At 36.3% G+C, this 103152-nt stretch overlaps 6 protein-coding genes and 1 pseudogene across 11 annotated transcripts; 3 read left to right on the top strand and 4 right to left on the bottom strand.

Moving 5' to 3' along the window:
- Nucleotides 1–6809: 6809 nt before the first annotated feature.
- LOC132189577 (Oligosaccharyltransferase complex/magnesium transporter family protein) lies at nucleotides 6810–7662 on the top strand. Its single transcript, XM_059604321.2, has one exon. The coding sequence runs from the start codon at nucleotides 6897–6899 to the stop codon at nucleotides 7416–7418; it is 522 nt and encodes a 173-aa protein (XP_059460304.1). The 5' UTR covers nucleotides 6810–6896; the 3' UTR covers nucleotides 7419–7662.
- A 3751-nt stretch (nucleotides 7663–11413) lies between these two features.
- On the bottom strand, nucleotides 11414–12922 carry LOC148583850 (uncharacterized; annotated as a pseudogene).
- A 1012-nt stretch (nucleotides 12923–13934) lies between these two features.
- LOC132189576 (plant intracellular Ras-group-related LRR protein 6-like) lies at nucleotides 13935–16712 on the bottom strand. Its single transcript, XM_059604320.2, has 3 exons — nucleotides 16440–16712; nucleotides 16127–16296; nucleotides 13935–14811 (listed from the first exon to the last, which is right to left on the bottom strand). Exons 1-3 carry the CDS (start codon nucleotides 16623–16625, stop codon nucleotides 14124–14126), a joined length of 1044 nt encoding a protein of 347 aa, XP_059460303.2. The 5' UTR covers nucleotides 16626–16712; the 3' UTR covers nucleotides 13935–14123.
- Nucleotides 16713–38127: 21415 nt separating this feature from the next.
- On the bottom strand, nucleotides 38128–41950 carry LOC148583849 (uncharacterized). The gene is made up of 4 exons (XM_088510794.1): nucleotides 41065–41950; nucleotides 40741–40977; nucleotides 38460–39626; nucleotides 38128–38369 (listed from the first exon to the last, which is right to left on the bottom strand). The coding sequence occupies exons 1-4, from the start codon at nucleotides 41948–41950 to the stop codon at nucleotides 38128–38130; spliced, it is 2532 nt and encodes an 843-aa protein (XP_088366920.1).
- A 1082-nt stretch (nucleotides 41951–43032) lies between these two features.
- LOC148583848 (uncharacterized) lies at nucleotides 43033–43455 on the top strand. Its single transcript, XM_088510793.1, has one exon. The coding sequence runs from the start codon at nucleotides 43033–43035 to the stop codon at nucleotides 43453–43455; it is 423 nt and encodes a 140-aa protein (XP_088366919.1).
- Nucleotides 43456–44637: 1182 nt separating this feature from the next.
- On the top strand, nucleotides 44638–50508 carry LOC132189056 (choline monooxygenase, putative (CMO-like)). Its single transcript, XM_059603541.2, has 10 exons — nucleotides 44638–45017; nucleotides 46309–46354; nucleotides 46963–47098; nucleotides 47816–47890; nucleotides 47993–48205; nucleotides 48492–48587; nucleotides 48782–48903; nucleotides 49002–49095; nucleotides 49787–49837; nucleotides 49929–50508. The coding sequence occupies exons 1-10, from the start codon at nucleotides 44699–44701 to the stop codon at nucleotides 50079–50081; spliced, it is 1305 nt and encodes a 434-aa protein (XP_059459524.2). The 5' UTR covers nucleotides 44638–44698; the 3' UTR covers nucleotides 50082–50508.
- LOC132189054 (calcium-transporting ATPase 10, plasma membrane-type) lies at nucleotides 50395–95720 on the bottom strand. 6 transcript variants are annotated; one of them, XM_088510345.1, is made up of 37 exons: nucleotides 95627–95720; nucleotides 92249–92332; nucleotides 86204–86325; nucleotides 85713–85922; nucleotides 82793–82909; nucleotides 82669–82708; nucleotides 81466–81575; nucleotides 81230–81361; nucleotides 80998–81087; nucleotides 79833–79902; nucleotides 76832–76902; nucleotides 76643–76726; nucleotides 76478–76555; nucleotides 76326–76397; nucleotides 75242–75325; nucleotides 75080–75162; nucleotides 74869–74977; nucleotides 74678–74733; nucleotides 73926–73968; nucleotides 73737–73820; nucleotides 72559–72696; nucleotides 72405–72470; nucleotides 72217–72315; nucleotides 71189–71299; nucleotides 65523–65693; nucleotides 65359–65418; nucleotides 56405–56569; nucleotides 56164–56280; nucleotides 55545–55643; nucleotides 54833–54970; nucleotides 54646–54746; nucleotides 54155–54200; nucleotides 53865–53999; nucleotides 51285–51392; nucleotides 51083–51174; nucleotides 50855–50940; nucleotides 50395–50759 (listed from the first exon to the last, which is right to left on the bottom strand). In XM_088510345.1, exons 4-36 carry the CDS (start codon nucleotides 85878–85880, stop codon nucleotides 50856–50858), a joined length of 3222 nt encoding a protein of 1073 aa, XP_088366471.1. In that variant the 5' UTR covers nucleotides 85881–85922; nucleotides 86204–86325; nucleotides 92249–92332; nucleotides 95627–95720; the 3' UTR covers nucleotides 50395–50759; nucleotide 50855. The 6 variants fall into 6 exon arrangements, with proteins under 6 accessions (XP_088366471.1, XP_088366470.1, XP_088366472.1 ...); XM_088510344.1 differs by having other exon boundaries at nucleotides 85713–85882; nucleotides 95627–95719; XM_088510346.1 differs by lacking the exons at nucleotides 92249–92332; nucleotides 95627–95720 and adding an exon at nucleotides 86737–86818 and having other exon boundaries at nucleotides 85713–85882.
- Nucleotides 95721–103152: the final 7432 nt, after the last annotated feature.

Below are 103152 nucleotides of genomic sequence, written 5' to 3'. Positions count from 1 at the left end.
ATATTATAAGGGTTCTATTCCAGCGTTACAACCAAACTAAAGAATATGAATAGTTATTCAATTCCACACTCTTCTATTCCGAGTAATAACTATTCATTTTCCTAATAAAATAGCCATTCTGCGAACCATACGAGCCATAAGTGGCTGCTTCATATTCGATGGTGCAAAATACCCAATTTCAGTTTACATCACAACTTGATAGTGATTGAAGTTATATATATATTAAGCTCGATTATTAAAAAAATGAAATTGCAAATTTTTGGCCCGATCGGCTCAACATAAACTTGTAAACCAAATGTGTATAAGTTCAGATCAACTCCTCAAACCTATTAATTGTAACTTAGAGTGGCTCCCATTGTAGACGTCCCTTTGGTACATGTAATAAAGCAAGGAGTTTGTAGAGTAAACACCTAAAAAATCTTGAGTTTAACTAGTGAGCCTTAAAAAATATTTTTCAGCTTTTTTATGGTGGTCTATGTGCACCTCCACATCGTACAACCCCAAGCATCAACGTGTCACACGCTGCACTTAACCTAGAATGATGCATGCGAATAGTCCCACATGTGTAGTAGCAGCCTTGTATGTACATCAGTAGAGCTCACAATAGCATAGTGGTAGCGTCGCCCATGCGCATCCTTAACAAACAGAGGCATCAAAGCACGCGATAGGCAACAGCACCACAACTACGTGTATAGTACTGCTGCCACACCACAATGGCGAATGCACTACAACACCACAACACAATAGCACCATGTGAGCACACAAGTTTTGTGTCGTCGCCGTGAGATCGAATTGTATGCTCAAATGTGGAGTTGGAGCATATCTGCTATGTCACATTGTAATGGTACAGTGATGTACAAAACCAAATACAGCCACTATGGAGATGAACGAAGCGAGCGGCAAAGGTTGCAACTCAAAGGCAAGCATGGTTGTTGACGCTTGAAGCAACGACCCTTTTCATGGCCACATTGATCTAGTTACGAGGGTGGCAAGCACTGAGTTTGGTTCAAAGAAGGGGCAGCTGTGGGGGCTTGAAAGACTAGTGATGGCAATAAGGGTGTAGATAAAAGAAAAATTTTTTTTTTTAAAGGCTTCGATTAGGGTTTTATAACTTGTTAGGCCTGAACCGACCCAAATATGTTTTTTTTTTTTTTTTTTTTAATTTGGCTTACCCGTTTTACTCAAGGGCGAGCCAAAAAAATCATGCTCGAGCTCATAATAAGTCGAGCCAAGCCAGTTATATTTAATTTTTTTTTTTTAAAAAAAAAAATTTAACTTCAAGTACTCTTAAACGGCTTAAAAGGCCAGCTTTCATATGAGCATTTGCTTAGCCTAACTAGTTAAGTATGGAGTCTGAGTCAATACAGCAAGGCATTTGGTTTCAAAGAGAGAAGATATGCATCCTTTTATAGATAAGCAAACTTGGGGATTGGTGTTTTCTTAGTAATGTAGGACAAGTTAATAGGTTGTATTCAGACTGCATTGAGACAATGCCCCCTAAAAAAAAAAAAATCAACGTCTCTCTCTCTCAATCTCCCTCACCAGTCATAGCACATCTTCCACCTAAACTCTCATTTTTCACTCTCTCACTCTCGCTCACCAAACAGGTAGTGATAGTGTTTGGGTCTGTTTGATTCTTCAATAGTTTTTGCCTTTCACAATCTCCCTCAATAGTTTTTGGTTGATTCTTTTTCCTTTCATTTGGGTCTGCTCTAATTGAATCGGGGTCTTTTTAATGATTGCTTTCTCTCTCTTTAATCACGAAGGGTCTAGAATTTTTTATTTTCTAACGCTTAAATATAAATGCAATTTTAAGATTTTAATAATTATGAGATTTATAATTAATTATGTGTTACTTAGTTTATATATACACACACGAGCTTATACGAGCTTGCTCACGAGCCTAACCGAAGCGAGCCGAGCTTGCTTCGTTTAATATTCGAGCTATGATTTTGTGTTCACGAAGCGTTTCATTTAATAATCGAGTCGAGCATGAGCCGAGCTTATACGTGCCGATCTCGGCAAAACTTGGTGTCCTAAGCACCATTCCAAGCTACTTCGAGCTAGATGTGTTAAGAAGACCTTGAAGATTAGGTAGTATATGCAGTCATAAGTTATGTTCTAAGTCAATTCAAAATACCAAGTTTTTTATTGGAACTTTAAATTTGAACCAAGGTCTTACAAAATATGGCATTCAAAGCTTCGTCTAAGTTTGAACATACCGCCATAAAAATCATTGTTTTCAGCCTGTAACCCTATTGCAATTCAAATTGAGCAAAAACTAGTTCAAGCCACAAAAAAAAATTTGCAATAAATCAAGGTTCGATTTTTTCCTTAAAGCTTAAGTCTTGCAAGTATGTCTAAGGATTTCTTATACACGTCCAAATACAAGGTTTTAGGGCTTAGTGCATTGCGCTAATAGAGGTTTATTTGGTTCTAAAGCATTCATGCTTATTTTATCTTACTTAGTTAGACCTTCAACCGTTTTTCTTCACAAGAAGCCTTCAGCCTATCGGAGTTCCGGTAAAGATCAACTACAAGAATTGCCCAGCGTTTTACCGGGTATGTGAGTTGCTTGTCTATTACAGGATATGTCAAATGCAAAGGTTTTATAAATATAAACATCTTGTAATTTCTTTTTTTTTTTTTTTTTTTTTTTTTTTTTTTAATATATAGTGGATTGATTTATTGAGTTTGACTTCCCATGAATAGTTTTACTTTTGAAAGTTTTTCAAAAAATCTTCACTTTGTCACCAAATATTTGTGTTGATTGATTGACTGTTTTAATAATATTTGGTGATTATTTGTGTGGTGGTTAATTTTTAAATTCCATATTATTTGGTAAACATCTATTCAAGCCCTTTTTTTTTTTTTTTTTGAAAGAAGTTGGAGTAGCTTCATTAATTATCTCAAAATGATAGGTACACCTTGCTCAAAGGCAAGAAGACCTTTAATACAATCAGGTGGGTCAGTGAACCACACATTTTCCATGCATTGTTTCGACGCCCATCTTGCTAAAACATGAGCTATTTGGTTTGCTTCTCTTGGCACATTTAACATCTTCCAGTGAGTAAAGGATCGGGTGGTTGTCGTTATAGCCTCAATGATGTGGCCCTTATTGCTTCAGTCTGGTTCATTTGCTGTCACCGCCTGCACCACCATCTTCGCATCACCCACAAACTGAATCCAGTCATAACCCAATCTGTTGCAAAAGCGAATGGCTTCCAAAGCAGCTATTGCCTTAGGAGCTGTTGGGTCTAAAACTCCAATCGAGATGAGCACTTTGCCGCTATCATCTGCCCTGTACCCTCAGGATCACCGCTAGTCCCCACCTTCCTTGCTGTTTATTAATCGACACATCCCAATTTGCCATTAGCCAGCCCCCCGGCGGTGCCTCCCACTGTGCTAATCTCTCCATGTTGCATGTATGTCCTCCTACCACATGAGTTGCTTGATATTCCAAGATAGCTTCCATAGTAGACTTAACCACCACTGCCGGAGAGGCAAAAAGACCTCCATGTACAACTTCATTTCACTTTAACTAGAGCCTCCTTGCTATGCCTGGAAACTGGAGGATTTCCTCCCTGTCACACTTTTCAAACATCTCCTCTGCAACTTGTAGGAAAGTCCGATCACGGGAGGAGCTTTTCTGGAAGATCCTTTGCCCTACAACCCAGACATCCGTAGCTAAGGGACAATTCCAAAGGACATGGGCCTCCGTTTCATCTTCTAACTCACAGATTGGGGACTTGGGGTTTTCAATAATTTTGTGCCTGTAGAGGTTCGCTCTAGTCGGTAGGATTCCGTGACAAGCCCGCCATAAAATTTTGTTCTCCACATTTGGAATCGACAGCTTCCACAGCTTCTCCCAAATCACACTAAGCTAGCCCCCATGTGAACTTTCAGCTTGAGTTGCCTTTTCCACCTCTTTTTGCATATAATAAGCGCTACGAACCGAGAAAACCCCCTTGGCCGTACCCCTCCATTAAAAGGACATCATCTTGCCGTGAGCCACTAAGTGGTAATAGGATGAGTTGTGACTCCTCGTGGGAAAAAATCTGGTTCACCAATGCATGATTCCACCCTAGAGTCTTGTTATCCAAGAGCTCACTAACCGTGGCTGTAGGAGCTAGAATAGACGGCTTGGATTGAATCTTAAAAGTGTGAGGTTGAGGAATCCACCTATCTTGCCATATACGTATTTTTTCACCGCACCCCACTCTCCATATCAACCCTTCTCGAAGCAAATCGCACGAGCATTGTATGCTTTTCCAAGCAAAAGACAGTTTTTTTCCTACTTGGGCTTCCAAAATAGAACAGTCCGGGAAAATACTTGGCTTTCATAATTTTTGCAAGAGGGCTTTCCAGCACCTTCCATATCCTCCAACACTGCTTTGCCAAAAGGGCCGTATTGAAGCAAGTGAAATCTCTAAAGCCCATACCCCCACGCTTTTTTGAATGCCCCATACGGCTCCAACTCATCCAAGCGATCCGTTTGTCATTCTCCTTTTGATCCCACCAAAACTTTTGCATTAGTGAGTTTATCTCCGAACATAACAACTTCGGAAGACAGAACACACTCATGCAATAAGTTGGAGTAGCTTGTATGACCGCCTTCAAAATGATCTCTTTCCCAGCTTGAGACAAGAATTTAAATTTCCAATCTTTTAATCGCTTACAAACCCTGTCAATGATGCTTCTAAAGGCTGATGTTCTCGATTTATCCACTAGGGCAGGAAGCCCCAAATAAGTGTCGTATCTCTGAGTGGCTGGTAACCCCGCAAGTTCCAAAATTTGATCCTTGTTAGCTGACAGAGTGTTGTTGCTAAAAAAGATTGCCATCTTGTCTTGGTTCAATTTTTGTCCAGAGGCCGCTTCATACACCCTTAAAATACTTGTCAAGTTGACAATATTGGCCATGCAAAACAATAAGCTATCATCGGCGAAAAATAGGTAGTTAACATGGGGACCCCTTTTTGAAGTGGGGACCCCCGTCAGCAGCCCATCACTATTCACCTTAGTTAACAACGAACTCAGCGCCTTGGCACAAAGCAAAAATAAATAAGGTGATATGGGGTCACCCTGTCGGATACCCCGAGAAGGGGTAATACTCCCACATGGCGTCCCATTCACGAGGACTGCATAGTTTGCAGAGGTAACACACATCATAATCAAATTAATCCACCTTATATCAAACCCCATATGCCGCATAACCACCACCAAAAACCTCTACTCCACCCTGTCATTAGACTATAATTTCAATTGGCGCAATGTGAATATTTCCCATTGATCAAGTCTAAGAAACGCCTACCGTCCATCTTGCCTAACTAATAGTAGTCGATGTTAAACGCTTTTTGGATGACCCTCAATTTTTTTTAATATTTTTTTATTAAATGGGACACGTGTCACATTCTGTTTGAGTACGAAGTGGTAACTGGTAATACTGTTAAAAAATTAATGAAGAGTGGGCAAAATAATTTATTGGATAACAATTAAAATCTTAAAGAGTAAGGGTCCGTTTGAGATTGCAGTTTCAATAAGTGCAATTTTAAAAATTGCATTTTTAAATTACTACTTTTTAAAATCGCAAAACTGTTTGGTAAAACATATTAAAAAATACGTTCTTATCAAACATTTGTTATGAGAAATAGTAATTTTTGTTTAAATTTGCATTTTTTTTTTTTTTTTTTCATATAAGCACCCATAACCTGCTTATAGAAATCCAGATTTATTTTTATTATTATTTTAGATTAAATGCTTTTTAAATCACAATGCCAAATACCTTATATTTTGCGATATCTTTTAAAAACGCAAATTATTTTTGCGTATTCTCAAATGCACCCTAAATCAATAAAATTAAACTTAAGATGTAATTTAATAAAAAGTGATACCTTATCAACGTCGAGCCTTTTTATTTTTATTTTTCTGGATTATTGTCAATTAAAACACAGTAATTAATTTTTTGGGGAAACTTCAGAAAGTCTCCCTAAACTTCCAGCAGTTTTGATAAGCACCCCATGAATTTTCAAAACTCTCACTTAGGCCCCCTGAATTTGGTTTGCTCTCACTTTGGACCCTTTTAACGTTAAAGTCAAATAATTTGACTTTTTATACCCATTTTACCCTCAACCAAAACTACGTCGTTTTGGACTCCAAAACTACCTCACCACCCAACCCAAAACGACATCGTTTTGAGCATAATATTAATAAAAAAAAAAGAAAAAAGAAAAAGGAAAATCAAAATATTAAAAAAAAAAAAAAAGGAAATCGGAAGCCTCCCCCTGGCCGGTCTGGGGGTGGCTGGACCACCCCCAAAAGGCCAAAAAAAAAAAAAAACGTAAGGGGGGGATCGGGTGCATTTGGGGGGGTGGTCCGGCCACCCCCAAATGCACTCGATCCCTTTTTTATTTTTTTATTTTTTTTAATTATTTTTTTTAATATTTTGCTTTTTTTTTTTAATATATATATATACTTACCCAGCCCAAAACGACGTCGTTTTATATATATATATATAAAACGACGTCGTTTTGGGCTGGGTAAGTGTTGTAGTTTTAGAACACAAAAAGACGTAATTTTGGGGAAGGGTAAAATATGTATAAAAAGTCAAATTATTTGACTTTAACATTAAAATGGTCCAAAGTGAGAGCAAACCAAAGTTCAGGGGGCCTAAGTAAAAGTTTTAAAAATTCAGAGGGTGCTTATCAAAACGGCTAAAAGTTTAGGGGAGCTTTTTGAAGTTTCCCCTAATTTTTTTTTTTTTTTTTTTCTTTCTTTTTCTAATCCATTAAAACACAGACGACACAGTACTTACCCACTGAAATGTGGTGTTAGAAACAAAAGTCACGCTTTCTCCCTAGATCCCCTTTCCTCCGACTCAACCTGAACCGCCGCCCAAAATGCGGTCCAAACCGGAAGCCCAATCCCTCACCAGCACAACGGAGGCGGCATCGTCGAACTCCGTGGATCCGATTTTCCACCTGATCCGGATCCTGCCGTTCAGCTTCCTCCGCGCGCCGAAGCTCCGCCTGAAGCTCCCAACCCTAACCCTGCCCTCCCCGATGACCGTCTACGCGCTCGTCCTCCTAACTTACTTCATGGTCGTCTCCGGCATAGTCTACGACGTCATCGTCGAGCCCCCCGGCATCGGCTCCACGCAGGACCGCGCCACCGGCTCCGTTCGACCCGTCGTGTTCCTCCCGGGGCGCGTCAACGGGCAGTACATCGTGGAGGGCCTCTCGTCCGGCTTCATGTTCGTGCTCGGCGGCGTCGGCATCATTCTCATGGACCTCGCGCTCGATCGCAACCGCGCCAAGTCCGTCAAGGTCTCCTACGCCACCGCGGGGATCTCCTCAGTGATCATTGCCTACGTCATGAGTATGCTCTTCATTAGGATTAAGATCCCTGCTTATCTTAGATGAATTTTGCAATTCTCGTTTGCACATCCTGGATTTTTGAATGGAATTATGGATCTGTTCTCAACTTAATAGCGCCATATGTAGGGATTTTGCTATTTCTGAATTATGGTATAATGTGATCTGCTTGCGTACAACATTTCCAAATGAAACACGTGCCTTTGTTTTCTTATAAAGAAAATGGGGCTTGAGTTGTTATAATCTCGTTGCTTCCCATGGTTTGAATTATATATTCAGTTCTCACTTGATACGTACTTATCAAAAATAAAAATAAAAAAATTTATGTTTATACGTGAAATTAGGTATAATGAAATGCTTTAATTATGCAATTAAAGGGCTCTTTTTATTGTTTTTTTGGGTTTCTTTTTTGTTTGGATTTCTTCCTTTTGAATATGTATTCTGCAGTACTAAGTGGTGGTTGAATTAGAGCAATGAGATGAACTGATTGGTTGATGCTGTGAAATAGTTAGCCTATCTATATTAATTACTCATTGTACCTGAGACCCTGGATGGTATGTAAGTTGAAGCACGAGCTGTTAAGCTGCGTTTCTGGGTTGCACCAACAGCTACTACGTTTTTGTATTGTGGAGAGTTAGTGTCTAGATTCTCTGCGTGTACAACCTGAAGCTTTTTATGTGATGTAAAGTTTGAGATTGAGATTTCATGCTTCATTTTGTTTTTCTTATTTTTTGGTCTATGAATAGCTAGTTTGTATATTTTTTCTGTATTTGTGAGGATGAAGTAGGTTGTTGTTGGGGACCAACAAGACGGTGATGTAAGTTATAAAGAATAGAGGCAAGAGTACTCTATAGTCATAAACAGAATCAACCTAAAATCTATTGGATGGGATTAACTATAAAAAATTTTAAGAACTAAGGAAGTTGTTTTAAACTTAAAAGGTCGAATGCAATGATGTTGCAAAGAATAGGAGTTCAAGCCTTTGTTCTTGTGTGTTCTTCAAGTCTGTGATGTTGGACGGGAGGCAAAGCAGTGAAGACAACTCAAGTTTTTAGATTGCTCTTTCAGGTTGTGAACAGTGATCCGATAACAGGATTTTAGTATATTAGAGTTTGAAAGCTATTTAATGGATGGGTAAAACAAAAGAGCACGCAGCGTGCAAATTTTTTTTTTTTTTTTAAAAAAAAAAAAAAAAAAAAATTTTTTTTGCACGGGCGTGCGCCCTGTATCAGTGCCCTTAATGGATATGTGGTTTGCGGCTTTTAATATATATGGGAAAGATAGGATCTTAAGCTCGGTGTGGGTTTATTGGAATCAGAGAAATTGCTATAGAATTAAAAGGAAAATAATGGTAATCTCTAGGCATCTCACCTTGTTTTACTCTAACCATTGCACCTAAATTTTTCTTCTTGACACTGACATGTGGAAGAAGAATTACATCACACAACCATAAAAACATAGTTGTTGCAAAACTCTCATCAAATTGTTGTCTATTGAATTGAAATTGTCACATCAATTTGTATATGAAAAAACTAAACTAATCCTTGTATGACATAAACTTAAATGGATTTTGACTATTATAGCCAAGCTATATAACTAATTAAACCCACAATTAAGAATCCAACAATATAACGTGACCCAAAATAAAACCCAGTGGACCACTAGTACAATTTATGTATTGGCTCCTTGCTGATTGCATCATTGTATGGATAACTATTTTAAAGAATTCAAAAAGTTGTTTAAACTGAAAAGGTGAAATGCGACGATGTTGCAAATAGTAGGACTTCAAGCTTTCTTCTTGTATGTGTGTATTTTGTTTGGATGGTGGTATCCGTATACTTTAAGCTTTTTAGCCCCAAAGGAAAAACACTTGCATGCTCCATTCTTTTAAGTTCTTCTTTGCATCCTTCACTTGTTATTTCATGCATAGTTGCTATCCCATTTTTCAAGATTTATACTACTCATGTCAGACTTGTGGAGTTGCTTACTCAATATGGAGTCTCTAACGATCAAAGGAAAAACACTAGTCATATCTGCACTATCACTTTAAAATGACTAGTCAATTTAGAGTTTTCTTAGAATTACTTATAATGCCCAATTTCACCTAGTAAGCAATGTGAGACTTAACACCTAAGAGATCTCTTATAAACTACTTACTCTCTATGTGGCTACTCGTCTCCCCAACATGGGATCGGGGTGTTACAAATTCTCCCCCTTAATCTCCTAACGTCCTTGCCAGGTCTATGTCATGTTGTGCTGATAATACCGCATGGTATTACTAGGTGACTCTTTTCTCATATTATGACAGATTAAACTGTTAATTTATTTGGATGGGAATTGCAGTATGATTGGTTGGATATTTAAGTATTTAGGCACTCATTTTAAATTGGAATGGTAGAATGTGACTTGTCACAAGGAATAGAAGTTCAAGCCTGTAATCATTTGTTTGTGTGCATGCCCATATATGTGTGGGTTGCTTCTTTTGCTTGGATGCTCCGTGCAGATTTAAGCCTTTGAATATCAGATTTATTGCTTTTGCGTTCTTTTTCTTTTTCCCTTGATTACCTCTCATACTTTAGGCTCTTCTTTACAGATATCACTTATTTCATGCTTAGTTGCTTTCCCCTATCTTTTATGATGCCTATGGCTCACATAAGACCTGCTAAGGCTTTTCATGCAATTGGTTTGTTAAGGGACCTTTTAAGCGCATATGCTGTAGTTTATTTTAAAAGCACCTAAGCCAAATCCTGTTAAAGCAGCCTCCCATTGAGCCATTGTGTCCGTTGCTGGTCACGATAGTTGAACCTTTAATGAGCAGTTAGCAGCCACGTGGAACCCCACTCTACCATACTAGTGGGCATCAGGCACGAGCCTGCCTCCCTAACTAGTTTGAATAAGATTCTTAAATTCTTGATGGAATTTCTCTGGTACCCAATTCCACCGAATTAGATTCTACGAGAATTACATTCTGTGCCAATCAATCTGGGAAAATGCATTTCACCACAACATTGATTGGCTCTTAATATTTTAGCATGTCGTAAGTCGACAACGGCCCCATGTAATTGTTCTCAAATTCCAACACCCACCACATAACATAGTAGCCAGTGAAGGAGAACGATTAAACATAGAAGGAAAATTTTACTTACGCCCACCACATAACATAGTAGCCAGTGAAGGAGAACGATTAAACATAAGAGGAAAACTTTACTTATTCCTAAAGTATTACGAATTTTGTAACCGTAATATCAAATTATCAAAATTTGCAATGTTGACATCTCAAATTTTTGATGATTGAGGTAAGATTATGAGAGGTAAGTGAAGTTTTCGCAACACAAATAATAAAGAGAAAAGAGTGCACCTGTGGTGGAGTGATAGACAATCAAGGAGAAGAGATTCCTAGTGAAAGTTGTGCACAAAAAATAAGGCAGTAGTGAACCTATTCCTTATCTTTTATGCTCGCTCTACCATTAACCCTACCCATATTCTTCAAGTACTCGGCTGATGTCATACATGCAAAAGCTCTAAGAAGCATGGAGAATGCAATGGTTTGATTACAGCATTCAGTTGAAAATTTGCTGCGGAGTCGGATATGGAATCTGAAGCAACTCTAATGTCTTCCGAAGCGAAAAAATGTATCTCTCCAGGGGCTCTCAAGCGCGATCTGCCACCCTCTGGCAGCGGGGCAAGAGGCGACGATCCCAACTGTAAAAGTTGTCAGCCTCCACCATCCAACCCTTGGAATAGAGGGTGCTCCAGGTTATGCAGGTGTAGGAAGGGGAGGGAAACATGAGCTCAAGAAGACTTAGTGACTTGAATGTTGTATTGCTTTTGTTTTCCTATTCAAACAAGGGAAAAAGGGAACTACAAAGATAATTACAATGGTTTATATTGCTTTTGTTGAAAAGATACACAATTAACAAATAGCTCAAAACATAAAATATTTAAAAGTTAAAACTACATTCAAATCAGATCTTTTTTCAATATATATATATAATCTAAAAAACATTAACAAGATAAAATATGTCTCTCCAGCTAAAAGTAACATTAATTTGAGGAGAAATCCTTAACTACGGATATAACATCAACTTTGCATTTAATGAACAAAGCATCATCCACCAAGTAGCCCTTTGATGCGTCTATGAGATCTTTCACTGCCAAAAACTTGGGGAAACCATAAGTGACGCTGGGATCAGAGAACCAGAACTCAGCTTCAAGGTAAGAGTCAGTCATATTATTATATTTACTTAAATTGGGTTTTCATGTAAATTTTTAGGAGCATTTTCTTATGTTCATGTCAAAAAGAAATGAAAGTTTATAGCATTTTTTTTTGTGTGTGTGAAAATAAAGAGAATAGACCTGTATTTCAAGATGATTGATATTGATTTGGTTCCTTATTTGCAAGTTGAATTTTGCGTACAATTTTCCTTTGGGAGGAAGACTTTCTGAATCATCTAATTTCAGATAGAGAGATAATTTTGTGTCGGGTCCAGTTCTTCCTCTCTCTGGCTCTAGCATCAACTTCCTATATCCAAAGTACAAAGATAAAGATTGTAAACTAACAAATTGTAAATTGAGATTGATATAAAAGGGCAAAACTCCAATCATACCATTTTCGACCTTCTACAGTGAATTGCTCAGAGAAATAAACTTCATCTTTCAAGGCCGTATAGTTGTCAGTCTTCCAAGTGAAATAATTACATTGAGGTTCACTTATCATCGACAAACTCTCTCCCATACAAGTACCTTTGATAAAAAGAACTTCCACCCAAAAAATACACGTGTCATTAAGAAGATAACTATTTGATGAATCATTGAGAATATCATGGAAAAGCAACTGGGCGATTCCCCATTCAGTCTTCAGGTTATGGAAGCGTCTTATTCTCCCATTTGCATCTGGATTGTTGAGCTTTACAAGCAATTGTAAAGTCACGTATCAAATCCCAACATAAACATATTAGCTAGGCATATCCATAGGGACAAATTGCTATCAAAGTTTTAGACTTGAGATTTAGACCAAGTTCTCAGCAAAAGTACCTTGAATACTAAGGTACTTGTCTCGAATTTGATCAAACACAAAGAATCTTATATGCACATTAACATCCCGGCCAAGTGGAAGATCATTAGTAGCTGCTATTGCCAAGTACAGAGAGATGTAACCATTCCCATCCCTACTCCTTTTCCCATTTGGGTAGATTACCGATCTCGTAGACATGGAAAAGAAAATGCTCATATTGTTTAATTAAAAGAAAAAAGAAACCAATAGCTGAAAGAAGAAGGGGAGTCCTAAAGGTGCACCATTGATAGCCGCCAACTTCAAATTGGCTTGACTCACATTTTTCCTCTTTCATCCCTAACAGTAATGAGAAATTCTTGATTTAAAATATATAATGATCATGACCTGGTGGGAGATTTGTAGTTGATCGTACTATTCATGAGAAAAAAAAAGAAAAAAAAGAAAAATTATATTCAAAAGATATAATGATAATTATTATTGTGATACTTTTTGTTAATAGTTGTATATTCAATATACCAGTTTCATCATCGTCAGCCATTCTTTCTTCTGGTGTACGTGTGGTTTGGGATTTTTCTAGCTAGTCTATGTAATCGATCAATTATTTATATGATTATCATTTCATCAATACTTTAATCTAAATTTTTTTATGTCATCTTATATATCCTCTGCTTATTATGGGTTGGTGCCTTGGTGGCATTTATATATTGCTTCCGCCAAGGTGAAACATTCGAGTAATGGTAGAGAAATAAGAAGAAAAAAAAAAAATTTTTAATAAACCATATAGAAAAATAAATCAGCTATGTAGAAAAATATTAGAGAATAATATCAAACTATATAGAAAAATAAATCAGCTAGCATTTGATTTGGTCTATGAATGACAAGTGACCACAACTGAATTGGATTATGATGTTAGGCCAACAAGGTATTCAAAATATATTCACTCAATATTTCTTCTTCACTTGCTTTATTCATTTGTGTTGCTTTCTCAATCTCCATTTAATCTAAATTCACTACAAAAAAAAAAAAATGAATTAGTAACATGTGTACTGGAAACATTACTATTTCGTGAGGTGGCAATAGTAGACACGTTTTCAAAGAAAAATGTAACGTGTCAGTTTTGACAAGTCACCATTTTGTGACGTGTCAATTTCACACGTTACTAAATGTATGGTAACGTGTTAAAATGTAACACGTCAGTACAAGGTGACATGTTAAAATGCAACACGTTACCATACATTTGGTAACGTGTCAAATCTTGACACGTTACTAAATCCCTAGTAGTTACGACCAATTTTTTAACCCGCTAGACACTGTTGACACGTCACTATCCGTTAGTAACGTGTCAACAGCTTTGACATGTTACTAACGGTCCGTTACAGATAAATAAAATTATCGTAGTGATTCTTTTTATTATCCATTCTAGTTTGTTGGAGAGAAATTAATTGAGAGCTTATCTCAAAAAGACACTATTTATAAAATGTACATATAAAGGGAAATCAATTATCTCCAATACTTTGAGATTTATTAACAGAAAACATGATATCCATTCTAATTGCAAAGCAACGATGTAGATGATTTAGGGCAAGAGACCACACAAATCTTTCTGATACAAAACCATACACATAGAAGACATCTTTGGAGAGGTCTATAATAGTATGCAAAACCACTAAAGAAAACATGTACAGTAAAACTAAATTCACAGGTTTTGTGATACAAAGGATTGTTTTGCTCGCACCTCATCATCTACTGAAGTAAGTTTGGGGAGAGAAGAGGCGGCGAGGTGAAAACATACCCATAAACCTCGGCGAAGCAAGGCCGTCAATCGACCGATACTCCGGCATGATGAACCCTTCGCGCTCCTCGCGAGCTCGGCCGGTGCCGCGTCGTGAGTTCCCGTTAAAGGTTGCATACTTGACCAACTTCCCAACCCATGATTTCTTCTTTTGTGGGGTCTTGTGGTCGGCATTCATCTTCTCGCTAAGGTACGCCTTCACCGCATGCAATCCCTGCTCCACCACGTCCATGGGAGGCGAAGTGAGCGGATTCCCTTCCACAATGAGCTTCTGGAGCTTCTTGAGGCATCCCATGGAGTCCGGAAGGGTTTTGATCTTGTTGTAGCTGACATCCAATTCGACGAGGTTGATTAGCAGGCCTATGGAGTATGGTAGGGTCTCGAAGTACTGGAAGTTTTGGCTCACGTTGAGGACTTCGAGATTGATGAGGTTCTCAAGGTCGTCTGGGAGTGACCGAAGGCAGTTAAGGCGGGCGTCTAACACTCGCAGGGCGGTCAGATGGGAGGTGGAGCTTGGGAGAAATACCAACTTGTTTGAGTTTACAGAGAGCTTCTTCAAGCTCGTAAGCTCAAAGCCAATGGTATCTGGCAACCTGCTCAGCTTGTTGAAGTTCGCATTCAGTTCTTCTAAGGATCTGGTGGGTGAACTATTATTAAATTTTGATATAATAATAATAATAATTTTAAACATCATATTAAAAATAAAAATACGACCTATAGCACTTCTAGTAAATCACACTTCCGTTTAATCTTTTTCTTTTCCTGCGTCAAATCAAAATCAAATCAAATCTATTTTAAAAATGTGGATATAATTTATTGTTTTTACACGGCAAGGATTGTGAAAGGACCATATTCTTAGCAATTTGTTATACCTATTTGAGTAGGTGGGCAGGTAAGTTCCTCGCTAAAATTAGCTACCTTGTAATCAATTCATACAAATCAGTTTATAAAGTGACGTGTTTCTAAAGCATGTTAGAAATACGTGTTTTCTTATTAATTTTATTAAGAAAATATGTGTTTTTTATCTACTAAGAGACACATATCACTTTATTAGATTCATTTGTAGCTAAGTTTTGATCGACAGGATACTCAGGTTTTGTTATTGCTAATAATCTGAACAAGAATTTTTTTTTTTTTTTTTTTTTTTGTCCTTAGTAAATTTCTATTAATCATTTTATCGTTTAGATGTAGTTTATTACAAATAACGGTGTTCATTTTGCTATATTATTTAAAAAATTTAAACAACAGGTAGTTAGTCATTTGGTGGATTCAAACTTATTCATGTGTTTTGAGCTATTATCCCGACATAAGTGTAAAAAAAAAAAAAAAATTTAGAAACAGTAAAGTCGGGTTGTCAATTTTTTTGCCCAAGCCTTTTGTTTTCTACCCAAAAAAGTAAAAATATTAATAAACTATTCAAAACACAAAATACTTAATTACTTTCACTTTTACTTTTCTTTTAATTTTTTTTTTTAAAAAAAGCACCCACTATTTTTTTTTTTTTTTTTTTCAAACAAACTAAAACACCATCAAGATATATCACCTTTGTTGTTGGATCACTTTCATCAACTCTTACTTTGTCGAAGAAAAGAAAAGAGTCAATGAGGCAAAATTTTACAAAGGGGTATTCCAAAAGGCAACAGAAATATATATATATATATATATATATATATATATATATATATATTAAAGGACAAAAATTTTCAAACAATTAAATTGAAAGAATTTTTTCAACTCAACTCCGTTTTTTAAAATAACTTTTTTTTTTCTTAATTTTTTTTACGAAGACTAAAAGGAAGATATACTTATCATATTAAAGACACATGTTACTTTTAGAAACTGAATTTGAAATTCATGTCGGCTTTAATCCTTATCCTATAATTTGAAGAAAGGGGAAAACATGTGGTGTCTCTTTTCAAGAATTTGATAATATATAGGAAGAGGACAAACCTGCAGTTCTCAATAGTTTTAGGGAGGGATTCAATAAGGTTGCCGGAGACATTCAAAACCTTGAGCTTAGAAAGGCAGCCGATCGAGTTTGGGAGCGATTTAAGCTGATTTGAGTGCATGTCCAACACCACCAGATTAAGCAATCGAGCAATCAACGACTCCGCTATGTTCTTCCAAAACATAGACAAACGTTTCAGACCAAGAAATTGTAAACAATAATATTTCATTTTTACCTTACAACTATCCCGCTGACGTTACAGAAACCTGTAACGTCGGTTTGTTGTTGAGAGAAGGGAGCTAAAAATTTAAATACCTGGAGATTGTTTCTGGAGAGGTCCAACTTGCAAATAGTTCCTAAATTAAGAGAAGGGTTAGGGAGAGAATCCAAGCTCATGCCACTCAAATCAACAATTTCCAATCTATCTTCTTCCTCGATGGATTTCTGTCTATCCATCCTCTTCCTCATATCCTGCTGCTCATCATCATGCTCGTACATCATTCTCACATATACCCACCAAGAATTTCTCTCTCTTTTTCCGAGAAAATAACACTCAAAAGAGAGAGAGAGAGAGAGAGGGAGAGAAAAGAAGTGTTTGGGAAGGAAGAAAGAAAGCATAATAATAATTATATATATGGAGAGAGAGAGAGAGAGTAAAAGGACAGGGAAGACGTACGGATTGAGGTCCTTTGGGTACCTGCCACGTATACGTGACGTTTGCTGTTTGGGGAAATGGGAAATGGGGAAATGGAAAAGAGGTACAAGGGCCGTATAGGAGAGGTATTGGTTGCGTGGCCATGCTTCCCACTTGAGCAAGTCAACCCTCCCTTTTCTGTCGAAAGCAGAAGCCCCACTAGGCTGCACGCCAATCACGGCCACCCGATGCGCCCTTTGCTATTATTTTGTGCAAGACTAAATCCAACTTGTACTTGTTTTTTCATTTCATGAGGAGGAGAGGGGACAAAAGTTGTCTTTATTTTGTTTTCTAAATGCCTTTTGCAATGGTACAAGTTTCCTTAAAAAAGTAATATGATCATTCACACGACCAATAATTTTTATATGATTTGTAAACTCAATATAAATCTAATAAATTTATAGATTATGATTGAAGAATTTGACTCGTTGAATTAAATGAGTCAATTTATAGTTAATCTATATAGTTTTATATTCGTATCTTGATACGCGATATAATAAATAACGATTTTTGACACAACCTGCTAACTCAATACGAACCTAATACAAAACTAAAAAGTTATGGTCGAAAGGTTTGACTCTCAAGATATGTATATAAGACTATATAAGTCAACCATAATCTGATTATAATATAAATTGAAAGTGATGAATAAGAGTGACAATTCGTATTTGCATATTGTAGCAGAATATCCATGGCAGCAATATCACGTGGTAGCAAGAGCAATGTGGCAATTTGCTTTGTTGTTTTTATCCTTTTGGGGTATATTTAGTCTAGTTGTTGGAGTCAATAAGGAGTATTCATTGGTAGTAGTAGTCGGGTAGGATTCACATGTTGTTTTATTTGATTTGTTGTATGTATTTAATCAGAGGTGTAGGATTCCTCTAAATGTCCTAACAAAGATAATATGTGTTATTTCGGTTAATATGCTGACCGGGGAAAATGTGGTTTATTTTGAAGTGAGGTATATATAGGCATAACTCCGGTAACAAGCCATTTGTGTTTATATATATTAGTAATCATAGCTTTTTTTCTTAAGGTATATTCGAGCCCTTAATCCCTCTTGATATATATAGTTGGCGTTGTTTGGAAGGACCCGTATTACAATATCGGTGCCCTAGATATTTTCGCATACCTTTATATATTATTAGCCCGATTAAGTCCGACTTTGAGCGGCCCACGCTTCTAGCAAAGTTGTCATGGTGGTCTTATCCGTACATAGTGCCCCGGTCATAAAACAATCATTGTATCAAGGGCCAAACAACATAAAGTAAATCTCTTTGCCCGTAGGGTCAAGCCCAAATATAAACATGTGCCCGCCATTTGTACATGACGATTCACATCATATGTTCAATTGTTATAAACCGTATAATAAACAAATACTCGTTCGAAGCATTTATAAACATATTATAAAAATCAAGAGGCTCATGAAATATTCTTTTAAAAAGTAAAGTATGCTCAGTTCATTGATATATCGCATGTTGAAGTACAGTTTCGTAAGCATTTACTTACCTTAATCGCTCATCCATAACTTTTGACATCTTAATCACCAATTCACTACAAATCACACTCTAATATTAGACACCAACACACTAGAAATTCTAATTTTTGCATGTAAGACCAAAATCAAACCTTTTTGGTCACTATCGAACATTCGGCTGTGAGGTCCATGATTCGGCAAACAAGGGTCGAACGTTCGGCATATGCAATATGATGTTCGATGACTGCCAAAATGCATGAATGACTAAAAACTCCTACTCAAACCTATTATCCAACTTATCCAATACTCATAATCATCCTAAAAGGCCTATCAAACATTAATAATGTAGTATAATGTGAAGAGCATCAGTAAGCTCAATTATTTTTGAAAATATATCTAACCCATGTTCTTTAAACAACTTGATAATAATAAACCATAAACATTTTATCCTAGTTTGTAATAGTATATTAAACATGCAATAAAATAAGGTTAAACATTCGGCCAACCATACTGTCCATACCCATTTATTACTCATTCATGATTTATTATAAAACCCTAAGATAGTATACCTAGCTAGATGTTTTAAAACTCATATGATGCATGCTAAAATATGAAGACAGTAGCTTAGTAATGTCAAAACATGCTCACATATTACACAAAAACGAGATTGGGATTTGAGGTTATCTTTTCTTTGAGGATGAAGCCTCCCAAGAGTCACATTTTCTTCCTCTAGAACCTATCTCTTTCCTCTAGGGATTTTGGTCGGAAGGAATAGTGCAAATTAAGATTTTTTGGGCGTAAAGATAATTTTATAAGGATTCTTGCACACTCGTAGGGCTAAGGTGGCTATTCTAGATGCACCCAAATTGGCTCAAACATTCGGAAGGAAATGTCGAACGTTCGAGAGGAAACCTCAAACATTTAGGAGGATACTTCCATTGGGGAGAAAACCTTAAACATTCGGGTAATCCCGTTTAAAATATATATATATATATATATATATATATATATACATTTTATTTATTATGTGATGATTATTTTAAATATGGTGAACGTTTTATCGAAAATATTTTCCTATATAAATAAATCTAAGGGTTTCAATGGTCTAATTGAATATTTTTGATTTGGTTTCAAATTAAGTCTTTGACTTTAGGATTATGACTCTAACTTTAATAAGGAAATAACTACGCTATAACTCTATAAAAAATCTAAACCAACCTTGGACTTGGAGATTAAACTATTTATTGAACTCTAACACGACACTTAGACTAGGATTACATCAACCATCCTTATAAATTTTGAGCTAAGCTTGAACTCCATGTGTTGGTCAACTCATTTACATGCATGCTTTTGAAACTTCATCATATCACTAGTACCAACATTTTAATTAATGTATTAGTCAAATTTAGAAAAATAAAAATAAATAAAAAATCTCTTTTACTATTATTATTATTATTATTTGGCCACAAACACTAGCTAGTGGCGGCATAATGAGTATCTTGTATTATTTTTAAATATCCTATTAATCATTCTAGCTGATCGTTTGTCAAGGCACTTAAAGATCCTATTAATCATTCTAGCTGATCGTTTGTCAAGGCACTTAAAGATCCTATTAATCATTCTAGCCGGCCAGTTGAGTTTAAAGTAACATTAAACTTAACTGGCTAGACAAAATAAAAATAATATATATAAAATTAAAAATATATTTTTAAATTAATAAAAGAGAACGATACGTGGATTAACGATTAATGCTATAAATTACATTTTTATCTAACAATTACTTTAGGGAAATGCTAGATGTTCTCTTGGTCCTAGGTGTATATTATTTTCTAAAAAAAAAAAAATTGGCCCCACTGGTCTCTTATTTCTCTCACCTAATTTTTAGAAAATAATGTCTACTTAGAACCAAGAGAACACCTAGCATTTCTCATTATTTTATAATGCCGATGTTGCAATCCCAATTAGTCATTGGATCTGTTATTGTTAAAACAAAAAATCTAAGGGTTTGTTGAGATTGCCACATCAGTATTGTAAGATAAAAATAGAGACCTCCTACTATCATGATATGGAGTAATTTCACTTATTTACAGCATCTATTCAGATTTAGACACATCAACTTGAAACATAAAATAAAATAAATGCAAAAACACTGGATTAGCCCATCCAAGCTAGATGGCCAATGGATTTCAAATTTGGTTAATATGTGTGATTAAGTGCTTTCCTTCACATGTGTTTTGGTGTTCTATCCTTACGTGGTCGGCTATTACTAGTGGGTGCAAAGGACTTAATTTACACTCGGTCCTAATTAAAGTTAAACTCATAAAAATATAGTATATAACATTAATGTTAGACTAATAGTAAAATAGTAATGTTATGTACTACATTTTTTTTTCCCATAACTATCTAACAATATTAATATAACAGTTTCAACTAATCATTGAATCAGTTTTTGTTAAAAAAGAAATAAGAGTTAATTGAAATTGTCACCTCGATCAGTATTGTCATAGAGAAATATGTATATAAATAACATTACTCATAGCAAAAAGATTGATCACAATTATAACCAAAATTCTTTATAATAATTTATTTAGTTAAACCTCACTTAGTTCACATTCAATATGAGACTTGACACAAATTTTCATAATCTACTTATCTAATCTAAATTTCATTTTGATAACTTGTTAAAAATATTATTGAGATGCTTCCTTTGTAACCTAGAATAAAAACAAGAAAAAGAGATGCTTCATTTGTAGTTTATTCATGTTTAAGAATGTAAGATTAAATACAAGAAAGGTACAACCACTCACCCCAATTGTTTGACTCGTCATGATTTATGGGGATTATCATTTTTTATTCTTCTTTTACCCCCCCCTCCAAAAAAAAAAGTAACATTTTGTTAGTAGTGCTACTATTCTTTTATATTAGATTTTATGTGAAATTGTGTGACATGTTTTAAGTCATGATTAACACTTTTATTTTTTTAAACTAACATAACAAAACCACTTAAAATATATGATATGTTATAAATCTCGTGCAAATAAGGAGGCCACCACCAATGTAAGTTGCCACTCGGTTTTTATAATCAAAAGGATATGATGATAAGGAGGGAGACTACTTCAGGAGAATTCTTTGTATGTAGTGCTTATCATATGGAGAAAGTGAGACAAAATGAGACGAAGGGGGAGGGATCTAAAAATTTGGCAAGTAGTGGAATATGGAGAGTCATCTAGCATATGCGCATTGTTGTTATCGTGCACACCAATAATGAATACGATGGAATTGAAAAGAGAGAAAGCAAGAGAAAATCGATATAAAGATTTATATGGTTTGGCAAGGAGCCTATGTCTACAGGAGAATGCGGCTTTATTTCACTATTAATGATTTAGGATTACAACATAACATACTTATAGAAAAACTCTAATTGTACGGACGTATTTTAGAAAACTCTAAAATATCCCGCCTCAACTGCTCAGCCAACCACTAATATTTTAGTATTACTCTTTATGTGTGAGAGAATATGAGCCACTAATTCTAACATAAGTTCCTCATACTGTAAAGATGTTTATGTGGCAAGACTGCAACAACTTGCTCCCGACCAAGCAAAATTTGTAGAAAAAAATGTATTACTTCTGAACCTTGTTGTACCATTTGTGGTTTGGTTATTGAAGATACTGTCCATAATTTTATGGACCTGTCCATCTGCAATGAATGTACATGGGAATGTGGAAAAAAGTTCCAAAAAAGTAATAGTAATGGCCAAGATTTTGTGTATTTAGTGGAAGAAATGGAATGTATGATGAATGCACCACAGAAGAATTTGAGTTTTTTGTAATATTGTTAAGAAAAATTTGGTTCCGTAGAAATACAGTTGTGCATGGGGGATTGAAAGGCACTAAAGGTTTAATACCAGAGGCAACAAAGGAGGCTGTAGGAGCACTCCATGTAGTTGAATTTTGCTAAAAAGATTTGGGTTTGCGGCACATTTTGTTGGAAGAAGATGCTTCACAAGTGGTCAACGCAGTGAAATCCTCAGGCCAAAATTAAGGGCTTGTTTGGAATTACATTATAAAGTTTAAAAAGTATTTTTAGTATATATCTAAAAAGTTGTGTCAAATAAAAGTTGACATGCTTGGTAAAAAATTTCAAAAATATTTTTTGAACCTTTTTATTTCAAAAATGGCAAAAACGCACTTTTGACAAAAACTTAAAAATGAAGCTTTTGCAAAAAAAAAAAAAAAAAAAAAAAAACTTAAAATCTCTATTTCTCAAATACAATCTCAAACATACTTTAAAGCATATTTGGCCAAATAGTAAAAGATTCTGGAGGTGTTCTGAAGTTGATGCCTGGCCAGCTGGGCAAGTTGGCCATATCAATAGGGAGGGAAATTTTGCAACCACAGGTTGGCAAAGGAAACAATTAAACATATCATAAATGAGGTTTGAATGAAGGATATTCCTAGTTGTATTTATAATATTGTTTTGTTAGAGCTATACCTCTCTCATTTTTAGGATTATCAATAAGGTCAATCTTTCTATATAAATCTTGTGCAAATGGCGACAAAATATTAAAAGTCTTCCTAAAGACATTTGTGAACACTTTTCCACCATGCAAAAATTGGACTCCGATGAATAGCTTAATTACCAGAGAGCACCCTTGGAAATCAAAACATTTAAGATTTGTCACTTATTTTTCTAGTTATGACTATAATATATACTTTCATCTTTTTTTAATTGAAAGCCATTTCTCAATCTTGTATGAAGCCTAAAAATGGACCTAATTAATTAAGGTGATAAAAGAATAAAGATAGATAGACACCGGTGACTAATTACCTGGAATGACTAGAATTTAAATTGAAAAATGCTATCAAAAGATCGTTACCAAAACTTTTTTTTTTTTAAAGGGGAAATCATTCTAGTCTCATTAATTAATGAAAGATCATAAACATAAAGTTTTTACATCACAGAACAAAAGCTCTTAGAAAATCATAGTTGAAGTTACAAGTTATAAATACATACATAACAATGTGACATATAACACATATCTATGACATCATTATCAGCTAACCCATGACTAATCCTCAGTTATAACAATAGATCTGTTCCAGACAAACTCAACTCAATGCATAGGGGTAGCTCATATTCCTCGACCCTGGGAGCAGAAAACCCAATGTCGAAACTCATCCTCCTTAACTTGAAAGCCAGGAAACTATTCACATCTACAACCCAAGGGTCTGGACAATCTTTATTCAAACAAGTTACAAAGAAATTGCAAAAAATAAAAATAAAAATAAAAATAATGAAATAAAATAAAATACAGAAAAAAACACAAAACCAGCAGACAACAGCATCGGTGGAGGCGAAGCAACAATCGCTCGGGTGGAGCATGAGAGTGAAGCTCCCACGTCGGTGTGTGTAAGCCACGCATTGGTGCGTGGTGGAAGTGTTGCGACGAGGAGGGTGGCAGAGAGGTTGGAGAAAGTGAGGGAGAGGCGTGTCGTTGGACTGGCAAGCTCGAAAGGAACAGATCTAGCTTAGATCAGACTAGATCTAACCGAATGAGGGGGTCGACAAGGTGGAGTGGGTAAAAAAGAAAACACAAGTATAAAAGTAAAAGGAGGGGGGGGGGGGGGGGGGGAACTAGAGAGAGGTCAGAAGTTCTCTCTCTAGGGCCGCCGGCTTGGCTTCCTCTCATTGATCGTTACCAAACTAATGTAGAGTTGATTCATTAAAACTGATAAAAGTAATTAATGAAACAACCAATGAATCAGCTTCACATGCATCAGCTGCTTGGTATCTATTCCTAGGTTAAAAAATTTAATACTCGTAGCACTTCTCAAATTTAAAAATTTCATAAGCTTATCTTAATGTTTTAATAGAGCCCAAGAATGGGTCTAAAGTGATCAAAACATTATTAAAAAAAAAAAAAAAAAAAATTAAATTACTTGATTATATTTATATATATATATATATACAATTGCCAGCATAAAATACTCGAAATCGAGTGGCAATTAAGTTAGACATTATTTTTTGTTAAGTGAGTAGGTATTTGAATAAAAAAAAAATAAAGCAGAATAATGGCACATGGAGGTATTCAAAAGAAACAATCACGCCAAGATTGGGATTATGATGCCAACAAGAAAGTCGCCATACGACATCAACAAAACATCAGAGACTGGGTACCTACTCATTTCTGTATATATACTTTGGAAATAATATAAATTTTCTAAATTCAGGAACGGAATTTCTCCAACAAAGTCTTTAAAAAGTGACATATGAGAAATCACATTTTTTATTAATATTATTAAAAAAAAAAAAAAGAAATGTTAAAAACACATGTTATTTAAAAAAAGAAGAAATGTTTTTTACATTTTAAATAACACATTACGCTTAAGACCAGAAAAACATCAAAAGAACACCTAACATTATTCTCCTTATAGATAATATATAGTGATTATGCTCATATATTGAGAATATTGAGAGTCAATCTGGTTTCTCTCTCCCAAGTAAAAGATAACAATGTTAAGGATATTGACTATTGAGCAATCTAATCCTCATTCCAAAAAAAGGAAAGGACAAACATCTTCACCACCATATTCTTTAACCCGTGATTCATGAGATGCTTTGTAATTGCTTTTGTATATATTCTCACCATACCCATGTGAGCATGTGAATATTATTGTTGAACCTTTTATAATATTCCATACACATTCATGGTATCAGAGCTCTCTGACAAGTATCACGACTTGGTCTTCCTTTGTAAACACACCAAACACTTAAGCCCAAACTTCTTCTCTTTCTCCACCCATCCACACCAATAATAAATATCCAAAATCTTGTGACTCTGACAATTTTTTACTATGGAAAGAGAAAATTTGTGTGATTAATGTTTATTTCGATCAATTGAAATTATCTTTGATTGATTGATTAAATTTTTCATTAAATGACATCAATCAACATCGCTTCACATCGAACTCTACATGGTGAGCGACACACGGAGATACTATTTTTGATCAATCAAAATTACTTTCAATCGATCGAACTTGGATTTAATGCAGTTAGGCGACATCTTGTTTTTTTACATCTCACCTAACCCCCACACGTTTACTGACACGTGGAGGTACTATTTTGATCAATCTAAATTATTTTGGATCGATCAAATTGTGTTTGTTCGATTTGTCCTAGATTCTTCTTCTAGCTGACACTTGTACATTTTTAGATTTGTTTGATTGAACTTACTTTCATTTGACCAAATTTCTCTCGGCTCTAAATTTTCCAAGTCTACCCATGTGACATTAATTAATTTGGTTGTAACTTTTGCTATGGGTATCCTAAATCCTAATCGCGTATATGACCTCAATTCGTAAAGCACTTTTCTGAGCGCACGCTGTGGTCACCCAGCTACTCTCGGTGAGCTTATTTTTGAATTCATAATTCATTGTTTTCACCTCCTAAACCCTCTTTCTAGTTACCTTCATCCATTTTTCTAAAAACACTATTTTTTTTGGGCGGCTAGGGTTTCTTCTTCCCTAATTCACGAGTCATTTTACTCTTTTCCAAGTATCTAACTTTAAGATCCAAACTTATTATTCCATATATCTATATCAAGACACACAACAACAATAATTCAAGCTATATCTATATATTAGAAAAAGAATTCCCTTTTTATTTTGGAAGCATTATAAAAATAAAGTCAGTGAGTTTACACAAGCTTAATTATATGAGTCGAGCTAAGTTTAAAAGATCAGTTTGACTCATTTAATAATCAAAATCTTGTGTTCACGGTATAATTATTATTAAATGGCCTAAGACCGAATCGTGTTCAAATCTATTTGCGGGTGGCTCTGTTCATTTACAGCGGCTTTGTTTGTTGACAGTTTCAATCATAACCTTATCCGATGGTCCACCTCCTAGAGAAAGAGAGAGAGAGAGAGATTGTTTGCATTTGTATGCTTTCATGAGTAGATTCATAGTTTATACTTTATACGTAATGACGCAACACTACTCCATTCCCATGACTGCACGTGGATTAGAGTAGAACAAGAAAAAGATAGATGTTGAAAAATAAGATTTACTTTTTGGAAAAAAAAAAAAAAAAACAAAGAAAAAATATTTATTTGAAGAAATATTTGGTCAAAACCACTGACTTTTTTTTTTCTTTCTTTCTTTTTTTTTTTATTTTTTTATTTTTTTTAACAGAAAACCACTTGACTTTTATTTCCTTGCCATGAAAAAAAAAAAAAAAAAAAAGAATTCAGAGAATTGCGTAATTGTGCGGTCATTGACGAGAAGGCATATGTGATATGCCAGTTTTGCTTGGTCAACACTAGGGAAAAAGAAACAGGCATGAGAATTGAGAGGCACCTACTTGAAATCATTGCTTATCTATCCCTCTCATGACATGAAAGGGAACAACTTTATGCGAGTAAATTAACATATTCATTTTGGGAGTAAATTATGACATGCATCTAAATTAAATCTTAAACATAAATCAGTAAAAAAAAAAAATTGATTATACAGAATATGAGAAGAGGTAGAAAGTAGAAAGAATTTCAGAGGGATAAATGAATGAGTAGCAGGTGGTAATTCATGTTCACCTGATAAATTTAAATCGTGCAAAGAAATGGCATATGAATGAGATGAGAGATCAATGAGTATTTGAAATTACTCTATATGTTAACTTTAATTGGGTTCACGAGTTGTGTAAAAAATTATTAACCTTAAATGTTGTGTGTTGGGTTCGAAACATGAATATAAAATTATACAGGTTAAACATAACGAGACCTATTTAATTAAAAGATCAAACTCCTTTAACTCTAACTCATTAATTTCACGTTAAATTCATATCAAATTCGTGAATTGTGTCAAAAATTATCAGTCCTGATTATACTCATCTTGTTCACCTTTTATAAGATTTATCTCGAGCTTGTAAGTGTGCCAGGGACGGGATTGCCTATTGAATTTGGCGATTTTGTTTTCTTATGGCCATAAGAAATTATTGGGCTGCCATGGCAGCCCAATAATTTCCTTTTATGAGGGGCCTCTTTAATGTTAATCATTTTTCCTTTCTAGTGGTTTGCTAACTGGGCTTCTTTCATTTTAATAATTCTATGTTAACAGCCTTGTATGAACCTCAAAAAATAATGTGACTTTTAAAATTACAATTTGATCAAAATTTAATAGTGATTAATCACAAGTTCAATGATGATTTTAAGAGCCACATCATACTTGAGAGGACATAAGAGTGACACAAGAAAGACTTAACGCATTGCACACGTGTCCCTTGATAGGCTTGGGTCATTTACAGGAAATTATTATCGTGTGGGCATCCATTTTGGGTCCCAAACCAGGATCAAGCCCATCTTTATGCCCTCATGCCTTTTGGGGATCATAATCCTGCCATTCCATTTTTCATCCTTCATGTAGGGGAGGAGCCTTATTTTAGAACATTCCACATAATTGTTATAGTTTAATTAGTTATTTACTTATTCATTTGGCTTTTCTTTAGATTCATACTAATTATGAGAAAATCTCTTTCCTTTCATTAGGGTTCTAGTTTTTCTACTTTATTAATATGATTTATCACTATGCATTTTCTAATAGAGTGACTCGTGTGTATTTGGCAAATCACCCTCTTCTTATTTTTTTATTTTTTTTAAAAAAGTCGATCTCTTTTTAAAACTATTAACATACAACTTTCTTCACTTTTCTCTCATAAAAAATTCAAAATTTATTTTACCTTTATATAAAATCAATAACTTCTTATTACTAATCATACAAAAATGGGTTCATCTTCCCATGACTTATGCTATCCAATCAGCCCCTTGGGAGCTTGATCATGATGCAAAGGTTGCTACACTCATTGATAGAGACACACATGGGTGGAACAAAAGGCTGCTTGAGAACTTGTGTTTTCCTGCAGAGGTCAGAGCAATTATGTCAATCCTGATTAGTAGCACTAACCGGGATGATGTAGTTACATGGAGGGGAACGGCCAATGGATTATTTAAAGTCAAAAGTGCATAGCATGCGGCTAAGGTGAAGGAGCTCCAGTTTATAAAAATTTAAACACAAGAGTAGTATAGAGTTTAAAAGGCTGTTTCATTCGATGATATCTTTTTGATACAGTGGGGTTTATATACACCTTATACAAGAGTGTTGACAATAGAATAAAATGGTACAAGACAAGACACATCCCTGAATTAGTGGGATTGCCAATTACATTGAGATCCTATAGTAATGACTTGAATCCTAGCATATCTTGGCAAGCTGGAGATTGCATATCAGTGATATTCTTCTTTCCTTCTTAGTGAATCCTTGGCAGCTACGTTTCTCTTTTCTTGTGAGTGACAACATTGCTTTCCTTTCCTTTCCTTTGAGAGCATATGTTCCTGAGTCATCATCTGGGGCATGTGGCTGTAATATAGGATAATCTGGAGCACGTGGTAGCACTGCTGGAGCACGTGGCAGCACTGCTGGATGATGTGTTCTAACATCCCCCCGCAAGCTAATGGGTGGGGAACATACCCTTAGCTTGTCACGGAGTAAGAGAAACCTTTCAGTAGTAAGCCCCTTTGTGAAGATATCTGCAGGCTGATCAAGAGTGGAGATATATTGAGTGCATATGTCCTTGTTGACAACTTTTTCTCGGATGAAGTGATAATCCACTTCAATGTGTTTGGTGCGCGCATGGTAGATGGGATTGGAGGCTAAGGCCAAAGCTCCAAAGTTGTCACACCATAGGGTAGGAGGGCTGGGAAGAAAGAGCTGAAGTTCTTGAAACAACATTCGAAGCCAAAATAGTTCTGCAGTGGCAAATGCTAAGGATCTATATTCAGCTTCTGTGCTTGATTTGGAGACCATAGGCTGTTTCTTAGCACTCCAACTGATCAAGCAAGGACCTAAGAAAAGGGCATAGCCAGTGGTGGAGCGTCTATCATCAGGATTACCAGCCCAATCTGAATCACTATATGCATTGTGTTAGTTTATGTGTTGGCTCATTCGGTTTGCGTGTAATGTTGATGAAAATGAAGCATTCTATCTTGTCTAGAAAACACATTCTAGAAGGCAGGTCCGGACCCCCAGAAGCCAGGTTCGGACCTAGTTTCCAGAGAATGCATGTTGAAGGGCATGTCCGGACCTCTAGAAGCAGGGTCCAGACACAAAAACCAGCAAGCCGGTTTTGAAGAGGAGGTCCGGACCGCCAGAAGCTGGGTCCGGACCCCATTTCCAGAAAGCCCATTTTATGAGGCCTGTCCGGACACATGGCTTGGATGTCCGGACATCACTAGGTTACATCTTTGTGAACCTAGCCATGTTCGGACCTCAGATTGGCCTTGTCCGGACATGGCTGATTTAATATGTTTATTTTCTATTTAAGAAAACGTTTTTTGCTATTTTAGTTTACGTATTTTATTGAGCAAAATTAGAGTGCTTAGTGTGAGAGAAATTGTTCAAGATTATTGGTGAAGAGAAAATACGTGAAGTCAATTGGAGTTCCGATGAAAGGAAATCTTTTAGAAGAATCGTGCCAAATGTTCTGGAAAGGGCTACTGAAGTAGAAGTCAAGTGGGTCACTTGTCGTGTGCAAGGAAGAGTCAAAGGTTTTGTTATTCTTCTTGTATTCCTTATTCTACTATATAGTGAATTGATTTCCTGGGTTTGGCTGCCACGGAGAAGTTTTACATTTAGAGAGTTCTCTAAATGGTTTCCTCTTCGTAACCAAATTTCTGTGTTCTTAATTGCTTATTTCATATCAATATTTGGTTGATCTTTTAACTACTAAGTTAGATCTTTTTCTGGATAATTTCTGTGAAACACCTAGACGTTTGGATTGGTGTTATTTGGAGTCGTTTTTAGAATTTTCAATTGGTATCAGAGTGGGTTCACTCTGTGAAGGAATTTTTTCCTGAGTGTGATCCAAGACTCCATATCAAATGTCTCTTACGGTTGCTCCTAATTCTCTTCCCGTCTTTGACGGAACAAATTATACGCTTTGGAAAATTCGTATGAGAGCTTATTTTAAATCCATTAATGTTTGGCATATTGTTGAATCTGGATGGACACGTCCAGACAAAGCAATAGCTGAATGGACAACGGAGGAAAAGAATAATGCTACTGCGAATGACAAAGCTATAAATGCTATTTACATCTCTGTTTCAAATGAGGAATTTTTTAGAATTTCTAGATGTGAAATAGCTAAGGAAGCTTAGGAAACTTTAGAAATCACACATGAAGGAACTAAGGTTGTTAGAACTTCAAAAATTCAAATGTTGGTTTCTCAGTTTGAGGAGATTAGAATGCAGGAAGATGAAACTTTTGATGAATTCTATTCAAAGCTTAGTGCCATTAGAAACTCTACCATTAATTTGGGAAAGAAAATGGATGATGCTAAAGTGGTGAAAAAAAATCTTAAGATCTTTGCCTGAGAGGTTTATTCCCCAAATTGCTGCTATACAACAGAGCAAAGACTTAGATACTATGAGAGTAGAAGAACTTGTAGGTTCCCTTCAGACCTTTGAACTAATTCTACCCAAACTCAAGAAAACTAAAAACATTGCTCTCAAAGCAAAAAATGTTAAAGTCAATTCTTGTGGGTCGTCTGATGAGGATTCTGGGGATGATGAAGAATTTGCCCTGTTTGCTAAAAAATTTAGAAAATTTTTTAGACCCGTGAATGGAAGGTTTAAAAATCGTGACTCAAAAATTCCTATGAAACCTAGAGGTGAATTTATAAATAATCCACGTGAGAACTTAGAGACTGATCAGAAAGATAAGTTCACTAGTGGACGAAAATGTCATGAATGTGGGGGTAGGGGTCATATTCGAATTGAATGTGCTAATCTGAAAAAATTCAAAGGTAAAGCCTTCAATGTCACTCAGAGTGATGAATCGGATGATGAAAAATCCGAAGAAGAAGTTGAAGGAGAGGAGTGAATTATTTAGCTTTTACTGCTTCTTATGATAATTATTATAAGATTGTTAACTCACCTCACATGATAAATGAATCTGAAATTGAATCTGATGATGAGATGGATTTACAAACTGCTTATAATAACTTGTTTGTGGAATGTGATAAATTGAACAAGCTGAATAGGAAAAATCTGAAAAATCTGAAAGAAGCTGAACTTGAGAAAGAAAGATTAATGAAATCTATGGATGGATGTTTAGCTATTCGAAACACTTTGACTTATGAAAATCTCATGCTGATTGCTAAAGTGAAATCTCTGGAAAAGGACTTGAATGATTCGAATGATCATTTAAAGAAATTTTCTAGTGATAAATTGAATCAAATGTTAGGAAATCAGAAACATTCACATGATAAGACTGGATTGGGTTTTAATAAACATGTTAATTCATCTTCTTCAATTGTTGCAACCACTTCAAAAATCATGTTTGTGAAACCTAAAATGAAAGATGTGGATATTGAGAATTCTTGCTTACCTCAAGAAAGTTCAGAAGATGTGACCAAGAAAAATAAGTTGAAATTCAAAGTTCTGGTAAGGACTAACTTCATCCCTACTTGTTTTCACTGTGGTGTCAAAGGTCATACTCGACCAAACTGTTTTCAAATTAGGGCTAAACAACCATGGTCTCAGAAGAATATCCCTAGAATAGATGAACCTGGAATTGGAAATCAACTAAAAGTTTTAACTGCTCAAGTGAAACTTATTATTGAAAAGTTAGCTGTTTTGTCAAATTCTGTTGATATAAAAGATACGTCTAATTTAATTGACAAAAATGTGCAAGTTCCTCCTCAAAAGGAACAGGTCTGGGTTAAAAAGAAAGATCATCTATGTCTTGTTGCTCATGCTGCCTTAAGTGTGCTTAACTCGTGTTTGTGGTTTCTGGATAGTGGTTGTTCAAAACATATGACAGGTGATAAGTCTCTATTCAAAGAGCTTAAAGAAGGCAAAAGAGGTGGAAGCATCACTTATGGAGATGGCAGCAAATCGAAGGTGATTGGTCAAGGAATTGTGAAAATTTCCGGTGCCCCTACTCCACAAGAAGTACTGTATGTTGAAGGTCTCCGGGCAAATTTATTGAGCATCAGTCAATTTTGTGATTATGATTTAGTGGTCTAGTTTTCCAAGAAAGAATGCAACATATTTGATTCTCAAGGAAAATGGTTGATGAGAGGAAAGCGCACTACTGACAATTGCTATTGTCTCTCCTCAAATTCCCAAATAAAATGCAATAAGGCAACCCTGGACACTGGAGAATTGTGGCATCAACGGTTGGGGCATCTAAATTTTCATGATCTGGTCAGAATTTCTAAGACAAAAGCCATAGCTGATCTACCAAAGATTCATCAGGCTGATAAAGGAAAGTGTGGCCCATGCCAATTGGGGAAACAAACTAGAACTCCTCACAAAAAGATCTCAGGTATTGTTACCTCTCGAAACTTAGAGCTTCTTCACATGGATCTCATGAGCCCTACACGGACAGCTAGTTTGGGAGGCAAGAAATACATTATGGTGATCGTAGATGACTTCTCTCGATACACGTGGGTAATTCTGTTAAGAGAAAAATCTAAAGCCTTTGCACAAGCTCAGATCTTGTTTCAAAAAATCCAAAATGAACAAGACTGTCTCATTAAGCGGATCCGAAGCGATCATGGCAGAGAATTCGAGAATTCAAGTTTTGAAGATTATTGTGCTCAGCAAGGTATCAAACAAGAATTCTCATCCCCCATAACTCCTCAACAAAATGGAGTAGTTGAACGGAAAAATCGAGTCATACAAGAAATGGCTAGAGTTATGATACATGCTAAGGATTTGGCACAACATTTTTGGGGAGAAGCAATCCATACAGCATGTCATATTGTTAATCGAGTTTTTCTCAGACCTACAACTACCAAGACACCATATGAGCTATGGCGAGGAAAGAAACCCACTGTCAAATATTTTAGGGTTTTTGGAAGTACCTGTTACATTCTTTGTGATAGGGAAAACTTGGGAAAGTTTGATGCAAAGAGTGACGAAGGAATTTTTCTTGGATACTCCAATACAAGTCGAGCCAGTCGTGTGTATAACAAAAGAACCAAGACAGTAATGGAATCAGTAAATGTTGTCATCGATGATGAAACTACCAATAAGCATTTTGCAGAAGAAGAGCCTCAGGTTGAGGGGGAGCAAGTTGATATGTCAGATAAATCTCATGAACCTCCTCGTCCGAATGTTTCAGCAGTCCATACATCAATACCTTCAGATACAGAAGGCATGACTCCTTCACCAGTTCCACACTTGGTCTCTCATGCACCATCCTCCAGAGTCAAACTTAATCATCCTAGAGAAAATTTGCTGGGAAATGTGAATGAAGGGCTACAACTGCGAAACAGGGTGGTCAATTAAGTCACTTACTCTTGTTATCTCTCTCAGTTTGAGCCAAAGAAGGTTAATGAGGCATTAGAAGATGAGAGTTGGGTGGCAGCTATGCATGAAGAACTTAATCAGTTTATTAGGAATGATGTTTGGAATTTGGTTCCAAAACCAAAAGATCAGAATATCATTGGCACTAAATGGATCTTCAAGAATAAATCTGACGAGCATGGTACAGTGGTAAGAAACAAAGCTCGATTGGTTGCTCAAGGATACACTCAAGTTGAAGGAGTGGATTTTGATGAGATGTTCGCACCAGTAGCCAGATTGGAATCTATCAGAATTTTGTTGAGCATCTCATGTCATCTCCAGATCAAATTGTATTAGATGGACGTCAAGAGTGCTTTTCTTAATGGCATTCTTCAAGAAGAAGTATATGTAGCACAGCCAAAAGGGTTTCAGGATCCAACTTATCCGGATCATGTTTACAAGCTGAAAAAGGCGCTTTATGGATTGAAACAAGCTCCGAGAGCTTGGTATGAACGTCTGACAACATACCTTCTTGCACATGGGTTCATCCGAGGACAGGCTGACCATACATTGTTCATCCGTAGGAAAGGCAGTCAACTTCTCATTGTCCAAATTTATGTAGATGACATTATCTTTGGCTCTATGGTTGACTCACAGGCTCATCAATTTTCTACAGAAATGAAACAAGAGTTTGAAATGAGTATGATTGGTGAATTGACCTATTTTCTAGGTTTTCAAGTTCAACAATCCAACAAAGGTATCTTTGTGTCTCAACCAAAGTATGCCAAAGATCTTGTGAAGAGATTTGGGTTAGATGGAAAAAGTCATGCTCGCACACCCATGAGTACGAGTATTAAGCTGAGTGCAGATGTAGTTGGAAAATCCGTTGACCAAACCTTATACAGAAGCATGATAGGCTGTCTCCTTTATCTTACAGCTAGTCGACCAGATATATCTTTCAGTGTGGGTGTATGTGCTCGATTCCAAGCTAATCCAAAGGAATCCCATTTGACAGCTGTTAAACGGATCCTCAGGTATGTAAATGGCACAATCAATTTTGGAATTTATTTCTCTACTAATACAAATCTTGAACTTGCAGGATATTCTGATGCTGATTGGGCTGGAAATGCTGATGTTCGAAAGAGTACATCAGGCGGATGTTTTTATGTGGGAACGAATTTGGTCGCTTGGATGAGTAAGAAACAAAACTCCATCTCTCTTTCTACTGCTGAGGCCGAATATATAGCTGCTGTACATAGCTCATCTGGATGAAGTAACTTATTGCGGACTATGGATTTGATCAAGGAAAAATGATTGTCTACTGTGACAATACGAGTGCCATCAACATCTCAAAGAATCCGGTTCAACATTCACGCACGAAACACATTGACATTCGTCATCATTTCATCCGTGACTTGGTCAAGACCCAGGTGGTATCTCTTGAATTTATGCCTACTGAACACCAATTAGCTGACCTGTTTACAAAACCCCTAGATGGATCTAGGTTTGAGTATCTCAGGAATGCTATTGGTGTATGCGATCTCTCATGATTGTATACATAGAACATGCCTAGAAATTGCACATATTGATATTTGTCTATAGTTGTTCTAGGGCATTTTTATTTTTTTTTAATTGTTTTTGTTTGATTTGTTTTTATTGTCTTTACTTCTTTTATTTTTTTTTCTTGTTTTAATTGTTGGATACTCAGTTACTCATGTCTTGTGCTCAAATGAATATTTTACATATGAGTGGGGTCAATATTTCTACAATTTACATCTATTGCTCCATATATTTCTGATGTACCTTGTTTTTCTGAAGACTGTTAAAGGAGTAAGAGTCAGTTTTTCTCATGTTCAAAATTGTGCATTTTTTGCCCCCATTAGGTTTAGATTTTTGTTATGAGTTTGGAAATTTGGAGCAAACATTTTGCTTGGAAATTTAGATCAATGGACCTCATTGTTTGGAAATTTGGAGCAAACAATGAGGTCCATTGATCTACTTCACTGTTATTGGTCTTTCAATATTGATTGGCATGGCACTAGGAACGTTTTGTTTCAAATTCATGGATTTTTTTTCTTCATGCTATATTCAATACTTCAATGCCTATAAATTGTTCGCTAGAATGTCTCAATGAAGTAGTGTTGCATTTATCTTCATTTTTCCTCATGCACTCAGTAATTTTTGTTGTGTTCAATTTTCGTCATCTAGGTATTGTGCATTTGTCTCATTTGTGGGATCAATCTTCTAGTACTGTGTGATATCAATTTGCCATATAATTTTTTTGGGGTGTCAATGTAGAAAATGGTGTATCCAATTTCAGAATCTACACCAAGGAAAAAGCGCACTCGAGAAGAAAAATCAGTTTTACAAGATAAGATTTTGACCCGCAAAATTGTGATCGAGCGTGGAGTGGAGCAAAATGATCTTACAATGGAACCGTTCTGATTCATTCATGACATATTCCAGGCAAATCAATGGACCTCATTGTTTGTTCTTGTGAATGCCTACACTCGGTTAGTTCGGGAATTCTACTACAACATTGACGATATTGACTTGGTTGGTCCCCCGTCATTCAAGACCAAGGTCTCTAGGAAAACTCTCAATATCACTACTGAGCTGATCAGTGAAGTTACTGGGATCCCACTGATGAATGAGAAGCCGCTTCCATTTCTGGAAGATGATCCACAACCAACAAAAGCTGAAATCATGGCGGTTCTTAATCCAAGTCGGCAGCTTGTATGGGATGAAGACCTGAACAAAATTCCGATTGGCCATGTACGGGCTCCTGAGAGGCTGTTAACTCGGATTGTACTGCAGAATATTTGGCCAATCTCTCGACATAGTCATGTGACTATCGAACGAGCAATGATGATTTATGGCATCATTATTCGTGCTGAGTTTTGTTTATGCACTCATTTAGTATTGACAATGATCGATCTCCATGAAGATCATTCTATTGCATTACCTTATGGCGGTCTCATTACGAAGATTCTGCACGCCACTTTGCCAAAAATTGCTGCAAATGAACATATGGAAGCTTCTGAAGGTTACTTTGGAAAAGCAACTATGATGAAGTCAAATGCCCAACTTCGACTTCACGCTCCAGCTGCGCAGGCGCCTCCACTTGCTCAAGATTCTCCAGCTGCGTCCTCCTCGGGATCATCAGACATGTCAAGTCAATTAACTAAAATAATTGACTTACTTCAAACTCAAGGCCGAAGCATTGAAGCCATCAACACTCGCCTAACGAATTTGGAGAAAGATGTGAAGTCCATCAAGGAAAGCTTTTGGCAAAAATAATTTTTCCCTCCTGTTTTGGTTTGTTTCTGGCAAGAATAATTTTTGTTGTTGTCTGGTTATACTTAAGAATTCATTGGTTGTTGGTTTTCTTATTTAAAACTCTAGTTTTCTTTTGCTTCCTTTGTCCTTCCGAGACAAAAATGGGGAGTTATTTTGATGTGGCATTTTCATGTACTACAATTATTTTTGTTCCCGAATGGCCAAAGGGGGAGTTTGTTAGTTTATGTGTTGGCTCATTCGGTTTGCGTGTAATGTTGATGAAAATGAAGCATTCTATCTTGTCCAGAAAACACATTCTAGAAGGCAGGTCCGGACCCAGTTTTCAGAGAATGCATGTTGAAGGGCATGTCCGGACACAAAAACCAGCAAGCCGGTTTTGAAGAGGAGGTCCGGACCGCCAGAAGCTGGGTCCGGACCCCATTTCCAGAAAGCCCATTTTATGAGGCCTGTCCGGACACACGGCTTGGATGTCCGGACATCACTAGGTTACATCTTTGTGAACCTAGCCATGTCCGGACCTCAGATTGGCCCTGTCCGGACATGGCTGATTTAATATGTTTATTTTCTATTTAAGAAAACATTTTTTGCTATTTTAGTTTACGTATTTTATTGAGCAAAATTAGAGTGCTTAGTGTGAGAGAAATTGTTCAAGATTATTGGTGAAGAGAAAATACGTGAAGTCAATCGGAGTTCCGGTGAAAGGAAATCTTTTAGAAGAATCGTGCCAGATGTTTTGGAAATGGCTACTCAGGTAGAAGTCAAGTGGATCACTTGTCGTGTGCAAGGAAGAGTCAAAGGTTTTGTTATTCTTCTTGTATTCCTTATTCTTCTATATAGTGAATTGATTTCCTGGGTTTGGCTGCCCCGGAGAGGTTTTACATTTAGAGAGTTCTCTAAATGGTTTCCTCTTCGTAACCAAATTTCTGTGTTCTTGATTGCTTATTTCATATCAATATTTGGTTGATCTTTTAACTACTAAGTTAAATCTTTTTCTGGATAATTTCTGTGAAACACCTAGACGTTTGGATAGGTGTTATTTGGAGTCGTTTTTAGAATTTTCACATTGAGCTGAAGAGACTTTTTGCTGAATTGAAGTCCATGATTGAGAGAACCTTTGAGGTAGTGAAGGACTCTTTTAGCAGCAATCCAATGAGTAGTTGTGGGCGAATGCATGAACTGACATAACTAATTTACAGCCAAAGTTATGTCAGGTCTGGTTAAAGTGCAATACTGAGGAGCCCCCACAATTTGCCTGTATTCAGCTAGGTTCTGAAGAGGATCACCATCATGTTGAGAGAGTTTGGACCCAGTTGGGATGGGTGTCTTGGCAGGCTTTACCCCAGAGAGCTTGGCACGTTCTAGAATATCTGAAATGTACTTGGATTGAGAGAGGAGAAGGCCACCAGCCAATGGTTGAACATGAATGCCTAGAAAGTAATGCAGGGAGCCGAGGTCTTTCAAGGCAAAAGACTATTGGAGACATTCAATGAGGTGAGTAATAGCAGCTAGACAATTACCAGTCACAATAAGATCATCAACATAAATTAGGAGAAATATGTGCACATTGGACTTATGATAAAAGAAAAGTGAGTAATCAACTTTGGACCCAAGGAAGCCAAGACTGAGCAGAGTAGTGGCTAACTTATTGAACCAAGCCCGAGGAGCCTGTTTTAGCCCATAGAGAGATTTATGAAGTTTGCACACATGATTGGGGAACCTATTATCAACAAATCCTGGTGGTTGTTCCATGAAGACCTCTTCATCCAATGTTCCATGGAGGAATGCATTGGACACATCTAGTTGGCAAGTTGGCCATTGAAAGTGGACTGAGAGTGCAAGAATAGCTCTTATGGTGGAGGACTTGATGACAGGACTGAAGGTGTCTGTGTAGTCGAGTTCATCCTTCTGCTTAAACCCCTTAGCTACTAATCTAGCTTTGAATCTATCAAGGGAGCCATCAGCCTTTTGTTTCACCTTAAAAACCCATTTATTAGTTATGACATTTTTGTGAAGTGCCCGTGGGCAGAGAGTCCAGGTATGGTTGGCTTGGAGGGCAGTGAATTCCTCACTCATAGCTTGTTGCCAATGAGGAGAGGACACTGCTTGAGAGAATTTGGTTGGGGTAGGAGGTAAAGCAGATGGGGATAAATTAGAATGAAGGGCCATTAAAGGATGTTTGGTGGAAAGATATAGTTTATAGTTGGGGAAAGTTTTGGGTTTTCTGGTACCATCTTGTAATCTGGTGGTCATGGAATGGTGAGGTAGTGGGGTGAAGGAGGGAGAAGATTCTGCACTAGAGATAGGTGCTGGAAGAGGTTCTAGACTGGGAGATGGAGTAGCTGTACTGCTGGTAGGAAAAGAAGGTTCTGGAGAAAAAATAGGAGAATGTGAAGGAGATGGCAGTGGTACTGAGGCCACAGGGGAACGAGGAAATGTGTTGGTGCTGGAAGGACTAGACAGCTGAGGTGAGGTTGTTTCAATAGAGTCAGAGGTTGGAACAATGAGTGTAGCAGTGGGTTGATCCTGTGATTGTGTAGGTGCAGAGGTGCCTGGTGTGAATTTAAGGGAAATTACCTTGGAGGAGACAAAATCAGTTGCAGGAGTGCCTTGTAGGGATGTTATCCAATCTTGAGCTGAAAATGTGTTTTCATCGAAGACCACATGCCTGCTGATGATGTTTTTTCCTGGAGAGAGGATTATAACATTTGTACCCCTTGTAATTAGAGCAGTAACCTAGGAAGATGCATTTCTTGGACCTATACATCAATTTGTGAGAGTTGTATGGTCGAAGAAGAGGATAGCAGGCACACTCAAAGACTTTGAGGATAGAATAAATAGGATTTTTGTGCAACAGTTTGAAGTATGGAGTCTGATATTTCAGTACACGTGTGGGTAGTCTGTTGATAAGGTACACTGCAGTATTGAATGCATCAACCCAGTAGGAAAATAGGAGTTTGGATTGAGCAAGTAAGGTTAGACCAGTCTCAACTAGATGCCTATGTTTTCTCTCTGCCAACCCATTCTGTTGAGGTGTATGAGGGTAGGAGATTCTGTGGACTATCCCATTGGAAGTGAGAAAGTGTTTGAATTGGTTAGAGGTAAACTCACCTCCTCCATCTGTTTGAAAAATTTTTATTTTCTTGGATAACAGGTTTTCTACAAGGCACTTAAATCTAACAAAGCATTCGAAGGTTTCTGATTTATTTTGTATTGGATAAATCCAAGAAAAACGAGTGAAGTTGTCAATGAATGGAACATAGTATCTACATCCACTAAGAGAAGGAATGAGAGAACTCCACAAATCTGAATGTATTATTTCTAAAGCAGCAGAGGTTACATTATTGGATTCAGAAAAGGTAAACATTTGGACTTGGCTACTTGACATGATTCACATAATGATTGATGTGAGGGAGCACCAAAGATAAGCAGTTGTGCATTCTGCCTAAGTTTATTGATGATAGGAGGAGCTAGGTGTCCTAGTCTACGATGCCAGATGATAGAGAAGGCTGAGATTCCAAGGAAGGCAGTGAATCTCCTGGATTTATTTGCTGTTTTGGAGAGGAGAATTGGATAAAGTCCATCCCTACTTGGCCCTTGCAAAAGAGTCTGCCCTATGCGGTTGTCCTTCACAAAAAAAATGGAAATCAGTCAATATAAACCAACACTTGTTGTCTACACAGAATTTTTGGATAGAGAGTAAGTTAGCTGCAGTAGTAGGGCAATGAAAAATATTGTTCACTTTAAAGGGTACTTTGGAATGATAGAGGATAGAGGAACCTGTGTTTGAGATAGGGAGACCTGTACCATTACCTACAGCCACTTCCTCATCACCTTTAAAGGGTTCTTGAAGAGTTAAGTTATCCAAGGCTACTGTGACATGGTTATTTGCTCCACTGTCAGCATACCAAGGTTCTTCATCATGCTGTTCTGTGACATGAGGGTGAGCTCTAGCAGTCATGGCAGCCAGTTGGGATGGAGGATGATGCCCTTGAAAGGAGTGCTTCATTCTATGGAAGCAGTCAAGTGCTTGGTGTCCTGTTTTGCCACAGATTTGGCAAGGAGCTTTACCAGAAGTAAAGTGATTAGGTTGACTACTAAAAGAATTTATGGGAAAGTAATTACCAGTGCGCTTCTGACTAGTCTGATAATTGCTCCTTGGAGGGATTTCTGTCTGATAATTGCCCCTTGTAGGGCCTCCTGATTTTCCCTTATGATGATGAACATTGGAGAATTTAGGCTTCTGAGAGTTGAGGGCAAAGTTCCCTGACTCAGTGATAGGCTGCTGCAAGTGCTGCTGATTGCCAAGAAGAATTTCATGGTTGAGCAATTCTGCTTGGAAGTCTTCAAAAGACATGCTAGTTGTTCGGGTGGAAAAGGTGTAGAAAGTGATGAATGTTGTGTAGGCAGGACTAAGACCTCCCAAAACAAATGAGATGAGGTCATCTTCTTTAACAGGATGTCCTGCTCCTGCAAGTAGATCTGCCCAAGATTTTGCCTCTCTAAGAAAGTCAGAACATGTTTTAGATCCCTGGTTGAAGGTCTGTAGCTGACGTTTCAAGTAAGACATTCTTGCCTTAGACTGTGAGGCATAACGAGTGGCTAAAGTGGTCCAAACTTGTCTAGCCCTGGTTAGTCCATAAAGTGAGGACAAAACACGATCTGACAGAGTGGTGTTGAACCAACTGAGAAGAGATTGATCCTTCTTTTGCCAAATGGAATATGCTGGGTTTACCACTGTGGTTATTTCCCCAGCTTCATCACTTAAGTACTTAGGAGGACATGGCTCACTGCCATCTACAATCCCCATAAGATCATGAGCATTTAGAATTGGTGTGAAGTGTAAGACCCAATTCAAGTAATCTGAAGAGGTATCAAGTTTGGTGGAGATGTGTTGGGTGATGCTAGGAAGGGTGAGACTGATGAATGATGCAGGTGGTATGGTAGGGCTGGTGGATGATGCAGGTGGTGTGACAGATGATGCAGGTGATGTGGTGGATGATTCAGCCATGAGAAAAGCTTTTAGGATCGTAGGAGTTTTCCTATGAAATGCTCTGATACCATATAAAAATTTAAACACAAGAGTAGTATAGAGTTTAAAAGTCTGTTTCATTCGATGATATCTTTTTGATACAGTGGGATTTATATACACCTTATACAAGAGTGTTGACAATAAAATAAAATGGTACAAGACAAGACACATCCCTGAATTAGTGGGATTGCCAATTACATTGAGATCCTTTAGTAATGACTTGAATCCTAGCATATCTTGGCAAGCTGGAGATTGCATATCAGTGATATTCTTCTTTCCTTCTCAGTGAATCCTTGGCAGCTACGTTTCTCTTTTCTTGTGAATGACAGCATTGCTTTCCTTTCCTTCGAGAGTATATGTTGCTGAGTCATCATCTGGGGCATGTGGCTGTAATGTAGGATAATCTAGAGCACGTGGTAGCACTGCTGGAGCACGTGGCAGCACTGCTGGATGATGTGTTCTAACACAGTTGAAGGCTGGAAGTTCGGCCAATGAAGGAAAAAACGAGCTGTGAGGATCTTTGTGGAAGCTCAAAGTTCACAACGCTGTAAAAACTTTTATGTGGAGAGCCAGCCATGAGATACTACCTACCAAGGTAGCCTATATAAGAGGAAGGTAACTACTGGAGTGCTGTGTCCGATTTGTAAATTGGCTGAAGAAACGTTTTTCATATTTTGTGGGACTGTCCATCGGCGAGGGATGAATGGAGCGAGAGCCTAAAAAAGTTTCAAAAAAGTTCTTTTTTAGGACCAACTTTTGGGAAGGTGGTGGAGGAAGTTTTCAAGTCCTGCGATGAGGAGGAAATCTGTTTTTTTGCTAGGTTGGCGCAGAGGATGTGGTTCCGGAGGAATGAGGTGCTCCATGGTGGGTCCTTTACACATCCGAATGCTTTGGTTCAACACGCTCTGAAATCCCAGGCTGAATTTTCTGTGGTAAATGAGAAATCTGTAGCCACCCATCAAGATATTGGAGGATCTGTCTCGAGGTGGATTGCCCCACCACTGGGCTTCATGAAGTGTAATTGAGATGCTGCTATTTACTCACAACGGGGCCTGGTAGGAATGGGGGCAGTGATCCGTGATCACAGTGGTGAGATTGTAGCTGCTCGTAGTAAGTTCATTGAAGGTTTTTCTGAACCTTCGGTTGCCGAAGCTTGGGCAGGAGGTCAGGCACTACAGCTAGGGAAGGAACTGGGTTTATCCCACATTGTCTTGGAGGGGGACTCGAAGATAGCAGTGGATGCTATTAACTCTGGGGATTCTACCTGGAGCAAAATGGGGCATCTGGTAGTTGATATCAAGGTTCTGTTGCTGGAATTTTCTCAATGGACAGTTCCGACTGTGGGACGTGATTCCAATAAGGTAGCACACTCCATTGCCCATATGGCCATCAGAGACACAAAAGAGGGGACCTGGAGGGACATGTTTCCAGAATGTATTCATGAGCTTGTAAGGGAGGAGAGCTTACTTCTCCCATCTGATTGATTTCTTAATAAAGCGACTATCAATTTATTCTAAAAAAAAAAAATCATACAAAAAAACTCACAGCAAAACTATTTACGAAACACACGTAGGTAAGGATAAAAGACTAAAACACTTCAAATCCTATTTTGATATGGAAATGACTAGGAAAAAGAGAACAGAAATGTTAAATATTAAATCTCCATCCCATTTCCATTCAATTGTATTAACGTTGCAGTGCTCATTAGTTTTTTTTTTTTTTTTTTTTTTTTTTTTTTTTTTTTTAATAATAATTTATTTAAAGAAAAGAGAGATTCGAACTAGTAACATTTGTTTTATGAGGCGTAATTCTCACCTGATTTAGCTACCTTTAGAGACCTTCAAATAACTTCTTAAGTAAAATGATATAGTAGTAAAAATTAATTCTTAATTTTACTTTGTTTAGAAGAGATGATAAAAAAACAAATTTTTATGGTTACATCGTTGGACAAGAATTTTTTTGGGGTAATTATTTTTTTTTCCCATCAACTACAACGCATTGTCACTTTCCTCCCATAAATTACCAATTGTACCACCCGACCTTATCAAACTATTATTTTGTACCCAAAAGCCTCATTCCGTCAGTCAAAGGGGTTAAAATAGACGGTCAACCTGTCATGTGCCAGTCAAGTGCCATCTTGCCCCCATAAATTTTTTCAAATTGGAGGTGGTGATTCGGACTTTTTCAAAATCTGAGGTATTAGATTAGTCATGTTTTAAAACTTAGGGAGGAAATTACAAAACCTCAAAACTCAGGTATCAAAAAAGTTATTAACTCTAAAATTTAAATGGTGGTTTTAAAAGTCACATCAGCTTTAGGAGGATTAAAAGATGATAAAAAGATGGTCCATAACATTACTCATTATTGAAATGAGAAATGATTGGTATCAATAATTTGCCAATATTTCTCATACATTCTCTTACAAATTCAATAGATCAACTATTAAATTTGTGGGGTCTACTATTAACTTATCTGGAATTCACATAAGTCGACAATTCGCGCTATCTCATTCTTAAAATGATACAAGAAAAACGATTGGCTTCTAGAATTACTCTTTTTCTATTTAAAGTGAAATGGATAATTGTTAGATTTAAAGTTATCCTAACGATAAAATAAATGCTGTTTATTTCATTTAAAATAGAAAAGATTCTACTAAACATAATAAAAGGAAGTCATTAATGGATAGAAGATGCAATAAATCAGTATTTGCCAGCGACGACGACAACGATGCTGATGACGATGATGCTCAGGCCCATCGCCACCCATCTCCGACGATCCCAATACCCAAACGACAAAACCCACTTCAATAGACACCAAGAGCACCGTCGTCGACCTCCCGCTGCAGCCTTCTGCTCTCTCCGCAGACGGATCCATCCCCTCTTCTGCTCTGCTTCCGACGATGTCTCACTCCAACAGCTGCTCCATCAGTTCGACCCTAAAGTTCCCATAGATGAGGCCGTCACTCCGCCCAGCTCATGGTACACCGACCCTTCCTTTTTCGACCTTGAACTTCACCGCCTCTTCTACCGTGGCTGGCAGGCCGTAGGTTCGCCTGTTGTTTCACTTCTTGCTTATATATTTTGTTTCTGAATTTTCCTTTGTTTCCTTCGGACCAAGTATTGGGTAAATGAATAAAATTTTATCTTTTTTATTTGCTAAAGTTTTTGAAATAAATGATAATTTAAGATAATAATAATAGAGTTTAAATTCACCTTTTATTTTAATAAAATAAAATATTTTATATATTTTAATTCACTTATTAAGAATGAGTTTGAGCATAGAATTGGATAAATGATTAAATTTTTTTCTTTTTTATTGCTCAAGTTTTTGAAATAAACGATAATTTAACATGATAACGATAAAGTTCATAATTTAACATGATGACAATAGAGTTCGAATTCATAGTTTGCCTCTCATTTTAATTAAATTGTATTGTATTTCACTTATTAGGAATGAGTTTGAGCACACATGAAAGACATGAGAGAATGTGTTACCCTATTGATTAAATAATTACATTTATTTATTTTTTTTCTATTTTTTTCTATCTGCTTAACCTTTTGAAATTTAACACCTCAGTGTGCAATGAGGGCCTTATGCTCGGTTTGTGTTCGAGTGACTGTACTGCTTTAGTTGAAGGGTTTTTTTTTTTTTTTTTTTTCCTCCTATCTTAGGCTCATATTCCCCCTTATATTTACTGGTAAACCAAACGAGACATTGAGCTTTTCTGGGAGATAAAAGACTGGACACAGTAAAAAGAAAGCGAGAAAAAACAACAAAAAGGTTGAAAATATAATTTAGAAACTCTGAATAAAAAAAAAGGGTCAAAAGTTTTGGGCTTGTGCTTCACTTAATTTGATTGAGTAAAGATGGGTATTCAAAAGAAACTTGCATAAAATATAATAATCATACTTTTTTCCCATTCATTTTGTATGTTTTCTTAGTGTGCAATGAGGCCCTTATGCTCTATTTGACTGATGAGAAAATGTAGGAGTAAGAAAATGTGTTCTTTTGGGTTTAGGCTTTCTACTGTAGGAACCCTACAAGCCAGATAATTTTAAATTGTTGCGTTACATTCACATAACTTTCATTGAGAACAAAATAAAAGCACCGAGAACCTACATAGTTTTGAAATACTGTCTTCTCTCACTTATCAAAGAAAAAATAGTTTTGTTTCATTTTGTTTCCCAACAATTAAAGTGCGGATAAGTAAATCTTGGGGTATGGAACATGTCTCGCCAATGGTATAAATACTGGGATTACCATTTCCAAGTCTTATTATGTTTTGGGTATTGGTTGTCACCAAGATTTATCAGCTTTCCTTTGGATCTTGTTTTTAGGATATATTCAACAGATTAAAGATCCTCGTGACTTTTTCACTGGCAGGTATGGACAATTATTTGTCAAAATTTCATCATGTATACTCTCATATATATGGTTTGGTTAAATGACACAGGACGGAAGGAGAACAACAAAAAAATAGATAAAAAATAACAGAAAATAAAATAAAACCACGTTGATTAGAGTCTCATCGGTCAACAATAGGGTTTTGGTAGAGTCTCACCACCAAGAAGAGAGCAATCATGCCTCCAAGAAAATGTCTTTTTCATTAATCATCATCTGTCATACAATTGAAACTTATGTTCAAATAGACTAAAACACTATAACCTAACCCTAATGTGACTAACTTTTGGGCCAAACCCATTATTAAATACGGACTCTTAAAATATAAAACCTAAATGATCACTAAAACATAAATCAATCTAAAAACTACTTAATTCTTTCTTCCTGCATCATTAAAATTTTCCATTTTTCATCTCCCTGTTACTTGAATATGTTACTATTGAATGGTGCTGATTACTCGGTCCCCATTTGGTTCTTGGGAGAGGAAAGGAACATGCTTAAGAGTGACTTGCTTTTGTAAACATTTTAATCATTTTCCTTTCCTTTTCTTCATCCTTCCTGAGAACCAAATGGGGCATTAATTGTATCAGATTGGGGAATGTAGAGTTTGTGGTTTGTCGAGATGATAATGGGAAGATTCATGCTTTTCATAATGTCTGTCGCCATCACGCCTCTCTGCTTGCATCAGGAAGTGGGCAGAAGTCGTGCTTTGTGTGCCCTTATCATGTGAGTTTACGTACATTTCTTCATATATATTCAAGGGAATTTTTTTTTCTTTGGTGGATTGTCTATTAGAGGAATGCTAGTGACAGTTGCTTATTGGTCAACAAACCACCAACCATGGAGTGCCCACAGCTGATAACTGAGTACCAGTTCTGATATAAATGATTGTTACTAGCTTTTCTCTTAGTGATCATGACTTTTTTCTTGAATCCAGACACTCATTCTCTTTAGTTTAAACTTCAATACTTTTTCCTTCTTTCGTTATTTCCTGTTGCTTTATCAGGAACTCTTTTATCATGTCTATTGTTACATCTATCAGCTAGTAAGGCATGGAGCAGATGTAAGATCCCCCTTTTTTTTTCCTCTTCTCTGTCAAGAATCTTTGGGGTTAATGTTTATGTGCTCCCTCTGAAGAGATACATAATAAGAATAAATGAGAAAGAAAAATATCTCTGATATTGTGAGAGTGATTAGATTAGTGTTTCTTGCAAGAGCTAAGGATTTTTTTATACTTTCTGATATTACAGATACTTTTTTTTGTAGGTTTTCTTTCCCTTTTTGTTTTTTTAAAATTTTTTAGAGATATGATTTGTACTGAAAGAATTGAGTACAACTTTATGCTTTTAATCTATTAATATAATTCACAAAATAGAGTATTTCGTTTATTTTATAAGTTTTTTAGGTTAATTATATAACAAGCAGGTCGAATCTTTTCTACAGGCATGGACATATGGATTGGATGGACAGCTTGTTAAGGCAACTAGGATAACAGGAATACAGAATTTCAATGTAAATGTATGTTGTGAAATTCCTATTTTAGCTATCACATTCGACTTATTGTAATTATCTTCCAAATTGAGGGATAATTCAGTTCATTTCTCTGATCATGGAGGGTAGGAGTTTGGGCTTATACCAATAACAGTAGCTACTTGGGGGCCATTCGTTCTTCTCAACTTGGACAAAGAGATATTTCCTCAGGGGGAAGCTGATAGTGATATAGTGGCCAATGAATGGCTTGGTAGCTGCTCAACTATACTGAGTACCAATGGAGTTGATTCTTCACTAAGTTATGTCTGTAGACGTGAATACACTATTGAATGTAACTGGAAGGTATGGTCCTCTACCTATTTTACGTCGAAATTATAGTCCTACTTCATAAGTTTCTTTTGACAATTTGGCCTCTTATAATGTCTCAAATTTTAATGCCTACCTCTATTTCCCCTTTGATGTGATTGTTAAGTTTATCTTCTAGACTTTTGACAAAGGTTTAGTCTCTCCTATTGTAAGAGTTTAAAATTAAGCAGTTTAGAAAATTAGGAGGGATATATTTTACTGGGTTTAGTTTGATGAAGTTTCTTACAGACCTATGACTATTTCAATTTGTTCCTTCTTGTAGGTGTTTTGTGACAACTATTTAGATGGTGGATATCATGTACCATATGCACATAAAGGCCTAGCATTTGGTCTTCAGCTTCAATCCTACTCGACCACGGTAGGATTCAGTGCTTACTACCTTTCTGGGAACTGTATTTTAGTGTTACAAGTTGTGGTAGTATGACTCCCACAGAGTCAAGAAGATGAGTTATCTGAATTACTTTCATTTGATACTTCTAGCATTGGTGGTTAAAGTACTCAGGTTTATTGATGATTGTCTTTGTATCTAATGGTTTGCTGTTGATGAGATAGACTTTTGAAAAGGTTAGCATCCAAAGTTGTGAAGGTGGCTCGATGGAGAGGAAAGATGATTACGACAGACTCGGATCAAAGGTTCTATATGCTTTCGTTTATCCAAACTTCATGATCAATAGGTACTTGCTTGATCATTAATGATTGATATGTTTCTTACTTACTCTGAAAGCTAATCCGCATTCTCTTACAAGTTGAAGCTCTGTGAGTGATCTTCTAGGTATGGACCTTGGATGGACACCAATCTGGTTCTCCCACTAGGACCCAGGAAATGTCTAGTGGTATTCGACTACTTTATTGAAGCTTCTCTTAAGGTAATATTTTCCCCTTCTGTTGCAATATTTTCTTAAACGCCATTTTGCAAAACAAATCTTAAATTTTTGAGGCTGATATTTTGGATGTATTTGAGTCTGTCTTTGCCTGCTGTGCTTCAAGGGCTCCAAATCAGGTCGGGTTTATCGTGGTCAAGGTCCCCAACTAAAACACAATTTAGAAAAAAATTGTTCGGGCAAATTTCGAGCACCGACCAAATATAGTATCATTAGATTGCTTCTGGCTATATTTCTAGAAAATGGAACTAGTTTGGGAATGCTTATGATAGCTACACGTGTGTCTCTCTTTGTGTCATACTGTAGATGCATGATTTGCCTCTACATCTTATTATTTTGCCCATTATACTCTTTAATCTGTTATCTTGAAGGTTATCAAAAAGCCAAGATAGGTGAGTCTGAAGTAATGTCAGGCATCACCATCTTTTCGGTATAGATTGCTTACTGTGAAGTTTACGTTGTGAGAAATTACTATTAAAAGTTTTCATGGCTTGTAGCATCTCATATTGGCAAATCAAACCATTTGTTTTATGTGTTTTTTTTTTTTTTTTGGCCAGAAAGATTTAGGGCTTAGAGATTTTAGAAATGTTTTATAATGTTGGACGATTAATATGTGAAAACAATTGCACTGTAGTCTAATGGGCTATAACTTTTGTATTTCCCCCTCTCACCTCAGGATGACAAAGATTTTATAGAGAGCAGTTTAGAAGACAGTGAAAGAGTGCAGGTACGAAGTATTTGTCTAATCCATATATCATGGAAATGATTGGTAAATGTAGCAATATTTAAGCCTAATGCAGCTGTTGGAAAAAGTGCAGCTGGAGGATATTGTGCTATGCGAAGGTGTTCAAAAGGGCCTTGAATCACCTGCATATTCTACTGGCAGATATGCTCCTACTGTTGAGAAGGCCATGCACCATTTCCATTGTCTGCTTCATCAAAACCTATCAAATGATTGTGTTGTGGAATAACGTTACCACACAAACATCCCACAAACTATTGGATTTTTATTTTATTTATTTTATTTTTATTTTTTTAAGAATTGATCTAAAGGCTATTATTAGACATCAACATTAATCACCACCAATTTCCTCCATGAAACCTCTAATTTTTTATTTTTAAATTCCATAAATGGATATACTACAAAGATCTGAATTCATGCACACAAATAGAATTGATGTTATAATTAGCTTGTTTAATGTCTTTTTCTCATGACCTGAGATATTGAACTTGAGTTTGTTCCTTGTTCTGCATCTTCAACACTCACCAAAGGAAATTGAAAGATACTCTCAAGAGAGGGAAAGACATGTCATTTACAACCAAAACAATCCAACACCATCACTACATTCCAGTTGAAAGAAAAAAAAGTCAGTACATCACAATACCAAATCATAACACTGACACGAGTTTAACAGCACACTTATGAAGCATCACATTGTTCAAAAAAAAAAACAGTTATTTTCTTTCCTTTTTTTTTTTTTTGTTTGGTGTACTTTCACTTGGTTTGCCTCGAGTGTTCCATCCTATGTAAAGCACTGTTAACTAAAAACCAAAAGGCAGTGGACAAAAAGCAGACAGAAAGTGAATCTGTAGGACAGGTTGATGCTGCAGCCGCGGCTCCAGCTCGTTCTCTATCAACTAACACTAAGCTGTAAGACAAGACGACAGTTAACCAAGTTTAAAAAGTCCCAAAAGTTTGAATACACCGTAAAGAAGATTAGGATAAATAGTTATGTTTTCTAACTTCAAGAATTTCTTCTTCTTCTGAAAAACGAAATGAGGGGAGTTTCTGGAACAGGTATCAGCTTCCCAATTGCAGCAAGGGGCCAACTATATTGAGAGAGAGAGAGAGAGAGAGAGAGAGAGAGAGAGTCATTAGTTGATCATCCAGGGAAACTTTGAAGTTCCCAAACAAAGAGGGTTAAAATGCAAGATGCACATTTCGGAAATATCACCCACTAAAGCAACTGACCTTAGGACGCCAATAATGATAGAGATGAGCCACATTGACCAGTTCAACTTTACTGTCTTGGTAAACTTCCCAAGAAACTCGATGATCAAAACCTAAAACAGCAGCAAGAAATGTGGAGTCGAAGTAAGATCATAAAGCCAAAAGAGCAAATTAAAAGGCTATACAGGCGAGCCAAAAGAGCAAAAGGCTATACAAGTCTCACCTGAAGCACAACAGTTATTCCCACTATCCCGATGAAAAGTTTGTTTTTAGTAATTCCTTTGAATACATTGAATTCATCTGGCTTCCGAGCATTAAATTCATTAAAAACCTGCAGTTGGACCAATTGGATTGTTCACATGCTTATGCTAACACATAACAGCCATGATATAGCAAATTACTTATCCAATGGGGGAGGGAGATCAGCTTAGCCGGCTAACGTTATGGGCACAAATGAATCACACAATAGAAGACGAGCAGACATTTAACACTAATTAAAAATACTCTCAAGACATAATATCGACCAATTAAAATTTATAGGTACTCAGTTGGATGTAAATGTCACCCATACCCTAAGAAGCTCTGAAAGTCGTGTACACACTATCAAGTGTTCCCATAACACATGCACACATATCTTTTGAACGCATAGACAACCTTGCTGCATAGTCAGTGGGTACTAACTTCTGACTTTTAGCATGTGTAAAGAGATGGGAACCGAACAAGTATTTGTGATTTTAACAAGCAAAGATTTAAGCAACTTCCATCTGACAAATTCAAGTGAAGAAGCATGAAAGACTTTTGAGGGGCATGATAATGGCGAGTTACACTTAAGAGAGTTTGGAAACAATTTTTTTTAGTTGAAGTGTCCAGAACTGGAATAAATTCAGACGAAAACAATTTCATCTCACTTCTCTAAAAGGTTGAATCAATTCATTGAGGAAGTCATGCAGGTCCAAATTGCCCATATGCATATGTATACCTATTGCCTATTGGAGATTTCTAATACCCAAGCTATAGGACCTTTGGGTAATGGTGTGTGGGGAGATAAAACGGTTATGAAGTTTTTACTAAGAATATATTAATATAAATAGTTGAACACAACTCCAAGCTAATGGGTTAAGATCCACTTGGGTATATTAAGTATTGTTTTCTTTTATATTTTCTCAGTGTAGGACTCAACACTCACAAGTGCACTCACAATAATCTCCCCCTCACTTGTGAGTCTATTCACATTGACCCAACTCCCCCTCGCTTGCGAGTCTTTTTACATTTCCAAGAGTGTCTCGCATCAAGAGTTGCGAATGCAGACACAACTCCAAACCCGACACGTCTACACACCTGTCTTAGGAAACTAACCATGGCTCTGATACCATTTGTTGGGAGATAAAGTGGTTCTAAAGTTTTTACCAAGAGTATATTAATATATATAATTAAACACAACTCTAGCCCAAAAGCCTAAGCTAATGAGCTAAGGTCCACTTAGCCCAAAAGCTTGAATTCAGACGTAAACAATTTCATCTCACTTCTCTAAAAGGTTGAATCAATTCATCGAGGAAGTCATGCAGGTCAAATTTGCCCATATGTATATGTATATCTATTGGAGATTTCTAATACCCTAGCTATAGGACCTTTGGGTAATGGTGTGTTGGGAGATAAAGCAGTTATGGAGTTTTTACCAAAAGTATATTAATATATAGTTGAATACAACTCCAAGCTAATGGGCTAAGGTCCACTTAGGTATATTAAGTATTGTTTTATTTTATATTTTCTCAATGTAGGGCTTAACACTCACAAGTGCACTCACACCAATCTCCCCCTCACTTGTGAGTCTCTTCACATTGACCCAACCCCACCTCGCTTGTGAATCTTTTTACATTTCCAAGAGTGTCTTGCGTCAAGAGTTGCGAATGCAGACACAACTCCAAACCCGACACGTCTAGACACCTGTCCTAAGAAACTAACAATGGCTCTGACACCATTTGTTGGGAGATAAAGTAGTTATAGAGTTTTTATCAAGAGTATATTAATATACATAATTGAACACAACTCTAGTCCAAAAGCCTAAGCTAATGAGCTAAGGTCCACTTAGGTATATTAAGTACTCTTTTATTTTATATCTTCTCAATGTGAGACTCAACACTCACAAGTTCACTCATAACATGATGATATAGTTTTAAAGGAATAAATTTTTTTTTTTTTTTTGATAAGTAATAATGATATATATCAAGAGCGCAGAGGGGCGCAACCCACATACACAGGAAGTATAAAAAGAGAGCGCCTAAGAGGGAGAAAAATGAAATAAGAAGTCAGAAAAACTAATCACTAAAGGAGCTAACCAAGCGGCCGTCCAAGAGTAAAGAGTAAAAAAGAAAAGATGAGTCAATTCTTCTACAGTCCTAGTGGAATTCTCAAAACATCTAGCATTTCTTTCGTTCCATATACACCACATAAGACAAAGAGGGATCATCTTCCACACTACCGCACTTCGAGAACGTCCTCCCGATCACCAGCAATCGAACAAGTCCCTTACCCTGCAAGGCATGACCCAAAACAACCCAAACCGACTAAAAATAGTATGCCAAAGAGCACTTGCGATCTCATAGTGGAGAAGAAGATGATCGACAGACTCTTCGGTTTTCTTGCACATACAACACCACTCCACTACCACAAGGTTCCTCTTACGCAAATTATAGTGAGTCAAAATATGCACCCAAAAATATTTAAGCAACTAATCATATTCAAGAAAAGAGAAGCTTAAATAATTAAAATTATTTTCCTCTTAATTTGGCAAGTTAACATTTACCTGACAAAGGACAAAGGCATTGAATATCAAAGTATTCTTCACTTTTTCGGCATGTACTTTGCTATCACCCTCCAAATGCAGTAAAGTCCTACCTCGGAAATTAAGTACAAGCAGGACGCTCACTTGATATAGAGCCTGCAATTTCACAATCAACATTAATGCTGACATTAACGAGACAGACAACTGAAACACACTGCTAATGACATGAAGATTCCTCAATAGTAACATAGCTAATGACATGAAGATTCCTCAACAGTAACATAAGTACTGGCCACAAAAGAAACAGATACCTGTATCAGCAAGTTCCTCCACATGATATTTGTTATAAGAGGTTCTCTGGGAAACATGCAATAAATCAATCACTATATTTCACAAAACCATCAAGGAAGCAATAAACAGTAACCAAGTTGATCATTTTCATAAAAGATCTCAAAATACAAGTGTCGGCCAATAAAAATTTAAAAGCTTCAAATAACCTTATCAGAAAAAAGAAAATTTAAAAAAAGGAACGCAATTCCTGGTTGGTCCTGAAAAAGTAATTGATCCATACAGGCACTAAAATTTTTTGATTTACCATTCAAAAGGTAATTAGTGAACTCCCTCTGAACATGAGACAAGAATATAACTTTCAAAACCTTTCTCAATCCCAAGGAAAACATATTTTTTCCAAAATGGCCAGATTGACATAGCATGACACTAAATTGAATATTAAATAATAGGTAAATTTTAGTTTCAAGAAAACCAGTAAAAATTAAAGCTCCCATGATTCAAAAATTGTTACCTTCGACCAACTGGGTTCCTGTGCATCAGGTGATCAGTTGGCGGTTCAGTAGCCAATGCTAGAGCTCCAAGTGTATCCATGATAAGATTAACCCAGAGAAGCTATACAAAGAGCAAGGAACATCGAGCCATCAGTATAGTGTACACAGACCCATGGACACAGAGAGAGAGAGAGAGAGAGAGAGCACCTGCACTGCATTTAGCGGGACTTGACCGGAGGAAACAGCTGACACAACATTTATAATCAGAGCTGCTACATTCACTGTAAGTTGGAACTGGATGAATTTTTGAATATTTGCATATACAGATCGGCCCCATCTCACAACCTACATTCAGTAGGCAAAACTTAAGCAATCTTAACCATTTGCTTTTTCAAATTAAAAAATTGAAATTACGCCTGGATAGTCTAAAAGACAATCTCATGAATTAGGGAGTCCCAATTCTACTCAATTGTGTCGTTTAACAGGGATGGGAATCTTAAAAGTATACAAAAAGAACCTTCAAGCAGGAGAAGTCAATGATCATGAACATAAACTAAAGTGACATTAAAAGGCTGCAATGATCAAGGAGCAATCTTTTTTGAAATGGTATCCATTTGCAAATTTTTAAATAAATCAAAACACCATATGTTCACCCCAGTCCATGCAGCAATGGTCCATAATACCTAATTCTCTCTTGCTCGTTTATCTTTCCCTACAATCAACTCTAAACATAACAAAAAGTCATTACTGCTTACAACAAAAAGGAAGTGCTAGACATTTGCTCTTGAAAGTGGACAATGCATACAAGTACGAGAAATATATAAAATTTAAATGGACATAGGGCATCAAAATTTTCTACACACCATTCATCCGAAAAGAAAAACTGAAAAAGAAAAAGCACTAATAAGACAAGACTGACCTTCACAACAGAAGCGAAATTGTCATCCAAAATAATGATATCGGAGCTCTCTTTAGCAACCTCCGTCCCTGAAATACCCATTGCAAGACCAATGTCTGCCTAAACTCCAAAATAAAATAAAAAAATACAAATCAAGATCAAGAAATACAAAACTATGTTTTAAAAATTGAAAAAAAAAAAAAAAATTATCATTTAAAGTCTAATAAATTTCAAACGTCAAAGGCAAGACAACAAGGCTCTAGAAAGTAGCTGCTACAAGTTTCACAGCCAAACCACTGATGGAAACAGTCACCTGGATTCGCATTTACTTTGGTCTATCCCAAAGCCAAAATGGAAACTTCCTGAGAACCCCTTTTATTGCTAATCGGAAAACACACATTTAAAAAGGGCATTTTGAGGATCAGGAACCAATTTATTAGATTGTATTAAATAGTCCATGCCACTACATCCAGATATGTATAATCAAACAGATTCATTTACAGACTTCACCGATCCTATGTTAACTCTATAGACAACACTACTAGTAGTAGGAACAACAACAATTATAGAAAAAGACATTGCCAAACATAAAACTCCATAAAACAACAAGAGGAACATAAAACAGAATATGTTGTCAAACCTCATGCAGAGCAGGAGCATCATTAGTGCCATCCCCAGTTACAGCAACAACATGTCCACTCTTTCTCAAAGCTTGCACAAGCAAAAGCTTGTCATTGGGAGAAGACCGCCCCATCACCTATAGATTGTAAAATGGTTAATCTTTATACCAAATTCACCACAATAATTTAATTAGAGAACATATACACATAAGAAAAAAAAAAAATTGAAACCAACAATGACATGAATGTAGTAAATCATACAGATATCTGATCCGCAACTTTTTCTCTTTCCTTATCGGGCAAGGCACGAAATGTCTTTCCTTCAATGAGATTTGGCTCAGCAGCATCTGCATTAGAATCCAGTATTCCACATTCAAATGCGATTGCTTTCGCAGTTTGAAGATTGTCACCAGTGACCATGCGCACCTGTGGGTCAGAGAAAAATGTATACTCCTTTCAATAAGTTGAATCATATTTACAAAAATATAATTACACACACGGCGTACCACCATGATCAACATAGTCCTATTCAAGAAAATGAAACCCAAAACAGCACCAAACAAGCAACATATGGCTTTTCATGAACCTCTTTAAAAGTACATAACAAAATTAAGTATTCATTTAATTGATAAATCTAGCAGTAGTTTCACATATTTTCTGCTATAGGATTACGTAACATTACTGATATGAGATACAAATAAAACACTAGATGACACAACAGTGAAATACCTCAGATATGATGCTATACATATGCAATATGTTTTGATTAGTAATCAAATTTCATTAAAAACCAAGGGAAAGGAGTGCTATCATGGGGGATTAAGGCATTATAAAACGACCAAACCTTAGGCTACCCTCTTTTGGAGGGGATCCAATAAAGCTCGTCTATGCGGCAATGCCATCCTGTCTCAATCTAATCAAAGAATGGAGTAAAGAATTCGAACTCCTAATCATTCACCGCTCTAACCAAATTAACATTCTATTGAGGGGAGCCATTAGAGAACTGAAGATGATCTGCCACGGATGTATTCCTAAGTAGGGGTGTCAAAAATTACCGGAAAACTGGAACCGGAACCAGGAAACCGGGGACCCAGTTCCGGTTCCGGTTTGAAAAATCCAAAAACCGGGTACCCTGGTTCCAGTAACCGGTTTTTACTGGGTTATCGGGAACCGGGTTTCCATTTTATTTATATATATATATATATATATATATATATATATATATATATATTTTTTACACTTAGGTTTAGGTTTAGCACTTCTCCAGCTCTCCCCTTCATCTTCATTTCTCACGAGTCACGCCACAAGCCTCCTCTTCTCCATTTTCTCTTCTCTTCTTCATTTCACTTCTCCCCTTCACTCAGTGAACACCCATTCGGCCATTCCATTTCCTGTTTCCCCCTCTTCATTTCACAACAGTACAACACCCATTCGGTGAATCTTCATTTCAAACATTTCTCACACCCATTCGGCCTCTCTCTTTCCGTTTCTCGCTTCGCCTCCCTTTCTCGCTTCGTCTCCATCTCTCGCTCCGTCAGCCGAGCAATGAGCACTAGCAGCCAGGTCTGGACTTTTTATTTCTGGGTTTCTTTGATATTTTCTCTGTTGATCCATGGAAATTTTTTTGTTTTGCTTGGTTTTAGTGGATAAAATTTAATCTACAACACTTTTTAGTGTTCATTACTTCATTTACATGCATGTTCATTAAATTTGTGATGGGCTTGTTTAATTTGGGGCGCTGCAATTTTGGATTTGGTGGGAGTGGGACGATGAGCAGCGAAGAACATGGTGTAATTTTGGCCGATTATTTTGCTAAGTTGAAATTTTCAGACAATCAGTTTGGAGAGAAGGAAAAATGGAAAACAAAGAAATATATTGTTTGAATATTTATATACATATATATTTATTGTTGGTAGTTTATATTTATTGTTGTAATATTTATATATATTGTTACTTTAGTGTATAATATTAACATCTAAACAATATTTGATGGAATTCTGATGTTGGGTTTATTGGGTTGATTGTAGTAGTTGTTCATTTTCTGATGTTGGGGTCTTAAGCATCTGGAAATTTGGCCAATTGGGTCACTTATTTGATGCCTTTCTTTGCATAAAGTTTGGTTCTTACAATTTCTTAGGCTCACAATGAAATATACTGTTTGAATATATATAAAGTATTTATTGTTGGTAGTTTATATTTATTGTTGTAATATTTGTATATATTGTTCACTTTAGTGTATAACATCTAAACACTTTTAATAGATGGAGGAGACAAATAGTCCTAGTATGCAATTGGAATGTGACAATTCTGGAACCAATCCAACTTCATCTACAGATACCTTGCAATCACAAACGAACCTATCCAGAAAACCATCGGTGAATCAGTCTGTTGTATGGGATCATTTCAAAAAAATAGAACTAGTTGATAAGAACAACACAAAGGCAATGTGCAATGATTGCAATAGGGTGTTAGGGTGTCACTGGAAAAATGGTACTTCAGACATGATGAGCCACCTTACCACTAGATGTCCGACCTCTCCACTTAGAAAATCGAATATACCCAAAGGTCAAACTTTGTTGCAAATGCCACAATAGAAGGCAATCAAGGAGTAGGATTTGTTAACTATGATCCGATTTATTTAAGAAATTTGGTTGTGCGGTATTTCATCAAAGAGAAGTTGTCTTTTAGGCATGTGGAGAGTGATAAGTTTAGAGAATTGATGAATGGAATTGAACCAAGGTTCATGGTACCAAGTCGCAATACTCTACAGAAAGATTGCATGAAACTATATGAAGAAGAAAAACTTAAGTTGAAAAATGTTTTGAGCGGTAAAAGGGTTTGCATAACTACTGATACATGGACATCTCTTCAAAATTTGAACTATATGGTTGTTACCGCTACCTTCATAGATTATGATTGGATAATGCATAAGAAAATAATCAAATTTGGCATAATTTCTAGTCATATAGGTGATGATCTTGGAAGATTGGTGGAGAGTACAATGATGGACAGGGGGATTGATAGTTTGTTCACTATTACTGTTGATAATGCTACAAACAATGATGCGATGATCAAGTTTTTGAAAAGGAGGTTGAAGGCCAAGCCTTATTCTGTTTTGGGATGTGAATTTCTTCACATGCGGTGTGCCGTTCATATTTTAAATCTTGTTGTAACTGAAGGGTTGAAAGGATTGGGTGCTTGTGTTTCTAATATAAGGAATGCAGTGAAATTTGTGAGGTACTCACCAGCGAGAATGGCAAAGTTTAAATCATGTATAGAGCTAGAAAAGATTACATGTACGAAGATGGTATGTCTAGATGTTCAAGCAAGATGGAATTCTACGTACTTAATGTTGAGCTCAGCTGAGAAATATGAAAAAGCTTTTGCCCTACTTCAGGAGGATGAGAGTAATCATTTTGTTGCTCCTAGCTCTATTGAGTGGGAAAATGCTAGGCTATTTGTGAGGTTTTTGAAATCGTTTTATGATGCCGCATTGAATTTCTCTAGTTCAAAAAATGTCAACTCCAACTCATATTTCATTCAACTTTGTATTATTCAAAATACTTTGAATGATGGTATTTTTAGTGATAATCCTATCCTTCGTTCAGTGAGTTTTGATATGAAAACAAAGTATGATAAGTATTGGGAGACTGTGGAGAGGATTAACTTATTGTTGTATTTGACTTTTGTTCTTGACCCATGTTCCAAGATAAAGGGGTTAGTATTTTGGTTGAGAAGATGCAATGAAGTTGATTGGGCGAAATTTATCGAGGAAAGTGTGGACTCCCTCTTGAACCGTTTGTGGGATCAATACAATTTGTTTCATGGGGAGGATGGGTTATCTAACTCTGATGTAGGTATAAAAAGTTCAACTCCTACTTTTTCAAATGTTGATGATGAAGATTTGGAGGATCAAGATGTGAAATTTTTGAAGGTGTTCTCCCAACACCAAGAAGAGAACGACTTGGAGTGTAAGTCGGAGGTGAATCGATATTTGTCTGATCGGTGTGAAGCAACAACCCATGATTTTAATATCTTACTTTGGTGGAAAGTTAATGCACCCAAATATCCTATTCTCGCAGAAGTAGCCTGTGATGTATTAGCCATTCTTATTTTCACTGTTGCATCTGAGTCTGCCTTCAGCAATGGAGGACGTATATTAGATTCATTTAGGAGTTCATTATCTCCATTTTACTTGAGGCCTTGATTTGCACACAAGACTGGTTAAAGAGATACCCAAATAACGTTGAGGAGCTGCAGAAGTTTATGGGAATGGAAAGCTATGATGAGCATGGTAACTAAATGATTATAAATTCATTACTTTTCATTATTTACTATGTTTTCATAGTTTGACATTTTATATATTATGATATTAAAATGCCATGATTTTAATATTAACCTCTTAACTTTGTTTGTTGTTTTATTCACAAGATATAGCTAGATGATTTCTAAAGCTCGTGTGACATGCTGGATGATTTGACGATTTTTGAAGCTTGCGTAATATTGTCTTTGTAATATGTTTATGAACTATTTTTATTGTAAGGGGTATTTCTTTTGGTTGGTAGATTATTTAAATACTTGTTTTATTATTATTTTTTTTTTGGGTTTTGAATTGTTGTAGTAAAGGGGTATTTCTTGTGCATGTTGGTTTGTTTACATACTTGTTTTTACTTTTTATTGTTTTAATGTTTTCTTTATGTACCTAATTTAAAATGATTTTTAGGGTATTTTAAAAAATTGAATTTTTATTTCTAAGGCCCATATAGGCAAAACATTGATTTTTTAGGATTTTTGGGCTTTTTTAGGTTTATTTTTTAATTATTTGGAATAATCACAACAAAGCCCCTTTAATTTGGCCAAAAAAACTAATAAATTTTTTAAAAATAAGCCAACTTATGAAAAAAAATGGGCTTATTTTAGGCCCAATACCTAAAATAAGCCCAAAAAACAAGTTTATTAAAAAACCGGTTACGGGACCGGGTACAAACCAAAACCGGCCAGTAACCAGGACCCAATTACCGGTTCCGGTTTCCCAAAACCAAGAACCGGGGTAGCCCGGTTCCGATTCCTGGTTTTGGCCAAAAACCGAAAAACAGGATCGGGCTGACACCTCTATCCCTAAGGCAGGCAATGGTAAACAACTCCAGATACACTCCCTCCTTAAAGGGCAACTCCCACATCATACTTCATGCCAAAACCTAACCTTGGAGCCATGCCCCACCTCAGATCTAGTAAAACTAACTAGAAAACTTCTCCCAATCCCTCCTAATAAACTTCCATCTCCCCACACCATACGTCATGCAGTATGTATTTTGTGAATGTAAGAATATTTTATTTATATACGTATTTATTCTAAATTGCCTTGTTCTAGTAAATCCCACATTAAGAAGAGAAACAAGGTGCATAATTCCCATGCGAGGGTGGTAATTCTACACTACAGAGAGGAGAGTGATGATCAAGCCCTAAATACAGATATTGGTACTAAGGGTTTGCAAACTTCGATCCAATTAGAGACCTCAATCCAAGTGGCGGCTTTGGTCTAAGTGAGACCTGGAATAAACGTGGGGCTTTAGATCAAATTGTGGCTTTTGCATGATGTAGTCCTCCAATATATGTAGTTTAATAGATCTTCAGGCCACTTATCAACCACAATTTATATTATTAACTTCTTTAATTTTCTCTTATTTACTTGTTTGCTATTTAAAATTTTAATTTTTCAAAACAAATGGCTATTAGAGCCATAGGTTTTCCATCTAAATTTGGGGCAATTTTAATTTTGTGTTGGGAGTTATTTGGTCAAGTTGTTAGCTGTTTGAATAGTTTTTAGGCTATTTGGTGAATAGTTGGTTGCTTTGATGGGATTTTTAATGGAAAAAACTACTCTGCCTGCAAAAACTCCTCTGAGGATATTTCAATCGTCAGCATTTGAAGATGCATACTTTGCTTTTATAACAAAGACATCAAAGCTTTTGAAGGTGGGCAAAGCTATCCAATGGAGATGTTGAAGGACAAAACGGGGGATTTATTGATTAAAGTCACAATACTATTTTACCGTGTCTAAGGATAAGGTTTTACATGAAGTTGGTGAAAGTAAGGCAAAAGACAAAGATAGAACAATAAATTTGTTTTTGCCCTACCTCTTGTGCTTATGGCTAATATTGTACCAATTTTTTTTTTTCATTTGGCACCATGTATCCAAAGCTTCGCTCCGAATAATCCCGGGGGTGCACAGGCCCTCGGTGAGGAGTTTCCCGCAAGTGCACCTTGGTTAATTCAAGGGGTGAAGCCCCCAATCTGATGGCCCCAAGAAGTAGTTTGCACTCGGTGGGTTTCGAACCTAAGACAACTCAAAGTCCCAAGCTGTCCAACCACTGAGCCAACCCCTTGGGGTTCGCCAGTTCCACATTACCCTACTCAACAATGGATTTAATATTTTCCAACTATAACCATCTTAAGAATTTTTTTTAATTAATTAGGAAAATTTTAGTTTCCAAATTCCCAACTGCAAGTTACTGACATTCTTGATAATTCACAGATAAGGTCAGCCTTTCATTTAAGACTGAGATTTTCTCGGATTTGTTTTTGGAGGAAGGTAGGATAATGTGATGGAAGGAGAATGGTTGGGGTTGGAGTAGTTACTCTTTGCCAACAAATGGTGGTTCTCGGTGGGTAATAAGAGAATGTGTGTGTGAGAGAGAGAGAGAGAGTGGGACCGGATGATGTATGTGTGAGAGAGAAAGAGAAGGGGGGGGGGGGGGGGAGGAGGGAGTTGTATGGTGGCTCATCAGTTGAGGAGCTCGAGCATGTCCTCTTTATGTGCAACCCACGTGTGGTTCTAGTCTGCCACCACCTTGTCCACCATCAAAAGCAAACCCAGAGCTTCACGCCGAAGTCACGACTCACTGTCTTGCATGGCCAAGCCACATGCTGATGGGGAAAAGCTTGACAATACATGATCGAACCATATGAGTTGAGCTGGATTCCTTCAAATTTCTTCTTTAAATTTTGTCTCAAATTCTAGCTGAATTTGTATTGTGGTTAGGCCAAATAGCCTTTATTGTGATTGTTTGTGTTTGTTTGAGCAAAATTGGCATTGATTTGTGTGGTTTGCAGAGAAGGGTGGCCTGGCGGTTGGCCTATTTGAACTATCAGGCTAGGCAATGCTGGTTGTTTTAGATTGGATGGTAGCATCCATTGACGGGTTGCATGGCAGCTTGGCGGGGTGGTAAAACAAAGGTTTTGGAGCGTGTTTGGTTGGGTGTGAAGGCTTGATTCACTATTGGCAACAACATAGGGGTTTAGTGACCGACTGTTGATGGCTGAATGGCCTAAAACACCAATCAGTTTGTTAGGTGGTAGCATCACCTTGAATGGCCTAAAATACCAGTAACTAGGGCCCACGGCTTGATGCAGGGACATATCGCATTACAAAACCTATGAGTTCAATCGTTGCAGCTCAGCACATTTCCGAATACCACCAAGTTAGGTTAATGGGATTGGCTGGCTAGGGTGAGTTGAGTGTTTAGAATGTTGCGGGTTGGATTGTCATTTCATGCTAACTGGTTTGTATGGGCATAAGTAGATGCTTGTTATGGGATGGATAGACAAGGCATGGAGGTGGCATAGGTATGCACCAAGCCCTCCACACATGCAAGCTGACCAAGAGCCAGGCCTAAGCAGGTTGCTCGGTCATTGGCATCTGCTAGCAACCAAGAATTTAAGCAGGCTTGATTGACTAAGATATTGGCCGCACAAAAAACTTTAAGCTGATTTTGATGACCCCTCTCAATTTTCCCTTCTTTTTTTTTTTTTTTTTTAAAAAAAAAAAAAAAGAAAAAAAAGAAAAAAACCTCACACCGCCAGTAGTATCTGATTGTTTTAATCAAACAGTTCCATCCCACTTCCATTAAATTCAGTGACGCGACTCATGTAACATGCTCACATGTTACTTAATTTTCTGCTAAAGATACACCCATGTTGGATTGTTTGTTGAAAAGCTTAGCTGCCCAATCAAGACCACCACCCAAATCCACTATTGCAAAAGGCTCAGGCCGATCCTTCATAATGGGGCTTACACATCAAGACCACCATCAACCAAACACTAAAACCCCCTTGCCAATTATCAATGTTGCTTTTTCTATGTCGGCCTATGTGGGCATGGGTCTGTGTTTATTTTTTGAGTGTTTATGTATGTCTATCTCTAATACAAATGTGCCTGTGTTTGTGAACAAGCGCAAAGGACAAAAATGGGAGATTTCTTCCTCTGGTAAGACATGACTGCTCTCTCTCTCCCCTCCAAAAGATGAGCCAACAATTTGAGTTCAGGAAGAGAAATAAATTAAATTGATAAACCAAAGAAAAGAAAAACAATATGCCCCTAGCCCTAATTTCTCAGGCTTCAGCTTTTTTTGTTTGGCTTTTTGCTAAAAACTATATTTTTATCTCACAATGATAACATGACAGTCTCAACTAACCCTTGGATTAATCAATGTTAAAAAAAAAAAAATCTCCAAGGATTGGTAGACTGCTACATCAATCTTGTATGATAAAAATATGGTACATAGCATTTCACAATTTGGTAACCAAACATTATAATTAATTATCATTTGCAACCTTATTTATAGGAAAGCATAACCACTACACCCATAGGATTGAATCTATGAACTCACCAATCACCTTTTTTAAAAAGAATAAATAAATGTGTAAATTCTGATTTTGGCCATATCACAAATACATCCTAGCAAATATTATAGTATATAGGAAAGCAAATATCACTTAACCCAATCAACAGAATTTCCATATGTTTATGGCGAATGACATGGATGGTTTAACCTGGAAGCACTATCACAGGGACATTAACACACCCATTCCTTGAATAACATTAGGAACCCAAACCAGTCAATTCAAAAATAAACAGAAGTACAAATGACATTTTGCCCATTGAACATGCATATAAAATAAACCGTCACCTCACTAGAACTCATTAGATTAGCAATCAAAACAGTACCCACAATATAGAAGCATCTGTTAATTTCTTTTTAAAAAAAAGCGTCCAGTCCAAATGTCATTCTTACCCATTGAAGATGCATATAAAACAATCTTTACCCCACTAGAACTCATATGATTAGCAATCATAGCGGAAACCATATGATCAAAGACAGAAACAGTTCTTCAACATTACAAGCAACTAAAAAAAAAAATTAACACACAATTACCTTAACACCAGCATTTTGGCAAAGTCGCACAGCATCTTTGACACCAGGTCGACAAGGATCCTGCATTGCGATATCTACATAAGCTATAGCAGTAACATGGGTATTCTCTTTCAAAAGATGATGCTAAAATAGCATGCTTCGAGTAAAATCTTCTAGAGAAATACCTTTATACCAACAATAGCCAGCAATACAAGGTCATCCGCAGGTAATGTCCACTCAACTAGTTCCTCTTCATTAGATGGAACCTTTTCTGATTCATATGATCTATATGCAATGGCAACACAGCGCAAACTAGTAGCTGCCATGTCTTCAATAGCTTTCTTAAAAAATATCATCTGCAAACCAAATAAAACTTCACCAATTATAACCATAACAAGCAAAAGGTTTCATATACTATTTAGCAGTGTATACATCTAGAAAAGCAAAATTCTTATTATATCGCAAGGTAAATTTTAACTTGATAACATTTTTCTCAAGGTAAATTTGGGTATTTTAACACATACCCATATGATATCCAAGCTGGAAAAAGAAAGTGACAACGGAAACAACCCATTTAACCTTTTTTTTTTTTTTAATAATATTTGAAATATAATTAAAAAGCGAAAAGCCTTACTCAGGTACACATGGAGTATACATGAGAAACATCTAGATAGAAGGGGGGGAAAAAAAAGAAAAAGAACAAGAAATTCCTGAAAACTAAGCACCTAGGGAGAGCTACAAACGCAGCTGTCCAAGTATAAGAGTTAAACAGAAAAAAGACTCAAGCTTCGCTAACATCATCTTGTGGTGCTCAAAACTTCTGTCATTTATTTCCCTCCAAAGGCACCACAAGAAGCAAGAAGGCACCATCTTCCACACAGCAGCGCTCTGAGTTCTACCACTAGTCTACCAACAAGCAAACAAGTCGGCTACTCCACTAGGCATCACCCTAGACAGCCCAAAACAACTAAAAAAGGCATTCTATAAGGCACAAGAGACCTCACAATGGAGGAGAAGATGGTCCACGGAATCCCTATTCTTTTTGCACATAAAGCACCATCAACCACAATGACATGTCGTTTCCTTAGATTGTCCATAACAAGCATCTTCCCTAGGGCCACCAACCAAGCAATAAAGGCTGCTCTCAAAAGAAACTTAGTATGCCAAATACTCATCCAAAAGAAAGGAGGGCCATCGTTACAAGCAATGACACCGAAGAAGGAGCTAACAATGAACAATTTCTGAAGGGAGACCACCAAAGCTTGTCTTTACCATCCCATCTCATTCTAAATGAGTACAACAAATTGAAGAACGAGGCAAAGACCTCCACCTCCCAATCATGAATCAATCTAACAAAACATATGTTCCACTAATTGAAGTCACCAAAAGACTACAAGTGAGCCGCTACTGAAACATCATTTACACAAGCAATACCATATAAATCTAGAAAGACTTCTTTTAGGGCATTGTACCCACACCACAAATTATGCCAGAATCTAACCTTGTACCCACACCACAACTCGAACCTAGCGTGACAAAAAAGATCCCCAACCTTGGGCGCCATTTTCCCTAAAGAGCAAAATTGAACTTCACCAAATTATGAACACCCAACCTTCCTTCAGAGATCGGAGAGCATACCTTGCAGTAGCTTACCAAGTGAAATTTGAAATCTTCGCCTAGCCTGTGCCATACAAAATCATGAAGAAAGTTCTCTATGCGTTTTGCAACACCCACAAGGAGAGGGAATATGGACAAGTAAGAGGTAGGCAAGTTGGAAAGTATACTATTGTATAAGGGTAACCACTCTCTTTTATGCGTTTCCCAATTGTACCCTCCAACTCACTAACAACTCCTCACCCGCCGAGGCATAACTCATGCAACACCAAACAACTAGAAAGCGCAAATTTTGTTCTTATGGAGATTTGATCATGTGTCCTTAAGGTCAATAGCCCCGGATTTATTTGAAATGAGGGTAACGAAGGTCGCATTAAGAGTTTTTTCAAACTTATCACGGGCATAAAAATCATGGAACACCCCCATAATGTCTACCTTGAGTACATCCCAGCAAGCTTGAAAGAAAGCCATAGAAAAACTATCAAGGCCTAGGTGCCTTGTCACTGTTCATACCATTCACCACCTCAAGGAACCTCACACACCTCAAATGAGCACTCTAGCCTAGAGGCTTCCACCGCACCTATGGAGTTGAATACAAGGGCATCCAGCTTATTAGGCCGCTTGTTGAATTGTTATGAAAACAGACTATCGTAGTATTGCACAATGTGATCCTTGATAGGAGGACGATCAGCAAAGACCGAGCCATTAATAGTCACAGCTTCAACGGAGTTGTTTCTCCTATTTGAGCTAGCCACCCAATGGAAGTACTTCATGCATTTATCACCCTCTTTAAGCCAAAGAGCCCTAAACTTTTGCCTCCAACTAATCTCCTCCATTAAGGTGATTGTTTCCAACACACTGGTAACCAAGGATTTCCTCCACTACTCTTTCGCAACTAAAACTCTCACTTCCTCCATAAGGGTTTTTTAATGGGACTCCAAGTCGCCTAACACCTGCTCTTTTCAGGTTTTTAAATTAGCTTTCCAAGCCTTAAGTTTATTAGCCAAAATGAAGCTAGGAGAACATTGAAACTGGTAAGAAGACCACCACTTCCTTACTATATCCACAAAGCCTTCAACCTTAAGCCACGTGTTTTCAAACTTAAACGGCCTTTTGCCTCCTTGGGAACCACCACAATCAAGGAGATTGGGAAAGTGGTCAAAGCACAATCTATGCATCCTTTTTTGATATAAATTGGGAAACTTAGCTTCCCCACTCCTGAGAAACAAGAAACCTATCAATTCTTGACCAAGAGGAAGGGTCCCGATTATTGGACCACGTAAATGTCCCTCTAACAAGGGAAGTACTTGAGGCCATGCTCAAAATAAAATTAGAAAATTCCATCATGGCAAGACTAAAATGCACAAACACCCAATCTTTCACTAGCAAAGCAGGTGGCGTTGAAGTCTCCTCCAATGTAAGGCATATTCCTCCAACTAAGCAAACTAGCCAACTCCTACCATAAAAACCTTCTATCAAAATCAAAATTAAGCCCAAACCCGTTGATCCCACTCTAAACGATTTGATAAACACCATCGCCTATGGAATCCGCACCATCGCCTTCACTGTGGATTTCAATTAAGCAACACATAGCTTTCCAAAAAACGCAACATGGGCAAATCCAAGACTCCATTTCCACCAAACGGAGAACAAAACCGAAAGTTCGAAAGCTTTAGCCTCAACGTAAAACCAACTCACAAAACCCATCTTCACCAATCAATGTAGAGATCTAAAGGTGATCTCTATTGTTCAATAAAAGATCATATGCAGTTCTCCAAATACTTTTTTTTTTATAAGTAATGTAGTATATATCAAAAAAGCGCAATGCGCCTCTAACTACACAATAAAGTATACAAAGGAACCCAACCAAGCAACCAAGAAAAACCCTAGTGCACCTCAGGGAGAATCCTAGTGCACCTTAGGGTGAAAGGAAAATGCATTTTTCGACCCCAAAAATCCCCGCCGACGCTGGCCCTTCACCGGAGAGATGGAGCAATCCAAATTTTTGAGCTCCCTCATCCCCTTAACCTTAGGAGCAGAAGCTTCAACCACGAGCTCCCTCTTATCAATGACGGAAAAAAGGTCCCGAAGTTTTTTGTCTTCACCTCCCCAAGACAACCCCACAACGGGAGCGAGGTTCATCGCATCAAGCACCCTATCGGAATAGCCCTCCTTCCCTTCCACCGAAGTATCAACCACAACCTTGGCAAGCAGGACCTTGTTCTTATGTAGCTGCTTTGCGACTTTTTCCATCACCCTCCGGGTATACCACAGTTGGGACGTGGAACCAAAGGAATAAATGAGAGTACCACTCTCTATCATGCGAGGAAAAGGACGGCTAAGACTCCTACCCATCTCAACCGCCCCATTAGAAAGGGAAGTAGTCGAGAGAGAAGTGCAGACATGAGACAAGAGCAAAGAGGCAGCAGTAGGGGAATGAAGACCAGCTCAGCCACCCCAAGGTAGGTGAGACAGTAGAGCCTACATGAACCTCCACCGGCAAAGTGGGAGACTTCCGGAATAGGGTCCTTTCCCTTAGAAGACAAGGATGACTACTTCAACACCACCAGAGAGGGAGAGATAGCTCTCGGACCAAAGAACCCACGACGAATCAAACCTTTCGCCGGAGAAGAAGGACGAACAACCCGAGTTTCCTCCCCCCCAGAAAAAGGAACCTCCCTATCCCTGCAAAGAGGGCTCGCCGGAAAGTCCACCTCCCAAGGAACAGAGAAGGACTCTTTGAGAACAGAAAGACGCACTGAATTAGAAAGCTCCGAAGACACAGGCGCACCCAAGTGGGCTTCAGGCACCGAAGAAAAAGAATCGTCCCAGTCCCTGCGCAAAGGGCTCGCCGGTAAATCCTCCGCAGAATTGACAGAAAAACCAGGATCCAAAAATAGAGCAGCTCACTGAGAAGACCCATCACTGGCAGACCCAACATTCTCGCCTAGAACTCGCACCGGAGAGAGAGAGAACTCTGCCGGGGAAGACCCATCGCCGAAATCCAAACCCGTAACATGCAAACTCAAAGAAGACCTAGCCAACAGCTCCAAAACAGCTTCAGAGACCAGAGGAAGCCCCGAAGAAGGCACCAAAAGCGACGCAACAGCAAAAACAGGCTCCGAAGGCAAAGAATTCGAGAAAAATTCAGATCCGAACCCGGATCCGAGTTTTGATCCGGATCCGATTTTTGACCCGACCCAGTTTCAAAGACCGACCCAGAAACTCAACCCAAAACAGAATTGGTTAGGCCCAAAATACGAACCCTTTTCCTCCTATGTTTGGGCTTCGAGGCAACCCCAGCACGGACCCAGTCCAACTTATGTTGAATTTGCCCTAGAAGCCTCAACAACCCACTAATACCGATCTTAGCCTTCTTCTTCTTCCTCGAACTCACAAACCCAGCCGCCAGCGCCAGAGGAGTAGGCAAGCACTCCAACGCAGAGCAATCCACGGCAGAACGCAACCCAAGACCGTCAAACTCCGATTCAAAGCAAGACGACCCCGGAAACAAATCGAGAGACCTCGAGTAACACACCTTGTAGTCTACTACTCTCGCCTCGACGCCCAAAGTAGATTGAAGGACATCCACGAAAGACCTCCCGAATTCAACCCCCCGAAGGAGCATCCATGAGAAGCCCCACTGAAGATGGAACCCCATGGTCCGCCGTACTGGACAACTTGAACTGGGCCGCCAACAGTTGCCGAAGCTCTCCTGCAAAACGCCGCCAGCCCCTTCCAAAGCGTCCCTCCGGAAGCCAAATGACTCCCTTGCAACCACCCTCAACCAACACTGACACCTCCAAGAACCTTCCGGCCTTATTACCTCCCCCATGGCCTTATCACCCTCATGGTAAGATTTGGCGATTTCTTCCTTCACCTGAGCTTAAATCGCCGCTTCCACCGTATCCACCAACCACAATGAACACTAAATGCTCGCAAAAATATACCCCACGAATCCTTTTCTCCTTTCCTCCAGACGAAGGTTAGGACACCCAACCTTTGTCGAAAGGCAGAAGGTTTTAGCTTCAAAAGAGAAGCTGCGTTCCATAACAAGCACGCCGAACCCTAGCGCGCAGCACCAGCCGCACCACCGCTAGCAAATCTTGCAGGACCTTCTAACTATAGTTCTCCAAAGACTACGAGGTCATGAGTAGAAGCAAGACTTAATCTTAACAACCCATTTAACTACCATAATAAGAGCTGTAAATATTGAAAAGCAATTACACTCTCATACCTTATCTTCATTCATTGCTACAAACTGACCAGCTGCATCAATATATTGAGTGCATGCTTCTAAAATTATTTCAGCAGCCCCTTTCCAATGAATATGAACTTGACCATCAGGCTGTAAATATAGCAATAAAATAATAACAAGTCATTAGTAATGATGATTCATCATATGCAAAAGAAATAGTATCTACAAAATTATTTTTGAACTCGCACATAACAATTCCCTGACTCACGAAAATTTCTTATAGACAGAGAACACAATTTACAGGTTGAGTTGTGGACATTCCATCACAAAGCACGACACAGAGTTGTATGTGGAAGAAGACTTCTATAATTTTCCAAGATACATTTCTTAATCCAATGTAAAGCTATGAAATCATCTCTCTTGAAACTACTTGCATATCCCAATTGCTTACTACAATCCTCTCAATTTCGATAATGAAGCATATATCAAGAATATTGTTTTTTTTTTTTTTTTTAGGTATATCAAGAATATTGTGTTAGTAAGTTGTGTATGCAATACCTATTCTATTGACACTAGTTTCATATCCGACAATAGCAATTTTGTTTTGGAGGTGGATGGATCTATTTCGAAGTTGCATATATACAACATTAGGAACAAACCATGAAATCAGGGTACCCTAGACAATTTTCATCCAGCAATTGTAGAGTTCTGCTCTTCACGGAAACATAGTATTAGTATGAAGCAATCACTATTTTTTTGAGAAAAAAGAGAAAAAGGTAACGTGACAAGCAATGCCAAGGGAATTACCCATCTACTCTGGATGTAATATCAATCGATGAATAATAACAATGTTGAACAACTACCTAACATATGGAGTCCAAGTCCCGTTCAGTAAAGTGGACTATCGTTTGATTCACAATAAACTTATTAATAAAGAGACTGTTACTCCCTATGCAATATCAGAAAATCAATTGGCATAAGTCAAGGATGAGTTGCATTTATTTGCTTTGAGTACATGCAAATACCAACAAGATAACTGAATGCAAAGGACTATGCATTAGCATTACCAGTCGCACTGCAGCGCCACCTCGTTTTTTCTCTGAGTTGAAGGGGAAGACATACAGAACTGAAGATTCGGATCTGATGGCCTCAAAATTCATTCCCAGCTATGAAGAAACACACCCATCACTTTCATTAGTCTTACAAAATAAATTCACCAGAGAAGTGGCAAATGGTATATAGTTAAAGAATTAACCTTAACTCCCCAAGAAAGAATGGCCTTTTCTGTTGGTGACCCAGAAACCTCCACATTTACACCACCCTGCAGGGGACCAGTTACAGTATTATCATACTGCGGATAGGTCTGCAACTTCAGATTTTGCAGAATCATTTACTAAGAAAAAGAATACCTCAGACGCATACACACCACCATTTGTGTTTTGTGCAATGCCTTCAATAAGTAGAGAATATAGCACAGGAGACAACTCCGACTTGTTCTCAGGATGATCAGTTTTTTTCTCACCAACATAAGCCTCAACCACAGCCATCTATCAACACAAAATTATGTCACAATTAATAAAAATAAATACATTGAAAGAAAAAAAAAAAAGTAAAACAATAAGATCCCCCTTTTTGAGTTGTCTTTCTAATAGTCCAAACCATGCTATCCTTGAACACATGGTTTACAGCGGAGTAATCTTCGCTGACACGTTGCTGGTATTACAGTACACACAAACACATTAGTTGAACGTTAAGGCCTTAAAGACTATCTTTTTGGCCTGAACTAGATCTGTCCAAGGGACCTTAAGGAGACTTAAAACCCTATGAAGACTAGATGTAAGTGGTGTTGAGACCTACACTCTAAAAAGCATGAGAATAAGCTCATTTTGCATGATCCATCTGTAGTAAATTGAACATGCATAGTGTGATCACTCAAGAAAAGAATCGAACTTGAAATACGAAATAAGTGTTAGGACGATCAAACAATAGAAAAGAATAAACAATGTACAAAAGCGTTAGCAGACAATAATTGTTCGTAAATGTTTGCTTAAGTTTCTACGTGTGTTGAATTCTTGAAGTGAAGGAATGTGCTAAGTAGTTATAATCATACCTTTACTTTTTTTTTAAATGTCAATGCAATGATTTTCTTAAAATTGTTTTCAAGGTATATGATATAATGTTAACCTTATTCAGTAGCCTTTATGCATCCTAAACTATATGTTTGAGAAAGAGTTACAACCAGATTAAGGGATGGGCTTGCAAAATGATCTATAGAACAAGGGATGGGCCTGCAAAATGATCTATGTTGAATAGAGATATAACATCCGAATTGCTTCCTCTGTTAGGATGGATTCGCCAATTGAAATTCTATTTAGTCTTCAAGTCAAGGGCGGATATAGAGCTTCCGCCAAGGACAAAAGTACTTTTATAGAAGCCAAGGATGCAGGCATAGCCAGTTCATAAATCCATACCAGCAGTCAAATGCACTCCGAAAATCAACAATTACTTATCAACCAATAAAACCCTACCACCAAAAGGCACTTCCACTCAGCAAAAGATTAAGTCAATCAATAGCTTCATAATTCACCTGATTCAAAGTTAATGTTCCAGTCTTATCACTGCATATGGTTGTGGCAGAGCCCATAGTTTCACATGCAGAAAGCCTTCGCACCTACAACATGACTTGTGTTACAAAGATATACTTGCACGGCATGTGTGTGCGTGTCATTTAAGATCTAAAGTAAGCAAAGGGTTGGAAAATTTCATCATTACATACCAAGGCCTTATCTGCCATCATTTTTCTCATAGAGTAGGCAAGGCTGTATCACAGTAAAAAAGAAAACATTAAGGAAAACAAATAATACAACACAAATAGAGAGATAAACCAACTAAATTTCATATACTTTTAGATATGCATATTATTAATGTCTAAGTTAATAAGAAACAAAAAAGTAAATAGCCAAGGCTATGTTATATACAAAGAAGACAACTATAAGAAACAATTGAGAAATGAGAGGAACATAAAAACATACGCACATATAAAAATTACAATTCCTCTTTACCAAAAAAATTGGATACCTTCATTTTTAGGCTGTCCCAAAGGATATCGAAGTTTTAAAAAAATAAAGCATTTATTGTGACATACAAGAAAATTAAGTACCATATTGAGCGATGAGATTTTGATAGTGTTGCATGAGAACTAATTCCCGCATTGACTATTTACTAGGTGAAACTGAACAATATAAGTGATACTAAGGAGCCCCAACATTGGTGTCATATGTCTAGGACGAATACATCAAATGGACCATGGAAAAAAGAAAAGGAAAATAAATAACACAGGTCAACATAGTGAGGTGAAAGATTAAAAGAAAGTCTAATAATTAGAGAAAAGATGTTGACCAAAAACTTTGGACACAACCACTCTTTGAGATCATGTGACACATGAATGAAGAAAGTCTTTTTTTTCGTGAGTAAATGAAAAAAGTTATGAAACCTAAGGAAATAGTAAATAAAGCTAGGCAAACTTACGTCAAAGTAACGGCTAGAGGAAGCCCTTCAGGCACTGCAACTACCACGATTGTGACCTAAAATAGTTGAACGTGGGTCATAAACCAATATATTCAACAGACCAACAAATTTCTGTGTAAGTTTTATGACTACATCTACACATACACAAGCATAAAAAAAAATTAAAAAATTAAAAAATTAAAAATACATACCGCAACAGTAACAATCTTAATGGCATCATCTACCGCATCACTAACTTTAGTTATGCCTTTTTGAAACTGCACACGTCCATCTGCGTCTTTGGAATGGCCAGTAAAATATCTACATACATCCAACTTATAAGGTCATCCACAACACTTCCTTACTAGAGAGAGAGAGAGAGAGAGAGAGAGAGAGAGAGATCAAGCCCAATATTTGAGTTACCTTCCCAAAAGAACAACCAAGACGACGAGAGCTACTGAAAGTCCAACTATTCCAATGAAAGTTGCAACCCCATTTAGGCGTACCTAGAACAATTCATTTTACAAGTAAATACAGCATGCAAAGCAAGTAATTCCATGAAAGAGTGAAGATAAAATGGCTGACCTGCAACGGCGTCTCTTCGCCAGTGTCTTCTGAAATACTAGCCATCAGCAATCCCCACTCAGTATTGATCCCAACACTAGTTACCTAGGAAAAAAAAAAAAAGAATACTAAACAAAAGGGAAGATACAGCCCGTGTAAGGAAGCAAAGCAAGTTGGTGGAAAATGAGAGAAAGAAAATGAGGTAAAGCTTTGAAAACACAAGTACAACACTTGATATTTGACTTCAAAATAAAATTGTTACTATTTCCAGCAAAAAAAAAGGGGCACTCCTACGAAATAAAAACAATGATAGGTAAGATATGGAGAAATTTAAAGAGATGGATCCACAATTGAGCATGATATTTGTATGCTGTCAAAAAAGAGAAATGCATATGTAAAAAAAAAAAAAAAAAAAAAAAAAAACAGAGAGAGAGAGAGAAGGAAGAAGATGAAGGAATTTCTCTGATTTTCTTTTTCATTTCTCTCCCTCCTAGGCGCTCTCTGTTTATACTCCCCGTGTATGTGAGTTGCGCCCCTTTGTGCTTTTTATTTATATCATCATTACTTATCAAAAAAAAAAAAAAGAAGAAGAATTATTAAATTTAAAGGTAGTTCAATGTTTTTGATGGTACTCATAGAAATTCAAATATATAACATAGTCTACTTAAAAAACCTCACCGTGACTTCATATATTGTTTATGAAGATTAACACCACACACACAGTTAAGAAAATTGTAAGAGAATAATATGCTATGTACTTGTACCTAGAGAGCTGTCCTAGTATGAGCTGTGTCTGTGAGCTGTTTTATCCAGAACATTGTATAAAGTTCCTATGTATGTGGAATGAATGCGGAGAATAAGATTCAAGCCATATCTCTTACATTTGCCTATTCTCATCATAGCTAACATGGTCTCAGAGCAAGGATATAGGGTTTAATTCTTGGTTAGTCTCCATTGTTTATACTATTTTGTCTTTGTTAAATGAAAGGAATGAACACAGAGAACAATATTCACCCCATTTCTCTTACATTTGCGTATTCTCATCATAACTAACAAAAATAAAGTAAGCGAAGAAAAGAAAAGAGCAGAGAATATCTTATTTTACCATCATGGTGCCACTGCCATCAGCGATTTTGCAGCCAGACATTAGAAATGGATCTTTGGAACCCTTGTGAACCTGAAAGGGAAAAAATAAAATCAAAACAGAAAACCTAATGTTTTATAAATTAAAAGCACAAGATAGGTAGAAATGCTCACAATCTTACTCTCTCCGGTCATACTCGATTCATCAACGGCAAGAGAGTGAGCAGATATTAATACACCATCAGTAGGAACCTACGGAAAGATATAGAATGTCAAGTCAATAAAAAATTTGAAGCACAACTGTAATACACATCAATAAGAAAAAAAGACAACATTTACCTGATCACCAATGTTGAGAGGCACAACATCACCAACTACAACGTCATATATAGATATCTCAATTCTTCTGCCACCTCTAATAACCTATTAATGTGTATCTTCACAATATAAATCCAAACAAGAAAAGATCCGGGGATGGTGGGGTAATGAAAACATAATCATAGAGCACATAAATCCACAAAAACGAACCTCCATATGGATATTCTGCTTCTCCTCATTTAAATTCTGGAACTGAAGAGATTGTCTATAATCACTTACAGCTGTGTAGGAATGAATTAAAAAGAAAATGGGCCAAAGAAAAAAACTAATAAGTGGAAATAATATTTCATATAGAGGCAACCAATATGACATAATTCTTAAACCCCTCCAGCTTGCAACGACCAAAGAAAAGACATAACAAAGGGGTTGACAATTTCAAAGATTCATAAAGAATTCCAAACATCAGAGTAAAACAGATTAAGATTTAAAAACTAAATTACCACAGATACCAGGTGTCCACATCAAATTTCTCATCTCAGACTTTATCTTTGAGCAGAGTCTTACCTCCAAGATAAGAATTTCACTTGGTCTAATAATCAGGACACTCCTCCTTGGTCTAGAATCGGAAAGTCTCTCTTCTCTCAATTGGGATGATCACTTCCAAACGTGGTTCAAAGTAGATTACCTAAAGTTCTTTCAGATCACTTTCCCATTCTTCTTGATTGTGACAATTTTTAGAGGGGCAAAAGTTATTTTAAATTTGGAAAACATATGCCTTCGTTGAGAAGGTGAGGCACTAATGGACTTCCCATTGTTTTCATGGTTGTCCTAACTTTGCTAGTGGAGTTCCCATTATTTTCATGGTTGTCCTAACTTTGTTTTGGCTTAGAAATTAAATGCTCTGAAAGCTGACCTAAAAATGTGGAATGATAAGGAGTTTGGTAAAGTGGAGAAGAACAAAAGGGCTCGTCTTGAGGATATAAAAGCACTGGGTGGAATCGAAGAACAGATCGCTTTCTAGTGAGGAGAAATGGAGGAAGGATGCGGCTAATTGAGTTGGAGAAGACTATTCTTTTGGAGGAGGTGAGCTGGAAGCAAAAATAGAGGGTGTTGTAGTTAAGAGAGGGATAAAAATACCATATTTTTCGATCAGATGGCTAACTCTAATAGAAAATGCAACAAGGTAGAGAACTTGGTTAGCAATGGTGACATATCTTGTAATCCAGTCGAATTAAGAATCACGAAGGACATGGGTCCCAAGAGGGGGTGATTGTGACGTCTCCCATTGCCTGGGTGTGAAAACGATGATGAGTTAATATCGAATATGCTCTCTCTAAATGGTATAAGGCCTGTTGGGGCAAACCCAATAATAAAACCGTGCGGACTTGGCCTAAAGCGGACTATATCATATATTTAGGGCGGGGTGTTACACTTCAGCCACCCTCTATGTGCTCCATGCAAGGCTAAATTTATTGGGACACAATTACTGAGAAAAGGAGAGAAGATTATTGGGGTGGAAACGGCTCTACTTATCTAAAGGTGGCTGGTTAATGTTGATCAAGAGCACGCTTTCCAACCTCCCAACATATTTCCTTTCCCTTTTCCCTAACTCAGTAAGTGTTGCAAATTGGATAGAAAAACTACAAATGAATTTCTTGTGGGGTGATTTGGATACGAGTCTAAGTTTCATCTTGTTAATTGGAAGAAGGTTTATACTCCTTTTCATCTTGGAGGTTTGGAAATTAAGAGTTTGCTCAATTTTAATTAGCCTCTTTTGGGAAAGTGGTTATGGAGATATGCTGTGGAGAGAGGTTTGTTGGAAATAAGTAATGGATAAAAAATTATGGTAGTCAGTCAGGCGGTTGGTGCTCTAATGTTGTTCCTATACCATATGGAGTAAGTCTATGAAAACATATTAGGAGAGGTTGGGATGCCTTCTCTAGTTTTGTTAGAATCAAGGTCGGTGATGGTGCTCAGACCAGATTTTGGTCTGACATTTGGTGGGGGGTTCGTTCTCTGAAGGAAACCTTTCCAGAGTTATTTCTCATTGAAAGGGATAGGGATGCTCTAGTGGCTGACCACATGGTCGCTCACAATAAAGTAGAGCAGTGGGACATTAATTTCATCAGATTGGTGCATGATTGGAGGTGGATTATGTATCTTCTCTTTCCAATGCTTGTATTATGTTATGTTGGGTCAGGACGATGAAGATAAGTTCTCTTTGGATTCCTTCCAAAAGAAAATCTTTTGAGGTCAAAACTTTTTACAAAGTTCTCCGGCTCCTCTTTCCCTTGGAAGAGCATCAAGAGGTCTAAGACTCCTTTGAGGGTGGCTCTCTTCACTTGGCATCTCTAGGAAAAATTCTCACTATAATATCTATAAGTTTTTTTGATAAGAACTATAATATCTATAAGTGTTACATCATAGTAATGGATTGGTGTTGTATTTGTAAAAAGAGTGTGGAAACACCTGATCACCTCCTTCACTGTGAAATTGCCGGAGTTACAGAATTTGGCTTTTTAAATATTTGGAGTAGAGTGGGTTATGCCCAGATGAAATGTGGAGCTCTTGGCATGCTAGAAATGAAGGTTTTGTCGAAAAGATTTTAACATTGTTTGGAATGTAATTCCTTCTTGTTTAATGTGGTGCATTTGGAGAGAGAAAAATCCCCGAAGTTTCAAAGATTATGATTCTTAAATCACTCTTTGTGTGGAACTATGTTAACGCCATTCTCAATATCTTTAGCTTTGTAGATTTTTGTGCTCTATTTTTTCATCTTTGATCTTGCTATGTTTTTTATTTTGTACGCCATGTGTACTTGAGTTGCGGCCTTTGCGCTTTTATTGAACTTGATTTACTTATATAAATTAAAAAAAAATAAAATAAAATATTTACGAATTTTTTTATTGGTCAACATATGTCTTAAGAAGAAGAATTTTAAGACATGGTGTAGGAGTAGTTCTCTTAGCAGCTGTAATATAAACCTCAGCCCAAGAACAAAAATGGAGTATCAATCGAACACATTAAAATTATCCACTGAAAATGGAACAAGGATTCGAGGAAATAAATATTGTTAATGAAAGAGAAATGCTACATACTACACCCCATCCCACCCCCAACTCATTGGGCTGATATGGCAGTGCCTTATCAGCCCAATGAGATCGGGGTGGGATATGTAGAATTACTCTTAATAAAACATTCAATTCAATACCTGTAACAACAATGACAAGAATAACAGCAAAAGCAATGCTCCCTCCATCATACCATCCTTCCTTAATACCCTATAAAAGTAAAATGAAGAATAAGACATAACATCTTGAGATAAATAAAGGAAAAAGTTTCAGGTATTTGATAAGAGAAAACCAGTGAAAGAACACAATGCTAAAAGAAAAAGGAAAAGCCAAACCTGAAAGAAAACCAAAACCAGAGAGTGGATCTCACAAACAAACAATGATCAAAAGCACAACAGACATAGTTGTCTAGAAGCTCTTAAAATGAATCTTGAACTATTTATACTTTCAACTAAACAATCTATTCAAAATAGCAAAGTGGCATACACCATGTGTAAAGGAGGAAATATAGAACGTCAGGCAAGTATGGCCACTTTCTCTTGCACTTTTCTAGTCCAAACCTCTCAAGGGCCACAAGATTCTTTGATACAGAAGAATGAAACAAAAACTCAACCCAAGAAGAACAAGAGGAACTCGTTAAGACTATTCCACATCTCAAACCTACACCTTCCTCAGCACCTGATAACTAAAACTTCTGCTCTTGGTAAGCCTCCACCCACTTTATCATTGCTGGTTCACATAACAAGACTACAACCTAAATCTTATAAATCATCAAGCACAAAATGCAAACTTACCTCAACATAAAGGAGTACCTGAATGCCATGTTATATCTCATTAGGTTGGACTAGTGCCTCTAAATTTACATAATTATGATCTAATACTTGGAAAAGCTCCAAATTTATACATACCAAGACATGTCTTTTGAAACACAAGGGTACCATATCTACATAGTCATGATGAAAGACAACATTCACTTCTATTTTAATATGTCTTAGCCCAAATTGTAGTTGCGTACCAAGACATGTCTTTTGTTTACTAAGTCAACCATGCATAGCAAACTCTTTGCTTTTATCAAAAGCACTTGATTTCTTAAATAAAAAAAATAAAAAAATAAAAAGAAAAAAGGAATGTGGCTCACATAATTCTTAGATACAACTACAGAAAAAAGACTGTTGTCTTGCAGGGAAAGAAGAGCACCATAAGTTACAGAAATTAATGCCCAAGACCCTTCGTAAGACGCATCACATTCTACTGCAATACAAAAACAAGATAGCAGTCTATTATGCCCTCCCTGCCAAAGCTTACCTCAGTCTTTATACCCAATGCCAAAGAGGCCACCGCAGCTACCATCAATATGATTAATGTGAGGTCTTGCCAAGCTTCCCAAAGAAACATCTAAGAGAGACAGCAAAACAATGAGTAAATAAATAAACAAATAAATGTAATAGCGCATATTCTCTTCTTTAAGAAAGCAAAAGGTATTAGTAATAATAAAACAAAGTGAGTGTTAAAAGACCAAATTTGAAATGAAATTTACCCAAAAAGTCCTCCCCTTTTTCCGAGGATAAACGTTTGATCCAAATGCATTCCTCCTCTTCACTAAATCAGTATCATCTCCTTGAATCCCCTTCTCTAAATTTGTTTTTAACAAATTCGATAGCCCTTTAACCTGATGTAAAGGTAGAGAAGCCAACAATATGTGAAATTACAGTAAAAAAAATACAAATAATACAGAAATTAGACCAATAAAAGATAATTTAGTGGAAAACTTGCCCCTCCATATATCTCCAGAGCTGAAACATTGTGTTCCCTTGACATTGAAGTAAGTTGCTCTTGTCCAATCCCAAAATCACCACTGGGAGGTGGACGTAGTTCCAACGTTCCTAACAGTTGAATGCAGCAAGTAAATCATCATGTCTTCAAACAGTATATGTTTACATTTTTTTGAAAAAAATGAAACAATGATCCATACCGCAACAATGCAATTAAAAAGCCATGTTGCACCACAAATCACGGTACACAAACAGGTAATTCAGATCAAGATAAAACAGCACAATGGCTAAAAACACATGCATCAAAAGTTCATAGAACAAGTCCAACATAAACGATGGTAAACGTAAACTTGAACCCTACTACAGCATATCATCTGGCGGCAAAAAAAAATCTCAAACCAGCATAGGAAAGAGGAAGAATTAGGCTAAAGTGCCATACAACAAGACCAACAAAATCATAGTGTTCATGGTAGAATACAGGTAACTTGGCCAATATCATAAAAGGGCCAAAAGCAAAGGTTGAAGTCCTCAAGAAAGAAATGCTAATATATAACAAGGAAAGAAAATAGGGGGAAATTTCATAAAGGAGTAATGACCAAGCAATTGACGCAAGGCTTTGTCAACTTGAATCCATTTTTTATCGACTGTCAAACATATGACTGGACTATACTTGTTAGTCTTCATGGCACTGTTGGCAATCTATTTTCATAACTTTGTCAAGAAGCAATTATGTGCTATAAAAGAAAAATATGTGCTTATATAATAAGAATAATCTGACACAAAATATGAAACAGACAAGAAAAAGAGAGATAGAGATTTGATAATAGATTATGAGTCTCTGAATATTTGGGTATACATATACATAAACTGCTGACAGAATCCCAAAAAGGGTATCATAGTATCAGAAATGAAAATATAAATTTTTCCTGAGAGCAGAGCTCAAAATACAACAATATATCAAAGGTTCACGAACTTAGGAGCACAAATCTGGTAAAAGCAATTGACATTAAATCTCTGGAGCAAAAAATGTCATGAAAATGATCTTGAAATAACAGAGCACCATTCACGAAGGAATCATTACAAATTAAAAACCAACCATAACTTAAGAAGGGCAGGGGTGGACAGTGTAAGACACTATCTTATTGTTCTTAGATATCCAAAAAAGTAAAAAATATTGCACAAGAAAGTACAGAAATAGAAGTACCATTTTCTCGATTCCCCGCATCCTTGAAAAGATATGCAGCCTAGCATAGCCAATTTCATTAATTTAAAGATATATTCCAGCTATAAACAATGTAAAAGAAAATAGGTTTAAGGAATTATATTACTCGTATGGCTTGAACATGTGCTCTAATAGTCCCTATCCGTTGCTTCCTCTCTTCTTCCCTTTTCAAGTCCAAGGTGTAACGAAATCGACGAGAAGCATTTAGCACAAGCGCCGCTTGCTACAGATGACAAACTTGAGTTAGCTCAAACACTATAAGCAACATTGTCTTCAAATAACGCACAATTAGACTAGCCATTACTGCCAAATACAGTAAGATTACAGAATTGTATATATAGTTTCTACTGAATGAGGATCAGCTGCAACTAGGAAATGACTATTCCTAATACTTTTACAGTAGAAAGAAATTTTTTTTAAAAAGAAATGATTTTCGATAAACAAAAAATGATTTTCCTCAGCAGGAAACAAAAGCTTTTCTTATCTGCACAACATAACGACAATCACGAAGTGGAAAAGTTCAATAGACAACCGGTGCTTTAGGAGGAGAGGAGGAAGCCAAAGAAGATGAAAGGCAGCCAAGTGTTTCATTGAAGGGCGAGGTACCAATTGCATGTTCCAGCACTATTATCATGTGACTATCTTATATTTCATCATGCATCGTAAATTTCTGGCCCTTCTTCATCAACATCAATTCATATTCACCCCCCTCATTTCCTTTTTTTTGCATAACACTTCATGTTTTTTCTGCTCTCACAAACCTTAATTATATTTCTTTATCTTCTCAAGGATCCCTAGCCTATTTATGAAATGAACATAAAAATTAGAGTATCTTTGCACACTGAAAATACTCGCAAATAATTCATCAAGAAAAAAAATAAAAGAAAGAAAAGTACTAGACCTAACACTGAGACTTGATTTTAAATTGACTGCAACAGCCCGCAATTTATATTCCTAATGGTAAAAAATACAGCAGGGATTCTAAGCCTAATGCATTTCGCCATCAAACTGTAGCCATAATCTCTATCTCGTATGCCTAAACGACCACAAGAGGTTACATAACCAATTATAATTTAGCCAATATTAAACCCATATTATGATTTGCAGCAAGAATACAATCATCTATCATCTATCATCTACAAGTCCATCTGACATCATTGAAATGAATTTTTTTCTTCTTTCTTTTTATAATGTTGTATATATCACTGACAAATTATCCATAGTTTATCCACCAACAGGTAAACCCTCACCATTGGGGCAGAATCAAAGCCAATAAAGAATAGCATTAATTAATTCATACCATTAAAATTTTCTTTGACAAGTCTGAGAATTTCCATAGTGCTACAACGGAATTCCTACCATTAAACTTGAATGTATTGTCATAAAAATTTTACTACCATTAACATGCAAGGCGAGATACTATGTTCTCCTTTTTATTTTATTTTTATCCTTTTCTTTTTCTATAATGCTTTTTGTAGTTTGAACAACAAAACCGTAATTTAGATGATAGTTTGAACATTTTTCAAACATAATTGCCACTATCAAACAACCCTTCTATTTTTTGCAACGCCCAAGCAACCTTTCCTGACGTTAAAAAATAAATAAATCTAGTTTGCCGCATGCACAATCGTTTGACCTGATAATAAATATCCAATTTTCTACTTTAGTTTTCTGACCAAATAATACTATCTCAATTTTTTTTGCCCAAAGAAGCACGATAAGAAACTATGTTAATGACAATGCGTGTGAATCAAAAAAATCCCCTCCTTACATTCTCATGTTTAAGTATGTGCTCTTTGTATATTCCGTAAGGGTTCTATTGTATATATTTTTTGCATTAGGGTTGCGCCCCTCTGCGCTTTTTTCAATAATATTCTCATTACTTATCAAAAAAAAAAATGTTTAAGCCCGATGGTGTGAGAGTCGAGTGGGTTGACATTACGTCATGATGGTCCTCAGGTATCGACAGCGGGTCCATTCTAGTTGGGTGTTGGGGAAGCTCTTCAAGATGTCGTTTTTGGAGGTAGCAAGAAGTACATGTAGAACGGGTTGGTATGTTTCCTTGGTCTGAAGGAGTATTGTGGGTGTGTCCTTCGCCAGCACCAGCCTGAGCACCACAGCAGAAATTTCATTGGGCATCTTGGAGACTTGGTCTGTTCCTCTAGGATTTCTGCCATAGCTTGACCTTGGGGGTGAGCTATGCATTGGGGCAGAGGCTATTCTGTTCCCCCTCTCCCTGTGTCTCCGGCTTGGTTCTTGCACTATTCGCTCAGTTTTTTTGGTATTGTTTGGTCCTTGTGGCTTTCATGCTCTACATTGCTCGGTCGGTTGCTCAAGATTTTTGTGGTCTTGTTGGTATTTTGGGAGCACTAAGACCCCCTCCATCTTAGATAAACCTAAAGTTCCTTACCAGAAGTTACATATGTATAAGTTCGAACTGGTAAACCTGCTCCTATTCCTCTATTGCTAGTACCACAAAAACACAAGCGAAATCTCTAACTAAAAAAAAAACAACAACAGCGACAACAAGAAGAAAACATCAAAGTCCACCTTTGCCAATTACGAAAAACAATATGGCTGTGTTTGGGGAAGGGCTGGACCCAAGGACACAGAGTCCCAAATTTTTTTCTCTTCTCAAAATTAATCCAAACATTTTTACTTTTTACGTCACATTAATATTTTTTATTATTATTCAAAATAAAAAAAATCTTACAAAACAAATTTTTTTCATTTTTTCATGCAAAACTTTCTTAACCTTTTTTTTCTTTTTTCTTACATCAATCAAATCTACTACAGTATCGGCGTACTCAATTTTTCAAGCCCCTTCCCAAACACAGCCTATATCGCTTACAGTTCATCCAGGCATCCCATTCCCAAAACAATAGTTGGGGGAAAAAAAAACCAAAAGAGAATCAAGAACCCATCAAAGCACAAAACCCATAGGCAAAAACACAGCAACGAGCACTCAAATCTGAGAAAATCAAATTATATTAGAGAGAGAGAGAGAGAGAGCATGTAAGACGTACCCTCCACCGACGGAGACGCTCAATAGAGGCATTCTTAGTGCTGGTAATATCGAAAGGGCCCGATGAACTCTCATCGTCTTCGGCGGTGGAAGGTCCGTTGGAATGGCTTCCACCGGCCTCTAAATCGTTGTTGAGCCGGCGGTGTGGCGAGCTCTTCGAAAAGTTCATTACTGTCGCAGGAGAGATGGCACCGTCACACTCTAATTCTGTCTATTATCAACACAAATCAAATCCATAAACAAAATCCCCGTCTACTCTCACACTCGTCTTTTCTTTCCAGATTTACACTAACCCTAGAAAACTTGAAGTTGAGATTCTAAAGGATTAAAAGTTAATTCAGAAAATTACTAAAAAGCCCAATTCTCGTATAAGGTCTAAACACAACGCTCGGGCCCGGCCTAATAGCCTAATATCTAGGGTACTGTTTGGCAGGATAAAATTGAACAATAAAACAAACAAAATAAAATAAAGAGAGAGTTGTGTAGTTTTACCAGAAATCAGAAAACCGTACGGGTTTACCAAACACAGCCTTTACTCTGGCCACCTGAACAATTTTTACCTTCCCCTGTCCTGTCGTCTTCCTCGTCTATATTTTTTTAAAGATACTCGAGAACTGAAAATTCATTGAAGAACAAAACCAAAAGGCATATTTGCATTAGGATAATATAATAATTATCAAAAGGAATAAATTCAAAAAAAAAAAGTATATTATTATATACTTGTAAGTCAAAAAACAAAAGATATTCTACGCTTTATTTATTTACTTTTCGAATATTTGTTAAAAAAAAAAAAAAAAAATCAATTTAGATGCCTTATCTTATTGAGTGCTTCACACGTATTTGGATTCGAACCGTGTGCCTTAATTGTCTTGGTCGGCCGGCAAGGTTCTCGTGAAATCTTATGTTTTTAATTGGTTTGCATGTTTTTCTCTTTTTCTAGTTTCTGGCTATTACTGTATTAGAACATAATCTTAGAAGTTGGAAGATAGAAGAAGATTACACAAAAGTTGATATACAGTACTTACGTCTGTTTCGGCTCGGATATCGCAGATCGAAGAACTCAAACAAAAACAAAAACTCTTGATTAAATAAGCATTAATTGAGATTATTTACTACTTTTCGTAGTTGGAAGGTACGTGAAGTGGGATGGATGGGTTGATAGCAGCAACTAGAAACTGACTTTTTTGTGTTAATTGCTTTCTGACTTTAGTGTGAATCTTCTTACATCTTCTACGCCTTAATTTATGTTATAATTTACGAACATATCCTTTAAAAAGTAGTGAGGATATGATTGAGATATTGTGGAGGGTAGAGAGAGATCGTAAGTTGAAAGCATAAGAACTTTCTTTTATGTCGATCGACTTGTCATGGCATCGCTCAGCCGACGGCTAGTGGATGGAAATGGAATACTACAAAGTCATAAAGGATGGAAGACGTGTTATTGCAGCCGGCGAACTACTATTGGGAAGTGGATCTTTACGGTCCAAATGAATTAGAGATGAAATATGAACAAAAGTCGATAGATTCATTGGCTTTTTCCATCAAAGTAAATTTTCGTAATTAATTGTCACCGCTAAGTCATTGGCGAGGATGGACAGTGACCAAGAAATGAAAAAAATAATAATAATGGGCCTAATGAAAAACCCATCACCTTGGATGGTAGGCGGCTCTTGGCCCTAGACTTATATTGAATTAATGACCTCGAATTGAAATTTGAAGAGAGAGTGAGAGGCTGAGAGTGAGGTCGAATGGTGGCGCTGCAGCTGAGCGGGGGACGGCAATGTAAGGGGTGAAGCTAAGAGTGAGAGAGAGAATGAGTGACGAAGATCGAAGGGGACGCGAAAATGATAGGGTTGGAGAAAGTGATGCATTTAAACCTCATTTTTTTAATATATGTTTCAGTAGGGTGGCAATTCGTATTTGCGTATCAAGTTCGAATCGTGTTGAAACATATACATATATATATGTATATATAAAGCTATATAGGTTTACCTTAACCCGAACCATTAAATTAAACGGGTTAAACCCTTCAATCCTAACCCTATAATTTTGTATTTGGTTCGTGTCGGGTTTGCGAGTCGTGTCAAAAATTGTTTGTCATTATGTCGCGTGTTTGGATTTAGGTCGTGTCAAAGTATAGATATAAGATTATATAGGTTAACCATAAACCAATTCATGTAATTAAACGGGTCAAACTCTTCAGTGTTAACACTTTTAATTTCATGTTAGGTTTATGTCGAGTTCGCAGATCGTGTCAAAATTTGGCAGCCCCAATGTTCCACCTACCTTGATTTTCTTCTACCGCCTAGCACCAATAGGTGGCAATTAGCCACTATGCTCGGCCATTATTAGGAATACTATATCTTTTACCATAAAATTATTTAAAACTAACATAGTAATCAATAATGGTAAAATAACTAAGCAAAAAGATCTAGTTAATTTATTTCTCTTAATTATTTCACAAATTATGAATTATCACAATAATTTATAAATAATTTTGTAGTAAAAATTGTATTATCACATAATTTTTTATCCAATATAGGCCACGTTGTACGCAAAGGGTATTTGGAAGACCATATATGAGATAGAGAATTGTAAAACCTTGAATTCAATCATATGAGGGCTGCAATTGAGTCGAGCCGAGTCGAGCTTTAGGATTTCAAGACTAGCGCATTTACAAAGATACTTATTCGAGTCAAGTTTGAGTTTCGAGTCGAGCTATAAAATGTGTGTTCAAGACTGGCTCATTGAAAGCTCGAGCTCATTGAAAATGCTATTCGATCGAGTCCATCCGGACTCAACTCGAGCTCGAACTAGGCTATTAAATTCTTTAATGTATGATTCGAGCAAAGTTCAAGACCGAATTTTAAAACAACCTCTACACATTTATCTATAGTATAAATATATAACACTTAATTATATAAGACATATTATACAATATTAGATATAACTATAATCTATACGTAGCAAATTAACAATATATTATTATATATAACTAGATAATAGAACTATATAATATAGTATACTATAGCACAATTATAGTATATAATTATACTTCAAGAAAAATGAAGAAGCGAGTAATATATATATACATATATATATATATATATATATGAATGAGCTAACGAATCGGACAAACGAATTGGTCGAGCTTTAAATGAGCTAAGCTCGCGAGCCCCTATTTAGTTTTCTCGAGCAAACCAAGTATGTATCATTCACAAATCAAGCGAGTTTCTACAGTAACAAACGGGTTTGTCTAGTATCAAGCTTGAGTTCGAGTCGAACTAAACCGAGCGGATTATCAAACGTACTTTACTTAAATAAGGAAAGTTTTGGCATGTAGTAGCATAAGCTCGTTGTCAAGCTCGTTGTCAAGTTCGTGTCAAGTTCGTGTAGATATAGCTTGAGTTCGGGTCGAGCTATAATATCCAACGACTGTTGAAACTAATGCAAAGCCAAAGCCTAAGCTCGTTGTCAAGCAATACGTGGAGAATTGAAGCAATAGGTGGATACTAATGATAATTCACTTAATTTTATATATATATATATATAATAAAACATTAAAAAAAAAAACTTAATATAAAACAAGGGGCCAGTCATAGTCACGATTTTATATTTTTCTATTTATAGACAATTGAACATAAATTTTCGATCTTAAAAACAACATAAACAATTTCTAAAGACAAAAAATATAAAAGTATTTGCAAACAATGAAGGAATAATATTTCTACTCAAGTATAAAAATTTAACTCAGAGTGTCCCTAGTAGACTCATCAAAATATATATATATATATATATATATATATATATATATATATATATATATATAGCTATTTTAGTGAGTCAAATCTCTAAAAACTACAAAAAAAACCCTCCCCATTAGCCTCAGCAGAATGGTAATTCTTGTTTGGTGACTTTGGTGAGTACTGTTCACTCACCAAAAGAATATTTAAAAATATAACTGTTAGGAAAAGATAAATTTTTAAAAATATAATCGCTAGAATAAGACAGTATTCAAAAATATGATCGTTAGGAAAAGACATACACTCAAAAATATAAATGTTAGAGAAATAGTAAAAATCTTTGAAAAATAATATTTAAATGGAATAGTGAAAATTGATAGTTAAATGGTGAGGCTATTGATGGTGCTTTAAAAATTTTGGTAGCCAAAGTAAAAATGTGATTTTTAACTATTCTGGCTAGTAAAATTTGGTGAGTCTACTAGGAATGCTATCAACATTAATATTCTCAAGATTGAAATTTGTACATAAGTAACATAATATTGATGTAATGGTTTTGTTATATCTATGCGAAATGATGAATCCTATGATCCTAAGAGCACATTCTAGATGAGAAATAGGTTTTTGATGGAATAAGTTGTGTGATAACCATGTATACTTGAATTTCAATATATTTTGTATATATAATAGTATTGGATGACAATAGTTGAAAAAATAATAATACAATATACTCAAATATGATGCTTTAATCCCAATTAAGGTTTAGTAGTAACACTTTAAGTTAATTATTAGATAGTTAATTTTGAGGGCATTACAAGTAGTAGGTGTACAAGCAAGCCGTTGTTAACCATCTAATAACCGTTAACTGTACAACCGGATAACCTCCCCGCCCTAAGCGGTTAGCGGTTTTAGGGGTAGATGGAGGTACATGATGTTAATAACCGCTAACCACCTACTCTAATATATATTATATATATAAAATAATAATAATATACAAAACAATATTATTATTTTTTTGTGTGTTTGATATAAGGTTTTCATTTTGAGTTAAATGAAATTGATCTTTATTCATATAATAATAATATTCTTGAGTTTTGTTACATTTTGAAGCCTTCTAATTATTTAAAAATGCTCAAAACCATCTAAAATAGACCCTAAAAATAAGCTTAAGGAAAGCCCAAAACACCAAAATAGCGCATTTCTAAAAAGTAGTTATAAGTTTCAATAACCGCTAACCGACAATTATTTTAAAATCACTAGCCACCTAAGGCAGAGCAGTTGCGATTGCAAAAAATTGACAATTGCCTAAAGTGGTTGTAGTTAGCAGTTAGAGGTAACAACTACTAACCGTAACCATGTGGTTAGCGGTTAGAAACACAGTAGGAAAATTTTTGTGACAAGGTTTAGTGTCATAGACAAGATCTGATGTGGTGTTTCAAAACAAGAACTAGTGATCATTGTTACTTCAAAAGATAGAGGTGAGGCAATGGGAGCTTGATGTGAAGATGAGGAATTTCTTAAACACCACACAAACATTAGAAGCAATGGTAAATTGGTTGGAGGCATCGGCAAACACCCAAGGAGGGGAAGCTAGAATGGGAAGAAGAATTGCTCCTTTAAGGAATTTAACGAGTATCCATTCCCTAAGTTTGGGGGGAATTTGAGCCCTAAGAGAGCACAAAGTTGTCTTATGGATGTAGAGAGTTGCTCAAAGCTATATGTTGCATAGAAGAGCAAACTAAAGTCAAGTACACCGCCTATAAGTTTTTCGGGGAAGTAAGGCGATGGTGGTGCACCAAAAAGGATTCACTAATTAAGAAGTTGGGGAGTAATGAGGCTATTATTTGGGCCAATTTAAAGGAGGAATCCTGTCAAAAATATTCCAAGTCCAAAGAAGAAGGCGTTACCCCATGCAAGAGTTGCAAATGGGCAAGGGAGTAAGGGCTTGGAAAGGAATGGAGGCCTCAATGCTTTGAGTGTGGCAAGCTGCATTGAGGAAAATGCAGGTTGAGGATGAATAAGTGCTATTATGTGCCAAGATGGGCCACTTCATGCGAAACTGCAACCAATAGACCAATAGTAGCAATATTGGTCGTGTCGGATAGAAGCAACAAAAGACTAACCGCTAAAGTGCACATGCCCACTCTTTCCCCGCAAGGAGCATATGATAGGCGTGACTATCATAGTCACCCAAGTCGTGAAAGTTTTGATTTGTTGTGAGTTGTAAGATGGTACGACTATGAGTATGATCAGTCGGCATCCAATGCCGTTTTGTTAGGTACTCACATTGACTTAGTATTATGGACCTGTATTTGTAATGGTGATCGTGCAGCTACCCCTACCTTTTTTACTTTAAATTTTTAATCCCTTTTAGTTTTTTAATAGTAGGGCTTTACATCTGATTAGGTTTTTTATTTTTTCAAAATATACACGTGTACTCTAAAAAAATAAAAAAATAAAAATCTGAAATATTATAAACCACACCGGAAAACACTTTTCACAAAAACAGTTGTTATCTTTACGTTACATCAAATTAAAACACATTTTCAAACAAAGAAAACCCCAAAATATACCCATGTATGTCGACAATCTGAAAACTTAATCAATGAGTCTTTTGAAAGAAAGACTTGATAATTAAAAGAAAAAAACAAATCTAGGAGGGAAATGCAGCATTAGAGAAAAACAAACTGAAAGGATAAAAGGAAATAGATAGAATATAGGAGGGAAATGCAGCAATATAATTAATATCCCCAATAAAACTCGATCTCCACAGAGCAAATTAAAGAGACGTACATACCAGATGGGATGGTAGCGTAAATATGAGAAGCTGGCGCGAACTGATTATCTTGATCGCGCGCGGTAGAGAGACAATCACAAAAACCTGCGCACCACCAACAATGGAGATCTCATAAATATGATTAATAATAAACCATATAAATAATAAATAAGAACAAACATCCAAATTAAAGACGAAACGTGCCGACTATGTCGACCTTTAAGAGCTGTACGCGGATGAATATGACAACTAGATGCTTCAAGAAGACAACCGTACGTTGCCGACTAGAAGAGAAATAACGATTGTCGACAGGAAAAAACAAAGTAATTACAGCGTTACTTTTTTTTTTTTTTTTTAATCATTTAAAGATAGTAAGTAATGTACTGGCAAGATATCTGTAATAATGTAATATTGTGTCCATTCATGGGCAATTTTCTCAATCCTGACTATTTCTTAAATGAAAGTATATCCGAATTATTATTTTTTTTAAAAAAATAAATAAATAATTTAATGTGAAAGGAAGACTAGAAATGCTCCAATACCTGCGTAGTTGCAGGCGGCAGGAAGTCTTAATTTGGGCAGCACTGTTATTACGCACGATGTACCGAAATGCCATTATCGGCAAGTTCAAGTTTAAAGGGTTTTGATGTTTCCAAATACGATGGAAACGAGACCTCTTTATAGAATTAGTACGGAAAAACTTTTACTTTCACTTTACTTTTTTTTTATTTGATTCTTTTTTATAACCTTCAAGAAAAGGAAAGAATATATAGTCCCCAACTTAGCTCGATCAGCACAAATTTCATGCAAATTAGTTTGAGTAATGCTATAAGTCTTCTTAGAGTCATCCCAAATGTGATGTGACTTTTAAAATTATTATTGAATTTGGGATGTGATTTATTGACTTTTGATTTATTGATGATTTTAAAAGTCACATCACATTTGGGATGACTCTAGGAAGATTTCTAACATTACTCAATTAACTCATTAGTTTATAAGAAATTTTTACAAATATGCTTTTAAAAAAGTAACATTGTTCTTTAAATAAGGCCCCAAATAGCAATTAGTATAATTAAGTTTTCTTCTATTTAAAAAAAAAAAAAAAAAAACGTTGAAGGCCTCAATTATATATAGTAAAGAGGTTAGTTAATATTCTTTTATTATGGCCCTAATTATGGTAAAAAAAAAAAAAAACATAGTTACAAAGAATTGAATCCCAAGAATTTAAAAAAGAGAAATAGAAAGTTACCCCTAAAATAGTAACTAAACTGGTAATTTTTTCCAAATTTAAATCCAACATGTTAGCTATGTTACATCGTTAAAACAAATTAAATCTTACATAAAAATAATTGTACGCACCTCAACACTTCAAACTAAATGTCTTGCAACAAAGGTATTAATTGAATTCTACTTGTCTTTTTTTTTTTTTGACATGTCCACACAAAAGGGGGAGGGAGATTCGAATTAGTGACCTTCGCTTCATTAGGCGTGGTCTCAGCCAATTGAGCTGCCTCTTGAGGACAAGTCTACTTGTCGTTTGAAAAAAGTTAAAGAACAAAAAGCAAGAAGTAGAACAAGTCTTAATGAAAACAATATATATACATATATATAAACTAAAAAATTAAAGTAATATTTATATATAAAAAAGTTTCACTTAAATTAGTGACTAGCTATTGCATTCTTGTTAAACATTACAATAAAAGGTTGCCTTAATCTCACTTATCCTTGTGGATGAGAGTGGCCTTTGCTTGCCTTGAGGGATTTACTTTGTTGCTGTTCCTTCAAAACTCAAAAGTACTCAATGACAATCAACGTTTACGTGAACATGAAGCTACCATTTCGATCCCTTCTCTGGCATGCCAACCTTTAATTATTTTTTCTTCCTAGTCGTTTCCGGCACGCTAACCTTTAATTATTTTTTCTTCCTTGTCTTTTCCTTTTTTGACTTTTTTTACTAGTCCTCCTTTTCCTTCTTTGTAAGTAAAGTAAATTGTGCTTTGATTTAGTTATGAAATTAAATTGCGTTAATGCACATCAAAAGCTGAGTTTTAGAGTCAATGTTTCAGATAATTAAATAATGGGCTACTCGAGGTCTTTTGACACGTATAAGGTTACTCACATGCCATTCATCTGTAAAGAAAGACACTTGCATGCACGCAAGCTTGCCACCAAGGCAATATTCTTCATATGGGGGACCATTAATTTCTTCAATAAAAGGATGAATTGCTGTTTACTTTATCCTAGATCCAAGTTTATGTTCCAGTTTTAGATAAAAAAAAATATGTAAGGTTTTATGTTGTTGGCAAATCCAACGTGAAAACTTGTTATGTTGTAAATCTAACATCTAGGGTTAAACTAAGTTGGTTTTCAAGAGAGGGTCAAAAGCTCGGTTCAAAGTGGAGGACATGATAAGTAGTTAGCGATTCTGATCAAAGGCCGAATGCGTTTGAACAAAATTATCAAAACACTTTAAGAATCGAGTTCCCAAATACTGTAATCTTTAGCCGTTTGAACGGAAGACTTCTCGACTTCAAATTCCAAGCTCCCGAGAGGCTCGATCACACCAAATTCAAATGCAAGTTGAATACATTGTTTCACAAAAGGGTCACCGAAAGCTAGCTATGATCACAATCGCATTTGAATTCAGTTCAAATGCGATGGTCACTAAGCCAAACCTGAAAAGCTCGATTGTAACAATGTTTGAACTCCGTTCAAACACCGCATGCGATAAGCAGGGAAACCTTTGTTGTCGTTCGAACACGACTTACCTAAGTTTTCTCAATGGCTTAAATATAACCCTCATAAGCCATGATTCTCATAAACCTTGAGACTATTGTTCTTGGAAACGAACTTTACCTTCATATATGCCGTAATTCTCTTAACCTCTCATTAGTTAACAAGTTTTCTGATTTTACTTTCTCAGATTATATATTATGTCAATATATGACCATACGTAATACCTATCAATTTTTTATAATTACTCAGAACAACAGTAAACAATATCTAGCAGCTAGCCAGAACACCAATTAAACCAACAATACAAACAAATCAACCAACATTACACCCAAGTTTTCCAGCAGCAGCAGCAGCAACTTGCTGCCCCAACAATACCTATCAATTTCATACTTGTGAAATACAAACTTGTAACATTAATCATCTTATCATCGATCACTAGGCGTATACTATTAATTTCTTCAATAGTTTGGGCACAATGATTATAAAAAAGCTCTGTTTCATTAACACCAAAAAGCTAGCTTATGAGTTTTCTGATAATATAAATTAAGTGAATAACTTGCTTAATCCCAAGATCAATGGACACCCTTCATGTATATATCTAACACAAGCGAAAGAAATACCAAAAACTGTAACATAAAACTGCAATTATTAATTCAGACCGACCTTTTTGCAGAGTCAAAACGAAGTCGTCGAAGCGAAGTCTTCTTTCTTTTCGATTTCCTTCTGAGAGTTTTGAGCAGCAGAGAGTCAGCAAAGCATGAATGAGGGGGAGTCCCACGAGAAAGATCGCAGAAATGTCGCACAGTCCAAACCATCTAATAAATAAATATTAAAAAGCATTTTCTTTTTCTTTTTCTTTTTCTTTTTGGTAAGTCTTCGAAAAACATTAAGGAAGAAAAAACGCTTTAGTAGTCAACGCTTGCCGCGATGCATTTGTTTTACCCGCCATTTTATGCATCAATTCTGGCACCGAAAATAAAACCTCAATTGAAATTTATAGTATTTATTTTATGGTCCGAATTTAAAATTGGTATCATGCATGTTACTTAATTACTTCAATTAATTAATTTTTTTTTTTTAAGAAAATTCGAATTTAACCCTTAAGTTTTCATGTGATTTTAATTTAATAATTCAGTTTTCAATTTCAACAATTGGATCCTAAGTTAATAGTATGTCTCATGTCAGCCCAATAAATTAATACAATATGTATGTCTCTCATTTGACACGTTTTTTAACCACCATAAGTGTCATGTAGCATTAATTGATTGATTTGATATGGCATATTGTTAATTAATAATTGGACGGTAGATTGATAGAGATACCTATGTGAAAGTAAAGAAAAATTTGAGGATCTAATTATCAAAATAAAAAAAATCTAAAGACTAAGGGCATGTATGAGTGTGCATATGAGGAGCCTGAAAGTGCGTTTAACACTCAAAAAGTCAATTTGAAGAAAAAAAGTACTCGTTTGGTAAAAATAATTGAAAGCATTTTTAAGAGTAAAAAAAAACCTAAAAATAGGCAAAACACACTTTTGGTAAAAGCTTAAAAATGAAATTTTTGCCAAAAAAAAAATGATTTTTAACTTAAAAGCTCTATTTCTCAAATGCAATTCTAAACATGCTCCTAATCTTCTAGCCTTCCAACTTATAAGGTGATTTTTTTCTTCTTCCATTTTTATCTTTGAGCAAATATATATATACAAAAACAAAGAAATAAAGCAAATATTAGGAAAAAAAAAAAAAAAAAAAAAAAAAAAAAAAAAGGTAAAAGAAAACGAAAAATTTAACATGATTAGGCGTTTAATCTTTTAATGAAGAAACTTCACTCACTTTAAAGCTAAGCAAGTTACTGATATGATATTGAAAGATTAAACTTCACTCACTTTAAAGCTAGCCATAAATAAAGCACTCACCAATAGAAAGCTCTTTTAAAGCTTTGGTGTCTAGATCCACTACGTATTCTGTTCCTAATTCATTCAAATATCATGTACACACTTAGATAAAGGATTCTGGTCCAACACTTTCTGTGCTTCCTTTGTGTCTAGGGGTGTAAAAAAAAAATTGGAAAGTCGGAAAATGGGTAAACTGAAAAATTGGAAAACTGAGAAACTGATTTGAAACCGGTTGGAAAAAATCGGTAATTGGGGTGCCCGGTTCCGGTTACCGGTTTTGGGGTTTTTAAATACCCGGTTATAACCGGGTAACAGGATATAATAATAATAATATATTTTTAATTTTATATATATTTTTTCGAATTTAGTATATTTATTAATATTTTTGATTATTTATTTTTTTTTTAAAAAAAAAATGGGGCACAAAATGGTTAAATTGAGCCAAAAAAATTAGGTCCAATACCTAAAATAAGCTCAAAAATTAGGCGGAATACCTAAAATAAACCCAAAATGCAAAAAATTTTAAAAACCAGTTACCCAGTTTAGATAAATGGGTACCAACCGAAATCAGCCGGTTATTGTATAACCGATTAACCGGGTACCTAGTTCCGGTTCCGGTTTTCAAAAATAAAAAACCAAGTACCCCAGTTTTAGCCAATAACCGAGAACCGAGACCGAATTTTTACCCCTACTTGTGTCCTATTTAGCTTTCCTAAATTATATACTTGGACTAAAATTGAAATACACAAACATCATTCAAATTAGAGAAATGCTAATGCTACACACAATACTTTTTTCTAATCAAGTTGACGTGGTATGGTGTAGTAGCCATTAAATTACAATCAATCTTTTAAAAGATAATTATCCTATAACGTAAACATCGTACCATATCCAGCTGACTAAGCAAAATAACTTTCCACGTTATATATGTGCGGAGATCCACATGTTGTATCCATCTCTCTAAATGCAACTACCGACAGGTGACATGTTAGCATCTCAGTAGCACATTATTGGTTGGGATATCGATCCCGATCCCGATCCCACATGTTTTTGTATTTGGATCCTCATAATTTGTGTGACAAAGTACATTAAGTTGCTGGAAAGTTAAAGGTTAATTACTTCTTTCTCGGTTCTCAACATGTAACGGCCTAAAAAAACTCAAAAAGCTCTTTCAATAGTAACTTACTATTGTTGCACATAGCTGTAATATCCAGAAAAAATAAAGTTAAAAGGATAATAGATTTTTTTTTTTTTCTTTTTCTTCCCAAAAGAATAAGATAATAAGTTATGTACAGAATTAGAGATGTTCTAAAAACATATGATAGAAAATTCAAGAGAGAACCTTGTTCGCCCCAAAAGAAATAAGTATTTCTAAGAAATGGTAGAGAATAATGAAGGATTTTGAGCTCAAAATATGCTCACCGACCGTAGCTTGGCGACCACGGGGGGTGTATTGAAAATAACTTTTTGAATTTTGGTTATATGCGGAATTCTGGCACTTGTAACAAAAGTTATGATTGTTTTAATGTCACATGCATGCACAAATTACATCAGTTTATTAAAATGAAACTTAATAGTTTTAGGGAAAAATCCATCTACTCTCCTCAAACTACCACCCAATTGACAATATCCCTTAAAACTTTCAATTGTCACAATGTCCTCCCTAACTACCAGAACATTGTCAATGACGAAACTACCTTTAGTAAAATAAAAAAAAAAAAATACTAAAACTTCTAGAAAAAACCTAAAACTAAAATAAATAAATAAATCAAAGGGGTGGCCAAATTAAAAAAAAAAAAAAAAAAAAATCCTTTCTATAAGAAAAAAAACTAAAAAAAATTCGATTTTTTAAATAAAAATTTTTGTTTTAAAAAATAAAAAATTTTGTTTAAAAAAAAAAATCTTTTTTAAAACAAAATTTTAAAAAATAAAAATTTTTTTTTTTTAAATAAAATTTTTCGTTTATAAAAAATAAAATTTTTCGTTTTAAAAAACAAAATAAAAAATCTTTTTTTTTTAAATAAAACGATTTTTTAATTAAAATTTTCTTTTTAAAAATTATTATTATTATTTTTATAATTTATAAGAATATTTTTGTCTTATTGAGACTATAAAGACAGTTTTATATTTTTGCTAGCTTTGGGAGGAACATTGACAATGTTTTAATAGTTTGAGGGGGACATTGTCACAATTGAAAGTTTGGAGGGACATTGTCAATTTGGTGTTAGTTTGAGGGGGTATGTGAACTTTACCCTAGTTTTTACGTGTTAGAGTGCTGAAATTTTGTTTCATAATGACTAAGGAAGATTCATTCGAATGAGAAAATTTGGTGTTGGAATATGAAATTGCTAATAATATAAGAATTGTTTTTCTTATAAATAGGTAGCTTCGGATTGAAAAGTTTATAAAAAGAATATTTTGATTTCGAAACGTTTATAAAAGGATTTTGGGAGTATTGATAGTGAGAGAATGAGTCTAAAGAGAGAGAAATCCTACATAGGAAAGGTTGGTATGTTTACACTTGCTATAAGTCATGGACTCACATATCCACATGCAAAATTATGAAATTTTATAGATGTTGTCGAGGAGGTTGAGGACTCATACATGAGTCTAGTCTAGTACTATCCATGAGGTTGGCAGGAGACCTTAAGTTTTTGTCGTGATAGATGTTGTTAATGCAACCTTAGTATATATGCCATATGTGGTACTTTTTGGATTGTATAGAGACAAATATGGAATAAAATGTGTAATAACATTAAGTTTATGTACCTAATGTTAAATTAGGTAGAGGTCAGGTATATTATATCATTGTGAGAGTGACTTTGTAGTTTTAAAAAGAAAAGAAAATTTTTATTTGAAATCTTCCATTGCGAGTTGTAAAGAAAAGTAGTATCACCACGTGAAATATGAGTTATTGCACTATATTCTTTAAAATTTGAGGCGTTCAATCAATATTGTTAGCTTTAGTTTGTCTTGGCTAGATTCATGTGAACAAAATACTTATGGTTAACATGTTCAAGTTAAGTTTGCAGTATGCGATCGAGGAAGAATTAGTAAGAAATCTTCAAATTGCCCGGACGCCTATGCAAGTAGTCCGACTGAGGAGACTGAATGAGGAGAATTCCAAACTCCATCATCTAAAACTCGAGAGCTTCGTCTGCAACTGCGTCTACAAGCCGTCCGGACGAGAAGGTTGAATAAGAAAAACTCGAGAGCCTCGTCTGCAATCTCGTCTGCAAGCCGTCCGGAAGCGCTGAGCAAGAGAATTGAAGTTAGCATTGTTAACCTAGTACCGTCCGGACAAGTGTACTTCTCGTCCGGAGGCATAGTGTATTAGAACTAGTTTTTGTCTAGTTCCGTTTGGACGTGATCACTCACCGTCCTGATGTACTATAGCTTTTACGTCTTTTTCAATTAGAGTTTGAGTCTAATTAGACTAGGGGTCTTTATACTATATATACTGAGCTCTACATATCTGTATTGCTACGAAATTTGCATCTAGAGTTCGAAGTTTTGTGCTAAGAGAGTCCTTGATATAGAGCTTTTATTCTCTCTCTTAGAATGATCGTTTGATCTTATTTGGTGATTATTGAAGTGAAGTCAACTGGAGTTCCGGTGAAGGGAGATCACGTAGAAGGATTGTGCCAGCTATCTCTGGAAAGGGCTACTGTGGTAAAAGGCAAGTGGGTCGTTTGTCTTATACAAGAAAGTTTCAATTGCAAAGGTTTTGTAACTGTGAGCTTCTTGTAATCCTTATTCTTTTACTGATTTAATGATTTCCTGGGTTTAGCTGTCCTGGAGAGTTTTACATTTGAGAGAGTTTTCTAAATGGTTTCCTCTTCATAACCAAAATATCTGTGTCACTGCTTTCCATATTTTGGTGAATGATAGATTAATTGTTTTAATATTTTAATTCCACGTATTATTTGCATACACCTATTCAACTCCCTTCTAGGTGTTGTTAGGAGTCATATATTAGGTTTTTCAATTGGTATCAAAGCGGGCTCACTCTGTTGGGATTAATTTTCTGAGTGTGATCCTAGACTCTGCATAATATGTCTCACACAGTTGCACCTAACTCTCTTCCCGTCCTTGACGGATCCAATTATACGTTTTGGAAAATTCGCATAAGAGCATATCTCATATACACTAATGTTTGACATATTGTTGAATCTGGATGGAATTGTTCAAATAAGACTATTGCCGAATTGTCAAAGGATGAAAATAAGTGCTTCTTTGCGAATGATAAAGTGTTAAATGCCATCTTCACATCTATCTCCATCGAAAAATTCTCAAGAATTTCTCAATGTGTAATAGCTAAAGAAGCATGGGAAATATTGGAAATTACTCATGAAGGATCTAAAATTGTTAAAGCTTAAAAAATTTCAGATGTTAGTTTCTTAACTTGAAGAGATTAGGATGGAAGAGGAAGAGACATTTGATGATTTTTACTCTAAGTTTAGCACTATTAGAAACTCTACTATTAATCTTGGAAAGAAAATGACTGACGCTAAGATAGTAAAGAAAATCTTAAGATCATTACTTGCGAGGTTTATACCTTAGATTACTGCTATACAACAGAGCAAAGATCTAGAGACAATGAGAGTAGAGGAACTTGTTGGTTCACTTCAGACATTTGAACTCATGTTACCTAAGCCCAAAAACTCAAAAAATCTTGCTCTTAAGATCAAGGCTACTAAAGGTAAATATGTAGTTCTCTCTGATGAGGTCTCTGGAGATGATGAAGAAATAGCTATGATTGCTAGGAAGTTTAAGAAATTTTTCAGAAACAACGGGAATTTTAGAAGTAGGGAGTTTAAAAATTTTATGAATCCTAGAATTGAGGTTAGAGATAATTATGAAGGCAGAAATGATGAAAATCATAAAGATAAATTATATCGTGGTCGTAAGTGTCATGAATGTGGTGGTGTTGGTCACATTCGTGCTGATTGTGGAAATTTGATAAATTCAAAAGGCAAGGCCTTTAATGTGACTCAAAGTGATGAGTCAGAAAATGAGGAAAAAGCTGAAAATGTAGCTAATTATGTAGCTTTTGGGGTTTCTTATGAGAGTGAACATGAGGCTAGTAAGTCTAACTCTCTAGAGAGTGAACGTGGTATATGTTATAATGAATTAGAAGAGGAAGGTGATCTGCAAAATTCTTATAATAATCTATATGTGGAATGCATTAAACTGAAGAAGTTGAATAAGCAGCACTTGCAGAAACTCAAAGAGGTTAATCTTGAAAATGATCAACTTTCTATTACCTTAACTGATTCACATGCTATTCATAATACTTTGATGTCTGAAAATCGCATGTTAATTGCCAAAGTGAAATCCTTAGAGAATGATCTTAATGAATCCAGAAATCATCTGAAAAAGTTCTCTAGTGAGAAGCTAAATCACATGCTGCATAATCAGAAACATTCTTTTGATAGAACTGGATTGGGCTTTGATAAATCTGCTGTTTCTTCTACTAATGTTGCTTCTTCAAAGTTGATTTTTGTGAAACTAGTGAGTAAAGAAGAGAGCTTGGCTAAGAAGAAGGTAATGCATCCTCCAGTTTCAAGAGGTGAGAAAGGTAAGGGAATTCTAACTGATCCATATGTGTCTCGTTCTACACCGAGATGTGCTCATATGTCAAGGAAGCAACATTCTCAAAGGTTTATTCCTACCTGTCATCACTGTGGTAAGATTGGGCATATTTGCCTTAATTGTTTTCAGTTGAATAGTCATGAGTCAAAAAGAAAATATTTTCAGTCTAGAAATAGTTATGGGGAATTATTCAACATATTGAGGGGTGTAATTACCCAGTTAAATGACTTTGACAAGAGTCGCACTCTTGTTCCCAAAATGAAGAAAGTTTGGGATAAGAAGGTTGATACCATTCACCCGTTGAGGGGGAGTGGTACTGGACTCACCTAGATTAGGTGGGCACAATGCATGCCTAGAACAATTCTTGCTTACACTCCCATTTCAATGTCCTAGTGCAAAAGTGTGTTTGTTTCTTAATTTTGTTGTTGTTTTGTTTCATTTTATTTGTGTGCTAGTTTTGCTTTAGTTGTTATATTTTTGCTTTGTTTTTATTTTAGTCTCTCATTCTTTCTTTTTTTTTTTTTTAATATTTAAAAAAAAAATACAAAAATGTTTGTTTCTTGAAGTGCTCTGCACTGGTTCTTTGTGCTCATTTTCAAGGGCTTTCAAAATCCCATGTGGAGTTGGGTCCTTTAAGAGCGGACCTACCTTTGCCTAAGGTACTGTATGAGCTTCTGATGTTGCATGATCATGGTGAGTG

This window comes from Corylus avellana, chromosome 9 (genome assembly GCF_965113065.1).
Source record: "Corylus avellana chromosome 9, dhCorAvel1.hap1.2, whole genome shotgun sequence".
Taxonomy (NCBI): Eukaryota; Viridiplantae; Streptophyta; class Magnoliopsida; order Fagales; family Betulaceae; genus Corylus; species Corylus avellana.
Note: the sequence above shows the minus strand (reverse complement) of the source record. Positions and strands in the feature narration are given on the sequence as shown.

Excerpts from the sequence above, each read along its gene's own strand:
- LOC132189577 (XM_059604321.2), top strand. The coding sequence starts at position 6,897 with ATGCGGTCCAAACCGGAAGCCCAATCCCTCACCAGCACAACGGAGGCG.
- LOC132189576 (XM_059604320.2), bottom strand. The coding sequence starts at position 16,625 with ATGATGTACGAGCATGATGATGAGCAGCAGGATATGAGGAAGAGGATG. Across the intron at positions 16,297-16,439 it reads TCTCCAGAAACAATCTCCAG|AACATAGCGGAGTCGTTGAT; the intron begins GTATTTAAATTT and ends ATGTTTTGGAAG. Across the intron at positions 14,812-16,126 it reads AAAACTATTGAGAACTGCAG|ATCCTTAGAAGAACTGAATG; the intron begins GTTTGTCCTCTT and ends TTCACCCACCAG.
- LOC148583849 (XM_088510794.1), bottom strand. The coding sequence starts at position 41,950 with ATGGCTGAATCATCCACCACATCACCTGCATCATCTGTCACACCACCT. Across the intron at positions 40,978-41,064 it reads GACTAGTCAGAAGCGCACTG|GACACCAAGCACTTGACTGC; the intron begins GTAATTACTTTC and ends GTGGCAAAACAG. Across the intron at positions 38,370-38,459 it reads TGATGATCTTATTGTGACTG|GCATTCATGTTCAACCATTG; the intron begins GTAATTGTCTAG and ends ATTACTTTCTAG.
- LOC148583848 (XM_088510793.1), top strand. The coding sequence starts at position 43,033 with ATGGGGGCAGTGATCCGTGATCACAGTGGTGAGATTGTAGCTGCTCGT.
- LOC132189056 (XM_059603541.2), top strand. The coding sequence starts at position 44,699 with ATGCTGATGACGATGATGCTCAGGCCCATCGCCACCCATCTCCGACGA. Across the intron at positions 48,206-48,491 it reads CTATTGAATGTAACTGGAAG|GTGTTTTGTGACAACTATTT; the intron begins GTATGGTCCTCT and ends TCCTTCTTGTAG. Across the intron at positions 48,904-49,001 it reads CCAAACTTCATGATCAATAG|GTATGGACCTTGGATGGACA; the intron begins GTACTTGCTTGA and ends GTGATCTTCTAG.
- LOC132189054 (XM_088510345.1), bottom strand. The coding sequence starts at position 85,880 with ATGAACTTTTCGAAGAGCTCGCCACACCGCCGGCTCAACAACGATTTA. Across the intron at positions 82,709-82,792 it reads CACATGTTCAAGCCATACGA|GCTGCATATCTTTTCAAGGA; the intron begins GTAATATAATTC and ends TGGCTATGCTAG. Across the intron at positions 74,734-74,868 it reads TTAAGATTGTTACTGTTGCG|GTCACAATCGTGGTAGTTGC; the intron begins GTATGTATTTTT and ends CAACTATTTTAG.